Genomic DNA, 119,348 nt, shown 5'->3' with positions numbered 1-119,348 from the left:
GTTGAAGTAAGATGAAGGAGCAGTTCCTGAGAATGTTATTTCATGGTGGTGATCAGCGCTATGTGAGGCATTCTGTTATTTTCTCTTGTGGTGGTGGAGATGTGATGAGTGATAGTTCTGGTTATCTGGGTGTGAGATGAGGGTGATCAGGTCCTGTCAGATCTGGTTGATGGGTTACATGGCGCTACATAGCTTTATACAGTATATAGCCAGTGCGCTTAATAACGCGTATATCTAATCAGAGCTTCTCTTTTCAGTAATGAATAATCAAATGTGTTACTATTTTAAATCCAGTAATCAGATTAAAGCTACTTATCTAAATCACGCTGTCATTTTTCTTAGTAAAAGATATTGTAGCTTCTGGCTGGATGCATTGAAAGGACAGGAAAGAGAAAGACGTATACAGTCGTCACTTTATTGCTCTAACTGTCAGCTGCAACCAAAGCTTCCAATAAAGTGAGTTTTGGCAAAACTGTTATGTTTAGGCGACAGTTGCTTAACCCTCCTGTTATGTTTCGGGTCAGTTTGACCCGTTCTAAAGTTTTAAGATCTAGAAAAATAGTAGAAGTATTTGGTAACACTTTATAATGCAGCCGCGTTTTACTGGGTAAGTACTGTATACTTAGAGTGTAAGAATGGTAAAACACTGTGCACTGAATAATACAGCCCAACGCTTCCTGTTGTTTCTGAGTATTTACTGAGTAAATACTGTGTACTTATAGAGTAAGAACAGTAAATTAATTAATTGAGGTGTGGGTTTATGAACCATTAATATAAAACCTTATGGTTTTTGTGTATTAATTAATACATTTTCTTTAAAATCTCAGCATTCCTGATTGGGTTATTATATATATATATATATATATATATATATATATATATATATATATATATATATATATATATATATTATTGTATTTTAGTCTTGATATTACAGACTATAAGTTTTCTTCCTGCTCTGCTCCACCCTGCCTGTTTTAAGCTGCTCCACAATTGACTGTTTTAAAAGCATAAATCAAATTCTCATCTTCTTTTTCAAACTCAATTTAGATTAATTATTAGAATAATATTTTCCTGGAGTGTAACTGGAATGAAGCCTTCATAACTGCCATAAACAAAGGGAAAAATATTATATATTATTATTTAATTTAAAAAGTGCACAAGTTTAGTTTTCCTGTACTTTATTTGTACCTACAGTACATTTAAGTACGAGTAGGAGCCTGTAAATATTTTGTATTTACTGATTCATAGAGAACAGTTACACCATAAGTGTTGGAAAAGGAGAGGGTACGTTTCAGAAAGTTACCTAGTTGTTACTCTCTTGTTCCTGGTTGTATTTTATTTATATGCTCAGTTAAAGTACCTGTAGGACCCGGTAAGTATTTTTGAATGTACTGATTCATCCAGAAAAGTTACACCATAAGTAAAGGGAAATTACCCTTTAAAACACAGGCTGTATTATAAAGCGTTACCAAGTATTTTTCTTTTTTTAGTATGAAACTTCTTCTGCTTGTCTTAATTAGTGTAATCAGCGTATAATATAAAAATGGTTCGGCTTACACATTTGCAACAACCACCCCCTACAAAAACAAAAGCTAAAACAAAATTGCATTGTTGGGTTTTAAGTAGTGAAACATTAAAAAAGTTGGAAGATGTATTTTTTTTATGAAAAACTAGTGAATTAGCTGTAATTATGATGTTAGAGGTAAGGAACTATTGATAGAATAATTAGTAATGTAGTTAGTAATGAAATATTTACACTACTTGTAAGGATTTTTTTGGGGTTTTAGACATCTTTTGGATAATTAAACATGAACCGGTTCAGATTAACCCCGGAACACCATTGCTGTTCCTGACAAATGAACATAAGAGGAGGGTTAAAATAACTTAAATTTAAGTAATCCATAAAGTAACTAAGTTACTTTTTAAAGGGGTAATCAGTAATCAAATTACTTTTTAAAGTAACTATACTATCACTGAACACAGCACAGTATTATAGTTGCCTATTCTGTTCTGGGTTCAGTAAAAATACAAAATAAAAATACTGAAGTCTGAAGAAAGTAGTGGAGATGTTGTGAGCGAGGTTCCAGATTTCTCCTGGATGCTCCGCCCCCTCTGGATTTTCCTTTATAAATTGGTTGTTTGGATCAGCAATTTCAGATAAATATATATTATTATATATAGCAGATGAACACAGTGATATTTTTGAGAAGAGAAATTAAGTTTATAGGATTTTTTACATTACATTACATTACATTACATTACATTACATTTGGCAGACGCTTTTGTCCAAAGCGACTTACAATAGTCAAGTACAATGTAAAATAAGTTTAAAGGAAAAACAACTTTGGATAGGGATAAAAGGAGGACAAAGGGGAATAATAGGATAGAGGAGTGAAGGAGGGGAAGAAGGAAATGAGGTTAGAAGTAGTTAGTGTGTTAGAGGTGTTAGGAGAGTAAGTGCTCTTTAAAGAGCTCTGTCTTCAGGAGTTTATTAAAGATAGCGAGAGATTCTCCTGATCTGGTAGTAGAAGGTAGTTAGTTAGAGGTGTTAGGAGAGTAAGTGCTCTTTGAAGAGCTCTGTCTTCAGGAGTTTATTAAAGATAGTGAGAGATTCTCCTGATCTGGTAGTAGAAGGTAGTTAGTTAGAGGTGTTAGGAGAGTAAGTGCTCTTTGAAGAGCTCTGTCTTCATGAGTTTATTAAAGATAGCGAGAGATTCTCCTGATCTGGTAGTAGAAGGTAGTTAGTTAGAGGTGTTAGGAGAGTAAGTGCTATTTGAAGAGCTCTGTCTTCAGGAGTTTATTAAAGATAGCGAGAGATTCTCCTGATCTGGTAGTAGAAGGTAGTTAGTTAGAGGTGTTAGGAGAGTAAGTGCTCTTTGAAGAGCTCTGTCTTCAGGAGTTTATTAAAGATAGTGAGAGATTCTCCTGATCTGGTAGTAGAAGGTAGTTAGTTAGAGGTGTTAGGAGAGTAAGTGCTCTTTGAAGAGCTCTGTCTTCATGAGTTTATTAAAGATAGCGAGAGATTCTCCTGATCTGGTAGTGGAAGGTAGTTTGTTCCACCATTGGGGAACTCTGTATGAGAACAGTCTGGATTGCTTTGTGTGAATGTTTGTTTGGTAAAGCGAGGCGGCGTTCATTGGAGGAGCGCAGCGGCCGGGAGGTAGCGTAAGCCTTCAGGAGCGAGTGCAGGTAGGTAGGAGCCTGTTCTGACATCACCTTGTAGGCGATTTACAGAAAGTGTGCAATAATTCTTTAAACTAAATTAGACAGGTGCATAAATGATAAATGTGGGCATTCTTGAGGTTTTATTGATTTGAATAGCTTTAGCACTAATTAGTTAGGTAATCTCATTGACCCTTAACCTACATATACAGGTGAATCCTGAGAATTATGAGAAAGAGTTAAAATATTAATAGCAAGTTTTTCTCCTCTTTTTCTCATCTTGTCTGAAGAGTGGCAACATGAAGAGCTTCAAAACACTTAAACTCTAAAATGAGCTGAAAACAAAGATTGTTCAACATCATGGTTTATTTAGAGGAATGACAAATATAAAAACCTCAATAATCTCAGAGATTTCAGCTGCAGTTTCCACTGTGAGGAACAGAGTGAGGAAATGGAAGAACCTCAGGAACAGTTCTAGTTAAAGACCCGAAGCTGCCAAACAAGAAAAATCTAAGATAATCAGAGGAGAAGGATGAAGAGAACAGTTATAGTGAACCTACAGACCTCCAGAGCTCCAAACACCTACAACATCATCCTGCTGCAGATAATAATGTCACTGTGCATCGTTCACTATTCACTATTCAGCGCACTTTTTGCACGAGGACAGGCTGTGTGAAGTAGAGAAATGCAGAAGAAGACTTTTCTGCACCGCCACAAACAGAGTCACTTCAGGTATGCTAAAGCTAAAGTTCATTTGGACAAGCAGCTTCTGGAATTTTAGAATAAGTGGAAATAAATTCTGTGGACTAATGAAGCTAAAATTTGTAGAGTTATTAGGAGGGCGGTTATTTATGCCTGGTGTTAAAAGAACACAGCATTCCAACACAAACCATTTACTGCTTTCCACAGTAAAATTAGTGCCAGTTCCATCATGCTGTGGGGCTGTGTGATCAGTGCAGGTACTGGGAATCTTGTTAAAGTTGAGGGTCTCATGGATTCCAGTCAAAATCAGCAGATTCTTCAGAACAATGTTGAAGAATCAGTGAGAAAGTTGAGAAAGTTAAAGCGTCGGGGCTGGATCCTTCAACAGGACAACGACCCTAATCACTAAACACTAAACACTGCTCAAAATCTACCAAAGCAGTAAAGCATTCATTCAGAGGAACAAGTACAGCATTCTGGAATGATCATCTCAGATCATCTCAGTCCCCAGACCTGAATATTATTGAATATTATCTGTGGTGTGATTTAAAGTGGTTGTTCATGATCAGAAACCTGAATCAAACCTGACTGAACTGGAGATGATTAGTAAAGAAGAATGATCCAAAATACCTTCAACCAGAAGCTTCAAGCAGAAGCCAGACTCTCATTGGAAGCTTTAGGAAGAGTTTAGAGGCTTTTTTTACTCTGCAAAATAAGGACCTACTAAATATTGATGTAAAATTTCTGTTGGGGTGCACAAATTTATGCACCTGCCTATTTTTTTTAGTTTTTAGAATTATTGCACATGTTCTGTAAATCCTATAAACTTCATTTCACTTCTCAAATATCACTGTGCTCATCTTATATATGATATATTTAACTGAAACTGCTGATCCAAAAAAACTATAATTTATAAAGGAAAATCATGAAAATTATCAGGGAGCACAAACCTTTTTATTCCACTGTATGAGTGGTATTTACATTTATTCTAATGTTTGTGTTTTATTTTTATTTTTAGTTTCTTTTTAGTTTCTTTCTTTTAGTTTATTATTTTTAGGTATTGCTTATTTATATTTTTCTCTTTTATGTCTTTCGTTTTTTTTATTTATTCATGTGTAGTTTAATTTTTTTAGTTCTATTACTTTTTTTTACCTATGATTTTATGATTGTAATTTATTTGTTTTAAATCATATTGTTTACAATTATTATTCTTTTTAAAAAATAATTCTTATACCTTATTTAAATGCTGTTTTTTATTTTTTTATTACTTATTTTATTCTATCTAATTTTTGTTGTTGTTGTTGTTGGTGCTGTCAATCCCTTCTCTATGTAATTGCTCGACTACTTTGTAAATGAGAGCCACCCTCAATGTACTCCGAGTTTAAATAAAGGTTGTTTGATGGATTGATTAAGATATTAAAACATTTTATTCTAATTTTACAGGGATTAAAGCTTCACACAGTTGTGCACACTGGAGCTGTAAATAAATGAATGATAAAAGTGAGTGTGTTTATTACTGATGGTGAGCTGGATGGAGCTGCTGAGTTATTGGTGGAATTTTTCAGGTGAAGTGATTCTGTTACAGGGTGAACTTGTCCGTCAGGAACGTCTCGATTTTTTACTACAGTCCATTCCAGAATTCACTGAAACCGAAAACACTGAGTCTATTGGTTAAACAGACGGGAGGTTTCTGAGAAACTCATCAGTAAAAACACCCTGAACTGGAGCTGAAGTTCCCACAGCCATCTCTACAGCTTCAGCCACAGAGTTTCAACATTTACACTGGAAAGTATATACAACAGGAGACCATTTAAAAATGATGAGTTTCTTTGATTTTACCAAATTAAAAACCTCTGGAATATAATCAAGAGGAAGATGGATGAACACAAACCATCAAACCACCAAACTGAACTGCTTGAATTTTTACACCAGGAGTAAAGCAGCATAAAGTTATCCAAAAGCAGTGTGTAAGACTGGTGGAGGAGAACATGATGCCAAGATGCATGAAAAAAACTGTGATTAAAAATCAACCAGGGTTATTCCACCAAATATTGATTATTTCTGAACTCTTAAAACTTTATGAATATGAACTTGTTTTCTTTGCATTATTTGAGGTCTGAAAGTTCTGCATCTTTTTTGTTATTTCAGCCATTTCTCATTTTCTGTAAATAAATGCTCTAAATGAGAATATTTTTATTTGGAATTTGGGAGAAATGTTGTCTGTAGTTTATAGAATAAAACAACAGTACAGTTTCTACATTACATTCTTCTAAATTAGTATCAGATGTATGTTTGAGTTCAGATCTGCAGACTCTTGGTATTTTATTCTCAGTGTCTTCATGAAAGAGTCATCTCTCTCTCTCTCTCTCTCTCTCTCATCCATTCATTTTTTTTCTCTGTCTATCTCTCTCTCTTACCCACTCGCTGATGGCAAGCTGCAAAACCGGGATTCGAACCAGTGATCTCCCGGTAAAATTTTCTTTTTTATTAATCAATTTTTAAAACAGATTTTTAATGCGTGATAATTTTTTTGAGAGTACTGTACAATTTTAATTCCGCAAATAAAGACAATAGAAAAATTCTAGTATTAAAAACGTAAAGTTCTTCTAAAGTAGAACTGACCTGCTCTTTATGGTTTAGTAAAGAGTCTGTGTGTTTTTTAAAGGTCAGAGAGACAGTAGTGTGCTGTTGATCTGACAGTAATGATGGTCTGGCGAGACTCCAGCATGTGGAGAAAGTAAAACTAGAAAAGAAGATTGACAGAAAATAACATTCCTCCTGTTCTTCAGAACTGAGTCTGAAAGATTAAGAAAACAGATTAAATTACATTAATTAAACATGTAATTCCACCTCCTCCTTCTGAACAGAACCTCCTCCACTCTCGTCTGATATAAAAATGAATCTTCTGATTTCATTTTTTCAGATTTTCATCTCTCAGGTAAGAAACTGAACTCTTTATTATTTAAAATAAAAAAATAAACTATAAAAATAAATATAAAGTGAATAAAAGATGTTTGTTAATATCTATAGATTAATATACAGCTCTGCCAAAAATAAGACACTGGTTTATGTTTGAGTAAAATGAACATTGTTGTTTTATTCTATAAACTACAGACAACATTTCTCCCAAATTCCAAATAAAAATATTATCATTTAGAGCATTTATTTACAGAAAATGAGAAATGACTGAAATAACAAAAAAATCAGAAATAAATATTTGGTGGAGTAATCCTGGTGGTTTTTAATCACAGTTTTTTTTTCATGCATCTTGGCATCATGTTCTCCTCCACCAGTCTTACACACTGCTTTTGGATAACTTTATGCTGCTTTACTCCTGGTGCAAAAATTCAAGCAGTTCAGTTTGGTGGTTTGATGGTTTGTGATCATCCATCTTCCTCTTGATTATATTCCAGAGGTTTTCAATTTGGTAAAATCAAAGAATCTGATCATTTTTAAGTGCTCTCTTATTTTTTTCCAGAGCTGTATAGTATAAATCCTGTAATATTGTATTTACACAGAAAAAGAATATAAACGTTATCTTCCAGCATTAACACATTCATATTTCAATATACATGTAAGCATTATATTAAGATAAAAAAATCAGAAATCATGCAATTACATATATTGAGATAAAATTTTAACATAAAAAGACAATCTATTAAAATATAAAGTAGTAGTGTCATTCGATATAAAAAAAAGAATCCAAATAATCTGCGATCAATTTCACATATATAGTAGATATTTTAATGTAAATTAAAGAATGAATGTAAAAAAATTATGATGAGCAGCTTTGTTTTGTTTTTTTTTTTTTTTCAAAAATTTGACTTATTTTTTTAAATTTGACTTATTTACTTAAATTTGGCAAATTACTTATTAAGCTTCTTAATTCGTTACCATCAAGTAGTTTACATCAGTTTACTCAGATTATATTTAATCAATGAATAGGAATAATTGAGGGTTCTATTAATAGTATTGTCCTAACAATTACATAATTGGTAATAATTACAGTGTAATGTGTAAATAACCCAATACTTTTGTCCATATAGTGTAGATGCAAAAGGGGACAGACTCCACAAAAAGACGCATGAATTCTGATTTGACCGTTCACATTCATTCATGTCGCATGTCCTTGGATCGGATACGTATCTGAATTAGGACCACATATAAAAAGTGACTCAAATCTGATTTAAAAAAAAAAACTAATTTGGCACATTTACACAGCCATGAAAAAAAATCAGATCTGAACCACATTGAGCAAAAAAAAAATCTGATTTGAGTCACTTTAAGTCTGGTAATGTGAACATAGCCATAAAAGCATTAGTAGATATATTTTTATAACTAAGTGTACTTTAGATCTGTACATTATAAATAGTTTAAAGTTAGGTGCTGAGTGGTCCAGCGGTCTAAAGCGCTGCCACTATGAGCGGGAGGTCGCAGGTTTGAATCCCGCTCATGCAGCTTTACCATCAAGCTGCCGGCGCTCAGAGGGAGCACAATTGGCCCTGTTCTCTCCGGGTGGGTAGATGGCGCTCTCTCCCCACATCACTCCTACGGTGATGTGGATCAGCACAGGGCGTCTGTGAGCTGATGTATCAGAACGTGTCGCTGTGCTTTCCTCCGAGTGTTAGCGCTGTGATGCTACATCAGCAGCAGCTCGAAAAGAGGCGGAGTCTGACTTCACATGTATCAGAGGAAGCATGTGCTAGTCTTCACCCTCCTGGTGTGTTGGGGCATCACTAGTGATAGGGGGAGTCCTAATGAGTGGGTTGGATAGTTGGCCATGTAAATTGGAGAGAAAATGGGAAAAATTAGATTTCAATTTAACTTCAGCTCTACTTTTAAAATGGAAAATCTTCATATTGATCTGTTTTCTTATTTTTTTTCAGGAGCTCTAATCATGTTCAGCTTCACCGTGTTCCTCCTGCTGGTCCTCACGGCTCAGACCAGGATTCAGGCTTTTAATATTAAAAAATCCGGCTCCTCCAACACCCACCAGAACATCACCCTCACCGCCATCCTGCAGAAATCAGCAGAGGTGTGTCAGGTGGTGGTTCTGAAGCAGGGGAATTACTTCGTTCAGGTGAGACGACACCTTCAGAACAAACTGCAGGGTTTCCCCTTAGAATACTGAGCGCCCTATCTTACGTTCATCGCTATCTTACTCCCAGCGAACAGTCTATTTTCACTCCTTCTTCCTCCTGCCTGGTTTAAACAGCAGCAGAGCTTCTGAATATATCTACACTGATGGGCGTGGTGTTCTGGAAATTAGGTGTGTTCAGGTACATTTCTGGAGTTTTGCTTGTTTATCTTGGTAACAGAAAACACAGGAGCTCCACTGACTGATTAAAACCCTGACAACAGTCAACAGTCAGTGGTTCATCGCTTCATCTTGCCTACAGTATACAATACAATAAACAGAATAGTAAATAAAACTAGAAAAGTGCATTTCCTGAAGGAGGGTTGCGCAGCTATATTGGCTCCCACCATTCTATATGGTGGTTGCTATGATGTTGCTAGGCAGTTGCTAAGTTGCTGCTATGGTGTTAAGCGGTGATAAGCGGTTGCTTAAGTATTGCTATAGTGCCTGTGGTGGTTACTAAGGTGTTTCCAAGTGGTAGCTACGTGGTTGCTAAGGTGTTGCTAGGTGGTTGCTGCGCAACGTGCAGACACATGGCGTGGCTGTGGACGCTAGGTTGCTAGTGTCCAAATGTTTGACCAATAGCTGCTTTATCCAATAGCTCCTCCATTCCGTTGGACCCCTATTCATTCCTGTTGGGATAATTCGAATTCGATCATACAAATTTGGTCTTCATAAATAAAAAATTGTGACGTATATGGGCATGCAAATTTTCTCTCATTCATTCTTAATGGGAAAAAAATTGAGCACTGACTAATACAGTTTTACAAAAACCATACTAATATGGTTTTACCAAAATAACAGTGCTGTTCCCTTAAATAGCTCAGTTTCCAGTTTGTTGGACACGTCCAGGTAGCTGCACCGTTAAAATAGCAATCCACCAAAGTCAGAGCTCACCTGATCTACTCTTAAAGAGAATGATGAGCAAGAAACACTCTGATTGGTTTATTTTACTTTACGCCCAAAATGAACCACACTTTTGTGCGTTTCGAGATGTACAAGGTGTACTTTTCCCGTCGTTACAATAGCAAAGACACACTGACACACCTTTTAAAAAAAGCAAAAGTGAGTATGATTAATAAAGCGTTATTATCAGTAAATATCATTGTTTTAATAATCTAATGCATTATGGAGGAATGAGGAAACTCAGCGAAACCGTCAACCACAACACTTCCATATAACCAGAAGAGAAAGTAGTGATTATAAAGAAAGAGTTCAGAGCAGTCAGACAGGTTATATAAAGCACTGGAACTGGAACGGGTTAGACTGAGGGCGTGAATGCGGGTTATATATACACAGGGTTAGGAGGGCAGCAGTGCCAAGTGCCAGGTTGGCACTGAATCAGTACGAGTTACGAGTTAATGTACCTCAACGTAAGCTGTACCCACTAATTACACCCTAATTTTGTACATTTACAGTGCCTTCCAAAAGTACTGGAACAGTGAGGGCAATTACATAATCACTGCATTATTAGTGCTGAGAATAACCACCCACCACTCAAATATATATAATAATACCTGTATCTCTGTGGTGGTTTTCTATCCTGTGGGTTCTGAGTATTGAAGAACAGGGTGAAACCATACACTGTATATAGCTGGACAGAGCATCGTCTCTCAAAAGTGAAGCCACCACAGGTCAGGCGCCCCCTGCTGTTCGGTTGCAGAAAGCTGTGTAACTCCACCCATCCCCATAGGTTTCAATGGCAAAACAGAACAACTTACAATCACGTTTTTTTCTAATATACTGTAATTCTACCTCCATTATTTAAATGTAACAGCTAACATAACCTCTGCTTATATTGGTAAATTTTTATATCCCCACAGAATTCATTTTTAAAACGTTATTCAGCTCTATTCAAAAAATGTGTGGTTATTGTAAAAGGGCTGGTTATGGGCGGGACCTGTAACAGACCGTCAGCTCCGCTCCGCCCCGCTCTGCAGCCTGTGACCTCGAGGCAGCCCTCAGGGGCGGGGTTATTTAAATGAGTAGGCTGCTCTCCACAGCCTTTCTCCCTCCTCTGGTCTCTACTGCGCAGAATCAGGTGTCAGGATCGCCAACTTGGAGGAAGATTTTGGCTTCATTTTCATTGAATGAATGGGAACGGAGACACGGCGTCCATCTTTTTTACAGTCTCTGGGTGAAAATAAGGAGAATAATACAATCAACAGAGAAACACATACAGAACTACAGTCTGTAATTACTATACTAACATATAACTACGGAGTGAAATATACAGTATGATCAGTGCAGCTGATTAACTGGATAATGGACGTAGAAACAAGGAGGTGGTCATAATGTTATGCAGGTGTCTGGTGTACAGTACAGGCCAAAAGTTCGGACACAGCTTCTCTTTTTCAATGTGTTTTCTTTATTTTCATGATTATGTACATTGTAGATTCTCACTGAAGCATCAAAACTATGAATGAACACATGTGGAGTTTTATGTACTTAACTATAAAAAGTGAAATAACAAAAAAAAAAAACATGTTTTATATTCTAGTTTCTTCAAAATAGCCCCCTTTGCTCTGATTACTGCTTTACACACTCTTGCCATCATTCTCTCAATGAGCTTCTTTAAGAGGTGGCCACCTGAAATGAAAAGTTTTCCAACAGTCTTGAAGGAAGGAAGGAGTTCCCAGAGGTGTTTATTAGCACTTGTTGCTCCTTTGTCTTCTTCACTCTGTGCTCCAGCTCACCCCAAACCTCAAATCTGGATTGGGTTCAGGTCCGGTGACTGTGGAGGTTCAGCTCATTTTTTATTAAGTACATAAAACTCCACATGTGTTCATTCATAGTTTTGATGCTTCAGTGAGAATCTACAATTTAAATATCAGTCATGAAAATAAAGAAAACGCACTGAAAAAGAGAAGGTGTGTCCAAACTTTTGGTCTGTACTGTATGTGGAACTGTTTAAATCAGTGAATTGTTAAATTTAAAGCCTGTCTGTCTGTTTTTTCTGCAGCCGAAAGCCCTGACTGAGGTGTCTGTAGCAGAAGCCTGTCGCTCTCCTTATTCAGCCTCCACCCTGAAATCAGCCATCGGACAGATACAGGACAGAAACGCCTGGGTGGACATCAGGTACGTCTATAACTTACAGTTCAATTTCCTTTTTTTTCACTTTATTAACAGCCATGTATATCAGTGCGACAGCAGATTACTGTCGAGAAGTGTATCGTAATTTTTACATATTATTCATTACTATGGGGAAAATTCATACGAATTCGCTCTTCGTAGATAAAAACTTGACATATCAGCATGCAAATTTTCTCCCCATATATTCTTAATAGAAAGAAAATTGAGCATTGACTAATACAGTTTTACAAAAATCATACTAAAATGGTTTACCAAAATAGCAATGAGCAACCATAATAACATTGCTGTTCCATTAAATAGTCAGTACGACACATCCAGGTAGCTGCACTGTTAAAATAGCAATCCACCAAAGTCTGGGTGGACATCAGGTACTTCTATAACTTAGAGTTCCATTTCCTTTATTTTCACTTTATTTTTATTTCGCATTATGTGACACTTAGTAAGGGGTGTCACCATGTTTCCCTTCTAATTCAGCAGATCTCACTGCTGGGTGGTTAGAGCTGTAAAGCTAAGCTAAGTTACATAAACAAAACTGTAATAAAAAAAAAAAGTTAAACGAGTGCTGGATGTTAATCTACACAGATTTCTCTCCTGAAAACTGTTTATTTGGGTATATATTGAGTAAAGCACTTCTGTTTATTTACAGTAAGCTTAAATTTCCAGATTTTCATTCATGCTGCCCGACAGCCCTGACTTACTGGAACACTCAGGGTTCCTCAGTGTTCCAGTAAGTCAGGGTGATATTAGCTAGCGTTTTGCCCCACATAGCTTGTTTTAACAATGTAAAAACGCAGATTATAGTCCAATATACTCACCTCTAAAACAGCAAAAGCGCTATCAGCGCTTAGCACTATTAGTGGCTAATGCTAATGTTGCTCCAGAAGTGCTAGCCGGGGTTAGCAGCAGGCAACAGGCTGATAATACTCATTCTGAACGGTGAAAGAGCTAGCGCTTAGCATGGTTAGCAGTTAATGCTAATGCTAATACTGCTCCAGTCTCTACTCCTGTATAACTCTGTACTTCAGTGGAGTGTCTTTACTGCTCCTTAATACCTGACTGATAGAATTCATACATAAGGAGCACCGGATTATAAGGAGCTCTGATGATTTTTGGGTAAAATTAAAGGATTTTAAGTGCAGGTTATAGTCCAAAAAATACAGTAGCAGCATTTTAGAGTACCCTTCTCTATAAATAAACCTAAATCTTTTCATACAATGACAAAAAAATACAAAACAAATAGAAACAACCAAAACTCAAATGGAAAAAATTACTTTTAGACGTGTAAATCGGAATGGCAAGAGACATGCTGATTGGTTTATTTTAAGATACACACAACACACACAAATGATGATTAATAAAGGATGCTTTCTGTGATCAGTTAATCTATTAATCCAGCTCTGGAAAACTGCCCCAGGATTCCAGCTTTAGTAAATATCATTGTTTTAATAATCAATAAAATGGAACATCAGGAATGAGGAAACTCAGCAAAACCATCAACCACAACTCTTCCATATAACCAGAAGTGAAAGTAGTGATTATAAAAAAAAGTGTTCAGAGCAGTCAGACAGGTTTAGGAGGAGTAACTTGTCATCATGTTCTCCTCCACCAGTCTTACACACTGCTTTTGGATAACTTTATGCTGCTTTACTCCTGGTGTAAAAATTCAAGCAGTTCAGTTTGGTGGTTTGATGGTTTGTGATCATCCGTCTTCCTCTTGATTATATTCCAGAGGTTTTTAATTTGATAAAATCAAAGAAACTCATAATTTTAAGTGTTCTTTTTTTCCAGAGCTGTATATATGTGTATTAATAAATTAGCTGCATGTTTAAATAAGCTGCAGTGTTCAAAGAGTGTGAAAAATGTATTTCTGCCCCTTGAATGCTCCTACACATTCTAGAAATCACCTAAATCAACTTAAGCTAATAAAACTGTTTAGTAAAAAGGCTTTTTGAACTTTTCTCCTGCAGCCTTGTGCACATTGCATCACAGTACCACTTTCACAACGAGAACTTCGAGCAAGGACGCAGCGTTATCCTGCAGGGGGCTGCGCTGGTGAGAGCATGCATGAAGCAGAAGAACTACGAATCTGCACGACTTCAGCTGGGAGAGACCATGCACACTCTACAGGTAACACCATCACCATCCATATTCAATTTCTGGAATGTTGCTATCTTGGTGTCAGGAAATACAGGTGCGCCACTGACTGATTAAAACCCTGACAACAGTCAACAGTCAGCTGCCCAATTCTACAGTATCTTAGTCATGCAGGAACGCTGTGTGCATTGCAGCTCACAAACTCAGCTTTTACTTTAACAATAAACAGAATAAAGAATAAAATAACAACATTGCTGTTCCCGTAAATGAGCTGCTGGTGTATCTTCACATCAGGAACGAGAAGCTCAGTTTCCTCTGCTGAGACGAGCAAAAGCGCCACACTGTTAAGATACAAACGCGCCAAAGTCAGAGCTCACCTGCCTCTTAAAGAGAATGAGGACCAAGAGACACTCTGATTGGTTTATTTCATGTTATGCTGAAAATCAAATACACCCATGATTAAATAAGAAAATTGGTACATGCCTTTTACGAGTTTTGAGCCGAACAAGGTGTGTCTTTAGCGAAGTATTGCCTCTGTTAATGCAGTGACATACAGAGCTTTCTCTTTCTGTTTGTATTTACATGTTTTAACCCTTTTTTCTCTCATTTGACTTTGATTTGATTTTTGGCTATTTCTTTGGCTTTGTATTGTGTATTCTGGTTTATGTTGTTTTTTCTCTTTCATCTTGCATTTTGGCTCCGATTTATTCGTTCCGTGTCCTCCCCTTTAATCTCCCTATAAAGTTTTCCTAGCCATGTGCTCCTTAGCACATGGCTCACTGTGTTCTCCTTGTCTATGCCCTTGTCTTCAGTGCTCCCATGTGTGTCATTTGTAGCTCCGCCCCCTCGTTACCTGTCCCCAGATGTATCCTGTTTCCTATCCTGTTCCATAGCCCCTCTGTTTCAGCGTTTGTTTCACAGCAGTCAGCTTGTTATTCATTTGTTTCTTTTCCTATATTCTGACACAACTACGCTCTGTTACGATAGTTACAGTGACTTCACTCTCGTTTTTGCTCCTAGAATTAAATCCTCATCTACTTTTTAATCACAAGCGCCTGAATTTAGTCTGTAATGTTTGAGAGTGCAGCATATCTGCATATTTACAGTATTTAAAACACCGAAAACAGTGTGTTGAATTTTTGTTGATAACCAGTAACACTTCACAATAAGGGTAAAATAAATAACTGTTTTTACGGCAGAATGTCTCAATTAATTATATACATTTTTTAACTAATGCATTTTTTAAAGCATTAAAATTTACTAATGTTTATTAATGTCTAATCTAGTGTCAATTAATAATTAGTTAAGGCATTACTGAACCATATAACAGTAGTTATTACTGTGCTCAATACTGTTATTTGTTAAGTGTTAACTTTTATTTGACTTCTATCACTTTCTGACGCTGCAGTTATTCTGCTTTTGTAGGATTTCTACAGTCACAGTAACTGGATCGAGCTGGACAACAAAATTCCATACCCAAACCTCATAAATCCCTACCTGCTTCTCGACAGCCTTGCAGGTAAAAAGTGTGTGTGGGAATCTGTGTGGGGGTATATATAAATATATATATATATATATGTGTGTGTGTATTCTGTACCAATTTTCATAAAAGCCAGTGCAACATATCTTATCTCATCTCATTTATTCTCATCATATCTCATCTTATCTCATCTCAGACAACAAGACAGCGACGTGCAGCAGCTGCACTGTTAACTGCACCAACAACATCCTGGATACAGTCATCAAACAGAGGAAACTAACATCTGGATATTACATTCCTCCCAAACCTGCAGGTACATATATTTCGCACTATAAGGTGTATTAGATTATAGGGCGCATTTTGAGACACTAGTAAGTAACAGGGGTGTCGCCATGTTTTCCTTCTAATTTAGCAGGTCTCACCACTGGGTGATGGTGGTGGGGGATGGAGGGGTAAATAAGTTAAGTAAAGCAAAACTAAGTAAGCAAAACTGTAATTCTTAAAAAAGCATTAAACGAGTTAAACGAGAGCTGGATGTTGATCTACACAGATTTCTCTCCTGAAAACTGTTCATTAGGGTGAGTAGAGCACTTCTGTTTATTTACAGTAAGCTTAGATTTCCAGATATCCACTAAGGCTGGGTGCAGCAGCATTAGCATTACCTAGCACTAACCACGGTTAGTACTAGTAAATGCCACCAGACAGTGCTACACTGAGGAACCCTGAGTGAAGCGGTAGGCCAGTGTGATATAAACTAGTGGTTTATCCCATGTAGTTTGTTTTAACACAGTAGACATGCAGACTACAGTCTGATATGGTCACCTCTGAACGACAAAAGAGCTAGCTCTGCGCTTTTTTAGTGACTACTGCTAATGCTGCTCCAGCAGTGCTAGCAAGGGTTAGCAGCAGGCTACAGGCCTATAATACTCACCTCTAAACAGCTAAAGAGTTAGCGCTATGCTTCTTAATACCACTGTACTTCAGCAGAGTGTTTTTACTGCTCTTTAATACCTGACTGGTAGAATTTATACATAAGGAGCCCCGGATTATAAAATACAATGACATTTTTTTTTTTTGGAATTAAACGATTTTAACAAAAAACAATATAAGTGCGTCTTATAGTGGAAAAAATACAGAACCCAAGTATGTTATCAGAGTATACCAATACCTCATTGCTATCTTACACCCCGCCAACAGTCTGTTTACATGCTTTCCTCCTGCATCGCTTAAATAGCAACAGAGACACGTCCAGGTAGCTGCACCGTTAAAATAGCAATCCACCAAAGTCAGAGCTCACCTGACTCTAAAAGGTAACTGAAATTGGGACGCTGAAAACACACCCATGATTAAAAAGAGAATTAGCACATGCCTTTTGCGCATTTTGAGTCACACAAGGTGTACTTTTCCCATCGTTATGATAGCAAAGACACACTGACACGCCCTGAATCAAGCTGCATGGTGCCCCTGGAATTGGGAATCTTTCAGACTTCAGTGGTAGAACCGTAGAAGATGGTCACAAAAACGAACTGCTCATAACCAGCCCTCACTTTTTTTTTGTTAGCTCAGCGCTAGCATACTACAGGAATCTGATTGGTGATCATGTGCTTTCTGACTGAATGAACAGGGAAGTGCAGTCATGGAGGAACGTTGGACGTGACGAGTCTCTTAGATCCAACAGGCGGCATCAACAAGGACGACCAGCAGTCCCCCCACGGCAGCCTCCACCTACAGGCAGCGGACGTAGCGACAGCTGCCACCAGGGACCTGCTGGAGGACATCAGGAGGACAACTACAGACACTGAGTTCCTCAGGTACCAGAGGACATGTTAGAAATACAGTAAAATTACATTTAATTAAATTAATCACACAGCTAACCAACAATAAATAGAAGATTTTACTCCAACAATTAGCATTAGCGTGCTAATTACATGCGAAGGGGTTCTGTAATCTCTAATATACTTGCCTATGTCTATACTCTCACTATACTCACTTTGTACAGGTGTATTTGTGCATACAGACATCTAATTATGGGTTTATGTGTGAATACCCTCACTATACTCATTTCTAATAATTGGGTTATGTGTGAATACTCATTATACTTACTGTTTACTGGTTTATTTGTGTATATTCACTTCTAATAGTAGGTTTGTGTGTGAATACTCTCACTATACTCACTTTTTACTGTTTTATTTGTGTATATTTACTTCTAAAAATGTGTGAATACTCTCACTATACTCACTTTTTACTGGCTTATTTTTGCATATTCACTTCTAATAAAGGGGTTGTGTGTGAATACTCTCACTATACTCCCTTTTACAGGTTTATTTATGTATATTCACATCTAATAATAGGTTTCTTTGTTAATACTTCTGCGATACTCACTGTTTACTAGTTTATTTGTGTATACTGACTTACAATAATGGGTTTATGTGTAAATATTTGCATATTTTCACTTCTAATGTGTTAATGTGTGAATACTCTCACTACACTCACTTTGTACTGGTTTGTTTGCGTATATTCACTTCTAATAATGGGGTTGTGTGTGAATACTCTCAATATACTCACTTTTTATAGGTTTGTGTATATTCATTTCTAATTATGGGTTTATGTATGGATACTCTCACTATACTCACTTCTTACTGGTTTGTTGCGTATATTCACATCTAATAATGGGTTTATTTATGGATACTCTTACAATAATCACTTTTTGCAGGTATTGTTTGTGTATACTCACTTCTAGTAATGGGTTTTTTATACTTTTTTTGCGAACACTGACTTCTAATAATGGTTTCATGTGTGAATACTCTCACGATACTCACTTTGTACTGGTTTGTTCGCGTATATTCACTTCTAATAATGGTTTCATGTGTGAATACTCCCACAATACTCACTTTGTACTGGTTTGTTCGCGTATATTCACTTCTAATAATGGTTTCATGTGTGAATACTCCCACAATACTCACTTTTTAACAGGTGTTTGTGTATATACACTTTTAATAATGTGTTCGTGTCTTTATACTCACGATACTTACTTTTTCACTGGTTTATTTGTGCATATTCACTTCTAATAATGGGTTTATGTGCAAATACTCTCACTATACTCACTTTTTATAGGTTTATTTGCATATATTTACTTGTAATAATGGGTTTATGTGTGAATACTCTCACTATACTCACTGTTTACTGGTTTATGTGTGTATATTCACTTTTAATAATTGGTTTATGTGTGAATACTCTCACTATACTCCCTGTTTACTGGTTTGTTTGTTTATTTTAACTCTAATCTGTCAGACTGATGGGAATCACGTCCTCCAGCTCAGTGCTGTGTATTGTGATTGATACTTCAGCGAGTATGGCTAAAGATATTGATGAAATTAAGCGCATCACTAACTTCATCATCGACAGCAGGCAGGGCACTGCAGACCAACCCTCCACCTACATCCTGGTCCCGTTCAACAGCACAGGTGAGCTGATTTACCTGTGGTGCTCCTGTTTAATATTTCTCATCATACAGTATTTATACACAGAAATATGATTTTCTAAAATGTTCATTTTAATTACTGAGATTTTTTACAAATACAATATTTGTAAAAAAAAAAAAACTACAAAGACAATATGAATATGAAATATTAAGAAAACTAATAGTTAATTAATGCTGAACATCCTTTAAATATAAAATATATATTTAAACAGGATACATTTAAACAGATGAATATCTAGTCGTTACGATAGCAAAGACGCACTTGTGCAGCTCGCCTATAGATTGCTAAAATTGTGATTGTGTTAATTCAGAGTGTGTGCATGAAATTTAAACTATTTAAACTATGCTGCGACACAAAAGAACACATTATATTGATATTAACCCAGTAGAAATATTAATACTGAACATATATATTTGCATCCATAAATATCATGTAACACTTACTAGCTATTGGTCAAAAGTTTGGACACTCCGCACATCAGGCAGTGCTCCAGTACTGTGTGTGTATGGAGGAGCTATTGGATAAACCAGCTACAAAATTTGAACACCCTAAACATCTAAAGCAACCTACCGTCCATAGCCACGGCATATGTTTGCACGTTACACAACCACATAGCGAACACTTAGAAACAACATAGCAACCAACATAAATACCACTGCAACATATTAGCAACCACCTTGCAACCACTTAGCAAGACCATCGTAACCAGCAGAGACACCAGCCACAATTCAGCACTGCAATTACAATCGCAGTTACTGCAGGAACTGCTATCTAGTTAATACTGCACATATTTATTTGCATCCATAAATATCATGTATCACTCATTAGCTATTGGTCAAAAGTTTGGACACCCCACACGTCCAGAGCAACCTAGCATCAATAGCCATGCTAAAAAAAGTTTGGACACACATCAGTCAGCGCTCCAGTACTGTGAGTGTATGGGGGAGCTATTGGATAAACCAGCCACTTGGCAAAAGTTTGTACACCCCGCACATCAAGAGCAACCTAGCGTCCGTAGCCGCGGCATATGTTTGCATGTTGATCAACCACCTAGCAACACCATAGCAAGCACCACGGACACCATAGCAACACCTTAGCAACCACCTAGCACGACAATAGCAACCAGCAGAGACACCAAAACAACCAGCCACGAATCAGCACTATAATCACACATGCAGTTTTTGCAGGAACTGCTATCTAGTTAATACTGTACTTATTTATTTGCATCCATAAACATCACGTATGGTGTCCAAACGTCAAAAGTTTGGACACTCCGCACACATCAGCCAGCGCTCCAGTACTGTGAGTGTATGGGGAAGCTATTGGATAAACCAGCTATTGGCCAAAAGTTTGGACACCCTACACATCAACAGCAACCTAGCGCCCGTAGCCGCGACATATGTTTGCATATTTATCAACCACTTAGCGACCACTTAGAAACAACATAGCAACCAACATAAATACCATAAATACATTGTAGCTATGAGCTAGCAATCGCTTAGCAAGACAACAGCAACCAGCAGAGACACCATAACGACCAGTCACGGATCAGCACTGCAATTACACTCGCAGTTACTGCAGGAACTGCAATATATTTAATACAGTACTTATTTATTTGCATCCATAAATATTGTATAATGTATTATTTACAGTATACGGAAATGTGACGAAAATGACGGACCCGGATAAGTTTAAAAGTGAAGTGAAGAAACTTTCAGCTGGTGGAGAGGGAAGCCTCCTGAGATACAGTCTGTCTGCGCTGTGGGTAAGAACACATTCTTTATCACAGGTGTATTTACTCATTCTGTACTGTTTAAAAACTGATCCACTCAGTGTACCATCTCAACACACACTAACACCTCATACACCACCACCATGATACACACACACAGATACACACTCTGGAATATAATCAAGAGGAAGATGGATGATCACAAACCATCAAACCACCAAACTGAACTGCTTGAATTTTTGCACCAGGAGTAAAGCAGCATAAAGTTATCCAAAAGCAGTGTGTAAGACTGGTGGAGGAGAACATGATGCCAAGATGCATGAAAAAAACTGTGATTAAAAAACAGGTTTATTCCAGCAAATATTTCTGAACCTTATGAATATCAAGTTATTTTCTTTGCATTATTTCAGTCATTTCTCATTTTCTGTAAATAAATGCTCTAAATGAGAATATTTTTATTTGGAATTTGGGAGAAATGTTGTCTGTAGTTTATAGAATAAAACAACAATGTTCATTTTACTCAAACATAAACCTATAAATAGCAAAATCAGAGAAACTGATTCAGAAACTGAAGTGATCTCTTCATTTTTTACAGAGCTGTATACAGTGGTATTAAATACTGATTAAAGTGCACTTTAGTGTAGTTTTTTTTTCCCAGTAGCATTAAGGTGTACACAATATGTGCATCAACACACAAAGTAGTACATTTACAATATACTTCAAGTGTAGTAAAACTGATTTACAATGTAGAATATAATACAAATAAAGAAAGACCACAGACTGGTTCTGGTTCTCTCTCTATCTCCTCTCTCTCCCTCTCTCTCTCTCTCTCTCTCTCTCTCAGCTGGCTCTTGCAGCAGCACCGTCAGGGTCTGAGATCTTCCTCTTCACTGATGCAGGACCAGCACTAACAGACATCCTGCTGAAGAGCACGATAGAGGCAATGATCGAGAGCACAAAGTCCACGGTATTATTAATATTACATCACTACCTCACTAAATAACCTCTAAATAATCTCATCCAGACAAAAAACAAAAAATACAGTTTTTTTAAAGATATAAACAAACTCTTTTACTGTACTTGATCTAATTTGAAGCTACATGAAGTGTTGATGTGTGTGGTCTCTTTCACTGTGTTATAATATCACTGACAGTTGGCTGTGGAATATTTAGTAGTGAGTAGTGAGAGATATTTCAGCATTGGACTTGTAAGACACCAAGTTAGATAGATGGATAGACAGACAGAAAGACAGACAGACAGACCAGTGAGACTGGGTTTGACTATATAGTCGTAGCAGCCTCCTGCCCCTGATAGAAGGAAGCCTGATGGCTCTTGGTAAAAAAGATCTCCTCAGTCTGTGGGTAGATGAGCTCTTTGACAGCAGTCTGCCACTATACACGCTCCTCTGCTTCATGATGATGGTGTGCAGTGAATGACTTTCATTGTCCATGTTGGTTTTATACAACTGTGGCCATAAAATTACCTGAATGCAATGATCTGGAGCAACGAATACTTTGGGCAATATAGTCAATATAGTGCATATTAAGAGTTTAAAACAAATGGAGTACCGTACTTTAAACCAAGCAGTCAAGATTTATTTAAATTAAAACCCATCTTTCAGCTCAGTTTAATCCTTATATCTGTATCTCACTTGTCATATTGCTTTTTAATTTAATTCTCAAACAGGTGAACTTCATTCTGACCAATCCTCTGACCAACCTGACCTCCATCGTCCCGAACCCTGTGAACCTGCTGTATCAGCAGATAGCCGAGGCCTCGGGAGGACACTTCATCGAGGTCTCTAAAGAACGACTGCCCAACGCTACCAGCCTGATTACCAACTCAACCATCTCCGGCCTGGTAAACCCCCCGCCTGACCCACCAACACTCTCCACAACTCATACTGATTACAAATTCTACAGAGCTATTTTCAGATAATCCATCAAAAGCAACATGGTAGAATCAATCAATCAATCAACCTTTATTTTCACTCGGGAAGAAACATTGAGGGTAATTTAGAAATGATAATTAGTAATGATAATTTAGAAATAATAAGAAATAAAATAGTAAAAATAAAAAAATAAAAAAATAAAAGTACGCATTTTAAATCAACATTTAATAAAAATATATGTGTAAAACAGAAAATTGTAAAATACCATAAAAAATATTTGACAAAAATAAAAAAAATGTATAAAATTTAATATAAGTAAATAGATAAAAGTAAAGTAAAATATTAAAAATGATAAGGGATTAAATGAGTGATAGAACTAAGAACAAGAATGAAAATACAAAACATTAAAATGAAATAAAATATAAAAGTAATAATAAACCAAAAAAAAGAATAAAATAATGAATAAAATAAATAAAAAAAGCTTTCTGATGGTGATTAGAAACTAAAAGTTTAAAATAGAAAAACCTTTAAAACCACTTGAGAGATACCAACGCAAGACCCTATAAACCCTTATCAACCACCTCGCAACCCCCCTAGAAATTTGGTATATCTACAACAACTAGAGTAATTACTGCCACATATAAAAGTGGCCTGAATTCAAGTACACAACATGCCCTAGTGAAGAGAAGTAGATTAAAGTGTACTAGTCATTATTATTATGCTATAGTGCACTAAAGTGTTTTTGCAGCCACATTATTATTAATCAGTATATTTAAAGAGTGATAAAATAGAACAACTTTTCTTTACTTATTATACTTTAATTACAGTATAAAAATAGTACAAAAGTCTTACTGAAATTGTGTTAAGTGTCCTTAACTGTACACAGGAAATTTGGCAGTGTTAAATCAACACTATTAGTGTTAAATTAACACAGAGTGTAAAGTTTAACACTAATAATCCTCTCCTTTGGTCTACAGGTGAACATATTCTACGTGGTGAAGGGCAGCGGGGGGGCGGGTCAGTACACCATCTTGGTGGACCCCACTGTGACGAACCTGACCTTCTACATCACAGGAAGTTTAACAGTGTTCACCATCACATCTCCCTCTGGTGATTATAGTATTCTCTACACTTAGAATTAAGCTACACTCAGTTAAAATTAATTAAAATCAATAACTTTATTATAAACATATCACTGTTAGATTCCTGACCCACCGTAAAAGACAAGTTATAATGCAGAAAAAGAGAGATATGCAGAAAGAGAGATAGAGAGAGATAGAAAGATATGCAGAAAGAGAGGAATACAGACAGAAAGAGATATGCAAAAAGAGAGAGATGGAGAGAAATATATATAGAGAGAGAAATTCAGAGAGAGAAATACAGAAAGAGAGAGGGAGAGAGATGGAGAGAAATATCTAGAGAGATAGATAAAGAAAGAGAGAAATACAGAAAGAGAGAAATACAGAAAGAGAGAGGGAGAGAGATGGAGATAAATATATATATAGAGAGAGAGAGAAATACAGAAAGAGAGAGGGAGAGAGGTGGAGATAAATATATATAGAGAGAAATACAGAAAGAGAGAGGGAGAGAGATGGAGAGAAATATATATATATATAGAGAAATACAGAAAGAGAGAGGGAGAGAGATGGAGATAAATATATATAGAGAGAGAAATACAGAAAGAGAGAGGGAGAGAGATGGAGAGAAATATATATATATATAGAGAGAAATACAGAAAGAGAGAGGGAGAGAGATGGAGATAAATATATATATAGAGAGAAATACAGAAAGAGAGAGGGAGAGAGATGGAGATAAATATATATAGAGAGAGAAATACAGAAAGAGAGAGGGAGAGAGATGGAGATAAATATATAGAGAGAGAAATACAGAAAGAGAGAGGGAGAGAGATGGAGATAAATATATATAGAGAGAGAAATACAGAAAGAGAGAGGGAGAGAGATGGAGATAAATATATAGAGAGAGAAATACAGAAAGAGAGAGGGAGAGAGATGGAGATAAATATATATAGAGAGAGAAATACAGAAAGAGAGAGGGAGAGAGATGGAGATAAATATATAGAGAGAGAAATACAGAAAGAGAGAGGGAGAGAGATGGAGATAAATATATATATAGAGAGAAATACAGAGAGAGAGGGAGAGAGGTGGAGAGAAATACAAAAAGAGAGAAATACAGAAAGAGAGAGGGAGAGAGATGGAGATAAATATATATAGAGAGAGAAATACAGAAAGAGAGAGAAATACAGAAAGAGAGAGATATGCAGAAAGAGATAGGGAGAGAAATATATATAGAGAGAGAAATACAGAGAGAGGTGGAGAGAAATACAGAATGAGAGAGTGAAATACAGAAAGAGAAAGATGGAGAGAAATATATAGAGAAAAATACAGAAAGAAAGAGGGAGAGAGGTGGAGAGAGATAAAGAGAGAGTGAGATGCAGAAAGAGAGAAATACAGAATGAGAGAGTGAAATACAGAAAGAGAAAGATGGAGAGAAATATATAGAGAGAAATACAGAAAGAGGGAGAGAGGTGGAGAGAAATACAGAAAAAAGAGGCAGAAAGATGAAGAGAAATAAAGAGAGAGAGGGAGAGAAATACAGAGAGAGAGAGATAGATAGATTGTTAGATTTGTTATAAAGTCCACCAGAATAAACTGCTCCTGCTCTATTCCTATGGCTGCAGGTCAGATTCAGGCCAGTCTGCAGTCAGAAGGTTCACTGGGAATAATTGAAACTGTGGCCAACCTGCAAACAGTGAGAATCAACTCCTCCAACCCAGCGGGAAACTGGACCCTCAACATCGCCTCACTACTGTCCTGCACTATCAAAGTCACCGGTAACATTCATTAATCAATTACATCATTAAAATCACTGAATCACTTTATTTAGATCCACTTCAGTTCAGAACAACACTGTATATGATACACAGAATTATCTGGTTTCATGATTGGTAAAGGTTGATATTTTGCCGACTGCAGGGAGTGATGAACCTGACTGGCTCAGTGCTACTAGTGCGAAGAACCTACTTAAGGGGGATTCTGATAACAGTGTTGTACATTCCTGCATTGACCATTACAGAATTTAAAGGCGTGCTCACACAGTTTTTACACAGTTTATCGTTGCATTAAATTCATAACCAGCCATTGTTTAGAGGTCTTACGCCAGGGGTGTCCAAACTTTTTTTGTTGGGGGCCAGAAGGAGAAATATATTTGAAGTCACGGGCCACAGACTCTATAATAAAACAAATAATGAAATATACCACTTTAAATAATACATTTTCCTGATTACTTTCATTTACACATCATTTTACTTGACTTAATATCTTTATCTTTGACAGTGTTGTGTAAACTAAGATTTTTAGTGTGATTGCAGTAATGCAATCACAGTATTGATCTTCTTAAGTCTTATTAGTGTGATTGCAGTAATGCAATCACAGTATTGATCTTCTTAAGTCTTATTCTTATTATTATTAGTGTGATTGCAGTAATGCAATCACAGTATTGTTCTTCTTAAGTCTTATTCTTATTATTATTATTATTATTATTATTATTATTATTATTATTATTCCACCTGTTTTTTGTCCGGTTAACTAGTGCCGCAGTTTTCGAAATATCGACTTCGTTCAAAAGAGAAAACGTGCGTCCATATCGGGAATGGTGGGCTTGTATACAGCTTTCCGATCGGACTTACGTTTTTCGTAAAAACTTCGTAAGTACGCGTTTTTTTGACCATTGAAAATGAATGGGCAGAACTTTGCACGCCCGTGGACGTCGCAATTTTTGAAATACGAAGATGAAACCAATTGAGGACCTGTAGAACTTATTGAGCTCTTTCCGAAAATATGCGTTACGAAAAGTTACGACGTACGGATTTCGTACGAATGTCGTACGAAGTGGCCCCATTGGAATGAATGGGGCCAATCGGAGGACGGCAGCTAGATCGAAGGACAGGTAGCTAGAACTCCAGTACTGTGAGTGTATGGAGCAGCTATGGGATAAATCAGCGTTAGGTCAAAAGTTTGGACACCCCGGCCCCCCCCCAGTACTGTGTGTAATGGAGCCATGGGTCAAAAGTTTGGACACCCCGGCCCCCCAGTACTGTGTGTAATGGAGCCACGGGTCAAAAGTTTGGACACCCCCGAACGGCCAGAGCAACCTAGCGTGCATAGCTGATTGATGTATTTGCACGTTGCGTAGCAACGTGCAAACACCATTTAATCTAATTGATGCATATACATCACCTAGCAACCACCTAGAAACACCATAGCAACCACCCCGGATACCATAGCAACACCTTAGCAACCGCCTAGCAACACCCTAGCAACCACCTAGCAACCACCTAGCAACACCTTGGCAACCATCCCGGATACCATAGCAACACCTTAGCAACCGCCTAGCAACACCCTAGCAACCACCTAGCAACCACCTAGCAACACCTTAGCAACCACCCCAGATACCATAGCAACACCTTAGCAACCGCCTGGCAACACCTTAGCAACCACCTAGCAACCACCTAGCAACACCTTAGTAACCACCCCAGATACCATAGCAACACCTTAGCAACCGCCTAGCAACACCTTAGCAACCACCTACCAACCACTTAGCAACACCTTAGCAACCACCCCGGATACCATAGCAACACCTTAGCAACCGCCTAGCAACACCCTAGCAACCACCTAGCAACCACCTAGCAACACCTTAGCAACCACCCCGGATACCATAGCAACACCTTAGCAACCACCTAGCAACCGCCTAGCAACACCCTAGCAACCACCTAGCAACCACCTAGCAACACCTTAGCAACCACCCCGGATACCATAGCAACACCTTAGTAACCGCCTAGCAACACCCTAGCAACCACCTAGCAACCACCTAGCAACACCTTAGCAACCACCCCGGATACCATAGCAACACCTTAGCAACCGCCTAGCAACACCCTAGCAACCACCTAGCAACCACCTAGCAACACCTTAGCAACCACCCCAGATACCATAGCAACACCTTAGCAACCGCCTAGCAACACCTTAGCAACCACCTAGCAACACCTTAGCAACCACCCCGGATACCATAGCAACACCTTAGCAACCACCCCGGATACCATAGCAACACCTTAGCAACCGCCTAGCAACACCCTAGCAACCACCTAGCAACACCTTAGCAACCACCCCGGATACCATAGCAACACCTTAGCAACCGCCTAGCAACACCTTAGCAACCACCTACCAACCACTTAGCAACACCTTAGCAACCACCCCGGATACCATAGCAACACCTTAGCAACCGCCTAGCAACACCTTAGCAACCACCTAGCAACCACCTAGCAACACCTTAGCAACCACCCCGGATACCATAGCAACACCTTAGCAACCGCCTAGCAACACCTTAGCAACCACCTAGCAACCAACTAGCAACACCTTAGCAACCACCCCAGATACCATAGCAACACCTTAGCAACCGCCTAGCAACACCCTAGCAACAACCTAGCAACCACCTAGCAACACCTTAGCAACCACCCTGGATACCATAGCAACACCTTAGCAACCGCCTAGCAACACCCTAGCAACCACCTAGCAACCACCTAGCAACACCTTAGCAACCACCCCGGATACCGTAGCAACACCTTAGCAACCGCCTAGCAACACCCTAGCAACCACCTAGCAACCACCTAGCAACACCTTAGCAACCACTCTGGATACCATAGCAACACCTTAGCAACCGCCTAGCAACACTCTAGCAACCACCTAGCAACCACCTAGCAACACCTTAGCAACCACCCCGGATACCATAGCAACACCTTAGCAACCGCCTAGCAACACCTTAGCAACCACCTAGCAACCACTTAGCAACACCTTAGCAACCACCACGGATACCATAGCAACACCTTAGCAACCGCCTAGCAACACCCTAGCAACCACCTAGCAACCACCTAGCAACACCTTAGCAACCACCCCGGATACCATAGCAACACCTTAGCAACCGCCTAGCAACACCCTAGCAACCACCTAGCAACCACCTAGCAACACCTTAGCAACCACCCCAGATACCATAGCAACACCTTAGCAACCGCCTAACAACACCCTAGCAACCACCTAGCAACCACCTAGCAACACCTTAGCAACCACCCCGGATACCATAGCAACACCTTAGCAACCGCCTAGCAACACCCTAGCAACAACCTAGCAACCACCTAGCAACAGCTTAGCAACTACCCCGGATACCATAGCAACACCTTAGCAACCGCCTAGCAACACCCTAGCAACCACCTAGCAACCACCTAGCAACACCTTAGCAACCGCCTAGCAACACCCTAGCAACCACCTAGCAACACCTTAGCAACCACCCCGGATACCATAGCAACACCTTAGCAACCGCCTAGCAACACCTTAGCAACCACCTAGCAACCACCTAGCAACACCTTAGCAACCACCCCGGATACCATAGCAACACCTTAGCAACCGCCTAGCAACACCCTAGCAACCACCTAGCAACACCTTAGCAACCACCCCGGATACCATAGCAACACCTTAGCAACACCATAGCAGATACCAGCCAGCACTGCAATCACACTCGCAGTTTCTGTAGGAACTGCAATCTAGTTCCACCTGTTTTTTGTCCGGTTAACTAGTGCCGCAGTTTTCGAAATATCGACTTCGTTCAAAAGAGAAAACGTGCGTCCATATCGGGAATGGTGGGCTTGTATACAGCTTTCCGATCGGACTTACGTTTTTCGTAAAAACTTCGTAAGTACGCGTTTTTTTGACCATTGAAAATGAATGGGCAGAACTTTGCACGCCCGTGGACGTCGCAATTTTTGAAATACGAAGATGAAACCAATTGAGGACCTGTAGAACTTATTGAGCTCTTTCCGAAAATATGCGTTACGAAAAGTTACGTCGTACGGATTTCGTACGATTGTCGTACGAAGTGGCCCCATTGGAATGAATGGGGCCAATCGGAGGACGGCAGCTAGATCGAAGGACAGGTAGCTAGAACTCCAGTACTGTGTGTAATGGAGCAGCTATGGGATAAAACAGCATTAGGTCAAAAGTTTGGACACCCCGGCCCCCCAGTACTGTGTGTAATGGAGCCACGGGTCAAAAGTTTGGACACCCCGGCCCCCCAGTACTGTGTGTAATGGAGCCACGGGTCAAAAGTTTGGACACCCCCGAACGGCCAGAGCAACCTAGCGTGCATAGCTGATTGATGTATTTGCACGTTGCGTAGCAACGTGCAAACACCATTTAATCAAATTTATGCATATACATCACCTAGCAACCACTTAGAAACACCATAGCAACCACCCCGGATACCATAGCAACACCTTAGCAACCACCTAGCAACTGCTTAGTAGTGACCTACCAACCACTTAGCAACACCAAAGCAACCACCCTGGATACCATAGCAACACCTTAGCAACTGCCTAGCAACACCATAGCAACCACCTAGCAACCATCTAGCAACACCTTAGCAACCACCCCGGATACCATAGCAACACCTTAGCAACCGCCTAGCAACACCATAGCAACCACCTAGCAACCACCTAGCAACACCTTAGCAACCACCCCGGATACCATAGCAACACCTTAGCAACCGCCTAGCAACACCCTAGCAACCACCTAGCAACCACCTAGCAACCGCCTAGCAACACCATAGCAACCACCTAGCAACCACCTAGCAACACCTTAGCAACCACCCCGGATACCATAGCAACACCTTAGCAACCGCCTAGCAACACCCTAGCAACCACCTAGCAACACCTTAGCAACCACCCCGGATACCATAGCAACACCTTAGCAACCGCCTAGCAACACCCTAGCAACCACCTAGCAACCACCTAGCAACACCTTAGCAACCACCCCGGATACCATAGCAACACCTTAGCAACCGCCTAGCAACACCCTAGCAACCACCTAGCAACCACCTAGCAACACCTTAGCAACCACCCCGGATACCATAGCAACACCTTAGCAACCGCCTAGCAACACCCTAGCAACCACCTAGCAACCACCTAGCAACACCTTAGCAACCACCCCGGATACCATAGCAACACCTTAGCAACCGCCTAGCAACACCCTAGCAACCACCTAGCAACACCTTAGCAACCACCCTGGATACCATAGCAACACCTTAGCAACCGCCTAGCAACACCCTAGCAACCACCTAGCAACCACCTAGCAACACCTTAGCAACCACCCCGGATACCATAGCAACACCTTAGCAACCGCCTAGCAACACCCTAGCAACCACCTAGCAACCACCTAGCAACACCTTAGCAACCACCCCGGATACCATAGCAACACCTTAGCAACCGCCTAGCAACACCCTAGCAACCACCTAGCAACACCTTAGCAACCACCCCGGATACCATAGCAACACCTTAGCAACCGCCTAGCAACAACTTAGCAACCACCTAGCAACCACCTAGCAACACCTTAGCAACCACCCCGGATACCATAGCAACACCTTAGCAACCGCCTAGCAACACCTTAGCAACCACCTAGCAACCAGCTAGCAACACCTTAGCAACCACCCCGGATACCATAGCAACACCTTAGCAACCGCCTAGCAACACCTTAGCAACCACCTAGCAACACCTTAGCAACCACCCCAGATACCATAGCAACACCTTAGCAACCGCCTAGCAACACCTTAGCAACCACCTAGCAACCACTTAGCAACACCTTAGCAACCACCCCGGATACCATAGCCACACCTTAGCAACCACTTAGCAACACCTTAGCAACACCACAGCAGATACCAGCCAGCACTGCAATCACACTCGCAGTTTCTGTAGGAACTGCAATCTAGTTATTATTATTATTCCACCTGTTTTTTGTCCGGTTAACTAGTGCCGCAGTTTTCGAAATATCGACTTCGTTCAAAAGAGAAAACGTGCGTCCATATCGGGAATGGTGGGCTTGTATACAGCTTTCCGATCGGACTTACGTTTTTCGTAAAAACTTCGTAAGTACGCGTTTTTTTGCCCATTGAAAATGAATGGCCAGAACTTTGCACGCCCGTGGACGTCGCAATTTTTGAAATACGAAGATGAAACCAATTGAGGACCTGTAGAACTTATTGAGCTCTTTCCGAAAATATGCGTTACGAAAAGTTACGACGTACGGATTTCGTACGATTGTCGTACGAAGTGGCCCCATTGGAATGAATGGGGCCAATCGGAGGACGGCAGCTAGATCGAAGGACAGGTAGCTAGAACTCCAGTACTGTGAGTGTATGGAGCAGCTATGAGATAAAACAGCATTAGGTCAAAAGTTTGGACACCCCGGCCCCCCAGTACTGTGTGTAATGGAGCCATGGGTCAAAAGTTTGGACACCCCGGCCCCCCAGTACTGTGTGTAATGGAGCCACGGGTCAAAAGTTTGGACACCCCCGAACGGCCAGAGCAACCTAGCGTGCATAGCTGATTGATGTATTTGCACGTTGCGTAGCAACGTGCAAACACCATTTAATCTAATTTATGCATATAAATCACCTAGCAACCACCTAGCAACACCTTAGCAACCATCCCGGATACCATAGCAACACCTTAGCAACCGCCTAGCAACACCCTAGCAACCACCTAGCAACCACCTAGCAACACCTTAGCAACCACCCCGGATACCATAGCAACACCTTAGCAACCGCCTAGCAACACCTTAGCAACCACCTAGCAACCACCTAGCAACACCTTAGCAACCACCCCGGATACCATAGCAACACCTTAGCAACCACCTAGCAACACCTTAGCCACCACCTAGCAACCACCTAGCAACACCTTAGCAACCACCCCGGATACCATAGCAACACCTTAGCAACCGCCTAGCAACACCCTAGCAACCACCTAGCAACACCTTAGCAACCACCCCGGATACCATAGCAACACCTTAGCAACCGCCTAGCAACACCTTAGCAACCACCTAGCAACCACTTAGCAACACCTTAGCAACCACCCCGGATACCATAGCAACACCTTAGCAACCGCCTAGCAACCACCTAGCAACCACCTAGCAACACCTTAGCAACCACCCCGGATACCTTAGCAACACCTTAGCAACCGCCTAGCAACCACCTAGCAACCACCTAGCAACACCTTAGCAACCACCTAGCAACACCTTAGCAACCTCCCCGGATACCATAGCAACACCTTAGCAACCGCCTGGCAACACCTTAGCAACCGCATAGCAACCACTTAGCAACACCTTAGCAACCACCCCGGATACCATAGCAACACCTTAGCAACCGCCTAGCAACCACCTAGCAACACCTTAGCAACCACCCCGGATACCATAGAAACACCTTAGCGACCGCCTAGCAACACCTTAGCAACCACCTAGCAACACCTTAGCAACCACCCCGGATACCATAGCAACACCTTAGCAACCGCCTAGCAACACCCTAGCAACCACCTAGCAACCACCTAGCAACACCTTAGCAACCACCCCGGATACCATAGCAACACCTTAGCAACCACCTAGCAACACCTTAGCAACCACCTAGCAACCACCTAGCAACACCTTAGCAACCACCCCGGATACCATAGCAACACCTTAGCAACCGCCTAGCAACACCCTAGCAACAACCTAGCAACCACCTAGCAACACCTTAGCAACCACCCCGGATACCATAGCAACACCTTAGCGACCGCCTAGCAACACCTTAGCAACCACCTAGCAACACCTTAGCAACCACCCCGGATACCATAGCAACACCTTAGCAACCGCCTAGCAACACCCTAGCAACCACCTAGCAACCACCTAGCAACACCTTAGCAACCACCCCGGATACCATAGTAACACCTTAGCAACCGCCTAGCAACACCCTAGCAACCACCTAGCAACACCTTAGCAACCACCCCGGATACCATAGCAACACCTTAGCAACCGCCTAGCAACACCCTAGCAACCACCTAGCAACACCTTAGCAACCACCCTGGATACCATAGCAACACCTTAGCAACCGCCTAGCAACACCTTAGCAACCACCTAGCAACCACTTAGCAACACCTTAGCAACCACCCCGGATACCATAGCAACACCTTAGCAACCGCCTAGCAACCACCTAGCAACCACCTAGCAACACCTTAGCAACCACCCCGGATACCTTAGCAACACCTTAGCAACCACCTAGCAACCACCTAGCAACACCTTAGCAACCACCCCAGATACCATAGCAACACCTTAGCAACCGCCTAGCAATACCTTAGCAACCACCTAGCAACCACCTAGCAACATCTTAGCAACCATCCCGGATACCATAGCAACACCTTAGCAACCACCTAGCAACACCTTAGCAACCACCTAGCAACACCTTAGCAACACCATAGCAGATACCAGCCAGCACTGCAATCACACTCGCAGTTTCTGTAGGAACTGCAATCTAGTTCTTCTTCTTCTTCTTCTTCTTCTTCTTCTTCTTATTATTATTATTATTCCACCTGTTTTTTGTCCGGTTAACTAGTGCCGCAGTTTTCGAAATATCGACTTCGTTCAAAAGAGAAAACGTGCGTCTATATCGGGAATGGTGGGCTTGTATACAGCTTTCCGATCGGACTTACGTTTTTCGTAAAAACTTCGTAAGTACGCGTTTTTTTGCCCATTGACAATGAATGGGCAGAACTTTGCACGCCCGTGGACGTCGCAATTTTTGAAATACGAAGATGAAACCAATTGAGGACCTGTAGAACTTATTGAGCTCTTTCCGAAAATATGCGTTACGAAAAGTTACGACGTACGAATTTCGTACGAATGTCGTACGAAGTGGCCCCATTGGAATGAATGGGGCCAATCGGAGGACGGCAGCTAGATCGAAGGACAGGTAGCTAGAACTCCAGTACTGTGTGTAATGGAGCAGCTATGGGATAAAACAGCATTAGGTCAAAAGTTTGGACACCCCGGCCCCCCAGTACTGTGTGTAATGGAGCCACGGGTCAAAAGTTTGGACACCCCGGCCCCCCAGTACTGTGTGTAATGGAGCCACGGGTCAAAAGTTTGGACACCCCCGAACGGCCAGAGCAACCTAGCGTGCATAGCTGATTTATGTATTTGCACGTTGCGTAGCAACGTGCAAACACCATTTAATCTAATTTATGCATATACATCACCTAGCAACCACCTAGAAACACCATAGCAACCACCACAGATACCATAGCAACACCTTAGCAACCACCTAGCAACACCTTAGCAACCACCTAGCAACACCTTAGCAACCACCCCGGATACCATAGCAACACCTTAGCAACCGCCTAGCAACACCTTAGCAACCACCTAGCAACACCTTAGCAACCACCCCGGATACCATAGCAACACCTTAGCAACCGGCTAGCAACACCTTAGCAACCACCTAGCAACCACCTAGCAACACCTTAGCAACCACCCCGGATACCATAGCAACACCTTAGCAACCGCCTAGCAACACCCTAGCAACCACCTAGCAACCATCTAGCAACACCTTAGCAACCACCCCAGATACCATAGCAACACCTTAGCAACCCCCTAGCAACACCCTAGCAACCACCTAGCAACACCTTAGCAACCACCCCGGATACCATAGCAACACCTTAGCAACCGCCTAGCAACACCCTAGCAACCACCTAGCAACCACCTAGCAACACCTTAGCAAACACCCCGGATACCATAGCAACACCTTAGCAACCGCCTAGCAACACCCTAGCAACCACCTAGCAACCACCTAGCAACACCTTAGCAACCACCCCGGATACCATAGCAACACCTTAGCAACCGCCTAGCAACACCCTAGCAACCACCTAGCAACCACCTAGCAACACCTTAGCAACCACCCCGGATACCATAGCAACACCTTAGCAACCGCCTAGCAACACCCTAGCAACCACCTAGCAACCACCTAGCAACACCTTAGCAACCACCCCGGATACCATAGCAACACCTTAGCAACCGCCTAGCAACACCCTAGCAACCACCTAGCAACCACCTAGCAACACCTTAGCAACCACCCCGGATACCATAGCAACACCTTAGCAACCGCCTAGCAACACCCTAGCAACCACCTAGCAACACCTTAGCAACCACCCCGGATACCATAGCAACACCTTAGCAACCGCCTAGCAACACCCTAGCAACCACCTAGCAACACCTTAGCAACCACCCCGGATACCATAGCAACACCTTAGCAACCGCCTAGCAACACCTTAGCAACCACCTAGCAACACCTTAGCAACCACCCCGGATACCATGGCAACACCTTAGCAACCGCCTAGCAACACCTTAGCAACCACCTAGCAACACCTTAGCAACCACCCCGGATACCATAGCAACACCTTAGCAACCGCCTAGCAACACCCTAGCAACCACCTAGCAACCACCTAGCAACACCTTAGCAACCACCCCGGATACCATAGCAACACCCTAGCAACCACCTAGCAACACCTTAGCAACCACCCCGGATACCATAGCAACACCTTAGCAACCGCCTAGCAACACCTTAGCAACCACCTAGCAACCACCTAGCAACACCTTAGCAACCACCCCGGATACCATAGCAACACCTTAGCAACCGCCTAGCAACACCTTAGCAACCACCTAGCAACCACCTAGCAACACCTTAGCAACCACCCTGGATACCATAGCAACACCTTAGCAACCGCCTAGCAACACCTTAGCAACCACCTAGCAACACCTTAGCAACCACCCCAGATACCATAGCAACACCTTAGCAACCGCCTAGCAACACCTTAGCAACCACCTAGCAACCACTTAGCAACACCTTAGCAACCACCCCGGATACCATAGCCACACCTTAGCAACCACTTAGCAACACCTTAGCAACACCATAGCAGATACCAGCCAGCACTGCAATCACACTCGCAGTTTCTGTAGGAACTGCAATCTAGTTATTATTATTATTCCACCTGTTTTTTGTCCGGTTAACTAGTGCCACAGTTTTCGAAATATCGACTTCGTTCAAAAGAGAAAACGTGCGTCCATATCGGGAATGGTGGGCTTGTATACAGCTTTCCGATCGGACTTACGTTTTTCGTAAAAACTTCGTAAGTACGCGTTTTTTTGCCCATTGAAAATGAATGGGCAGAACTTTGCACGCCCGTGGACGTCGCAATTTTTGAAATACTAAGATGAAACCAATTGAGGACCTGTAGAACTTATTGAGCTCTTTCCGAAAATATGCGTTACGAAAAGTTACGTCGTACGGATTTCGTACGATTGTCGTACGAAGTGGCCCCATTGGAATGAATGGGGCCAATCGGAGGACGGCAGCTAGATCGAAGGACAGGTAGCTAGAACTCCAGTACTGTGAGTGTATGGAGCAGCTATGGGATAAAACAGCATTAGGTCAAAAGTTTGGACACCCCGGCCCCCCAGTACTGTGTGTAATGGAGCCACGGGTCAAAAGTTTGGACACCCCAGAGCCCCAGTACTGTGTGTAATGGAGCCATGGGTCAAAAGTTTGGACACCCCGGCCCCCCAGTACTGTGTGTAATGGAGCCACGGGTCAAAAGTTTGGACACCCCCGAACGGTCAGAGCAACCTAGCGTGCATAGCTGATTGATGTATTTGCACGTTGCGTAGCAACGTGCAAACACCATTTAATCAAATTTATGCATATACATCACCTAGCAACCACCTAGAAACACCATAGCAACCACCCCGGATACCATAGCAACACCTTAGCAACCGCCTAGCAACACCATAGCAACCACCTAGCAACCATTTAGCAACACCTTAGCAACCACCGCAGATACCATAGCAACACCTTAGCAACCGCCTAGCAACACCCTAGCAACCACCTAGCAACCACCTAGCAACACCATAGCAACCACCCCGGATTCCATAGCAACACCTTAGCAACCGCCTAGCAACACCCTAGCAACCACCTAGCAACACCTTAGCAACCATCCCGGATACCATAGCAACACCTTAGCAACCGCCTAGCAACACCCTAGCAACCACCTAGCAACCACCTAGCAACACCTTAGCAACCATCCCGGATACCATAGCAACACCTTAGCAACCGCCTAGCAACACCCTAGCAACCACCTAGCAACCACCTAGCAACACCTTAGCAACCACCCCGGATACCATAGCAACACCTTAGCAACCGCCTGGCAACACCTTAGCAACCACCTAGCAACCACCTAGCAACACCTTAGCAACCACCCCGGATACCATAGCAACACCTTAGCAACCGCCTAGCAACACCTTAGCAACCACCTACCAACCACTTAGCAACACCTTAGCAACCACCCAGGATACCATAGCAACACCTTAGCAACCGCCTAGCAACACCCTAGCAACCACCTAGCAACCACCTAGCAACACCTTAGCAACCACCCCGGATACCATAGCAACACCTTAGCAACCGCCTAGCAACACCCTAGCAACCACCTAGCAACACCTTAGCAACCACCCAAGATACCATAGCAACACCTTAGCAACCGCCTAGCAACACCCTAGCAACCACCTAGCAACCACCTAGCAACACCTTAGCAACCACCCCGGATACCATAGCAACACCTTAGCAACCGCCTAGCAACACCCTAGCAACCACCTAGCAACACCTTAGCAACCACCCTGGATACCATAGCAACACCTTAGCAACCGCCTAGCAACACCTTAGCAACCACCTAGCAACCACTTAGCAACACCTTAGCAACCACCCCGGATACCATAGCAACACCTTAGCAACCGCCTAGCAACCACCTAGCAACCACCTAGCAACACCTTAGCAACCACCCCGGATACCATAGCAACACCTTAGCAACCGCCTAGCAACCACCTAGCAACACCTTAGCAACCACCCCGGATACCATAGCAACACCTTAGCAACCGCCTAGCAATACCTTAGCAACCACCTAGCAACCACCTAGCAACATCTTAGCAACCACCCTGGATACCATAGCAACACCTTAGCAACCACCTAGCAACACCTTAGCAACCACCTAGCAACACTTTAGCAGATACCAGCCAGCACTGCAATCACACTCGCAGTTTCTGCAGGAACTGCAATCTAGTTATTATTATTATTCCACCTGTTTTTTGTCCGGTTAACTAGTGCCGCAGTTTTCGAAATATCGACTTCGTTCAAAAGAGAAAACGTGCGTCCATATCGGGAATGGTGGGCTTGTATACAGCTTTCCGATCGGACTTACGTTTTTCGTAAAAACTTCGTAAGTACGCGTTTTTTTGCCCATTGAAAATGAATGGGCAGAACTTTGCACGCCCGTGGACGTCGCAATTTTTGAAATACTAAGATGAAACCAATTGAGGACCTGTAGAACTTATTGAGCTCTTTCCGAAAATATGCGTTACGAAAAGTTACGACGTACGGATTTCGTACGATTGTCGTACGAAGTGGCCCCATTGGAATGAATGGGGCCAATCGGAGGACGGCAGCTAGATCGAAGGACAGGTAGCTAGAACTCCAGTACTGTGTGTAATGGAGCAGCTATGGGATAAAACAGCATTAGGTCAAAAGTTTGGACACCCCGGCCCCCCAGTACTGTGTGTAATGGAGCCACGGGTCAAAAGTTTGGACACCCCGGCCCCCCAGTACTGTGTGTAATGGAGCCACGGGTCAAAAGTTTGGACACCCCCGAACGGCCAAAGCAACCTAGCGTGCATAGCTGATTGATGTATTTGCACGTTGCGTAGCAACGTGCAAACACCATTTAATCAAATTTATGCATATACATCACCTAGCAACCACCTAGAAACACCATAGCAACCACCCCGGATACCATAGCAACACCTTAGCAACCGCCTAGCAACACCATAGCAACCACCTAGCAACCATCTAGCAACACCTTAGCAACCACCCCAGATACCATAGCAACACCTTAGCAACCCCCTAGCAACACCCTAGCAACCACCTAGCAACCACCTAGCAACACCTTAGCAACACCTTAGCAACCGCCTAGCAACACCCTAGCAACCACCTAGCAACCACCTAGCAACACCTTAGCAAACACCCCGGATACCATAGCAACACCTTAGCAACCGCCTAGCAACACCCTAGCAACCACCTAGCAACCACCTAGCAACACCTTAGCAACCACCCCGGATACCATAGCAACACCTTAGCAACCGCCTAGCAACACCCTAGCAACCACCTAGCAACCACCTAGCAACACCTTAGCAACCACCCCGGATACCATAGCAACACCTTAGCAACCGCCTAGCAACACCCTAGCAACCACCTAGCAACCACCTAGCAACACCTTAGCAACCACCCCGGATACCATAGCAACACCTTAGCAACCGCCTAGCAACACCCTAGCAACCACCTAGCAACACCTTAGCAACCACCCCGGATACCATAGCAACACCTTAGCAACCGCCTAGCAACACCCTAGCAACCACCTAGCAACACCTTAGCAACCACCCCGGATACCATAGCAACACCTTAGCAACCGCCTAGCAACACCTTAGCAACCACCTAGCAACACCTTAGCAACCACCCCGGATACCATAGCAACACCTTAGCAACCGCCTAGCAACACCTTAGCAACCACCTAGCAACACCTTAGCAACCACCCCGGATACCATAGCAACACCTTAGCAACCGCCTAGCAACACCCTAGCAACCACCTAGCAACCACCTAGCAACACCTTAGCAACCACCCCGGATACCATAGCAACACCCTAGCAACCACCTAGCAACACCTTAGCAACCACCCCGGATACCATAGCAACACCTTAGCAACCGCCTAGCAACACCTTAGCAACCACCTAGCAACCACCTAGCAACACCTTAGCAACCACCCCGGATACCATAGCAACACCTTAGCAACCGCCTAGCAACACCTTAGCAACCACCTAGCAACCACCTAGCAACACCTTAGCAACCACCCTGGATACCATAGCAACACCTTAGCAACCGCCTAGCAACACCTTAGCAACCACCTAGCAACACCTTAGCAACCACCCCAGATACCATAGCAACACCTTAGCAACCGCCTAGCAACACCTTAGCAACCACCTAGCAACCACTTAGCAACACCTTAGCAACCACCCCGGATACCATAGCCACACCTTAGCAACCACTTAGCAACACCTTAGCAACACCATAGCAGATACCAGCCAGCACTGCAATCACACTCGCAGTTTCTGTAGGAACTGCAATCTAGTTCAAATTGATGTTTCATTTCATGATGTCTCTTAATATTAAACTCCTTAATTACGGCAACTTTTAGACTCTTTGGCCCGTTTTTCTGCGCTAGAACTGAACACTCTCTCCGCTTTTAGACTCTTTGGCCCGTTTTTCTGCGCTAGAAATGCGCACTCTCTCGGCTTTTAGACTCTTTAGCCCGTTTTTCTGAGCTAGAAATGCGCACTCTCTCCACTTTTAGACTCTTTGGCCCGTTTTTCTGCACTAGAAATGCGCACTCTCTCCGCTTTTAGACTCTTTGGCCCGTTTCTGACACCTAGTTCAAACTTTGAATCTCACATTATAAAATCCTGATTAACAGCGGGCCAACTTTCATTCTATTTCTAAAAAACCTCGTGGGCCGCTCAAAAAAAGGAAACGGGCTGTAGTTTGGACACCCCTGTCCTAGGAAATTGATTGGTTTACTTGCCTTGTTTGAACCGTTTCTGGTTTTAATTCAGGCCCAATTCTGGTCAGAATGCTCTCCTCACATCCGGGAAGAGTGTTGCATGTGCCAACAGCCCAGTTTGCAGAGTACAATTCGGCAATCGGCCTGAGCTGCATGTGCCAAAACCCCGGCTGCCAAGTATAGTTTAAAATGTGAATCGGCTTATGAATAAATTAATAAATGAAGTTACACTTATATAGCACCTTATTAGAAACGCAAGGAGGCTTTGCAATCACACAACATGTTTTAACACACAACCATTAACATTCAGCACTCAACCACACACTGGTCAAAAGCGGTAACCAATAGCGCACAGCGTACTCTCAACCGGAAACAACCGTCCACCTGGAGGAGGACTGCACTGGGCACTACAGCGTTTTACCAAGGACAGAGTACCAATCTATATATGGGCACAGTTATACATACATTTACACACTTACACATACACACTAGATCAATTTAGAGTATTACCTTTTTCTGGGTAATTTTTAAAATATCCAATTTTAACGGATCTCCATGATTTTTTGGACTGTGGGAGGAAACCCATGCAGACCCATGGAAGAACATGTAAACTCCACCCAGATAGGGACTTGAACCCAAGACCCCAGTGCCGCCCATTTGCCAATTAGATATAAATTATTTCAAAAATGTCTTGTCTTCCAATTTGGTCAGTGGTGTATTTTGAGTTTTAAGTATTAATAAGTAAACAAATTTAGGACATTTGATTGTTACTCTCTCCATTCGTTCAGCTTGTTAAGAACATGAAATGCATCCACGCTGAAATGTTTTATTTTCTTCCAGGTAAAAGTCCAATAAACTTCAAGTTTGATTTGGTGGACATCGCCAATATCCCCTTACCGAACTCGGGCTACTCCGTGTCTCAAACCAGACCTTCTACAGGTGAGTCAACTCCCACTAGCACACTAGTTTTCTTCCGCGCTGCACAAAAACAGTGAGCTGATTGGCTGTTTCTCCTGAAAGGCGGGAATTTATCCTTGAACCGGTACCATGATTGATTGGCGTTAAGAGACTTTTCATTAACACAGTGGTCAGTAGCCTGTCTCCTCATTAATGACACAGCTAAGCTGATTGAAACGATTCAGGGCTACTTTATCATCATTCGGGGCTGTAGCCCCAGAAGCCCAGGCCTGGCACTGCCCTGATGATCAATACAGAGAATGAGAATAACAAAAAGAGAGAGGGAATAACAAAAAGACAAAAATGGGGGGTCCACTTCACTGACATATAGCCATGGTTAAGTTAGGCTAAACTACGCTTGCTAAATTGGTAAAGATTTTGTTAGTGCTAGGTCCAAAATATGGGGAGCAATGCTGAAATGCTAGAACAGCTATGTTGTATTATTATTTTTTTTTTACCTCCAGTGCAATTCCATATGTTTCTGTACAATAAACCAAAACCACAGATTCACTGATTATACTGCTGGGCGATTATGGCTTAAAAATAATCTTCGATTTTTTCACAAAAAAATCCAATTTACAATTATAATCGATTCCCCTGCCTACCATTTCAGAAAGCTTTGGGTTCGTGACTGAAAATAGGAAAATAACACACTAAACGAGTCACACAAGAAACTTTGAAGGACAGATCATTATTATTATTTTTCACAATTAATCACGGATTCTCACCAGAGAGAGATGACGCTGCGTTTTTTAGAAACGGTAGAATTTATTTCTAGCTAAATATATGCTTTATCCCACCGGATGTTAACGTTGAAAGTGCTGGAACAGTGCTGGAACTGTTTTCGGACTGAGGGGAATGTTTAGAAAATATGCGCGGGTTAGTCTGTGGGAGGCACCGGTAACCAAGCTAAGATGAATAAACACTTCAGAAATGAGGAGCGTTTTCAGATATTTTAGATAAAAAAAATTAAATGTCTGTATTGTGACGACGCACCACAGTATGTAAAATCGCAATTACTCCATTTTAAAAAATGCTTTTGTAATTTGAATTAACCAAATTAATCGTGAAAATCGCCCAGCACTATCTGATTAGTACAATTTAGAACAGAAATTTTGGAAAATCAGCAAGCAAGCAGCCCTCAGCTTCTTAATTCTTCCTCTTTCTGTTTGTGTTTGAGTCAGATGGAAGTTTTACTCTGCTGGTGTCGTTGCTGGGCTCGGGGTCGGGTCTGATCTCAGAACTGGTTCTGGTGGACTCGTCGGGCTCCGGGCTCTATAAAGGCAGTCTGGAGGATCAGGGCAGTGGAGATTATCTGGTGACGGTGGAAACAGCGCCGAAGGGAGATTTCTACATACGGATCACCGGCCAGTTCAACTCCTCCACCAGCTCCAAATTCCAGAGACAGTCCTCCACCCGATACAGAGCCTCCACCATCTCCATCACTGTGAGTCTTTTACACCTAACACTACTAATCCCTCAGAGTTCAGAGTGCTCCACCCGATACAGAGCCTCCACCATCTCCATCACTGTGAGTCTTTACCACCTAACACTACTAATCCCTCAGAGTTCAGAGACAGTCCTCCACCCGATACAGAGCCTCCCCATCTCCATCACTGTGAGTCTTTACACTTAATACTACTAATCCCTCAGAGTTCAGAGACAATCCTCCACCCGATACAGAGCCTCCACCACCTCCATCACTGTGAGTCTTTACACCTAATACTACTAATCCCTCAGAGGTCAGAGACAGTCCTCCACCCGATACAGAGCCCCCACCATCTCCATCACTGTGAGTCTTTACACCTAATACTACTAATCCCTCAGAGGTCAGAGACAGTCCTCCACCCGATACAGAGCCCCCACCATCTCCATCACTGTGAGTCTTTACACTTAATACTACTAATCCCTCAGAGTTCAGAGACAATCCTCCACCCGATACAGAGCCTCCACCATCTCCATCACTGAGTCTTTACACCTAATACTACTAATCCCTCAGAGTTCAGAGACAATCCTCCACCCGATACAGAGCCTCCACCATCTCCATAACTGTGAGTCTTTACCACCTAACACTACTAATCCCTCAGAGTTCAGAGACAGTCCTCCACCTGATACAGAGCCTCCAACATCTCCATCACTGTGAGTCTTTACACCTAATACTACTAATCCCTCAGAGTTCAGAGACAATCCTACACCCGATACAGAGCCTCCACCATCTCCATCACTGTGAGTCTTTTACACCTAACACTACTAATCCCTCAGAGTTCAGAGACAGTCCTACACCCAATACAGAGCCTCCACCATCTCCATCACTGTGAGTCTTTACCACCTAACACTACTAATCCCTCAGAGTTCAGAGACAATCCTCCACCCGATACAGAGCCTCCACCACCTCCATCACTTCCATCACTGTGAGTCTATTAATCCTAACACTACTAATCCCTCAGAGTTCAGAGGCAATCCTCCACCCGATACAGAGCCTCCACCATCTCCATCACTGTGAGTCTTTACCACCTAACACTACTAATCCCTCAGAGTTCAGAGACAGTCCTCCACCCGATACAGAGCCTACACCACCTCCATCACTGTGAGTCTTTTACACCTAACACTACTAATCCCTCAGAGTTCAGAGACAGTCCTCCACCCGATACAGAGCCTCCACCATCTCCCTCACTGTGAGTCTTTACACCTAACACTACTAATCCCTCAGAGTTCAGAGACAGTCCTCCACCCGATACAGAGCCTCCACCATCTCCATCACTGAGTCTTTACACCTAATACTACTAATCCCTCAGAGTTCAGAGACAATCCTCCACCCGATACAGAGCCTCCACCACCTCCATCACTGTGAGTCTATTACACCTAACACTACTAATCCCTCAGAGTTCAGAGGCAATCCTCCACCCGATACAGAGCCTCCACCATCTCCATCACTGTGAGTCTTTACCACCTAACACTACTAATCCCTCAGAGTTCAGAGACAGTCCTCCACCCGATACAGAGCCTACACCACCTCCATCACTGTGAGTCTTTTACACCTAACACTACTAATCCCTCAGAGTTCAGAGACAGTCCTCCACCCGATACAGAGCCTCCACCATCTCCATCACTGAGTCTTTACACCTAATACTACTAATCCCTCAGAGTTCAGAGACAATCCTCCACCCGATACAGAGCCTCCACCATCTCCATAACTGTGAGTCTTTACCACCTAACACTACTAATCCCTCAGAGTTCAGAGACAGTCCTCCACCTGATACAGAGCCTCCAACATCTCCATCACTGTGAGTCTTTACACCTAATACTACTAATCCCTCAGAGTTCAGAGACAATCCTACACCCGATACAGAGCCTCCACCATCTCCATCACTGTGAGTCTTTTACACCTAACACTACTAATCCCTCAGAGTTCAGAGACAGTCCTACACCCAATACAGAGCCTCCACCATCTCCATCACTGTGAGTCTTTACCACCTAACACTACTAATCCCTCAGAGTTCAGAGTGCTCCACCCGATACAGAGCCTCCACCATCTCCATCACTGTGAGTCTTTACCACCTAACACTACTAATCCCTCAGAGTTCAGAGACAATCCTCCACCCGATACAGAGCCTCCACCACCTCCATCACTTCCATCACTGTGAGTCTATTAATCCTAACACTACTAATCCCTCAGAGTTCAGAGGCAATCCTCCACCCGATACAGAGCCTCCACCATCTCCATCACTGTGAGTCTTTACCACCTAACACTACTAATCCCTCAGAGTTCAGAGACAGTCCTCCACCCGATACAGAGCCTACACCACCTCCATCACTGTGAGTCTTTTACACCTAACACTACTAATCCCTCAGAGTTCAGAGACAGTCCTCCACCCGATACAGAGCCTCCACCATCTCCCTCACTGTGAGTCTTTACACCTAACACTACTAATCCCTCAGAGTTCAGAGACAGTCCTCCACCCGATACAGAGCCTCCACCATCTCCATCACTGAGTCTTTACACCTAATACTACTAATCCCTCAGAGTTCAGAGACAATCCTCCACCCGATACAGAGCCTCCACCACCTCCATCACTGTGAGTCTATTACACCTAACACTACTAATCCCTCAGAGTTCAGAGGCAATCCTCCACCCGATACAGAGCCTCCACCATCTCCATCACTGTGAGTCTTTACCACCTAACACTACTAATCCCTCAGAGTTCAGAGACAGTCCTCCACCCGATACAGAGCCTACACCACCTCCATCACTGTGAGTCTTTTACACCTAACACTACTAATCCCTCAGAGTTCAGAGACAGTCCTCCACCCGATACAGAGCCTCCACCATCTCCATCACTGAGTCTTTACACCTAATACTACTAATCCCTCAGAGTTCAGAGACAATCCTCCACCCGATACAGAGCCTCCACCATCTCCATCACTGTGAGTCTTTACCACCTAACACTACTAATCCCTCAGAGTTCAGAGACAGTCCTCCACCCGATACAGAGCCTCCAACATCTCCATCACTGTGAGTCTTTACACCTAATACTACTAATCCCTCAGAGTTCAGAGACAATCCTACACCCGATACAGAGCCTCCACCATCTCCATAACTGTGAGTCTTTTACACCTAACACTACTAATCCCTCAGAGTTCAGAGACAGTCCTACACCCAATACAGAGCCTCCACCATCTCCATCACTGTGAGTCTTTACCACCTAACACTACTAATCCCTCAGAGTTCAGAGTGCTCCACCCGATACAGAGCCTCCACCATCTCCATCACTGTGAGTCTTTACCACCTAACACTACTAATCCCTCAGAGTTCAGAGACAATCCTCCACCCGATACAGAGCCTCCACCACCTCCATCACTTCCATCACTGTGAGTCTATTACACCTAACACTACTAATCCCTCAGAGTTCAGAGGCAATCCTCCACCCGATACAGAGCCTCCACCATCTCCATCACTGTGAGTCTTTACCACCTAACACTACTAATCCCTCAGAGTTCAGAGACAGTCCTCCACCCGATACAGAGCCTCCACCATCTCCCTCACTGTGAGTCTTTACACCTAACACTACTAATCCCTCAGAGTTCAGAGACAGTCCTCCACCCGATACAGAGCCTCCACCATCTCCATCACTGAGTCTTTACACCTAATACTACTAATCCCTCAGAGTTCAGAGACAATCCTCCACCCGATACAGAGCCTCCACCATCTCCATCACTGTAAGTCTTTACACCTAATACTACTAATCCCTCAGAGTTCAGAGACAGTCCTCCACCCGATACAGAGCCTCCACCATCTCCATCACTGTGAGTCTTTACCACCTAACACTACTAATCCCTCAGAGTTCAGAGACAGTCCTCCACCCGATACAGAGCCTACACCACCTCCATCACTGTGAGTCTTTTACACCTAACACTACTAATCCCTCAGAGTTCAGAGACAGTCCTCCACCCGATACAGAGCCTCCACCATCTCCATCACTGAGTCTTTACACCTAATACTACTAATCCCTCAGAGTTCAGAGACAATCCTCCACCCGATACAGAGCCTCCACCATCTCCATCACTGTGAGTCTTTACCACCTAACACTACTAATCCCTCAGAGTTCAGAGACAGTCCTCCACCCGATACAGAGCCTCCAACATCTCCATCACTGTGAGTCTTTACACCTAATACTACTAATCCCTCAGAGTTCAGAGACAATCCTACACCCGATACAGAGCCTCCACCATCTCCATAACTGTGAGTCTTTTACACCTAACACTACTAATCCCTCAGAGTTCAGAGACAGTCCTACACCCAATACAGAGCCTCCACCATCTCCATCACTGTGAGTCTTTACCACCTAACACTACTAATCCCTCAGAGTTCAGAGTGCTCCACCCGATACAGAGCCTCCACCATCTCCATCACTGTGAGTCTTTACCACCTAACACTACTAATCCCTCAGAGTTCAGAGACAATCCTCCACCCGATACAGAGCCTCCACCACCTCCATCACTTCCATCACTGTGAGTCTATTACACCTAACACTACTAATCCCTCAGAGTTCAGAGGCAATCCTCCACCCGATACAGAGCCTCCACCATCTCCATCACTGTGAGTCTTTACCACCTAACACTACTAATCCCTCAGAGTTCAGAGACAGTCCTCCACCCGATACAGAGCCTCCACCATCTCCCTCACTGTGAGTCTTTACACCTAACACTACTAATCCCTCAGAGTTCAGAGACAGTCCTCCACCCGATACAGAGCCTCCACCATCTCCATCACTGAGTCTTTACACCTAATACTACTAATCCCTCAGAGTTCAGAGACAATCCTCCACCCGATACAGAGCCTCCACCATCTCCATCACTGTAAGTCTTTACACCTAATACTACTAATCCCTCAGAGTTCAGAGACAGTCCTCCACCCGATACAGAGCCTCCACCATCTCCATCACTGTGAGTCTTTACCACCTAACACTACTAATCCCTCAGAGTTCAGAGACAATCCTCCACCCGATACAGAGCCTCCACCACCTCCATCACTTCCATCACTGTGAGTCTATTACACCTAACACTACTAATCCCTCAGAGTTCAGAGGCAATCCTCCACCCGATACAGAGCCTCCACCATCTCCATCACTGTGAGTCTTTACCACCTAACACTACTAATCCCTCAGAGTTCAGAGACAGTCCTCCACCCGATACAGAGCCTCCACCATCTCCCTCACTGTGAGTCTTTACACCTAACACTACTAATCCCTCAGAGTTCAGAGACAGTCCTCCACCCGATACAGAGCCTCCACCATCTCCATCACTGAGTCTTTACACCTAATACTACTAATCCCTCAGAGTTCAGAGACAATCCTCCACCCGATACAGAGCCTCCACCATCTCCATCACTGTGAGTCTTTACACCTAATACTACTAATCCCTCAGAGTTCAGAGACAGTCCTCCACCCGATACAGAGCCTCCACCATCTCAATCACTGTGAGTCTTTACACCTAACACTACTAATCCCTCAGAGTTCAGAGACAATCCTCCACCCGATACAGAGCCTCCACCATCTCCATCACTGTGAGTCTTTACACCTAATACTACTAATCCCTCAGAGTTCAGAGACAATCCTACACCCGATACAGAGCCTCCACCATCTCCATCACTGTGAGTCTTTTACACCTAACACTACTAATCCCTCAGAGTTCAGAGACAGTCCTCCACCCGATACAGAGCCTCCACCATCTCCATCACTGTGAGTCTTTACCACCTAACACTACTAATCCCTCAGAGTTCAGAGTGCTCCACCCGATACAGAGCCTCCACCATCTCCATCACTGTGAGTCTTTACCACCTAACACTACTAATCCCTCAGAGTTCAGAGACAATCCTCCACCCGATACAGAGCCTCCACCACCTCCATCACTGTGAGTCTATTACACCTAACACTACTAATCCCTCAGAGTTCAGAGGCAATCCTCCACCCGATACAGAGCCTCCACCATCTCCATCACTGTGAGTCTTTACCACCTAACACTACTAATCCCTCAGAGTTCAGAGACAGTCCTCCACCCGATACAGAGCCTACACCACCTCCATCACTGTGAGTCTTTTACACCTAACACTACTAATCCCTCAGAGTTCAGAGACAGTCCTCCACCCGATACAGAGCCTCCACCATCTCCATCACTGAGTCTTTACACCTAATACTACTAATCCCTCAGAGTTCAGAGACAATCCTCCACCCGATACAGAGCCTCCACCATCTCCATCACTGTGAGTCTTTACCACCTAACACTACTAATCCCTCAGAGTTCAGAGACAGTCCTCCACCTGATACAGAGCCTCCAACATCTCCATCACTGTGAGTCTTTACACCTAATACTACTAATCCCTCAGAGTTCAGAGACAATCCTACACCCGATACAGAGCCTCCACCATCTCCATCACTGTGAGTCTTTTACACCTAACACTACTAATCCCTCAGAGTTCAGAGACAGTCCTACACCCAATACAGAGCCTCCACCATCTCCATCACTGTGAGTCTTTACCACCTAACACTACTAATCCCTCAGAGTTCAGAGTGCTCCACCCGATACAGAGCCTCCACCATCTCCATCACTGTGAGTCTTTACCACCTAACACTACTAATCCCTCAGAGTTCAGAGACAATCCTCCACCCGATACAGAGCCTCCACCACCTCCATCACTTCCATCACTGTGAGTCTATTAATCCTAACACTACTAATCCCTCAGAGTTCAGAGGCAATCCTCCACCCGATACAGAGCCTCCACCATCTCCATCACTGTGAGTCTTTACCACCTAACACTACTAATCCCTCAGAGTTCAGAGACAGTCCTCCACCCGATACAGAGCCTACACCACCTCCATCACTGTGAGTCTTTTACACCTAACACTACTAATCCCTCAGAGTTCAGAGACAGTCCTCCACCCGATACAGAGCCTCCACCATCTCCATCACTGTGAGTCTTTACCACCTAACACTACTAATCCCTCAGAGTTCAGAGACAGTCCTCCACCTGATACAGAGCCTCCAACATCTCCATCACTGTGAGTCTTTACACCTAATACTACTAATCCCTCAGAGTTCAGAGACAATCCTACACCCGATACAGAGCCTCCACCATCTCCATCACTGTGAGTCTTTTACACCTAACACTACTAATCCCTCAGAGTTCAGAGACAGTCCTACACCCAATACAGAGCCTCCACCATCTCCATCACTGTGAGTCTTTACCACCTAACACTACTAATCCCTCAGAGTTCAGAGTGCTCCACCCGATACAGAGCCTCCACCATCTCCATCACTGTGAGTCTTTACCACCTAACACTACTAATCCCTCAGAGTTCAGAGACAATCCTCCACCCGATACAGAGCCTCCACCACCTCCATCACTTCCATCACTGTGAGTCTATTAATCCTAACACTACTAATCCCTCAGAGTTCAGAGGCAATCCTCCACCCGATACAGAGCCTCCACCATCTCCATCACTGTGAGTCTTTACCACCTAACACTACTAATCCCTCAGAGTTCAGAGACAGTCCTCCACCCGATACAGAGCCTACACCACCTCCATCACTGTGAGTCTTTTACACCTAACACTACTAATCCCTCAGAGTTCAGAGACAGTCCTCCACCCGATACAGAGCCTCCACCACCTCCATCACTGTGAGTCTATTACACCTAACACTACTAATCCCTCAGAGTTCAGAGGCAATCCTCCACCCGATACAGAGCCTCCACCATCTCCATCACTGTGAGTCTTTACCACCTAACACTACTAATCCCTCAGAGTTCAGAGACAGTCCTCCACCCGATACAGAGCCTACACCACCTCCATCACTGTGAGTCTTTTACACCTAATACTACTAATCCCTCAGAGTTCAGAGACAATCCTCCACCCGATACAGAGCCTCCACCACCTCCATCACTGTGAGTCTATTACACCTAACACTACTAATCCCTCAGAGTTCAGAGGCAATCCTCCACCCGATACAGAGCCTCCACCATCTCCATCACTGTGAGTCTTTACCACCTAACACTACTAATCCCTCAGAGTTCAGAGACAGTCCTCCACCCGATACAGAGCCTACACCACCTCCATCACTGTGAGTCTTTTACACCTAACACTACTAATCCCTCAGAGTTCAGAGACAGTCCTCCACCCGATACAGAGCCTCCACCATCTCCATCACTGAGTCTTTACACCTAATACTACTAATCCCTCAGAGTTCAGAGACAATCCTCCACCCGATACAGAGCCTCCACCATCTCCATCACTGTGAGTCTTTACCACCTAACACTACTAATCCCTCAGAGTTCAGAGACAGTCCTCCACCCGATACAGAGCCTCCAACATCTCCATCACTGTGAGTCTTTACACCTAATACTACTAATCCCTCAGAGTTCAGAGACAATCCTACACCCGATACAGAGCCTCCACCATCTCCATCACTGTGAGTCTTTTACACCTAACACTACTAATCCCTCAGAGTTCAGAGACAGTCCTACACCCAATACAGAGCCTCCACCATCTCCATCACTGTGAGTCTTTACCACCTAACACTACTAATCCCTCAGAGTTCAGAGTGCTCCACCCGATACAGAGCCTCCACCATCTCCATCACTGTGAGTCTTTACCACCTAACACTACTAATCCCTCAGAGTTCAGAGACAATCCTCCACCCGATACAGAGCCTCCACCACCTCCATCACTTCCATCACTGTTAGTCTATTACACCTAACACTACTAATCCCTCAGAGTTCAGAGGCAATCCTCCACCCGATACAGTGCCTCCACCATCTCCATCACTGTGAGTCTTTACCACCTAACACTACTAATCCCTCAGAGTTCAGAGACAGTCCTCCACCCGATACAGAGCCTCCACCATCTCCCTCACTGTGAGTCTTTACACCTAACACTACTAATCCCTCAGAGTTCAGAGACAGTCCTCCACCCGATACAGAGCCTCCACCATCTCCATCACTGAGTCTTTACACCTAATACTACTAATCCCTCAGAGTTCAGAGACAATCCTCCACCCGATACAGAGCCTCCACCATCTCCATCACTGTGAGTCTTTACACCTAATACTACTAATCCCTCAGAGTTCAGAGACAGTCCTCCACCCGATACAGAGCCTCCACCATCTCCATCACTGTGAGTCTTTACCACCTAACACTACTAATCCCTCAGAGTTCAGAGACAATCCTCCACCCGATACAGAGCCTCCACCACCTCCATCACTTCCATCACTGTGAGTCTATTACACCTAACACTACTAATCCCTCAGAGTTCAGAGGCAATCCTCCACCCGATACAGAGCCTCCACCATCTCCATCACTGTGAGTCTTTACCACCTAACACTACTAATCCCTCAGAGTTCAGAGACAGTCCTCCACCCGATACAGAGCCTCCACCATCTCCCTCACTGTGAGTCTTTACACCTAACACTACTAATCCCTCAGAGTTCAGAGACAGTCCTCCACCCGATACAGAGCCTCCACCATCTCCATCACTGAGTCTTTACACCTAATACTACTAATCCCTCAGAGTTCAGAGACAATCCTCCACCCGATACAGAGCCTCCACCATCTCCATCACTGTGAGTCTTTACACCTAATACTACTAATCCCTCAGAGTTCAGAGACAGTCCTCCACCCGATACAGAGCCTCCACCATCTCAATCACTGTGAGTCTTTACACCTAACACTACTAATCCCTCAGAGTTCAGAGACAATCCTCCACCCGATACAGAGCCTCCACCATCTCCATCACTGTGAGTCTTTACACCTAATACTACTAATCCCTCAGAGTTCAGAGACAATCCTACACCCGATACAGAGCCTCCACCATCTCCATCACTGTGAGTCTTTTACAACTAACACTACTAATCCCTCAGAGTTCAGAGACAGTCCTCCACCCGATACAGAGCCTCCACCATCTCCATCACTGTGAGTCTTTACCACCTAACACTACTAATCCCTCAGAGTTCAGAGTGCTCCACCCGATACAGAGCCTCCACCATCTCCATCACTGTGAGTCTTTACCACCTAACACTACTAATCCCTCAGAGTTCAGAGACAGTCCTCCACCCGATACAGAGCCTACACCACCTCCATCACTGTGAGTCTTTTACACCTAACACTACTAATCCCTCAGAGTTCAGAGACAGTCCTCCACCCGATACAGAGCCTCCACCATCTCCATCACTGAGTCTTTACACCTAATACTACTAATCCCTCAGAGTTCAGAGACAATCCTCCACCCGATACAGAGCCTCCACCATCTCCATCACTGTGAGTCTTTACCACCTAACACTACTAATCCCTCAGAGTTCAGAGACAGTCCTCCACCTGATACAGAGCCTCCAACATCTCCATCACTGTGAGTCTTTACACCTAATACTACTAATCCCTCAGAGTTCAGAGACAATCCTACACCCAATACAGAGCCTCCACCATCTCCATCACTGTGAGTCTTTTACACCTAACACTACTAATCCCTCAGAGTTCAGAGACAGTCCTCCACCCGATACAGAGCCTCCACCATCTCCATCACTGTGAGTCTTTACCACCTAACACTACTAATCCCTCAGAGTTCAGAGTGCTCCACCCGATACAGAGCCTCCACCATCTCCATCACTGTGAGTCTTTACCACCTAACACTACTAATCCCTCAGAGTTCAGAGACAGTCCTCCACCCGATACAGAGCCTACACCACCTCCATCACTGTGAGTCTTTTACACATAACACTACTAATCCCTCAGAGTTCAGAGACAGTCCTCCACCCGATACAGAGCCTCCACCATCTCCATCACTGAGTCTTTACACCTAATACTACTAATCCCTCAGAGTTCAGAGACAATCCTCCACCCGATACAGAGCCTCCACCATCTCCATCACTGTGAGTCTTTACCACCTAACACTACTAATCCCTCAGAGTTCAGAGACAGTCCTCCACCTGATACAGAGCCTCCAACATCTCCATCACTGTGAGTCTTTACACCTAATACTACTAATCCCTCAGAGTTCAGAGACAATCCTACACCCAATACAGAGCCTCCACCATCTCCATCACTGTGAGTCTTTTACACCTAACACTACTAATCCCTCAGAGTTCAGAGACAGTCCTACACCCAATACAGAGCCTCCACCATCTCCTTCACTGTGAGTCTTTACCACCTAACACTACTAATCCCTCAGAGTTCAGAGTGCTCCACCCGATACAGAGCCTCCACCATCTCCATCACTGTGAGTCTTTACCACCTAACACTACTAATCCCTCAGAGTTCAGAGACAATCCTCCACCCGATACAGAGCCTCCACCACCTCCATCACTTCCATCACTGTGAGTCTATTAATCCTAACACTACTAATCCCTCAGAGTTCAGAGGCAATCCTCCACCCGATACAGAGCCTCCACCATCTCCATCACTGTGAGTCTTTACCACCTAACACTACTAATCCCTTAGAGTTCAGAGACAGTCCTCCACCCGATACAGAGCCTACACCACCTCCATCACTGTGAGTCTTTTACACCTAACACTACTAATCCCTCAGAGTTCAGAGACAGTCCTCCACCCGATACAGAGCCTCCACCATCTCCCTCACTGTGAGTCTTTACACCTAACACTACTAATCCCTCAGAGTTCAGAGACAGTCCTCCACCCGATACAGAGCCTCCACCATCTCCATCACTGAGTCTTTACACCTAATACTACTAATCCCTCAGAGTTCAGAGACAATCCTCCACCCGATACAGAGCCTCCACCACCTCCATCACTGTGAGTCTATTACACCTAACACTACTAATCCCTCAGAGTTCAGAGGCAATCCTCCACCCGATACAGAGCCTCCACCATCTCCATCACTGTGAGTCTTTACCACCTAACACTACTAATCCCTCAGAGTTCAGAGACAGTCCTCCACCCGATACAGAGCCTACACCACCTCCATCACTGTGAGTCTTTTACACCTAACACTACTAATCCCTCAGAGTTCAGAGACAGTCCTCCACCCGATACAGAGCCTCCACCATCTCCATCACTGAGTCTTTACACCTAATACTACTAATCCCTCAGAGTTCAGAGACAATCCTCCACCCGATACAGAGCCTCCACCATCTCCATCACTGTGAGTCTTTACCACCTAACACTACTAATCCCTCAGAGTTCAGAGACAGTCCTCCACCCGATACAGAGCCTCCAACATCTCCATCACTGTGAGTCTTTACACCTAATACTACTAATCCCTCAGAGTTCAGAGACAATCCTACACCCGATACAGAGCCTCCACCATCTCCATCACTGTGAGTCTTTTACACCTAACACTACTAATCCCTCAGAGTTCAGAGACAGTCCTACACCCAATACAGAGCCTCCACCATCTCCATCACTGTGAGTCTTTACCACCTAACACTACTAATCCCTCAGAGTTCAGAGTGCTCCACCCGATACAGAGCCTCCACCATCTCCATCACTGTGAGTCTTTACCACCTAACACTACTAATCCCTCAGAGTTCAGAGACAATCCTCCACCCGATACAGAGCCTCCACCACCTCCATCACTTCCATCACTGTGAGTCTATTACACCTAACACTACTAATCCCTCAGAGTTCAGAGGCAATCCTCCACCCGATACAGAGCCTCCACCATCTCCATCACTGTGAGTCTATTACACCTAACACTACTAATCCCTCAGAGTTCAGAGACAGTCCTCCACCCGATACAGAGCCTCCACCATCTCCATCACTGAGTCTTTACACCTAATACTACTAATCCCTCAGAGTTCAGAGACAATCCTCCACCCGATACAGAGCCTCCACCATCTCCATCACTGTGAGTCTTTACACCTAATACTACTAATCCCTCAGAGTTCAGAGACAGTCCTCCACCCGATACAGAGCCTCCACCATCTCAATCACTGTGAGTCTTTACACCTAACACTACTAATCCCTCAGAGTTCAGAGACAATCCTCCACCCGATACAGAGCCTCCACCATCTCCATCACTGTGAGTCTTTACCACCTAACACTACTAATCCCTCAGAGTTCAGAGTGCTCCACCTGATACAGAGCCTCCACCATCTCCATCACTGTGAGTCTTTACCACCTAACACTACTAATCCCTCAGAGTTCAGACAGTCCTCCACCCGATACAGAGCCTCCACCATCTCCATCACTGTGAGTCTTTACCACCTAACACTACTAATCCCTCAGACTTCAGACAGTCCTCCACCCGATACAGAGCCCCCACCATCTCCATCACTGTGAGTCTTTACCACCTAACACTACTAATCCCTCAGAGTTCAGAGACAATCCTCCACCCGATACAGAGCCTCCACCACCTCCATCACTTCCATCACTGTGAGTCTATTACACCTAACACTACTAATCCCTCAGAGTTCAGAGGCAATCCTCCACCCGATACAGAGCCTCCACCATCTCCATCACTGTGAGTCTTTACCACCTAACACTACTAATCCCTCAGAGTTCAGAGACAGTCCTCCACCTGATACAGAGCCTACACCACCTCCATCACTGTGAGTCTTTTACACCTAACACTACTAATCCCTCAGAGTTCAGAGACAGTCCTCCACCCGATACAGAGCCTCCACCATCTCCCTCACAGTGAGTCTTTACACCTAACACTACTAATCCCTCAGAGTTCAGAGACAGTCCTCCACCCGATACAGAGCCTCCACCATCTCCATCACTGAGTCTTTACACCTAATACTACTAATCCCTCAGAGTTCAGAGACAATCCTCCACCCGATACAGAGCCTCCACCATCTCCATCACTGTGAGTCTTTACACCTAATACTACTAATCCCTCAGAGTTCAGAGACAGTCCTCCACCCGATACAGAGCCTCCACCATCTCAATCACTGTGAGTCTTTACACCTAACACTACTAATCCCTCAGAGTTCAGAGACAATCCTCCACCCGATACAGAGCCTCCACCATCTCCATCACTGTGAGTCTTTACCACCTAACACTACTAATCCCTCAGAGTTCAGAGTGCTCCACCTGATACAGAGCCTCCACCATCTCCATCACTGTGAGTCTTTACCACCTAACACTACTAATCCCTCAGAGTTCAGACAGTCCTCCACCCGATACAGAGCCCCCACCATCTCCATCACTGTGAGTCTTTAACACCTAACACTACTAATCCCTCAGAGTTCAGAGACAGTCCTCCACCCGATACAGAGCCTACACCACCTCCATCACTGTGAGTCTTTTACACCTAACACTACTAATCCCTCAGAGTTCAGAGACAGTCCTCCACCCGATACAGAGCCTCCACCATCTCCCTCACTGTGAGTCTTTACACCTAACACTACTAATCCCTCAGAGTTCAGAGACAGTCCTCCACCCGATACAGAGCCTCCACCATCTCCATCACTGAGTCTTTACACCTAATACTACTAATCCCTCAGAGTTCAGAGACAATCCTCCACCCGATACAGAGCCTCCACCATCTCCATCACTGTGAGTCTTTACACCTAATACTACTAATCCCTCAGAGTTCAGAGACAGTCCTCCACCCGATACAGAGCCTCCACCATCTCAATCACTGTGAGTCTTTACACTTAACACTACTAATCCCTCAGAGTTCAGAGACAATCCTCCACCCGATACAGAGCCTCCACCATCTCCATCACTGTGAGTCTTTTACACCTAACACTACTAATCCCTCAGAGTTCAGAGACAGTCCTCCACCCGATACAGAGCCCCCACCATCTCCATCACTGTGAGTCTTTACCACCTAGTACTACTAATCCCTCAGAGTTCAGAGTGCTCCACCCGATACAGAGCCTCCACCATCTCCATCACTGTGAGTCTTTACCACCTAACACTACTAATCCCTCAGAGTTCAGAGGCAATCCTCCACCCGATACAGAGCCTCCACCATCTCCATCACTGTGAGTCTTTACCACCTAACACTACTAATCCCTCAGAGTTCAGAGACAGTCCTCCACCCGATACAGAGCCTACACCACCTCCATCACTGTGAGTCTTTTACACCTAACACTACTAATCCCTCAGAGTTCAGAGACAATCCTCCACCCGATACAGAGCCTCCACCATCTCCATCACTGTGAGTCTTTACCACCTAACACTACTAATCCCTCAGAGTTCAGAGACAGTCCTCCACCCGATACAGAGCCTACACCACCTCCATCACTGTGAGTCTTTTACACCTAACACTACTAATCCCTCAGAGTTCAGAGACAATCCTGCACCCGATACAGAGCCTCCACCAACTCCATCACTGTGAGTCTTTTACACCTAACACTACTAACACTGCTGTAAAGACTCTAAAGACTCTTTTTCCCAAGATGCACCTGCACATAACCCCCGGACATGCCAGATCTGGCTCACCGTTCTACTGAGATTACTCACACCTGGACTCATTAGTATAAATAGCCCCTGTTTTCACTCAATCTTCGCTCGTTTCCTTTGTTGTTTGACCTTTTGTTTACGACCCTTTGTGCTTCCTCAACTACTCTTTTGCCTGGCCCCTTTGTTTATTGTTAGCTGTTTCAGTTTTGACCTATTTTTGTATTTTTGACCATTCCTTTTCCTTGCCCTACTTGCCCTGTTGTGGATTTCCTGTTTATGACCTCTTGCCTGCTCAGTCTGCTATGTTGTTGGTTTATGCTGCCATTTTGTTATTGACCCTGCCTGTCCCTGACTATTTTTATACGCATGACCCCTTATTTAATATATTGTATGTTTGGTATCTGCGCTTGTCTGTTTGTTGTTTGGCTCCTAGTGGGTGGGGTTTAAACACAATGCCGAAAGAACCACTTCTGACACCAATCTTTACATCTACACTAATAATCTACACTGTGTTTTATATGATACGGTGCAATATTTTCTTACACTCCTACAGCACATATCGAAAAGGATGTACACAAACGTATTTTTAGCATCCAGCTTTAATTCTCATTTAGAAGCTTTTCTGCACTTTATTTCTAAAGATCTGGATAAAGAACTGGAACTCTGTTCTCCTCCTCAGGTTTTGAGAAACACCACGTTGTCTGCAGGGCAGATTTTCACCGTTGGGTTCGTTCTGAAGACAAGCACAAATACGAAAAGCTTCCTCACCTACGTCAAAAACACCGGCCAGGACCTCATGCTGTTCTCCCCCATCCTGCCGGCGGTCAATGGATACTCCGCCGGCGTCGTGGTGTTCAACGTCTCGGCTAACGCCACGGCCGGAACCGAGCACGTCCTCACCATCGCCGTGACGGATCAGGAGCTAACCACCACCAACTACGTCTTCCTGAGACTCGCCGTGTCCGCCGCAGTGGCGCCCCCTGCTGGCCTGGAGCTCAGTCTGTGGCTCAGTGGACTAACTCTACTCATCAGTAGCTTTACACTCAGCTAGGAGGTTCTGACTGCGTCACAGTTCTGTACTTAAGCAATAATACACTCGAGGTTCGTGCTATAATATGTAATATTGGCAATGCAGTGCTGCGGTCATAGGCGCAGTGCCAATATTACAGGTTATAGCACAAACCTCGAGTGTATTATTGTGATTATATCACAGTTCATTGTTCAATATCACTGATTATTGAAAGATTCTAAAGAGTTAAAGAGGAGGAGAAAGAGGAGGATCTGTTGGTTATAAAAACTCCATCAGTTAAAATAGTTCCATTGCTGCTCTGTTTGTAGTTTGGTTTGTAAGCGCTGCATCCTTGCTAGGTTACCTGTACTGTATGTGGCAGTATAGTAATACATGGAGAGCTTCAGTTACAGTGCATTACTGGCTGATAACGGTACTCATAGAAAGCCTCTCAGCCAATCACATCGCTGGGTCAGAACTAACTGTGGTGTGAAAGCATTTATATGGCATATAAAAATTGTCTCCCCGGGAGACACCTCATTGGTGTTACCATACAGCAAAAAAAAAAAAAAAAACATATTTTTATATAAGAAATTAAAACCACACTGATGCATCATTTTACTTCTATTTCTATATAATATCTGAAGATCTGTGAAGTAAAGCAGAGTGTAAATCCACTGTCTTTAATAATATTTTCAGTTATTTTCAGTTTTTTTCTAAATTTCCTGTAATTGTTTTGCTTTTTTGGACACTGTTGATATTACTACACGTCAATCAACAATGACAAATTAATGGTAACACATTACAATTAACAGTACATATAACATTAGCTAACATTGTTCAATTTTACTTAAGTAACACATCTAGGGGTGTGCCATATCATATTGTACGCAATAATATCACCAACATTTTTCAATATGGTGAACTATAATATTATACCCTGAAATATGGAGCCATATCACCCACCCCTAATTATCACATCAGGGTTCTACTTTTATACTGTTTTTAGCAAAAGAAAAATTCACACTGTTCTCATTTCCCCATTATATATCTACTAGAGATATTTGAAGAGCATTATTATTAGTATCATTACATTCAGCATGATAAAATTCTTGTATTTTTTATATCTCTGTTATAGGGGTGTGCAATATTATATCATATGCAATAATAGAATTTAATTTTCATTTTGTTGCAGTAGTTAATTCAGTGTTTTGTCATATCTTAAAAATACCATGAAATATCATTATATAGTTTTCGGGCTATATCGCCCACCCCTGGTCTGAACTCATTAATATTAAAAGACAGTAGTCAAGACACTATTTAACATTAATAAAATTTACTGCTTAAACATGTTGTGAAAAGTAATGAAATTATTTTTTTAATTAGTTAAAAAAAATTACGTATTATGTCTTAACTACAGTCAGTTAATAATTAGTCGATACATTCTGTCATAAGTACTTTTAATTAATTACACTTATTAATTAAAGTGTTACCAAAATTATTTTAAGCTTATTGCTTTTAATTTTTTTAATAATTGTACTTCTTAAAAACTGACTAAATTGACGAGTTTTTCTGTTTCTTCTGTTAAACAAATGTTTAATGCAGGTTAATCCATGAAGGAATTTACAGTTTTATCCTTTTTATCCTCACAGTTTGTTGATTAAGTATTAAAAATAACATTTTTATGTTCTGTATTATTTCTATGTCTGTTAGAAACTGATGAAGGATTATTTTCAGCAGTACACCATGATAAATTATGCTGTTTAAAAGGTACAACAACGGGGTAGAGACTGGTTTTCATTTTTATTGATCAGTTATTATATTCAGGGCTGCATGTGATTTTTGTATATTGTTTTATTTTTATTTTATATGATCATTCTCTGAATAAACCTGATAAAGATGAGCTCAGACAGTTTGGACTGATATGTTTAAAGGTCTGTTAGAGCCAGAACTCTTGCTGGTTGGCTGGTTGTTGATCAAATACTTATTTTTAGCAATACAATTCTAAATAATAATTTAGAAATAAAACTGTGATTTTCTGGATTTATTTTAGATTATGTCACTTACAGTTAAAATGTATCTACAATAAAATGTACACATCTCTTCATTCTGGGAAAACTTGCACAATCAGAGCACACACACACACACACACACACACAGACAATCAGCGCACACACACACAGTTCACAGTACACAGCAATTCCCGTAATACCAGCTCTCCACAGCACTTGCCGCTCTACTGAACTCTGTTATTACATTTAACATAAACTGATTAGACAAATAGAATATTTTAAAATTAAAATGAATAAAATCAACAGTACATAATGCTTTTGGTTGCTACTATACACAATCTAGACTTCTACCCGTTTTTTAAAATGGACAGACCACCAAAACATCTACATACGCTCTAAAAATTAAGTTTATATTTTGCAAAAACTAAAAACAGAATTCAAGGTTATATGTCAGTGTACTGATTCACTCCATGAATATTTGACATACTCTGCAGACTTCAAAAGGCATTATTTTGTCTTAAAGTGTATTTAAACCCCCTGATTTTTGCTTAAAAATGCTTAAAAATGAGAAGGCTAGTTTGGGAAGGGCACTGGGTGATGTATGGGTTTAGGGGCGGGGAAAAAGGGAGAGCAGATGGTTGGACATCAGCTGCATATTGTGAGTATCTGTGTACCAAAATACACAAAACCATCATCCTCACCTATAGCACAGCTGAACCTGAGAGGAGCTGCAGAGGCAGAAATTACCACAATAAAAGTGTTTTTTAAAGTTTAGGAAACATTTACACAAATTTTAAGCAGGACTGGTCTGTTTTATTACTTCAGAGGAACACATTTTTGCTTTTATTTTTACACATTGCAATTTGCAGTGTTCAGATTTGATATGCAAGTTTGCTTTGTTTAACATGTTGGTTTGTTAAAAAAAAAACACAGTAATACAACACATTTAAGTCTTTAAACTTTATATTGGTTTATTTTAAAAACTGTCCTTATTGTTCACTCTAAACAAGTCATTTTATTTCCCCAAACCTTCGGATACAATAATTTTAGTTTATAGTAGGACTGCTGATAAATGTTCTATAACACTAGCTTCAGCTCCGAGCACCGCCATCACTGTACTGATAATGACATAGACATATATATATATATATATATATATATATATATATATATATATACATAGACTCCACAAAGCCTGGCGCCGGCTGCCTACGTTATGCTATGTGGAGTCTATGTTATTTTCAGTTCAGTGTTTTTTAAGAATCTTCTTTTTAAGCACTTTTTAAGTTATTAATGCCTGGTTTTAAATATCAGGGCTCTCTAGATTCTAGTAAGGAGGTGTGGAGCTACTTTGAGCTGGATAATGGTGTAAAAAGTGATTTATCAGAGTAAATTATGCCCCGTATCTCCCAGTCTGAAGGGTGTTTGTTGGATAAACTGTTAAAATTTCTGGATCTCTGAACGCTGTGGGAGAACGGAGGTGTAGATAAGAACTTTTTATCATGTTTTTTTAAAGTCTCCTTTAAGTGTGTTTAGCAAACTTTGCTGGAAACCGACCCTCCGGTCCTGCTGTTGTTTCCCCCGGGTTAAGAACAGCTGTATTAAGCAAGGTTATGTTGGGATCCTGCTCTGGAAACTCATGTTCTTCCTCAGTGGTTGAACTTGGTAACTGCAGACCAGCCGGTGTGGAAACGGATCCATTCAAAATAGTGGGACACTTTAGTGTAAACACCAGGGTAATTGGCCTCCCCGCACTTTTCCCCCCAGCTCATGATGCCCCACACAAAGGACAAGCCGCTGGCGTCTTCACACACCAGAGGACCTCCGGTGTCCCCCTGACAGAAGTCCACGCTACCGCTCAAATCCCCGGCACACTCCATTCCCTCAGAGATCCGCCCGGAGTGGTACTGACTGCAACCTGCAATAATAGTCACGTTGGCCCAATTCAGGATGTTGGTGCTGCGTCCCTCTCTGTTCTTTCCCCATCCAGAGATGGTGCAGTTGTCCCCGGGCTGGAACTGCAGAGGAGACCATGGCAAACACACTGCCCTGACCGCAGGGTTGGGGTGTAAACACTTGTTCTCGAGGGACACCTGCTCCAGCTGCACCAGCGCTATGTCGTTCTGGTGGGTTCTGGAGTTGTAGTCCTCGTGGATGATGATGTTCTTCACTCGAGCTATGTCAGACGTTTGCTGCCTGAAGTGCTTCTTCCACAGGGAGAACTTCACCTTAAAGTTCTGAGGTTTCGGCTTGACACAGCGAGCAGCGGTCAGGACCCAACAGCCCCCGAGGTACACGCCCCCACAGGTGATCCTGTCAGCCTCCTGTATTGCCACCTGCCACTGGATCTGAGTTGGCAGAGTCTCTTCTCCACCCACCACTCGCTTTCTGCGTCTGTGCCCGTTCTCTTCCTCCGTCCTGTAGACGTACTCCATGTTCGGGATGCCGCATTCCAGCTGATTCTCCTTGTAGTTCCGAGTATACTGGATATCTCCCAGTGGGTTTGAGTATACTGGATATCTCCCAGCATCAGTGCCTGTGTTGTTCTTCTCGTCAGTGTGAACTTCGTCCTCTCCTCCAAGACAGTCTCGAACACCGTCCTGTACTGCATGGGATGGGATGCACACTCCAGACTTACAGTGGAACCCATTTGTGCAACTCTTACAGCACATCTCGTCACTGTTATCTCCACAGTGATCCGTTCCATCGCAGGTGTGTTTCCACGCAATACACTTGCGGTTCACACAGGTGAACTCTGGACACTCGTTCTGTCTCGACCCATTTGTCGGCTCCGTGTAGCACTTTACTGCGACAACTTCGACATTCTCCACACTCTGAGGAGCATAGAGGGTGCACTCGGCCAGGGAGAGCTCAGACCCTGTACATCTCACACTCATGCACTGAGACAACCACAAACGTGTTCTCTGAAGTTCGCTTTTCTTCACCTTCTTGAAAGCAGCCGCACCCCAGGCATGTTGTTTCTGATGGCGACAGATGACGTTTGCTGCAGCCATGTTCCACTGTTGACTTGCACACACCAGAGCTTTCCCTTTGGCAGTTTTTACCTGGACCACCTCGTTATCGCCGAACTTGTGTAGCTGTACCTCAAAAACATCTTTGCAGTTTGTGCCGTAGTGAGAGAACACAGGTTCGCTGTCTCTGCAGGCGATGGCTTGTGCTTGGCAAAAGGACCAGTGCATTTTTTGGTTCAGTCCGCACACGGCGATGCCCGGGCGTGGGCACTGATACGGCAGCTTACACACACACTTCCCAGAGATGCAGCGCTGCCACGGCAGGCAGAACACTTTAGAGCAGGACAGGCGAGTGTAGTTCCTCTGTAAACACTCCAGGGACAGACGCTCAGGGGGGGCATTTACAGGTTGTTGCGGTCTCTCGGTATACCCACTCTGCTGGAGCAGAAGAATAAGGAGCAGGCTGAGAGGGATCTTCATGTTTCTTCCTCTCTCGCTTTCTCTCTTTCTCTTTCTTTTTTGTGCGTTCCCTGTGTTGTGGACTCATCTCTCTGTCTGTGTTGTCTCTGGCACAGCGCCACTGGGTTCCACAAATCATTAACTTTTGTCAATACAGACCAAAAAACTCGAAGAGGAGGGAAGATCTAAATACTAAAATCAACAGTGAGTTGGCACCACACCTTCACACTCTTATTCTTAAATGTTTTATACATTTATATATAAAGTTATTATTTTTACTGTGCACTTAATAATTCACTAAATAACCTTATGAACTGTGCTCTCTTTTAACTGTCACAATGAGACAAGGCTTTGGAGGTCGTTTGATCTTTCCATCCACTCTTTTCCTCCGTTTCATCTTCTCACAGACTTAAGGACACTTAAGGACTGTTTGAAACACAAGGACTGTCTGCTGTGTTCATGAGGACACAGAGCTGAACAACTTGTTGCTCAGACAGGCTGGAGCGGATCATGTCATTAAAACTGGACAACAAGCTGTTAACTGGACTCTGCTGCATAATCATATTGATGAGTTCTGTCCAATCAAATGTCATTTGCATGAATGTATAACTGCTTGGATGAAGTCTGAGGAGTTCTCTCGGTCCCTCGACTGGCTTTAGTTTCTCTCTCTCTCTCTCTCGTTCTCTCTGGGTTGTGAATGTGTTGATCTATCGAGATTTTATTACACTATGTGTTGACTCGTTGGTGTACTTTTACTCTTTTCTAATGTATATCCATTAATTTTTGGGGACCCAGTACCGAACCCTGGGGAACCCCAGTGGATAGGGAGTGGGCTGAGGACAGCTGTCCTTGCCACGACACCTTGAACGAGCGCCCAGTGAGGTCTGATCTGAACCATGACAGCACATTGTCTGAGATCCCCATGTTTGAGAGTATAGTTAGGAGGAAGTCATGGTTGACTGTGTCAAATGCGGCTGAGAGGTCCAGCAGAATGAGCACTGAGGACTGACCTGCAGCTCTGGCAGTTTTCAACACTTCAGTCACAGACAACAGAGCCGTCTCGGTAGAGTGTCCTTTTTTGAATCCAGATTGGTTCTGGTCCAGGAGGTCATTCTGGGAGAGGAAGCCAGAGACCTGATTTAAAACTGCTCTCTCGAGTGTTTTAGAGAGAAAGGGTAGTAGTGAGACCGGTCTGTAGTTATCAACCTGGGCGGGGTTGAGAGAAGGCTTTTTAAGCAGTGGTGTCAAATGTGCTTGTTTGAAAGCAGTTGGGAAAACACCAGAAGTTAAAGAGGCATTGATCGTGTGAGTGATAGCCGGAATGATTGCAGGTGCGATGGTTTGTAATAAGTTTGAGGGAATTGGGTCAAGCGGACACGTAGTAGGACGGCTACATGTTAGGAGAGCTAGTGTCTCGGTCTCAGTGAGAGAAGTGAACGAGGAGAGCGCAACGCCTTCGGTGGAGGGACACCGGGCTGCAGAGCATGTAGTAGGACTGCTACATGTTACATCAGTAAACTGGTTGCTGATAGCTGCCACTTTCCCAGTAAAGAATGATGCAAGTGTTTCAGCAGTAAGGCATGTAGCCGGAGGAGGAGGAGGAGGGTTGAGTAGTGATTTAAATGTAGCAAATAGTTTCCGGGAGTCTGTGAGGGAGCTGAATTTATTGTGATAAAATTCAGCTTTAGCAGTTGTGATGCTGGCTGAGAAGGAAGCCAGGAGCAGTTGGTAGTTTTTTAGGTCTGCTTGTTTTTGTTTTTTATGCCATTTTCTTTCGGCAGCTCGGAGTTTGGAGCGTAGTTCCCTCGGTGAGTTATTTTTTAGCCATGGCTGCGGTTTGCTAGAGCTAATGGCTCGAGATGTAAGAGGGCAGAGGTTGTCCAAACAGCAGCTTAGTGTGGAGCAGAGAGTATCGGTGGCATCATTTACATTGAGTGATGAAAATTAGCATGGTGGGGGCATGTTGTCAGTCACCAGCGAGGAGAACTGGTCTGCTGAGATATCTCGTAGATTTCGGCGGAACGAGACCGTAGTAGGAGTAGCCGTGGGTTTGTTTGAAATATGAATATTGAGTTTCATGAAGTAGTGATCCGAGAGGTGCAAAGGAGTGACAGTTAAAGAGTCGGTGTCACAGTTATGAGTGTAGATCAGGTCTAGATGTTTGCCAGCTTTATGTGTTGGAGGGCTGGGGACCTGCTCCAGTTCGAAAGACTGCATGAGGGATGAGAAGTCTGTAAAGTTGGTACTGTCGTTGTGGATGTTCATATCCCCTAGAATGAGCATGGGACAATCTTGCTCAGGGATAGAAGACAGTAGCATGTCGAGTTCGTGTGTGAACTCGCCCATTTGTCCAGGAGGACGGTAGATAACAATAATGGCAAGTTTTGCTGGAGTATTAACCAGTGTGGCATGATACTCAAATGAATTGTATGAGTTCGCAGGTAATAGTGGAGTATGTTTTAAGCCATTAGTGATTAATAGGCCAGTTCCACCTCCTCGTCCTGAGAGACGAAAAGTATGGGAGAAGGAATAATTATTGGAAAGAGCCGCCGGAGTAACAGTGTTTTCAGGTTTGATCCAAGTTTCAGTCAGGGCAAGCAGTTGTAAGGCCAGATGATTTGCGTAAGAGGCGATAAAATCTGCTTTGTTTACAGCCGACTGGCAGTTCCATAGCTGGCTCCTCTGCTGCTGGGCCTCAACAGCCTACTCCACCCCCCCTCCCTCCCCTTCCTGATAGCCTTTCCTCATTCTGTGATAGTCAACTTCACATATCCTCTCCTCCCCCACCATTTACCTTTACCTCTACAGTGAGTCTCACTGCTGACCAGGTGAGAAGACAACTGATGAGACTCCACACGAACAAGGCTGCAGGCCCGGACGGGGTTCTTCCCAAGGTGCTTAAAGCCTGTGCCACTCAACTTTGTGGAGTCCTGGAATATGTCTTTAACATGAGCCTGAGTCTCCAAAGGGTCCCTGTGATGTGGAAAACGTCCTGCATTGTTCCTGTGCCGAAGGTGCCGCGGCCCAGTGACATCAAGGACTACAGGCCTGTAGCACTGACATCCCACATCATGAAGACTATGGAGAGACTTGTCCTGGATCAGCTCCGGCCCATGGTCCAGCCACTTCTTGACCCACTCCAGTTCGCCTATCAACCTCTTCTAGGAGCGGAGGATGCTATCATCTATCTGCTTAACCGAGTCTATGCTCACCTGGATAAGCCAGCTAGCACTGTGAGGGTCATGTTTTTTGACTTCTCAAGTGCATTTAATACCATCCAGCCTGCTCTTCTGGGTGACAAGTTGAAAATGATTCAGGTAGATGCCCCCCTCGTGTCTTGGATTGTTGACTACCTGACTGGCAGACCTCAGTATGTACGCCTGCATCACTGTGTGTCAGACAGAGTGGTCAGCAATACTGGAGCTCCGCAGGGAACCGTCCTCTCTCCCTTCCTCTTCACCCTCTACACCACGGACTTCAACTATTGCACTGATACTTGTCACCTTCAGAAGTTTTCTGATGACTCCGCTGGATGTATCAGCAGGGGTGATGAGGAGGAGTACAGGGCAACAGTGGATGACTTTGTTAAGTGGTGTGAGCTAAACCATCTGCAGCTCAATGTTATGAAGACAAAGGAACTGGTGGTGGATCTGAGGAGAGACAAAGCCCAGTTGGTCCCGGTTTCCATCAGGGGGGTCAACGTGGACACTGTAGAGGACTATAAATACCTGGGTGTGCACATTGATAATAAACTGGACTGGGCTAAGAATACTGACGCCCTCTACAAAAAAGGCCAAAGTCGTCTCTATTTTCTGAGGCGTCTGAGGTCCTTCAACATCTGCAGGACTATGCTGAAGATTTTCGATGAGTCGGTGGTGGCAAGTGCTATCCTTTATGCTGCTGTATGCTGGGGCAGCAGGCTGAGGGTGGCAGACGCCAACAGAATCAATAAACTGATCCGTAAAGCCAGTGATGTTGTGGGTGTAGACCTGGACTCTCTGATGGCAGTGTCTGAGAGAAGGATACTATCTAAGCTGCAGGCCATCATGGATAATGGCTCCCATCCACTTAATGCCACTGTGATGAGACACAGGAGCACATTCAGTGCAAGACTTATTCATCCTAAATGCACGACAGAACGCCATCAAACTCTATAACTCCTCTCTCACGGTTATCACTAAGCGATAGTAATTAACAAGACTCAATACAATATTAATGTCTGGAATAAATAGGTTGTGCAATCATTTTAATTATTATTATTATAATAATTATTATTATTATTTTTTTTCTGCTAAATTACAGTATGTGTTCTTGTACTTATTATTACAGCTAATTTTTATATGTGTACATATTGTAATTTTTGAGTGATTGAGTGATTATTATTTAACATAAATGGTTGTTACTGTAATAACTGTAATTTCCCCCTGGGATCAATAAAGTATTTCTAATTCTAATTCTAATTCTAAATTGTTCTCTTTCTAATTGGATAGTGTATATATATATATATATATATATATATATATATATATATATATATATATATATATATATATATATATATATTGTTCTCTTTCTAATTGGAACCTAGTAGATAACAATGACAAAATAATTTTTATTTCACTTAAAAAAACAGATAATGATTAAAAGATTAAAATGAAAGTAAAAGTAATGAAACACACAGTACAAAGTTCTTGTTTTGCTCTGTTTTGTTTGATTTTCAGTGATTTGTGATCTTTGCTCTTGCAGATAGTGGTGGCTGCCAGGGTTCAACTTCTGCCCAGTGTCAGGCGACCAATTAGAAAGCAGAATTTTATTTTTGGCCGGACACAACCCCCTTTTAGCAGGATAAATATCTAGTGGACGGGATTTAAACTGAACATTAAGTATGATATATAGAGACCTTATTAACCATACTTTACTCAACTACTCAGGTCATTGGGAAACTCTTCATGACCTGAAACCTTTTGGATTTACACACCAACCGCTGCCTGAGGAAATCCAAAAAGATTATAAAGGACCCGTCCCATCCAAACCACTCCCCGTTCTCACAGCTGCCAAGTGGAAGAGGCTCAGAAACTTGAAGACCAGAACCAGCAGGTTCAGAGACACCTTCTTCCCCCAGGCGACCAGGCTGTAGAACAACCAGTAGAACAGTGTTCTGCCCAACCCTCCCCACTGACACCCGTACAAACTCTGCATCCTGCACTTTATTTTACACTGCATCTATCAGACTTTCCTTACTTCCACACACACACTCTAGATATCTGCATATCTACAGGGGTTGGACAATGAAACTGAAACACCTGTCATCATTTTAGTGTGGGATTTTAGGTTTCATGGCTAAATTGGAGCAGCCTGGTGTTCAATCTTCATTAATTGCACATTGCACCAGTAAGAGCAGAGTGTGAAGGTTCAATTATCAGGGTAAGAGCACAGTTCTGCTCTAAATATTACAATGCACACAACATTATGGGAGACATACCAGAGGTCAAAAGAGGACAAATTGTTGGTGCACGTCTTGCTGGAGCATCTGTGACCAAGACAGCAAGTCTTTGTATACCACCAAGAAGAACCAACCACATCCAACAGGATTAACTGTGGACGCTGTAAGAGGAAGCTGCCTGAAAGGGATGTTCGGGTGCTAACCCAGATTGTATCCAAAAAAAAAAAACCACGGCTGATCAAATCACGCAGAATTCAATGTGCACCTCAACTCTCCTGTTTCACCAGAACTGTCCGTCACCACAATCAATTATTATTCTCTAAAACCAGGTGTTTCAGTTTCATTCTCCAACCCCTGTATATAGCATCGTACATGTACTTATTCAGTCTTACTTAACATTTTTCCGTGCAATATTTGTCTATAGTGTAAGTTAAGAGTATACTGTGAATATTGTTATACTGTAAAACTCTGTATATCTTATTTTATATTATATTATATTTTATTATTCTTCTTGTAAATCTTGAATCTTTGCATGCACATTTGCACAGTGTTCACTGCTCATATCTGTGCTGCACGTTCCAATGAAAACACTGTTTAAAACCACAGCATTTCAGCTTCACAGATATACATATAAACACACTGAAACACAGAATCTCCTCACTATATTTACTTTCTTACTCTCGTGCCAGACAGCTCTGACCAATCAGAGAAGACGATGTGCTCGCATGTTTTTTTGGTGCGCATTTTGGTGCGTTCAGGTTTATGCCCAAACGATATATTTATATATAAAATAAATAAACTCATCAACTGATCCGGATCATAGAAACTACAGATGTGAAAACTCTCTTTTATACTCAGATAATTAAGATCTAATTCAGGAAATTCTTACAAATCAAGCTGAGATGTTTATAATAAAGTAAAAAAAAGTTTCTTCTATAAAATTCATCATACATTCTTTATTCCAGAGCCACACGTTACAGCTTTATCTCCCCTCAGACATACAAGTAAAAACTAGTATTTTAATTTTAATATTAACACCACTAATATTAATATTATTGCATTTTATATTTCTTACTTAATTCATTATTTTATTTTATTATTTACATTTAGTTATCCACTACAAAAAGAAGAACAAGTGCGATTAATCACAGTTAAACACAGAATATTGTTGCGATTAATTCAATTACTAATTTTAATCGATTTACACCACTAGTTTTAGTTTTCGTACATACTATTTAATGTAATTTTAATGTATTTGCATACTACAGAACATACTTAGGATCTTTAAGCTGCAATAAAGTGACTCCCGGTGTGGATTCAGTTATTTACAGTTTAAATATAAATGTGTGTTTTATGTGTTTAATAGCTGATTTAATTTGTACTGTACAATGATTGTCTTATTAATAAATATAAAAATGTTAAATGTGAAATCAGCAGTAATGTTTGGAGTATCCAGCAGATGGCACTGTAGGTATATAAATGATTTACATCACCAGCAGTGTAATCCTGATCATATTTACTTTTAAATACAGTATTATTAAATCTACATCCACACCTCCACCTTAAATACTCCCTCGCCCTTCAGGATATGGGGCAGGTGGTTTTATTGTTATGGCTGATTGGTGTAATGTGTCAATAAAGCATCTAATTGCATCTAACATGGAATCAAGAGTCAAACAGATTATAGAAATTTTCCAATGTGTTGATGGACATATTTAACCCAAAAATACATTTTTAAATTTAAAAGTGGAAAGGGACATAAAATTTAATTTGGTCCAGTTTTAAGAAAAATATGGATGGTTGAATAAATATAGTAAATAAAATATTTAGAAAAGAGGAACAAAATTGCTCTCTCACTCTGTTTACACAAGAAATACATTAAATGATTCATACAGTAAATAAATACAGTTGTAAAAGTCTTGGCCTTAAATGGATTACTTGTATCAAATCATTACGACCACATGGTCATCCATGGAACAACTCAATCATATATAATTACTGTTTGTGATGTTGTTTGTTACATTGCTGTAAATGTATTTAACTGGTAAAATATGTCAAGAGTTAATCTATCTATCTACAGTTTTACATTTAGGTATCTATTTATTTGACTTGGTTAAATGTGTAACTTTAATGTATACTTTATTTATTATACATTTTATACTGCTGCAACTTACATAACTGATTGATATTTTATTTAAAAGTTGTAAACATTATATTAAAAGGGACACATTTAACAGATAAGAAACAAATAAGAGAGCACTTAAAAATGATGAGTTTCTTTGATTTTACCAAAATAAAAACCTCTGGAATATAATCAAGAGGAAGATGGATGATCACAAACCATCAAACCACCAAACTGAACTGCTTGAATTTTTGCACCAGGAGTAAAGCAGCATAAAGTTATCCAAAAGCAGTGTGTAAGACTGGTGGAGGAGAACATGGTGAAAAGATGCATGAAATTAAAACTGTGATTAAAAACCAGGGTTATTCCACCAAATATTGATTATTTCTGAACTCTTAAAACTTTATGAATATGAACTTGTTTTCTTTGTATTATTTGAGGTCTGAAAGCTCTGCATCTTTTTTTGTTTGTTTGTTATTTCAGCCATTTCTCATTTTCTGTAAATAAATGCTCTAAATGACAATATTTTTATTTGGAATTTGAGAGAAATGTTGTCTGTAGTTTATAGAATAAAACAACAATGTTCATTTTAATCAAACATAAACCTATAAATAGCAAAATCAGAGAAACTAATTCAGAAACTGTGCTCTCTTCATTTTTTTTTCAGAGCTGCATTAAGCAAAACTCACTTTCTGCCAGATTTTTTATTTCTACTTGGGTCTTGACTGCCCCTTAAAACACTCAGGAATCATATGCTTTTATGAGCTGTTTGGCTCCTCCCTTATAGTGACTTCACAATAAAAGAACACCTGCATAGAACCACCCTGGCTCCACCCCTCACCCTTCAACCCCCACCAGAGCCCCGCCCACTAGATCAGTTAAAGATCTGCTGGTTGAGATCCTCAGACAGTACACAGCAGGATCAGAGAGCAGACTTCATGTGAGGGAGGGATCTGTAATTTCTAATAATGGAGTTGTGTGCTTCTATTGCAGTTAAACATACATCCCATAATGCTAGATTCAGCTCGGAGTCCCGCCACATAGACATATACATACATAGACTCCGCATAGCCTGCCTCCTGGTGCCGGCTGCTACGCTATGAGGAGTCTATGTATATATATGTCTATGTTATTATCAGTACAGTGATGGCGGCGCTCGGAGCTGAAGCTAGTAGTGTTATAGGATGTAAACAGTGGTTTTTAATAAGCTTCTTTTGCACTTTTTAAGTTATTAATGCCTGGTTTTAAATGTCAGGACTCTCTTCTTGGATTCTAGTAAGGAGGTGTGGAGCTACTTTGAGCTGGATAACAGTGTAAAAAGTTATGCCCCGTATCTCCCAGTCTGAAGGTTGTTTGTTGGAGAAACTGTTAAAATGTCTGGATCTCTGAATGCTGTTGGAGAGGGGAGGTGTGCTATTCATCAAAGATAAGAACTTTTTATCATGTTTTACTACAATAAAAGTCCATTTTACACCAGAGTTCTGCTTTTAATACTAACGAACATCACGTGAAGCCTGAATAAACGGCTGAGATGCAGATATGTGGGTGTGCAGCGTTTCTCTGCAGAACTTTAATAAGGATTATCAGCCCAGAGCAGTTTATCAGCTTCATCCAGCCGGACTCTTCAGCTCTCTGCCAGAGAAGAGACCGGCTCTACCCCCACCACAAACTTTCAGCTCTAATCCTCATATACTCTTCAGTACGAGCTTTAGAGCTATATTTATAATAAAAATATTAAAAAATAATGCCTTTCAAGTACAGTTTTAAGACCCTTACACTTGCACATTTAATCGTAAATTAATTACAGTATTTTTTGCACTATAAACTGCACTTAAAATCCTTTAATTTCCCCAAAAATCATCAGAGCTCCTTATAATCCGGTGCTCCTTATGTATGAATTCTATCAGTCAGGTATTAAGGAGCAGTAAAGCCACTCCACTGAAGTACAGTTATACAGGAGATTCAGTTTAGTTCTCCAGCACTGAGACTGGAGCAGTATTAGCATTAGCATTAGCCTCTAACCACAGCGCTAAGTGCTAGCTCTTTCACCGTTCAAAGGTGAGTATATCAGACTTTAGTCTGCATGTTTACTGTGTTAAAATAAGCTACGTGGCATGAACCGCTAAGCTAATATCGCTCTGGCTTACCAGAACACTCAGGGTTTTTAGTGTAGCGCTGTTGGGTGGCATTTACTAGTGCTAACCACTAATGCTAACCACTAATGCTAATGCTGCTGCACCCTGGAAATCTAAGGTTACTGTAAATAAATGGAAGCGCTTTACTTACCCAACTCAGGCCCGTAGCCAGGGGGGATCGAAGGGTTCGTTCGATCCCCCCCAATCCCCCCCAATCCCCCCCAATCCCCCCCCGCCTGCCCCCAGAGTAGTGACGAGTAAGAAAAATTGTTAATGTTTCTCTTTACACATTTTGTTCAGACTGTTTTACACCAATCCAGTAGGTGGCGGTAATTCCCCCATTTCTGTTCTTAGCTTGTGGAAAGAATAAGAATCAGGGGAAAGTTACTTGAGAAAATGGGTAAAAAAGAAGACAAGGAGCGAAAACGGAAGAAAACGGTGGTAACATTGTCCCAAAATATTGGTGACTTGTTCAAAAAAGGCCCAAAATCGGTAAGCTGCTGAGTGCAGGGCTTCTATTTCTTTACAACTCCCCTGCGTTAAAAGTGCCGGGCTCGGCTTAGCCCATAAGTATAACTGTACATGTAACACCGGATTATTACTGTTATTATTGCGATAAATCCAAAGTCTGGATTTTAGTTGATTTTTAAGAAATGTAGGTTAAGTGACAATAACATTCAGTCACTCACTTTGCAATTCTGACGATCAAGCTAGGGTGTGTTTTACTCTCAACATGCCTGTTGCTCCTAAGGCCATATATAAAATACAGTATAGAGGTGTAAAAAGGGGGTTAACCTCTTAACACGCCCTGGCCCGCCGGCGGACCAGAAAAATATGATATTTAATATCTGGCTGTGTTAATGAATACTTATAGGTTCAATGTAGACACCCAATATGCCATTTTAAAGCTTTTCAGTTATCTAGCCTATTTAGCCGTATCTCATTTCAGAAAATAAACATTTGGGGCTAAATATGCCTGGTTTATGAAAGTTATGAAATATTATTTTCATATTTACGTTTTTCGTACGTCCATATTTGATCGAATGTGGACATGTTATACACCATTCGAACCGTCTGCCTCTCCGGATTACGGAACTGTGTTTAGAGTTTAAATCTGCTTGTGTTTCGCTTTGTGTTTACCTCCGGACACTCGAGACACACACCCAACTCCCTCCAGCACTTCCCCCACACTCTTACCTTCAAAACGCCTCCAAACTTAAGAAAATCCATCAATCCAGTCACCAGTAATTCTCACATATATCCAAACAGTGCTTGAAATAATTTGAGGCAGAAAAAAAATATCAACTTTAACGCGTTATTAAAAGCGGATTATTGGTCGCTCCACGAATCCACGCATATCTAATGAATCAGCAGACCCTCACAGACCAGACGGCATGCAAATGAGCTCTGTCAGCCAATCAGGCGCCGAGTTCAGCGAGCTGAAGGGGGGGGGGGGGGGGGGGTGTGGGGGGCAACGAAGTCCCAGCACAGTTATAGGAAGATTTTAATAAGACAGAACACTTCAATTTATATTATTATTAATTCATGTTTAAGTTTTAATGACCATACCGATAGTGTTCCTAATGAAGTAATTCTTATCTATTTATGTCAATAGTAGAGAGATAGACAATAAAGGACAGCAACATCAGAGACAGACAATGGAGGGCAGCAACAGAGACAATGGAACAAAGCAACAGACAACTGAGGTGAGCAACAGAGACAGACAATGAAGTCACATCACAGATGTAGGAAGTTTGAGTAACACTTACATTTATATCATATGTACAGTTGTGGTCAAAAGTTTACATACACTTGTAAAAAAACATAATGTTATGGCTGTCTTGAGTTTTCAATAAGTTCTACAACTCTTATTTTTCTGTGATAGAGTGATCGGAACACATACATGTTTGTCACAAAAAACAGTCATAAAATTTGGTTCTTTCATAAATTTATTATGGGTCTGCTGAAAATGTCACCAAATCTGCTGGGTCAAAAATATACATACAGCAACATTAGTATTTGGTTACATGTCCCTTGGCCATTTTCACGGCAACTAGGCGCTTTTGGTAGCCATCCACAAGCTCCTGGCAAGCTTCAGGTCGAATGTTTGACCACTCTTCTTGACAGAATTGGTGCAGTTCAGCTAAATGTGATGGTTTTCTTGCATGAACCCGTTTCTTTAGCACTGTCCACATGTTCTCAATGGGGTTTAAGTCAGGACTTTGGGAAGGCCATTCTAAAACCTTAATTCTAGCCTGGTTTAGCCATTCCTTTACCACTTTTGATGTGTGTTTTGGGTCATTGTCTTGTTGGAACACCCAACTGCGCCCAAGACCCAACCTTCGGGCTGATGGTTTTAAGTTTTCCTGCAGAATTTGGAGGTAATCCTCCTTCTTCATTATCCCATTTACTTTCTGCAAAGAACCAGTTCCACTGGCAGCAAAACATCCCCAGAGCATAATACTACCACCACCATGCTTGACAGTAGGCATGGTGTTCCTGGGATTAAAGGCCTCACCTTTTCTCCTCCAAACATATTGCTGGGTGTTGTGGCCAAACAGCTCAATTTTTGTTTCGTCTGACCAGAGAACTTTCCTCCAGAAGGTTTTATCTTTGTCCATGTGATCAGCAGCAAACTTCAGCCGAGTCTTAAGGTGCCTTTTCTGGAGCAAGGGCTTCTTTCTTGCACGGCAGCCTCTCAGTCCATGGCGATGTAAAACACGCTTGACTGTGGAGACTGACACCTGTGTTCCATCAGCTTCCAAATCCTTGCAGACCTGCTTCTTGGTGATTCTTGGTTGACTCTTGACCATCCTGACCAATCTCCTCTCGGCAGCATGTGATAGCTTGCGTTTTCTTCCTGATCGTGGCAGTGACACAACTGTTCCATGCACTTTATACTTGCGTATAATTGTCTGCACAGTTGCTCTTGGGACCTGTAGCTGCTTTGAAATGGCTCCAAGTGACTTCCCTGACTTGTTCAAGTCAATAATTCGCTTTTTCAGATCCACACTGAGTTCCTTTGACTTTCCCATTGTAGCTTTTGTAGCTGAGTCTAATCACTGGGTCAAATGAGCCCTATTTAAATGGGCTCATGAGAAGTCAACAGCTGTAGTCAATCAGAATCACTTACAAGAAGTGAAGAGGCCATGACATGAAGCTAATTTGATTGACACAACTCGCTACATCACCAAAATTGACAAATTTTGTTGCTGTATGTATATTTTTGACCCAGCAGATTTGGTGACATTTTCAGCAGACCCATAATAAATTTATGAAAGAACCAAATTTTATGACTGTTTTTTGTGACAACCATGTATGTGTTCCGATCACTCTATCACAGAAAAATAAGAGTTGTAGAACTTATTGAAAACTCAAGACAGCCATAACATTATGTTTTTTTACAAGTGTATGTAAACTTTTGACCACAACTGTATGTTAACAGTGGGGAGCAACAGACGAACAAATAAGGACAGCAACAACAGATTCACAACAAACTTATAATAAATAAAATATGTCTAAATTAAAAGGTTTGAAGTGTGTTCATGTATTTAGGGGGCATTGGAGTAGAGAGCCAAATGAAGTCCACTTTTGGGGGAAAAAGATCCCCCCCCATCACAATGCTGGCTACGGGCCTGCAACTAAACAGTTTTCAGGAGATAAATCTGTGTAGATTAACATCCAGCACTCGTTTAACTTTATAAGAATTAATTTTCTTATAGGAATTAGTTTTGTTTACTTAGCTTAGCTTAGAGTTACAGGTTTCACTACCCAGCAGTGAGTAGGGGTGGGCAATATTATATCGTATACAATATATCGTGACACAGAAATATCGTGATATTAAAAATCCATATCGTGATAATAGAGCTGTTCTGTCTTAAAAGTAGTCTATTATTTACTGTGAAGCTTTAGGTGTATTTATTGTATAATTGTTTTAGTTTGCAGTTTATATGCCTGCACTAAATATTCTGCAATATTATTTGCTGCATTATATTATTTTATGCTATATTATTTATTTTGCCACATTATGATTATGCTGTTATACTATTATACTATAATCCTGAAATTAATTAATTATTTTTCTGTTTTCCTATATCGCCAAGTATATCATCGCAAAAATACCCTGAAATATCGTGATATTATTTTAGAGCCATATCGCCCACCCCTAGCAGTGAGATTTGCTGAATTAGAAGGGAAACATGGCGACACCCGTTCCTTACTAGTGTCGCATAATGCGCCTTGTAATCTCCTTACAGTGTGAAAAATATGGTACTCAACATAAACTGTGCTCACTCTGGCTTCTCCTGAAACAGAAGCAGAAAATGATTTTTACTAGAGACTGTTTCTACTTTAAATATATATATATATATATTGTAAATAATATTTACTATGTACAGCTCTGGAAAAAAAGTGATCACTTGATGTTTTTTCTTGTTTTCAAAATTAAAAACCTCTGGAATATAATCAAGAGGAAGATGGATGATCACAAACCATCAAACCACCAAACTGAACTGCTTGAATTTTTACACCAGGAGTAAAGCAGCATAAAGTTATCCAAAAGCAGTGTGTAAGACTGGTGGAGGAGAACATGATGCCAAGATGCATAAAAAAACTGTGATTAAAAACCATCCAGGATTATTCCACCAAATATTGATTTCTGAACTCTTAAAACTTTATGAATATGAACTTGTTTTCTTTGCATTATTTGAGGTCTGAAAGTTCTGCATCTTTTTTGTTATTTCAGCCATTTCTCATTTTCTGTAAATAAATGCTCTAAATGAGAATATTTTTATTTGTAATTTGGGAGAAATGTTGTCTGTAGTTTATAGAATAAAACAACAATGTTCATTTTACTCAAACATAAACCTATAAATAGCAAAATCAGAGAAAAAAGTATATTTTAAGTATATCTGTTATAAACAGAACTATCAGCTCTGCTTCAGTAGAAAGGTAATCTGTAGACGACCTTATTTAACCCCTCCTCCTCCCTCAGCTCCAGGCAAAACCCTGCCAGTTCAGACTCTCACTCTGAGACCAACACTGCTGTGAGGAATGCAGCTCCAGGCCCGTACCTGCAGAACCTGAGGAGAACCGGGACCACCTGAGAACCTTCAGTACAGCTGATCATCACTACAGAACCGCAGCTAGAATACAGGTAATAAACAACTTCAACTTTACTCTTTACACTCATTTATTCATGGTTTTTTTTAATATTTAATGCAGTTTAATTATTATTTCTATGCTATACAGCTTTGCTAGTTTCTATTCAGTCTGAGTAAACTGCTAAACTTCTCAGGATCAGTGTAACATTTATAAATTCATTCATCTGACAATTTAACCCTTTCAGACCTGAATTATCTCCAGTGAAGAAAAAAAAAACACTGAGGAATGCTGTTTAATCTCTGTAACGCACCGAAAAGAGGATTAGAATATTTAGTAGAATATTCTACTATAAAATCTATATAGCAAATAAATCCAATTAACTAAAATATTTTATTTCTATTGCATTATAAACCTGTGTGTGTAATATTCTATACTTTATATTGACCTTTTTATTAAAACCAAAAAAAAAAAAAACATCCCTAAACAGTACAAAAAAAACATAATTAAAAAAAGTGTTCTAAATCACATTCCAAAATCTAAATTCCAAAACAGAAAACTGAGGGTAAAACTTATTCATTATTTAACTCTTATCATTTGGTGTAGTATAGAAGAAATAGAAGTTTTTTAATCAGTTTTTTCAATGTTCTATTTTTTTGTTATATCTATACCTCAAAATTAGAATTTCAGGAAAAATGGGAAAAAGTATATCCTCTTAATTTTCAGATTTTTCTGATCCATCATGTAACAAAACTATGTTGCATTAATGTCTAAACAAAATGCCTAAATTTCCTTCAGGATCAATAAAGTAAGTGTCTGTCTGTCTGTCTGTCTGTCTACAGTATCTATGGTCAGTGTAATGTTTAATTATTTAATTTTCTAACAGTTTAAGGCGAAATGCAAAAAGTCAATTCATCTGTTTCTATTTCCGCCCCTCACAACCTAGGACAAATGGAAAAATTCATTTTCTGATTTTTTTTCTCTTTATTTTCTGATTTTTCCATATTTGCATTTTTAAAGTTGGATTATAACATCATATATGTGTTACAAGACACAAAAAAGGACAAATCTGAAAATTGAGAGATTCAACTTTTATTTTTTCTTAAAATTCTGTTTGTAAAATCTGAAATGAAAAAATAAATAGATACTGATATCATTGTTGAATTATTGAACCAGGCTCTCTCCAACAAGCCTGGATCAATAATTCAACAATGATATCAGTTCTATATCAGATTCTGATGCACAAATATAATGCAATGAAACTGGTATTGGAACGGGTGTATCTGTAATCAAGTCAAATCAAGTAGTTTTATTGTCAGTACTGCATATGTACAGGACATACAGAGAATTGAAATTACGTTACTCTCCTTCCCAATTTTACAGCAAGTACAGATAATAGATATAATAAAAGAGAATGGGAGACACTATGTGTACAATACAGCAGGGACACAAATAGACATACATGAGACAAAAACAAGGTGCAGTAGTGTGGGGAGAAATAGATATATAAATATAAGTAAAAAAATATATAGATATATAATATAAAAGAGTGGGAGACACTATATGTACAAAACAACAAGACACAAACATACGTAAGACAATAGTGCAATATTGATGGTGATTGAGATGGAATGACAGTATAAATAGTATATATCAGTAGTGCAAATATGGTATATGGTATATAGCTTAAGGCTGGTAAAGTGAATGAGTGCGTAAGTCCTTAAAGTTCACAGTTTTTGGGGAATTAAAGTGCGTATTGACAGTGCGAGTATATCAGTAGTGCAGATATTGGGTGTGTAATCATTAGGGCTGAACGATTTTGGAAAATAATCTAATTGCAATTTTTTATCTATAAATTGCGATTGCGATTTAAAATGCGATTTTTTTGTCTTCTCAAGTATTTTTCAACAACAGAAGCAATAAATCAATCTGTTTAATAATAAACAATGTCAGATTTACTTAAAGCACAGATAACAATAAAGCAAAAAAATCTATGCTTTTCCTTTTCACCATTTGTTTTTTTTTATAGAAAAATAAATAGATAAATAGCTTTTCCTTTTCACCATTTTTTTTAATTAGGAAAAACAATAGATATACAAAATTTAACTTACTGCTCTCCAGCTAGTAACATCATGAAAAATTCAAGTGCAAAAAACATAAAGAGAATCTGCTTTAACCAACTCGTTATTTTCTGTATTTGAAGACGCAGCACTGGTCGTTGGCATTTTAGCCTTGCAAATACCACACGAGGCTTTGTGGTGTTTTTTTAAATGCTGAAAAAAGTTTGTAGTGTTACCTCACGTCGTAGCAACAGTAGCAAGGCACGTTTAGCACAGTACCTGACGTTGAGCAGCATCTTCTTTTTTAAAGCCAAAGTAATTCTACACAACTGATGTGTTCCTTCGAGCCTGAAGCCATTGTGCAACAAGGGCGTGTTCACACCTGTAGTTCGTTTCTAATGAGTTCGTTTACTTGGAGCGTTTTCTCGCTCTGTTCGGTCTGGTTTCCCACAGCCATAAATGTAAACGCACCAAAACTGCATCAATAAACCACGCGAGCAGCCTGTGTCCTCTGATTGGTCAGAGCTGTCTGACACGGGAGTACATTAAATATAAATATACGAAAAAAGTAAATACAGCGAGAAGATTTTGTGTTCCAGCGCAAATATCTGTGCTTTAACACTGAACGCTGAAACGCTGCACTTTCAAACACAGTGTTTCTGCATGCAGCGCAGATTTATACATAATAAACAGAGTCACGCGGCTGTGAGCAGTGAATGCAGCGCAGATTTATACATAATAAACAGAGCAGTGAATGCAGCGCGTGCATGGACACAGTGTTTGTTCACAGCAGTGGTAATTAGCGTTATCTGGCTAATATATCAGTTTAAACTGTGCTTGCTTTATCAGCAGTTTAGCTCAAATAAATGGATTATATTTAATAGGTGGATCCGATCGAGACCGGATCACGTTCTCACCACAAGCGAACAGCTCCAGAGTTTGTTTGGTACCTAGAGGAGCTGGTCTCGGTCCGGTTCTTTTGATCCGCACCCGAGTGCGATTACTGTTTTTACACCTGCTCAATGGAACCGCACTAAAGTTACAAACGGACCAGAGTTTGTTTTAACCGGACCAAATAGTGCTGGTGTGAAAACGCCCTAAAGTGCGCTGTGTTGACTTCACTTCTCCACCTCCCTGCCTTCTGCTCGGGTATGCTCCGCTCGTCCTCGGCTTGGCTCGCTCCCAAGTCACGTGATCAGTCAAATCGCAGCCAGTGCGGTTAGAGAATCGCGTTTTAAAATATCGCGAGATTATCGCAAATGCAATTAATCGTTCAGCCCTAGTAATCATTATGATATGACTCCTAATTTCAATAAGATCACAGATCTTTCTTCTGAGTGTGAGTTTAGGATTTACTCCACAGCTCAGTGTGTTGGGTAAGAGCTCTTCTGATGCACATAATGTACAGAAAGGCTATGACGTAACCTGAAAAAAAAAAAAAAAAATAAATAAATGTATATATAAAATTCTAAAATAAATAATTAAAATTGGTTGAAATTTTATTTTCTCTATACTAAATGGGAAAAATAAATGCTAAAGTTGTATACCCCATTTTCTATTTTTGAATAAAGCTTGATACAGTCAGAAAATAAAATCCACACCTCAGTGTGTGTTGAGTAAGAGTTCTTCTCCAGTATGAATTACACACACACACACACACACACACTGAGGCACATTTTGTACAGAAAGTCTATGACGTAACCTTAAAACAATACGCAGCACTCTCTAGTGTTTTCCTCCTTTGTGAGGGTGTTTCCAATAAAGTGTCAGAGAGGTGTTGGTTTTCTCAGACTACAGAATGAAGGTTACGGATGGCTGGTGATGGGAGGGACGAGTTCCAGCTTGAAGCTGTTGCATCAGGCCGAGGTGCTGAAGCTTCCTTTGTGAAAAAAGTATACCTAAAAGTATTTAAAGTATGTTCAATTAGGTAAAGAATACTAAAAATGCATTTTTTTATTTAATATGCTCAGTGACAATACAAATTAAACAGTGTTTTGATAGAAATTATATGTCATGGCATTAAATACTGTTTAAAATGCACTCTTTTTCTTTAGCAAATTAGTACATTTACAATATACTTCAAGTGTATTCAAAAAATGATGCTTAAAAACACAAACTCAAATCTCACGGTTCACAGAAGATATGAAAAAAGCGTTCAAAAGCACAACCTAATGCTTTTATGTTGTATTTAAATATAGCTTAATTACAATTAAAATATACTTAATTTATATATACTTAAGTTGTTCTGAAATAGTACATGTATTATGTATTTAATGCTAAAAGTATGTACTTTACCATGTAAAGTATACTTTTAAAAGTATACTAAAATACACTTTTAAATACTTAAAATACACTATTAAATCAAAATCTTAATTAACCTCCTGAGACCCACACTCTTGCTTGGTGCGCATTTTTAATTTTAGTTATTTTGGATTGGTAGCACCTAAAACTAGTATAAAAACAGTAGTTTATTTAGTTTTCTATTTTATTGTAGCTTCCAAATCTTGCTAAAATTTGACAGAAATGCAGATTTATTTATTTTTTTTTGGTACATAAATACACTAGTCTCTGTGGAGCCCTGACCACCCATCACAATCTCATTCCCACACTTTAATAAGTCGTGGCCACGCTTTTTAGATTTCATTAGCAACATCTACTGCACTGCTCCGTTTACAGATAGATCTTTACCTAGTATAGTAGTTTTTTTATAGCCTTATATATTTTCTATACTTCTGTGGTTCAATTCATGTTTAAATATATTTCTTATTGTATTGTTGCTATCTATCTATCTATCTATCTATCTATCTGTCTGTCTTTTAAACATGACATCATCCTAGGGATGTTTCAAAAACCCAATTGTATCTATCTATCTGTCTATCTATCTATCTGTCTATCTATCTATCTATCTGTCTATCTATCTATCTGTCTATCTATCTATCTGTCTGTCTTTTAAACATGACATCATCCTAGGGACGTTTCAAAAACCCAATTGTTTTGTTTTATGGTGCAGGGAAGCAGTAATTTAATGTCCTCATATGAGGACACAGGGTCTTAAGAGCTTAAATCTAAATTTCTGCCTCTTCCCAGACTTTATATTTATTTAAAATTTCTACAATTCTCCTGCTATCAATGCCCTCAACAGAGCTCATACATAATCCACAAACTGAGGGTAGTTTCACCAAAAAGTCTGTTTCTTTTCTTTAGGCGAGTTTCAGTGGGAGTGCCTATTGTTCTAAACAATGAATGGTTTCAGTAGAGGGTGTTGTCTGTGTCCACACCCAAACACACGGAACCCCCACCAGCATCATCCAGCCCCCCTAAACACATTCTCCAAAATCCAGCACAACACGTTCTTTTACTACTACTACTGTCACCATATACAGCTCTGAAATAAAAGAGCACCTGAAAATGATGAGTTTCTTTGATTTTACCAAATTAAAAACCTCTGGAATATAATCAAGAGGAAGATGGATGATCACAAACCATCAAACCACCAAACTGAACTGCTTGAATTTTTACACCAGGAGTAAAGCAGCATAAAGTTATCCAAAAGCAGTGTGTAAGACTGGTGGAGGAGGAGAACATGCTGCCAAGATACATGAAGAAAACTGATTAAAAAACAGGATTATTCCACCAAATATTGATTATTTCTAAACTCTTAAAACTTTATGAATATGAACTTGTTTTCTTTGCATTATTTGAGGTCTGAAAGTTCTGCATCTTTTTTGTTTTGAGCCATTTCTCATTTTCTGTAAATAAATGCTCTAAATGACAAAAATTCAAGCAGTTCAGTTTGGTGGTTTGATGGTTTGTGATCAGGAGGTTTGTGATTAGTGTACCTTATTTAACAGAAACATTAGATCCGATTATATGACACCATTAATAATCAGACTATAATAATGATGATGATAATGATTACAGCACCATTAAAAGTGGGAAAGTGTACGGCTATTAGAGAGTGTTGTAGTCTGAGTATCAGAGTAACAGTACCAGCCTGCTATACCACACCAACCTGTTTTACCACCCCAGCATCCCAACTACTGATCAACAGGAAAAATAACTGTACATATACTATATAAGGGCTATTCCATCCAATGGGGGCCATTTGCTTGTTGTAACTTAAATTAAACTTATTTTTATAATAACACACATATTTAAATATTTAAAACATATACTGCTCAATCTCAGGCAGCTTTACTTCATTTTTACAGGGTTTCTAATCAGAAGATGTTTACAAAAAGTCATGTGACATTTAAAAAGCATGTTTAAAATCAAGTCCACTAATTCCTTTGATTTTTCTTTTAAGAAAGCGTTTCTGTTTGTGATAAATAATTGATATTTATCAATTATTTAAAATTATCAATTATTTTTTATCAATTATTTAAAAAAAAATCAGTATATATGCATGCACATTGTACTTTTCTAAAATTTGCAAAGCAATTTTTTTTTTAAGAACACTGAACATTTACATGCAATTTACTAAACAAATTGATCAAATGATGAACCAAACAGAAATTGAAAAACTCGTTTACACTAACTAACATTCCCATTAAAAAAAAATCTATAAACCAGGGGACTGAGCGCATTCTAGTGATTTTCCCAAAATCAGTATTTTAAAATTAAACCAATAAGATGTAAGAATGAATGTAGGTAACAGGACTGAGTGTTGAGACTGAGTTCCTCAGTCATCGTTACAATAAGATCAAATATACAGAAAAACTAATGAGGGAACTTAATTCTGGTCTTACCATGATCTTCAGAAGAAGAACCACCTGATGTCACTTCCTGTTGTAGATGTCACTTCCTGTTGTAGATGTCACTTCCTGTTGTAGATGTCACTTCCTGTTGTAGATGTCATGTCCTGTTGTAGAATGTTCCCGATGTTTTAGATTCAGGGGTAATGTGTTACGGTAACAGGACTGAGTGAAACACAGGAACACAACTAAAATGTGTATTTTAACTTAAATATTATGGATTTATTATGATAATATATTGTTAAAGAATAGATGGGATTTGAAGTCACACAACAATGCAAAAAATAAATGACATCTCTGAAGGATTTTAATAATTATATATTTTATGGTAAAGTTTATAGTTAGAGAGTGGGGAGAGTTGTTAACAAATGTTATTTTTTCAGTGTTGTAAGTAGTTTTTATTAATGTTTTTAATTACATATCTTACTTTTGTAATTAGGTCAATGTAGAATACGCTATGATTAATAATAAAATGTATTTTAAAGTTATTTTGTGTGCAGATTTCTACATGTAATCATATCTCTGACTTTGTTTAATTCAGACTCACCCTGATGGCTCCTGCTCGGAAGAAGCGGCGCACTAACGGCTCTGCAGCTTCTAGCAGCTCCTTCACCTTCGTGAAGTTCCAGAGTCAGGACTTCGAGAAGCTGCAGCAGAAATACACAAACACAAAAGAGAAATTCATCGATGAGAAATTCCCCCCACAGAAACGCTCCATCGGCTCCGGCCTGCTCTCCAAAAAGCAGATGGATAAACTGGTGTGGATGAGGCCCTCGGTACGTTAGCATTTATCAACTCGTAAAAATGTGTAAAAACAATCATATAAACTCAGGAACAGTTGTAATCATAGTAAACTTATGAAAACATGAACCAAAACTGCACTATAAAAAATGACTGCATTTACATTCACTTCATAATCTGATTAAGAACATCATAGTTAAGAGTAAATAAACGAATCAATATATTTACGCAAATCCCCTAGTTTACGTGAATCAGAGCAAAACTCAATATAAACTCAATATACACACACACAAATTATATATATATATATATATGTGTGTGTGTGTGTGTATATTGAGTATGTGTATGTATATATTATATATATACATACACATACTCCGGTTAAGATTATTTATACACGCACTGAGACATCCCAGAATACTCTGGTTAAGAGTATATGTACACGCACTGACAAATCCTAGAATGCTCCGGTTAAGAGTATATATATACACTGAAAAAAATCCCAGAATACTCCAGTTAAGAGTATATATATACACGCACTAAGAAATCCCAGAATATTCCGGTTAAGAGTATATATATATATATACACGCACTGAGAAATCTCAGAATACTTCAGTTAAGAGTATATGTACACACACTGAAAAAATCCCTGAATATTCTGGTTAAAAGTATTTATACACACACTGAGACATCCCAGAATACTCTGGTTAAGAGTATATATACACACACTGAGAAATCTCAGAATACTTCAGTTAAGAGTATATATACACACACTGAAAAAAATCCCAGAAAACTCCGGTTAAGAGTATATATATACACGCACTGAAAAAAATCTCAGAATATTTCGGTTAAGAGTATATGTACACACACTGAGAAATCCGAGATATACACGCACTGACAAATCCTAGAATGCTCCGGTTATATATATATATATATATATATATATATATATATATATATATATATATATATATATATATAAAAACGCACTGAGACATCACAGAGTACTCCGGTTAAGAGTATATACACTCACTGAGAAATCTGATTACTGAGCTCAAATCCAGCTCTTTAGATTATTAGACTTAAGATTTTAACGTGAGTACTTAAATAATCAGTTAATTGCAGTAATCTGATAATAAACTGATTTGTTAGAGTACTCAGCGATTCATACAGCCTGTCTTCATTATTGCCAGCACTAACTGCTACTTCTGAAGTTTTATTAATGAGTCAATTGTGTCAAAGTGCCGAAAACAGCAGAAATAAAGACCCTGAGTCATTATAAACTATACTGAGCTGTAGAGAATGTAGGTTTAGTTTAGATCAGGATGTTCTGAGAACAAGCTGCAGCAAGTTTATACCCTGTAGATCTGCCTGCTCACACACGCTTTTACTACCAACTCACCACACACTTTAAAACATATACTACATACAGAGTACCACGCTATTAACCCTTTAATACTATCTAAACTTTACCTCAATTAACACAACACTGTGCTCTATCTACACAACAGTATAACAATGTATCAATTAAGATTCATATATAGATATATACACATATATACATAAATACACACATTAATTATATCAGTCGATGCTCCATCTATGGATACACCTACAACTCATTCGGTTGGTACATCGTGCTGCCCAGCTGAGACGTTTAAAATAAAGTATATACTAGTATTTTAATCAACACTGCGAATATAATTGTAATTGCATTTTACATTTCTTATATTCATTCTTTTATTTACATTTAATTATCCCCTATAAAAACTTTCATCTTAAGACCAAGTGTGATTATTTTACATTTTTATATTTTATTATTTTAAATTTGAAACATTAAGTTTGTTTTACTCAAAATCAACAACAAGTTTGTCTTAAATTTAAAAACAGTCACACATTTTTGTACTGCTTGTTTACTATAACTGAATTACACAGCTAGCGTACAGCTAGCATTTGCTAACTAGCCTGTAACTTAATACGGTGGTTAACTTGCAGTTTTACTGTATTTGCTTAAGTAAAAAAGAAAAGTAACTTTAAAATTAACTAAATGTTGTTCAGCTACAGTAACTGCACCATGTGGCTAAAGTTAGCTTTAGCTCCAGTTAGCCAGTTATATTAGCATCCTAGCTAAGTTACCTTTACCTCAGGATAATTCTACAACATGCCTTTTCTCTAAAACAGAAAGGACTAAAATATAAATTGGGCATAAAACTGTATTATTTCGTTTTTTACTATTTTACTGTAAAGAAGAAATTGATTTATTATTTTCTACAGTTTTTAGTTTTTCATTTATGCCCCTGACAATCAGAATTGCAGACTAATTGGTTAACGAGTTAATGACACATAATCAGTTCTCTCTCATTTTATTACACATGTAGCACAATACATATAATACAACACAGAAAAACACAGTGTGCTACAGCCCTGGCAGCACCTAAATAAAAATGTGTGCTTTACTGGAGTGATCATATAGAGCAGGTTTAAACCTGTATCTACCTCATCACTGACAGCAGCTCACTGCCTGAGGAATTCAGAGTGTTCCTCACACACAGCGAGAGATTTATTACTGAAGAACTGCTCTGATTCACAGAGAAATCAGTCAGATATGATCTGGGACTCCTACACTGACGTGTGATTTATCCGCTGATGCTGTTTTAATAGGAACTGGTGGAGGACCCGCGTCTGGTTGTTGATGGAGAGTCCAGGTTTGACTTCGCTCAAGGAGAACTTGGTAAATTTACAATGTTTCATATTCACTAAAACATAACTTTAAATTTATCATACAGTTTTTATTCTAGCGCCCAATGTTGGCTTATCTCCCCTCAAACATACTTTTCAATATCATTGAAATGTTCAAACTTTATTTCAGTAATTCAGTTGAAAATGTGAAACTTATATTATATAGATGTATTAAGCACAGATTGATATATTTTAACCTTTATTTATTTTATTGTTGATTAGGCCTGGACAATATTTCGATATCGGTATTTATCGCGATAAGAAATGTTTCAATAACGGTGATATCATTTTTGTGGCATATCGATATTTATTATTCACAGAATAATTTTAGCGGCGTCAGTTCACTGCAGCGCTGAACACAATCAGCCTCCGTGCCGGTCTACGTCAGTGCGTGATGACGCAATCATACAGGCACGTAGCCAGATAAGATAGGCTAGGCTAGGCTAGACCTGGGTCGGCTCCGCTCCGGTCCGCACCTAAAATCTCCCGCGATGAAGCGAAACCAACCCTAACCGAGCAGATCTCGGCTCCGCTCCTCTCCGCACCTAAAACCCACCCGCGACGAAGCAAAACCGACCCTAGCCCTAGCAGAATGAGTGCACCTGACGCTTCCACAAGTGATTAAACAGAATAAATAGTTGAGTTGCAGGTCTAATTCAGTGGTTCGGCGTTCAAAGGTCATGTTTTTATTTTGCTACATGCAGCATTGATTTATTCTGACCATTTTTTATTTCTAAAGTATTTCTAAAGTTTTTGTGAGAGGAGGCTTTAAAGACTTAAATTAAAATTTCAGACAGTACTGTACAGATTTCCATTGCAGGGATTCTTAGCAGTTTTTCTGAGGCCTTCAAAGTATTTATATTGATATCGAAATTATATCATATCGACCTAAATTAAGGAATATATCGTGATATAAATATCGTATCGTCCAGCACTATTGTTGATGATTATGGTTTACAGCCAATTAAAACCCAAAAATCAGTGTCTCAGAAAATTAGAATATTATATAAGACCAATTGGTACTTTTGGCAATGTGGACAATCCTGCTGAAAAATGAAATCTGCATCTCTATAAAAGTTGTTTTCAGCAGAGGGAAGCTGTAAGATATGAAGTGCTGTAAGATTTTGTGGGAAAACAAAACTGCACTGACTTTAGACTTGATAATAAAACACAGTGGATCAACACCAGCAGATGACAGACATGACATCACCATCACTGATCATCAGTACATTTTACATTTCATTTAAAGTAAATGAAGGGAGCAGAGTCTGGAGGAAGAGTGGAGAGACACACAGTCCAAACTGCTCGAGGTCTAGTGTGAAGTTTCCATGTGAAGATGTGGATTTCATTTTCCAGCAGGATTTGGCACACTGCCCACACTGCCAAACATACCAATTGGTCTTATATAATATTACAATCTTCTGAGACACTGATATCTGTGGGAAATAAATATGTTCCGAATCCTGTACGTTTTATTGTGTGTACATTTACCTCTGAATTAAGGGATCGTTTAAGAGTCGTACTGAGAAAAATGCTAACTTTAAGCTAATGCTACAGCGCAGCTGCAGAGATAAGCAAGGGACACCAGCGAACTCCGGATGCAGGTTTACAGCATATTACATACAGCTGATCCAACATGTTTGGATGTTTGGTGTTTCTGGCTGATTGTTTTAGTACATTAAGCCACGTTAAGATTGGTTTAGTAGGGTTAGCTCTGTGGTTTTGGAGTAACTCTGTAATGCTAGTTTTCCTGCTGTATCACTCAGCTCTCCTCAGTGAGGGTGAGATTGTGAGATAGTTAGTTAGTTGATTATTTGGATCAGCTGGTCTGTAATTAGTATAAATTATTGACCGTGCTTCTGAACAGTAAAAGCTCACTTTCTCTTATTATCTGCATTTTAAAGCTCTAACACAGACTACACTGCTTAACATCACCACACTGAAAGTGTTTTCACCTGTTTAAATGCTTTAATGATCCTAAATGTGAAGAAAAATAATAATCCAAAACATGACACGGCAGGAGTTTATTGGTGTTGCGCTGAAAAGAGTCCCCTGCCGATTTCTGCAGCTGCGCTGTAGCATTAGCTTAAAGCTAACTTAGCATTTTAGCATTACGACTCTAATCAAACGATCTTGTAATTCAGAGGATCCAGTGATATTTAGGAGGTAAATGTACACAGAATAAAACGTACAGGATTCTGAACTTATTTATTTACCACAGAATGTGACAGAGGTCAGTTTATAAAAAGCCCATTAATTTTTTCCATTGATCTGAACCTCTTAGACACGTTTTCAGTGGTCTATAAAGACTTAAAATAGATCACTCTGTGTGTAATACACTTATATAATATAAATTTCACATCTTAAACATTCTGAATTACTGAAATAAATAAGTTTAAATTTTTTAAGACAGTCTATTGTTATGAGGTGCACTAGTATATAATAAAACTCATGAGGCTACGTGCTGTTAGAGGTAGTAGCTAACTGGAACAAAGCGAAAATCAGGTAAATTAAAAACTTTAACTTACATTGCATCACAGACTCGAACTCGAAAACCACCCTGCAGTCCACACTGAACTATTTAAGAACTGTGAAGCTTGTGTTTGAGTCTCTGTGATCTCTCACTGCACACTGCTGCAAGACCAAGCACCTAATTACATAATTACAGCCAGCTTCCTGCTGATTGGCTGACGGGCTTATTGTGTGGACCAATGAGATGACTCATTAGAAGCTGAGATGATTAAAGTAGGGCTGGGGCGACGCGTCGACATAATCGACGTCATCGATTACAAAAATACATCGATTTGCATAACGTGCGTCGGCGCGTCGTAAACATGGCGGCGCCTGTGGAGAGCATTAGAGGTTAGATTGGGCCCAAAAATTCCAACTGGCTGTTTTCGGGCTGTTTTAATGAGCGAAATATGATCAGAATTATGTTAATTAACACGGTAACATAGAAGCATAGAACTATTATTTAATTAAAATGATTTTTAAGAACAGCTAAACACAGTTCTGCATATCAAACGCGGAGGAGTTCACGTGCGAGAGACACAGAGAGAGAGAGAGAGACACAGTGAGAGAGACACAGAGAGAGAGAGAGAGACACAGAGAGAGAGAGAGAGAGAGACACAGTGAGAGAGAGAGAGAGAGAGAGAGAGAGAGAGAGAGATTTGCGTGCTCTGATGTGAGCTACTCACAGGTGAAGGTTCTCTTTGATCTCCTCGTGCTCCTATTCTAGTCCCATTCATAATTCTGCAGCTCCCTCAGTGTTTTCTGTCGTATTTTGCGGCTAGCGCGAGCGCTTACAACTGACACCGCGGACCGCGAGGTGCCGCCGCGTTTGTGCAGAATCCGACTCTCTGCTGAATCTGACTCCCGCTTCGCGGACAGAATCGGCACAACACCCCCGCTGTAGAACTGCGGTAGTGAAAACAGCGCTTATAAATAAATTAGTTTAGTTTCACTTTCAGTTTTCGTTATTTTTTTTTAAAATAAAAATATAATTAAAAAACAGACGCCTACATCTCGGACTATTTTCTGGAGCCCGGGTCGGATTTACGGGCGGGCCTCGGGTCATGTCGGGTTCGGGCAGAGAATCTAAGCTCTAGAGAGCTTGGACTCCGGAGAGCAATCTCCAGCTACAAAAAAACGCCAGCGGGCATCTAAAGTTTGGGAGCATTTCACGCAAAAGGGCAACAATGTGGTCCTCTGCCATACGTGCAAAAGGAGCACTTGAAGCGCAAACATCCAGGAGCACTATGTCAACAGGGTCACACAGTAAGTTACCGTTTACATCAGGGTCTCCGCGGGTGTCCTTAAAAAGACTTAAGGCTGTCTACCAAAGGTTTTAAACCTGCCACAGGCAGAAATTATACAGTTTTGGTTTATATTTGTGCATGGCATTTCGCAGTTTCCAGAAACAGTAGCATTATTCATAAGTTCAGGTGTTTAGCTAAGCTAGCTGCCTTAAGTTATTTTAGCTAGCGCCGTCGGCGCTGCGGTGTCACACCGTATTCTGTCACCGTCGGAATTTTGTGACCAGTGCTCACGGTTATGAGCGTTCATTGGCAAAACGGAAGCTTTCTATACCTACACCTTACCCTCAGCCCTAAACTTAACCGTTTTGGCCAGTCGGGGTAAACATTAGAAACGAACACGTTTCGAATCGGCCAGTGCTCACGGTCTGCTGAGAACTACTTGCCAGTGGTCACAAAATCTAGCGGTCACAGAAAACAGTGCAACACACGGTTGTGGTGTATGGGAGCTTATCCATTTTTAGCGTTATAGAGCTAAACAACGTGCTGTACATGTAAGTGATTATAAGTGTGGGGTTTGGTTTAGTAGGCTTGTGTTGTTGTTGTTGTTATTATATATAAATATAGTAATTTATCGTTTGCTTTAAAACGTAAAATAATTATTTAAATATGTTTCTCAATGAATAGATTAGTCGACTAATCGAAAAAAATAATCGTTAGAATAATCGTTTAAAAAATAATCGTTAGGGACAGCCCTAGATTAAAGGCTCTTTATGCAATAGGAATCTCTAGAGCAGGTAAAAATGAACATTTTGAAAATTTGAGGCGTATAAAACCCCAGTATTGGGTTGTAGAGTAGTGACAGAAGTGTGTTCTCTCGTGAAAAAGCTGTATATTTAAATATAATAATAGTGTATTTGAACTATATGGGGATAATAAAGTATATATTTTTTCCCCTATACATACATTTACCTACTTAATCTGTATTTCAGTTTACTATTAAAAAAAGTATACTTTATTTAACTGTGCTTATTGTGTACTGGCGATGTGCTTAATGAAAAACTAGTATTATTTTATAAAACTTCTTTTTATAACTCTGTTTTTAACTACATTTCTGCAATAAAACTGTACTTCAGTTCAATTTGTTGCTCATACTAACTAAAACTGTGCTGATTAACTTTTTATGTGTTAAAACTATACTTTAAAACGTTACCTATGTTTAACTAATGCTGGTAATGAGATATCTTGCTTTAGTTTTTATGTTTAAATGTATTTGTTAGATTTATACTTTAAACACACTTTTAACATGTTTTAATGTTCAGTCGGACAGCTCACACAAATATACTTAAAGTGTATGAAATAGTGGCAAAAATAACATATGATTAGTATACTCAGTATAAATTCAGTGTAAAATTATATAATATTAACTATAAACAAGTAGTACATCAGCATAATTTAAGTATTCTTTTTTCCACAAGGGTTTTCTCTGTGGTATGATAGTGATAATAATCCCAGCTGTCCCAAAAAAATTCCTCTAAAGATTCCTGTAGCTTTACTTGTATAAACAGGTTTTCAACGAGCTTTTACTGCTCTGTTAAAACAGACGTATTAAAAACAGCATATTGTTAGTGTCTACCCTCATGAAAAGAAAGTATACATAAGAGCATTAAAAGTATGTTCAAATTAAGTAAAGAATACTAAAAGTGCATTTTCAATTTATTATACTTAATAAATCATACATATTAAATATACTTTCTCTGTATTTCCAAAAAATGTATTTAAAAAAAATAAGCAATATGTTTAAATTAAATTAAGTCCACAGGAGGTATACGAAAAAGCACAAAAAGCTCAATCTAATGCTCTATGTTGTGTTTAAATAAAGCTTAATTACAATTAAAATATACTTAAGTTGTAATAAGTTACCAGATGTTGTTTCAAATTAGTACATTTAGTATGTTTTTAAGTACATATTAATTTTTATGCTAAAAGTATGTACTTTTCCATGTTAAGTATTTTTTTTTAATATAGACTTAAATACACTTTTCTTTTACAAGGCAAGGTAAGAACATTTTGTGTCAGATGTAATCTACACATCTGAGAATGAAGATATTTTTTTTGTTATAATAATAAATTACTATATTATTATTTTGCACTGAAAGCTGTGGCTTTTAACAGCAGTGAAACACCGGTCAGTGTTGTAAAGAAAGTTAAAAAGGTTAGGAAATCTCATGAAATCCTTTGTTTTTACCATATTTCTGATCTTCACTCTGTTCTTCAGGGAACTGCTGGTTTCTGGCTGCGATCGGAGCGATCACGTTTCAGAAGGAAATCATGGATAAGATCGTTCCGGTTGATCAGGCGTTTGGACCGGGTTATCCGGGAGTCTTTCACTTCAGGGTGAATACTGTACATCACTATTATCACTACACAGGATTATTTATTATTACCAGCATGAGTTTCTCACCAGAACGTTGGGGAAAGTTGCGATGCTCATTGCTATCTTACACCCCACCAACAGTGTATATTACCCCTTTAAACCCTGTGTCCATTACAATGGACATAATATATTTCCTTTTTGTAATGTTGCGTTGCACATTACACTAATTGAGGCTAGCTTTTGTCCATTAGAATAGAGCTAATGACCAAGTTTACAAGCCAATGAAATGGCAGCTCAGGCATTAGAGCATGGCAGCACTCTAAAGCCAACCAGGCAAAGTTAAAATTGCTATTTTTACTAATATTATGTGATTCAGACACTTTAATTATGTTTGTTTTACATAAAAATGTTTATATCAAATATAAAATTAAAACATTAAACAAAGGCTTCCAATACAATGGCTATTAAAAAAAAAGAAAAAAATATATATATATGATTTAACTGGATTTTATATTATGGTATTATAGTATCTCATTTTGTGTGCATTACTGGTACAAAACAGTATTTTTATATAGTTACATCACTTTAACATCACTCAGGATTGAAAGGGTTAACTCCTTCCTCCTGCCTGGTTTAAACAGCCGCAGAGCTTCTGAATATATCTACACTGATGGGTGTGGTGTTCTGGAAATGAGGTGTGTTCAGGTACATTTCTGGAGTTTTGCTTGTTTATCTTGGTAACAGAAAACACAGGAGCTCCACTGACTGAATACAACCTAGAGCTCACCGTTAAAATAGCAGTCCGCCAAAGTCAGAGATCATCTGACTCTTAAAGGGAATGAAGAGCAAGAGACACTCTGATTTGTTTATTTCAAGTTACGCCCAAAATTAACCACACTCACAATTAATTAAGAGAATTAGTATATGTACTTCAAACGTTGACTGAAGACTTATCTTTTCAAAGAGTTTCTAAACTAATCATAAAAAAAATAATAATCTCCTAGGGTTCTAAACATGATTGAGCTCTGTGTATCTCTTGATCCTAGTCTACAAACTAACAATGGATATTTTGAAGTAAACAATGAAGCACTGTTGTAAGTCGCTCTGGATAAGGGCGTCTGCTAAATACCTTAAATGGAAATGGAAATGTAATGTACTTTGTAAGTTTCAAGCTGCGTAAGGTGTACTTTTCCTGTCGTTACGATAGCAAAGACACACTGACACACTGCCCTAAATCAAGCTGAATTGGTGTAGGGTCCCTGATCACTGATTAACATTTGCCCAGATCAGGCTGTAAAATGCTTTGTTAATTAGTTAAACTTTTGATCTCAATGATTTTTATAGTTAACAACTGATTTAGATAACTGTAATTTTTTAATTAAGAGGTATTTTCTTTTATTACAGACAAGTTCTGCATGATCGTTTAAATAATTTTTTTACATTTGCATTTTCTCTGTGCGAGTACGTATTACTACCCGTATGTGTCTCAAACCGCATAAAGTTTATTTAATTTATTTAATTTTATTTCTTACATTTTCTCATTTTTATCTGACAGTTTTGGAAGGCTGGGAAGTGGATCGATGTTGTGATTGATGATAAACTGCCGACGATTGATGGAGAGCTGATTTTTCTCGACTGTAAGACTCGGAATGAGTTCTGGCCGGCACTGCTGGAGAAAGCGTACGCCAAGTAGGTCTCCTCACATCCGTAAAACTAACTGTATTAAACTGTAGATTTGTGGAACCATGGATTGTGAAACCAAAACTAACCAAACTAAATGTACAGAACACAATGAAACGCACAATGCATGGATTCTGATCTGAAGGTGATCTTTAGGTGTGATAAATGCCCTAAAATGGGTACGATAGCAGTTAGAAAGTCCTGATGTTGAGGGCATGTTTATAATGGATGAAATGAAATGTAAATTCCTTCAGGGATGTTCTCCAGAAGTTTAGGCTTCAGGTAGTCCTCTCATTGTGATGCTGGTTGGTACAGGCGTCTGTTAGCTGATGTATCAGAGCTGGGGATGCGGTGCTTTCCTCAGAGCGTGATGTGATGCTGCCTAGTGATGGTACATTGATTGTATTACAAGCGGAAGTCCTAATGAATGAATATAAAAACAGAATATAGGAATGATGATCTCAGTGCTTGTTTTTTAGAGTCTGTGGTTCGTACGCGGCGCTGCACGGCGGGTTTATATCAGACGCTCTGAAGGCTTTCACCGGGGGAGTGCATAAGTTCTTCAGTCTGGGTGAAGCTCCGGATATACTGTGGGATCTGATGGATAAAGCAGCCCGGTGTGGAGCCCTCATGGGCTGTGGAACTCCTCCAGGGGTAATTAAACACCACATACACCCTAATACCCCACTGCCCACTCTACAAAATACTCTATATTTATATAAATAAATAAATCTAAAATATAGTCTACAGTTTTTTAAAAAAAAGTACCGTATTTTTCGGACTATAAGGCGCACCGTATTATAAGACGCACTATCAAAGAACGCCTATTTTCTGCTATTTTTCCATACATAGGGCACATCGCATTATAAGGCGCGTTAAGTGACACTAGAAAGGGTGCCTATATCAAAGTGAACAGGGGTGGCGCCATGTTTCCCTTCCCCCACCGGGGGTGGTCGCTTGCCGGTGGAGCGTCTCAGTATACAAAATATAGCTCTTTCAAAGTCAAACGAGTGCTGGATATTAATCTACACAGATTCCTCTCCTGAAAACTGTTTATTTGGGTGAGTAACGTGCTTCAGTTTATTTACCGTAAGCTTAGATTTCCAGATGTCCACTAAGGCTTGCTGCACCAGCGTTAGCATAGCTATCTGCTAGCACGCTAGCTAGTCACCTAAACTAGTAAAGTTAACCCAAACTCAAACGACAGCGTTACACTGAGTAATCCTGCGTGTTCTGGTAAGACAGTGAGATATTAGCTAGCGATTCGTCCCCCGTAGCTTGTTTTAACACGGTAAACAAGCAGATTACAGGCTGATAAAACTCACCTCTGAGAGAGTTAGCGCTTAGCATCTAGCTAATGCTAGCCAGGCAAAGCAGCACAGACTTACAGGCCGATAACTCACCTCTGAACGGTGAACGCTTAGCGATTAGCATCTAACTCTAATAATACTGCTCCAGCAGTATTAAAAGTGCTAAATTTAGAAAATACTGATCTCTGAACAGTGAAAAAGCTAGCTAGCTAAGCGGTTAGCATCTAGCTAATGCTATTGCTGCTCCAGCCTCGGAGCGGCACGGCTCTGCACGGAGTGTGTGTTTACTGCTCCTTACACCTGACGGGTAAAATTTAGATAATACTGATCTCTGAACAGTGAATAAGCTAGCTAATGCTATTTGCTGCTCCAGCCTCGGAGCTGCACGGCTCTGGACTCTGTATAGCACTGAAACTCTGTATAACGCTGCACGGAGTGTGTGTTTACTGCTCCTTACAACCTGACGAGTAAAATTTAGATAATACTGATCTCAGTGAATAAGCTAGCTAGCTTAGCGGTTAGCATCTAGCTAATGCTATTGCTGCTCAGCCTCGGAGCTGCACGGCTCTGTACTCTGTATAGCACTGAAACTCTCTATAACGCTGCACGGAGTGTGTGTTTACTGCTCCTTACAACCTGACGTGTAAAATCCATACAAAAGGCGCACCGTATTATAAGACGCACTGTCAATTTTTGTGAAAATTAAAAGTTTTTAAGCGCGCCTTATAGTCCGAAAAATACGGTATATGAACCCTTTGGGATTATACTTGGATTTCTGCATAAATTGGTCATTAAATGTGTTCTGATCTTCATTTACGTCACAACAATAGACAAACACAGTCTGCTTAAACTAAAACCACACACAAAATTATATATATGTTTGCATGGTTTTATTAAAGCATGTTAATATTCACAGTGAAGGGATAAAAGTATTTAAACCTCTAGAGCTAATGATCATCTTTACTAAGAGCTAATTGGAGGCTGGTTTTGGTTAAAGCTGCCCTGCCCTATAAAATACACACACCAGTTTTGAGTTTGCTGTTTTTAAGACGCATTGCTTGATGTGAATCATGCCTCACACTAAAGATCAAGCTCTCAGAAGACCTACGATCAATAATTGTTGATTTGCATGAAGCTGGAAAGGTTTACAAAAGTATCTCTAAAAGCTTTGATGTTCATGTGAAGAAAGAAAGAAAGTTCAGCACTGTTGCTGCTACTCTCCCTAGACGTGGTAAAGTCCTGTAAAGATGACTGCAAGAGCACAGCGCAGAATGATCAATGAGGTGAGGAAGAATCCTAGAGTGTCAGCTGAAGACTGAATACAGAAATCTCTGGCACATGCTAACATGTTTGTTGACAAATCTACAATAAGAAAAACATAAAACAAGAATGGAGTTCATGGGAGGACACCACAGTGTGTGAGGAGAAAAAAGGCACAGCACACCATTACCATCAAAACCTCATCCCAACTGTGAAACATGGTGGAGGGGGCATCATGGTTTGGGGCTGCTTTGCTTTGCTGTCTCAGGGTCTGGACGGATTTTGCCGTCATCAACTGAAAAACTGAAGCTCAACAGAGGATGGATGATGCAACAGAACAACGACCCAAAACATAGAAGAAGTAAATCAACAACCGAACGACTTTAACAGAAGAAAATAAATAAATACTCCTTCTGGAGAGTCCTGACCTCCTGAACCCAACTGAGATGCTGCAGCATCATGACCTCAAGAGAGCGATTCACACCAGATATCCCATAATATTATAGCTGAACTGAAACAGTTTAGTGAAGAGGAATGATCCAGAATTCCTCCTGACCGTTCTGCAGGTCTGATCTGCAGCTACAGGAAACCATTTTTTTTATTTATTTTTTTATTATTAGTTTAGGAACTCTTTGAAAAGATGTGTCTTCAGTCGACGTTTGAAGACGGCGAGTGACTCTGCTGTTCTGACATCCAGTGGAAGTTCATTCCACCACCTTGGTGCCAGCACAGAGAAGAGTCTGGATGTCTGTTTTCTGTGTGTTTTGAGTGATGGAGGTTCGAGCCGAGCCGTACTGGAAGCTCTAAGAGCTCTTGGTGCAGATCTGGCTTTGACCATCGCCATCAGGTATGAAGGTGCTGGTCCGTTTTTTGCCTTGTAGGCCAGCGTCAGGGTTTTGAATCGGATGCGGGCGGCAACAGGAAGCCAGTGGAGGGAACGCAGCAAAGGAGTCACATGACTGAACTTCGGAAGATTGAAGACGAGTCGTGCTGCCGCGTTCTGAATTAACTGTAGTGGTTTGGTGGCTCGCAGTGGAAGACCAGCCAGTAGAGAGTTGCAGTAGTCAAGTCTTGAGATGACAAGAGACTGCACAAGCACCTGAGTGGCATCCTGAGACAGAAACGGTCGAATTCTTCGGATGTTGTACAGGAGAAATCTGCATGACCGAGTCAGATTTGCAATATGGCTCGAGAACGATAACTGGTCATCCATTACTACACTGAGGCTTCTTGCTTCTGCCGATGGAGTGACCAGTGAGTTCTCGAAAGAGATGGAGAGATTGTTGTGAGGGCTTGTAGTTCCTGGGATGAACAGAAGGTCAGTCTTGCTGGGGTTGAGTTTTAGGTGATGAGAACTCATCCACATCGAGACATCATTGAGACATGCTGAGATGCGGGATGAAACCTGAGTGTCGGAAGGAGGAAATGAAAGGATTAGTTGGGTGTCATCAGCATAGCAGTGGTATGAGAATCCATGAGAAGATATTATTTCACCCAGAGAGCGAGTATAGAGTGAGAAAAGAAGAGGACCAAGCACCGAGCCTTGTGGAACCCCAGTGGAGAGTCTGCATGGAGCAGATGTTGCCCCTTGCCAAGTTACCTGGTAGGAACGGTCCTCCAGGTACGATGCAAACCACTGCCATGCAGAGCCAGTGATTCCAAGGCTGGTGAGGATGGAAAGGAGAATGCTGTGGTTGACCGTGTCGAAAGCAGCAGAGAGATCAAGCAGAATCAGAACAGATGACAGGTTAGTAGCTTTTGCTGCATGAAGCTTCTCTGTAACTGCAATGAGGGCAGTTTCAGTAGAGTGTGCAGGTTTGAAGCCAGACTGGTTTGGATCCTGAAGATTGTTCTGAGTGAGAAAGAGAGAAAGTTGGTTGTAGACAGCACGCTCAAGGACTTTGGAAAGGAAAGAGAGGAGAGAAACTGGCCTGTAGTTGCCAACGTCCAAGCTGTCTAGAGTTGGTTTCTTCAAGATAGGAACCACTCTGGCAGTCTTAAAAGTTGATGGAACATGACCAGATGATAGAGAGGTGTTAATGATGTGAGTGATGAACGGAAGGAGGTCAGGAGCAATTGTCTGAAAGAGGGAAGATGGTAAAGGGTCAAGTGGGCAAGTGGTTGGATTGTTAGAATGTAGAAGATGAAGGATTTCATCTGTGGAAAGCAGAGAGAATTGAGACAGAGAGGTAGAATGTGGAAGATAGAGCTTGGTGGGAAGGGTAGAGGCAGGGGGAAAGGATTGGCGGATATTTGCTACTTTCTCCTCAAAGGAGTTGACAAAATCATCCGGGGAGAGGGTTGTGGGAGGTTGAGGAGTGGGAGGGTTTAGAAGAGATGAGAAGATGGTGAAGAGTTTGCGAGGGTCAGATGCTGATTCTTCCAGTTTCCTTTTGTAGAAAGAGGATTTTGCAGCAGTTACCTCTGTTGAAAATCGGGATAGGAGAGATTGGTCTCAGTCAGAGCCAGGAAGTCCAGAGATTGAGCAGAGGCAAAAGCTGTGATGAAGTCAGCCTTCAGAACTGCAGAATGACAATTCCAGAGTCCCCCATGCACCAACACCTGAGAACTTAATGAACTAGGTGGGTACAACAGGTTGCTAGGATTGCGGTTTCTGCCCTGATGCCGGTGTCTACGGGTGTTGCAGGAGATGAGAGTAGGAATTTGGAAGCACATTGTCAAATCTTAAGTTTTACTGTTTGATTTGAAATTGAAAGACTCAAATTTGCTTATCAAAGAGTCAAAGAGTCCTTGCACAAACAACAACTGCAGGCTGTTAGCCACACCTCTCTAATTCACACCTTAACTAGCCAGAAACCACACCTGAATCAGCTACCCAAATCAACAAGTCCCAACAAGCCCAAGATTACAAAAACAGTTCTAACAGAATTAAGCTAAAAGTATCTTAAAGCCAGCCTACCTTACAAGCAGAGGATAATCAAGTAAACTCAAAGCACACTGCTATTTACTCTCACTGTGAATATTAACATGCTGTATTCAATAAAATCATGCAAATATATAATTTGTTTGTGTGGTTTTAGTTTAATCAGACTGTGTTTGTCTATTGTTGTGATATAAATGAAGATCAGAACACATTTAATCACCAATTTATGCAGAAACACAAGTATAATCCCAAAGAGTTCACATACTTTTTACTCTTGCAACTGTATATTATATAATACTATATTATATTATAAGTGTTTTTCCTAAATACTTTCTTACTTTTACTTGAGGAATAATTCAAATTAGCATTTTTACAGTTATTGTTTCATCTGCCCCTCTCTGTGTATTTCTCTGTATATTATTACTGATTAAACACTTTGATTATTGATTTTATGTGATTTTATTTTAGCCGACATCCGCCAACACAGTGTTACCCAATGGTATAGTTCAGGGCCACGCCTACACCGTCACTGGAGTCACCAAGGTAAACCTCAATACACTTCTACACGTCTTAGCCCCGCCCTATCATCTGTTTTCCCTGATGTTTTGTTTGTTACCCTGCCCCCTAGTTTCCTGCCCCAGGTGTTCCTCACCCTCTGCTTGTTTATAAGCCCTTTTATTTCAGTGTTCCTCTTAAGTCTTTTGTCAGATTGTTTGTTTGTTTGTTGTCTTTGCCTGGTCTCTGTTGTTTCTTAATTACTTAATCTATGTATTTTTCTTAGTCTTGTCTTCCTAGTCTTATATTTGTATTTGAGTTGAGTTTTTTAGCCGTGTTTATTTGTTTTTGCGTTATCCATCCTGATTTTTGCATTTGGTTAACTTTTTTCTTTAATAAATGAATATCTGCACTTATTGCAACTCCATTTTCCCATCCTCGTCTGTGACAGTGTGGATTTATTTTAGAAATATTATACATATTATATATTTGTTTTCAATTAAAAAGCTTTTTTTTGTTTTTACAAATAAGAGAAATGTTTAATGTAAAAAGTTCAATCATTGGAGTAAACCTTTTTTGTTCAGATTCACTGTTACTCTAAAATATTAAAAGCAGTAAAATAAACAGAATAAATAATTATTATTCTGTATACAGAGAAAAATAATAAAACTAAAACTGAAAGTGAGTGTTGTTGTGTGAGCAGGTAAAGACTCCGAATAAAGAGGTTAAACTGGTGCGGATCTTTAACCCGTGGGGAGAAGGAGAGTGGAACCAAAACTGGAGCGATAAGTAAGTTACACTGTAAATCTGTAATACACTAAAACATTACATTACTGACAACACAGTGACACTGTAAACACACAATTAGTTTCAACTTAGGCTTTAAAACTGCATATTTCCAAACATCACTCAGCTATTTTGAGTTTTGTGGCCGCGTGTAGATCTCAAGCAAAGATCTTTGAGTCAATTTATAATATCTGATTTTAGTCTTTTACTATTGACCGTTTCTTGTAGGCTTTAAGAACAAGGCTAATTTTCTGAGCTGCTAACTCTTTATACTGTTCACTTTAAAAAACATAAATAAATTGAGAAATAAAATGTAAAGTATTGCAAATATATATTTAATAATCTATATTATATTTAAAAAGAAGACTAAATACAAATCTGTTTAATTACTTGACAATAAAAACAAGTGCAAAACAATTGATATAACAGAAAATAAGAATTTCAGCATAATAACAAAAGTTTTAAGTCTAATTAACTATTATTACTTAATTATTACTTACTTATGGCAATTAAATACCGTAAAACTATTTAATTCAATATATCAAGTGAAATCTTTTTAACTGCACATTTACCATCCTGTTGTTAATCTGAATTTCAGCAACTAAAGCTGTAAATAATGTAGCATATATACAGCTCTGAACAAAAATAAGAGATCACTTAAAAATGATAAGTTACTCTTTTGACTCGTTTTACTCAAACACAAACCTATAAATAGCAAATTCAGAGAAACTGATTCAGAAACTGAAGTGCTCTCTTCATTTTTTCCAACTTAAATCATATAAATCAACTTAAATCAACTAATCACAAAAATATCTGTATAGAAATCCAGAAAGCTCGGCTCAGAGGAGCTCACTAAGTGTAAAAGGTCGATAAATTAATACACAGATATGAATTATCATAATATATTGTTCTTTATTTGATTTGTTTGGTTTGTTCAGGTCTTCTCTGTGGAAACAGGTGAGTGAGGAGGATCGTAAACGCTGGCTGGACAATAAAAACGATGGAGAATTCTGGTAAGCAGATCACATCAAATCTAAATCATTAACCATTAATTATCATATTATAATTATTATAATAGGAATAAAAACTGATTGGGTTTAATTATTATTTATTACCCATCACAAATTCCATTACCTGTTTTTCAGTATCCAGTATGACTTGATACAGGATTTACTACAGAATACTACAGTACTACAGTATCCATTATGAATTATAATTTAGTGTCCACTATGAATTCTTCTGACTTTTTCTTTGTAACAGTATCTGCTGTTAATCAGTATCTGTTTATCCAATTATTGATCCACTATGAATTATTCAATATCTATTATGATTGATTCTGTGACTATTATAAACTGTAACATACGTTTAAACCATTATTCAGTATCCACTTTGAATCATTCAGTATCTAATATAAATTATAATTTAGGTGTCCACTATGATTTTTTTAGTTTCTGCTACTATTTACATGGGTGAAAACAGTGAAAACTGTTGAATTGTGTTTTTATTAATTTTTATTATTTTGAGATTAATCTGAGTAAAAGCTGCTGTACAGATCTAGCGCTGTTTGTAAGAACTGGTTTTATTTGTGGATTCAGGGGAAATAAATCTGATTTCTGAATCTGAATCTGTTTTTTTCTGCTGCAGGATGTCGATGAAAGATTTCTGCAAATATTATTCAGATCTGGATATCTGCTGCATCAGCTCCACCTTCCTGGATGAATAACCTCCTGTTTCTAAGTCCTGCCATACCCAGTGCTAACCGCTAACACAGCGCTAAACTAGTCCTAAAAGATAACCCAGCACAAACTGCTAACTCAGCGCTAAATGCTAACCCAGTGCAATCTGCTAACACAGTGCTAACCACTAACCCAGTGCTAAACTAGTCCTAAAAGATAACCCAGCACAAACTGCTAACTCAGCGCTAAATGCTAACTTAGTGCTACATGCTAACCTAGCTCAAGCCACTAACTACTGACTCATCACTAATCACTAACCCAGTGAAAACCCACTAACCTAGTGCCAAACGCTAACCCAGTGTAAACCGCTAATTGCTAACCCAGCGAAAACCACTAACCCATCGTTAAACGCTAACCCAGCCCAAACTGTTAACCCAGCGCAAACCGCTGACCCAGTGCTAACTGCTAACCCAGTCTTAGCTGCTAACCCAGTGCTAACCATAACCCAGCACAATACGCTAACAAAGCGCTAACCCAGTGCAAACCGCTAACCCAGTACTAACTGCTAACCCAGCGCCCACCTAGTGCTAAATGCTAATCCAGCAAAAACTGCTAACATGGTGCTAAACACTAACCCACCACAAACTGCTAACCCATCAATAACCAATAAACGCTAACCCAGCACAAACCACTAACCCAGTGCAAACTGATAACCCAGTGTTAACTGATAACCCAGTGTTAACTGCTAACTCAACGCTAAACGCTAACCCAGCGCTAACCTAGTGCTTAAAGCTAACCCAGCACAAACTAACCCATCGCTAACCGCTCCCTATGTCCGTAAATTGCTTTTTATCACTGGATAATTAAACGTGCCTGATCATACACAGCAAATCCCCTCAGCTCTGATTTACATAATCTACATTCACCTCCAGATAAACACATTTAACCCCAGCGTATTTAACCCTGCAGATCATTATTAACCCTTTAGTTTACAGATAATCCCTCCATCATCACCTTCACTCTGCCCTGATCATCATCATCATCCTCATCATCATCACTCATCCTAATAAACCATTACCAACCCAGACCCAGCGCTGTGCTTCATTACACATTACAATCAACATCAAACTGTAACCATAGAAACTAAACATATATATATATATATATATATATATATATATATATATATATATATATATATATATATATAGACTGTGGTATGGAGATACATTGCAGAATCTGAAACTGAAACTGAGGTTTCCAGAACGCCGTGAATCACCTCAAAAGTGGCAGTACTCTGGGGAGAGGAACCATAGAATGGACAAGTTAAGTTTAAGTTTGACATCTCTAAAACAAGACAGTATTATCTTTTCATACTTATAAAATTATTAGAAAGGAATATTTAATTCAAAGATTGCATGGTGTCACTTGATAACAGTTTAGTTAGATTTTCTGGTTTTATAGGACTCCTTTTATAGGAAACCTGGTTTATGCACAATCAAATATACATTTTTCCTAAGTTTGATATCCAGTTACTCCAAAATAATACAGTAATATCACTTGATTTGCATGACCTTAATAGTATGGAATGTCTTCTTCAATGATTTCATGGTCTGATTTAATGACAGTTAGATTTTTAGGTGTTATAGCACTTTATACAAAACCGAATGGACATTTTTGGTGTCCAATTACTCCAAAATGAGGCAGTAGTCTTTCTGGTGTATCTGAGTCGGTTAGACCTAGTTAAATCATGTTTGGACAGCGTGAGCGAGTGTTTTCTAAGTGCAGATGGCGTGATTACTGTGGTTTTTCTGTTGTCATGTCGTCTTCTTTCACTGCAGTGCGTTTAGTTTCTCTGAACAAGATGAAACTCCTTTTCCTGAACTCCATCCAAAACCTTTCGAGGCACACACCTGGGTCAAGTTTAAAAATCCAAATAAAGTTCAGCTCCGAATGCATTTTTTTATTTTCCCATTTTTGTTTGAATCATCAAATGAAAAACAGAAAACACATAAAATAAAACAGATTTTGATTCTCAATTGAATATCAAATGAACAAATGATACACAGATTTATAAGCATCCTGATATAACAGTCACATGATTAAAGCTGAGGCTGAAGCTGCTCTGTGATTCGCTGTTCCCCTGAGAAAGGTGGTCTCTGTAACAGCAGGTGCACCAGATACAAAACCACATATCTCCCGGGCTTTCCCAAAACTAAACACTCAGTTGTGTATCTCTCTGATCTATAGTCACCCCACTGTTTCCACTGTGTTTTAAAAGTAGGACATACAAAACTAGTACAAATAACATGCAACAGTAAATTTAGCTAGTTAATGAGCTAGCCTACCAGCATACAGTTTTAAACAGGGTGTTCATTAACATCATTCTGAATAGATTTCACTCACTCAAACAGCTAAAAATTATAGTTAAAAGCTCAGTTTAACGTCTTAATAAACAATGTGTTCATATCAGACTCATAATGAATTTATGGTGCAGTCCGTGTCAGACTCTGAAAGAACATGCCCTAGCTCGGGAAAGCCTGGACTTTTTGAGGCTGATCTGAGCTCTCTAGAAAGGAGATAGACAGCATTAAAATCACTCACCTCAATAATATTAAGGAACATTCTAAAGTGAAAGCACTGAGTAGACTGATCTGTAGTATGTGTGTTGTTTGGTATTTCTTATATATTTTCCCATAATGCCACAAGTCCATCATCATATTTGACAGACAGTCTTTGGGGATCAATAGTGCAAATTTGGAGATATTTTTTTAATAATGAGAAATTTAAGAAATATACACCACCGGTCAGAAAGTTAGAACACCCCTATAGTTTAGTAGTCAAGTAGCTGCTGTGCTGTTTTAACCAGATAACCGGCTTTATTATTTTACCTTTATGTAATAAATAACTTTATTACTGAAGTTCTTCTCCTGTCAGACTAACTCTAATTCTTCTCTTCTCTGCTGAAACCGAGACTCAGTCCTTATTAATCATGTTAATCTGAGCTAAAGGTTAAAGCTGCTGTTTCCATGTGGGTCAGCCAGACGTCTTCCTGTAGCAGTCTTCAGTACTCACTGCTCTCTGGCTTCATCTGTAATTTGTCTAAAGAAAAGACTTCTATTTTTAATAGTGTGTAAAGGCTGCAGTAGAGAGTAACAGCAGTAACACCAACTGTTCCACCACTACAGCTTTAATAAAATCCATTTCTAAACCTCAGTTTATTCCCCTTGCTACAAACCAGCTGAAAGCTATATATATATATATATATATATATATATATATATACACAAACAGTGTTGGGCACATTACTTTGAAAAAGTAATTAGTTATAGTTACTAGTTACATAATCTAACGAATTAAAAAAAAATAGAAACGAAAATCTCCACACAACCAAAGAAATTTAGTAAGACTTGTAATACTGAAAAAAACAAATACGCGTCTGGGGATGAAATTAAACAAACCAAACCAAACTTAAAGGAAATATATATATATATATATATATATATATATATATATATATATATATATATATATATATATATATACAAAACAAAAGAATGGACAAAAACTACAATCTAATGGCCGTTAAAATGGTATTAATATAACAGTTTAACAGCGGGATAAAACAGCTTCAAGGAGGAGAAGAGAAAACAGCAGAAACCGGAGCAGCTAAAGAGAGCTTAACCTCCTTAAAACGGAACTTGGCCTGTCCAACAATTCTCTCATTAACCTCTACAAATTCTACAAATATCTAATAATTAAAAAAACATAAGAAAGTAATACTGCTACCTAGAGTAAAGTCGAAGAGCAGTGAAATGGTGATCACAGGAAGAGATAAAGCAACAGAGTTGTGCAGCAGAAACCGAATGAAGGCCTCAGACCCCGGCACAACACTACCACACTAATCACTGAACGGATTAGAGCATGTCCCTTGTGACTCACACGCACACTTACGCCTTTGTCTGTATGCGCAAAGTTAAAAAAAAAAAGTTAACTGACCGGCTAAAGTAATGGATAGTTACAGTCAGAGTAATTTGTTAGATTACTCCTTACTGAAAAAGTAAAGGTGTTAGTAACGCCGTTTATTTAAACACCGTTACTCCCATCACTGTATATAGATGTAATGGGCTCCCATATTGAGTGCATTACGGTAGGGGCGCTACTGTGTCTATTACGGTAGCTGATGGCTGTAGAGTAAGCTAAGTATGGCGGCAGCCAGTGTGTCAGTAGTGTGTATGTACTCGCCCATGCTGCATGGGCTCTGGGAACACTGAAAGTAAGTAAAATAGTTTTTCATTGTGCTTACTCTGATAATTAAACCCTTTGTTATGTATGGGTAGTCAGCAAAAACTGTCTTTTAGTGCGTATAATTAAATGTAGTTGTTATTGTTTGTAGCTCGGAGGGAAACACTGTTGTGCTGGGGAGTGCTGGCCACTGAGGGGAGCTGTGGCTGCGTTTAAAGGGTTAGTATTCAGTATGAGTTTAAAGGGGGAAATTCTGAGCATGTATGCATAGTGGTGTATTATATGTGACCTTTAGGTACTGATTTTGGTGGTTAACTTTGGTGTGGAGCCCACGCATACCTGTCAAGTTTTAGATTTAAAAATAAGGGATATTTTTCTCTGTACGCTTAAAGCCGTCCCACCAGCCCAACGAAGGTTCAGTATCCCTTACATTTTAAGACAGGTTTACAAAAAATCTAAAATAACCACAAGTGAACCACTTACACACTACAATTAGATTATCAGAATCTGAAATGTTGTGGACATTCCTACATATGTCATTCTTTTAATACAGCCAAATTAAAAATCCTTTTCTTTAAAAAAAAAGATTTCATGTCTTTTTTGTAATAAATGCACTCTTTTATATGATATATTTTTTATTTATTTAATGGATTTAAAATTGAACAAAGGGTGCACAAATTCTGCAAAATGACTGTTGGTGACCTAAAAATAGTTTCATGAGCTTTTACTAAAAGGACATGGACCAGATATGTTTCATCAGTAAAAATTAGTCCTAAGGGGCCTACACAATAAATTTTAATTATACTTCTTTCTTTTGATCACCCCTGATCAGTTCAGTTCATTTCGGTCCTCTCCACATTTCTAGTTAAACTGAGTCACAAGCTGTATTTTTTTATTTTAAAAGGTTTAATCTGTGTGTTTTATTTCGGAGACGAGTATTTTTAAGCAGCTATCAGAAAAATCTCATCACAGTTTACATGATTAGCTTACCGTTACCTTTCTTTTAGAAAAATCGCTGTATATCCAGATCTGTTGTAACATCAGCAGCTCCAACTAGCTGCCTGAACTCACAGCGAGGAGGGCGGGGCTTCCCCACACTGACCCTCCTTTGCAAGCTGATTGGCTGTTTCTCCTGAAAGGCGGGACTTTCTCCTTGAACCGGCTCCACGATTGGTTAAGAGACACAGAGCGGTCAGTGCCCTGTCTCCTCAATAATATATATTTTTTTATTTTAATATAATACAGGAAATTTACGGGAAAATACTAATACGGGAGGACGGCGGGAAAGAGGAGTAAAATACGGTAGTTTCCCGGCCAAAACGGGAGACTTGACAGGTATGAGCCCACGTGAGACTATTATGGTTGTCATGGTTGCTGTATATGGTAGGTTGTTTTTAGAAGATAAATACGGTGAACGTGTACATTCTGCAAGGAGGTAAAATATATTAATTTCTTTTTTTTTCTCTTGGTTGCAGATTGAATCCATGTCACTGTTTTATATCTGTGAAACATGTATTTTGCTAGTATCTGTTTGCTGTATATTTTTAGTAAATTGGCCTAATGAAGTAGATTCTATCATTGATGCTATTTTTTACAATTGAGTAGTTTTGATTAAATAAAGGTAAAAGCTGTTTCAAATTAATTTTCCCTCCCATCATAAGGGTTTATACTTTTTTTAAGCAGGTCTGGTATATTTTATTACTTTAAAGGAACACACTTCAGCTATTAATGGAAAAAATATGGATTAGGGTTTAGTGGCTCTTTGGAAGAGCATGCCTGATAACTCAAGTCCGTCTGTCCTGTGCATTTTACAGGGTTCCTGCGGGTCCTTAAAAAGTCTCAATGTCTTAAATTCGCTGTAGGTATTACATTTTCAGATGGTGCGTTTAATGCCGGGGAAAATACACAGTGGCCCACCGTGAACATCTAATACTGTTAGAGAACTAAGATTAGCAGAGCGCCAACTAGCATACTAATGTTAGCGGCAAGCTACCTACCTACAGAGGAGCTAGCTATGTTACCGAGGGAGAACTATGGTTAGGGGAGAGCTAGCTATGTTACCGAGGGAGAACTATGGTTAGTGGAGAGCTAGCTATGTTACCGAGAGAGAACTATGGTTAGTGGAGAGCTAGCTATGTTACAGAGGGAGAACTATGGTTAGGGGAGAGCTAGCTATGTTACCGAGAGAGAACTATGGTTAGGGGAGAACTAGTTATGTTACAGAGGGAGAACTATGGTTAGTGGAGAGCTAGCTATGTTACCGAGTTAGAACTATGGTTAGGGGAGAACTAGTTATGTTACCGAGAGAGAACTATGGTTTGGGGAGAGCTAGCTATGTTATCGAGAGAGAACTATGGTTAGGGGAGAGCTAGCTATGTTACCGAGAGAGAACTATGGTTTGGGGAGAGCTAGCTATGTTACCGAGTTAGAACTATGGTTAGGGGAGAACTAGTTATGTTACCGAGAGAGAACTATGGTTAGGGGAGAGCTAGCTATGTTACCGAGGGAGAACTATGGTTAGGGGAGAGCTAGCTATGTTACTGAGGGAGAACTATGGTTAGTGGAGAGCTAGCTATGTTACTGAGGGAGAACTATGGTTAGTGGAGAGCTAGCTATGTTACCGAGAGAGAACTATGGTTAGTGGAGAGCTAGCTATGTTACAGAGGGAGAACTATGGTTAGCGGAGAGCTAGCTATGTTACAGAGGGAGAACTATGGTTAGTGGAGAGCTAGCTATGTTACAGAGAGAGAACTATGGTTAGGGGAGAGCTAGCTATGTTACAGAGGGAGAACTATGGTTAGCGGAGAGCTAGCTATGTTACCGAGGGAGAACTATGGTTAGTGGAGAGCTAGCTATGTTACCGAGGGAGAACTATGGTTAGTGGAGAGCTAGCTATGTTACCGAGAGAGAACTATGGTTAGGGGAGAGCTAGCTATGTTACTGAGGGAGAACTATGGTTAGTGGAGAGCTAGCTATGTTACTGAGGGAGAACTATGGTTAGTGGAGAGCTAGCTATGTTACCGAGAGAGAACTATGGTTAGTGGAGAGCTAGCTATGTTACAGAGGGAGAACTATGGTTAGCGGAGAGCTAGCTATGTTACAGAGGGAGAACTATGGTTAGTGGAGAGCTAGCTATGTTACAGAGAGAGAACTATGGTTAGGGGAGAGCTAGCTATGTTACAGAGGGAGAACTATGGTTAGCGGAGAGCTAGCTATGTTACCGAGGGAGAACTATGGTTAGTGGAGAGCTAGCTATGTTACCGAGGGAGAACTATGGTTAGTGGAGAGCTAGCTATGTTACCGAGGCGAGGGAGAACTATGGTTAGCGGAGAGCTAGCTATGTTACCGAGGGAGAACTATGGTTAGTGGAGAGCTAGCTATGTTACAGAGAGAGAACTATGGTTAGGGGAGAGCTAGCTATGTTACCGAGGGAGAACTATGGTTAGCGGAGAGCTAGCTATGTTATCGAGAGAGAACTATGGTTAGGGGAGAGCTAGCTATGTTACCGAGGGAGAACTATGGTTAGGGGGGAGCTAGCTATGTTACCGAGGGTGAACTATGGTTAGAGGAGAGCTAGCTATGTTACCGAGGGAGAACTATGGTTAGGGGAGAGCTAGCTATATTATCGAGGGAGAACTATGGTTAGGGGAGAGCTAGCTATGTTACCGAGAGAGAACTATGTTTAGCGGAGAGCTAGCTATGTTACAGAGGGAGAACTATGGTTAGTGGAGAGCTAGCTATGTTATCGAGGGAGAACTATAGTTAGTGGAGAGCTAGCTATGTAACCGAGAAATAACTATGGTTATCGGAGAGCTAGCTATGTTACCGAGAGAGAACTATGGTTAGTGGAGAGCTAGCTATGTTACTGAGAGAGAACTATGGTTAGGGGAGAGCTAGCTATGTTACCGAGAGAGAACTATGGTTAGGGGAGAGCTAGCTATGTTACCGAGGGAGAACTATGGTTAGTGGAGAGCTAGCTATGTTACTGAGAGAGAACTATGGTTAGTGGAGAGCTAGCTATGTTACCGAGAGAGAACTATGGTTAGTGGAGAGCTAGCTATGTTACCGAGGGAGAACTATGGTTAGTGGAGAGCTAGCTATGTTACCGAGGGAGAACTATGGTTAGGGGAGAGCTAGCTATGTTACCGAGGGAGAACTATGGTTAGGGGAGAGCTAGCTATGTTACCAAGGGAGAACTATGGTCAGTGGAGAGCTAGCTATGTTACCGAGGGAGAACTATGGTTAGTGGAGAGCTAGCTATGTTACCGAGGGAGAACTATGGTTAGGGGAGAGCTAGCTATGTTACCGAGGGAGAACTATGGTTAGTGGAGAGCTAGCTATGTTACCGAGGGAGAACTATGGTTAGTGGAGAGCTAGCTATGTTACCGAGGGAGAACTATGGTTAGTGGAGAGCTAGCTATGTTACCGAGGGAGAACTATGGTTAGTGGAGAGCAAGGATGCACTATTCATCAGGATGAACAGTGAGCTTATAAATTTATTACAGAAGTTCTGGAGAAAGATTTTACAGGCACGCAAAAACAAATGTATTGACTACCCAAATCGTTCTGACCTTGTGCTCATCTGACTCTACTTTTATATTCAAAATGACGTAAATTTGTTGCTATGTTACATTACATTACATTACATTTGGCAGACGCTTTTGTGCAAAGCGACTTACAATAGTCAAGTACAAAAGTAAAATAAGTTTAAAGGTAAAACATCTTTGGATAGGGATAAAAGGAGGTCAAAGGGGAATAATAGGATAGAGGAGTGAAGGAGGGGAAGAAGGAAATGAGGTTAGAAGTAGTTAGTGTGTTAGAGGTGTTAGGAGAGTAAGTGCTCTTTGAAGTGCTCTTTGTTGTTGCTATGGCATGATTCGGCATTTCTCGAACCTGTTGTTTCTGAAACCAGTAAATTCTAATTTAAGAACTTAATCTTTGCTGCTCATCAATCTTAACTTCTGTAATGGGTGTCGTTCCGAAACTAAAGTTCTAGTTTTGTCGCGTTTATCATGACAAAAGAGGAACTTCATTGCTGGTGTTTTCCACAACGCTGCTTCTGCACTTTAGAAATCAATACGAGGACTCAATTTTAGATGTATATTAATCATTACAAAATAATTATAGATTATTGCATAATTAAATGGCGATATTTATTGCAAGATTTTGGTTCATCATTATATAGAGCTCAAAGTCCAGAAAATATGTAAATATGACTTGTGCTCTGCTCGGCCGAATGTTTCAAGGTTGCGGTTTTGGCCTCATGGTAAAAAGAGGAAGTCCCCTGACCCTGAGTTGACTGAGATGATCCCCTGAGATCATCTGCTTAAATGAGACAAGCACACATTTGACTATGGATTAATGATTTGGTTATATGAATTAAGCTGTTGATTATATGTTTAAAGTTGATTACATGTTTAAAACTGTTATCTTAAAGCCAGATATCCAACACTAGCTAACATACTAACATTAGCGGTGAGCTAGCTACGCTGCCGAGGAGAGAACTAAGTTTAGCGAAGAGCTAGCTAACTGCAAGGTCTAAATAACTTTAGACTAAGACTATAATAAATAAATCATTTTAGGCTGCATTTTACAACTACGGTTGTGGAAGGTGTCAGTTGGAGACCCCCTTTGTGCATGGTAAATGCCACTGAGGCCTCCCACCCTACCTGGAGTACTAACCAAGCTTTATCAGTTTGTTTTTGTGAGTTTTTATGTTATCAGACTCCACTTTTAAAGATGTGGCCAATTCAGATAATGATGACAAAAAAATGTGGAGACATTAGTTTTGATTTCCAATACAATCAAATTTTTTCTCCCAAACAAATTAGGACTACATTTTGTGGTCTTAAATTATACTTATTGTGGTATTAAAAAGGTCTTAACCCTGTTTTAATACAGAGGCTGGAGAAATAAACCTGCTTACACGTAGAACATCCTTTTAATATTCTTTTAATATTAACATAATTTTTACATATTATCTTACTGGAATAGCATATTTTGTAGATAATGCATTTTTTTTATTGTTTGTGAGTGTGGGTTTGTCAACCGTGGGCAGGATATGTGCGCTGGGCGATGGCTTGACTATATAATGTTTGGGGGAACTATGTATTATTCAAAGCTCACAGCATCACCCAGATCTTACTTTCATTCTTGCCGACTCTGACTGATTTTCTCCACACATTACAAGGTAAGACTAAACCTGTTTGCTGCATATTATAGAATAACAAGGAAAAAAAATGAATGAGGCATGGTTTATGTCACAATTTCTCAAATATGTTCGGAGAAAAGATCATATTGCCAATATCTAATTTCTGTTTCCATTATTAGATTCAATTCAGCGTGGTCATTGCACTGACACAGTGTTGTACAAAAAAACCCAAACTAAGGCCAAGTCTCCGGTGCAGTACAACTAGAACGAGAAAGAGCATGGACAGCAGATGTGACCGTAAGTACAAAATACAATCAGCACTAAAATAGAAATATGCAATTTTTTATTACTATACATAAACCTTATGTTGTTGACTTATGTTGTTCTTTTAATTGTTATTGCTTCATTTTGTTCTTGACTGATATATCACAATATATCGTTTTTTTATTTATCAAGATCCAAGGTGTGACTGAAGTTTTCCCTTTTTTATGAATTGCTTCTCTATATCTAACCAAGTGAGACAGCTCATTTCTGTCACACCTTTGTTGAGGGTTGACCGGTACAGAAATCTTCAGTTGTTTATTGTTTAAAAAGAAAAGAGAACAACAGAGTCAAGACTAATAAAAAGCGAAAGCACAGAACCGAGAAAGAAAACATACCAGCTTTAATATAAAAGACAAACAAAAAGAAAACAAAGGAGAATAATGATACAAGCTGTGATTCTTCAGTTAAGCTATATGAGGCTGAAAATGTAATCAGCTTCTCTTTTGAGCTGTGGTTCTTTATGCAGTTGGGTTTGTGGACTCTTACACCAGCATGGTGTTTTATGTTTTCCTCTTCACTAGTCAGAGGGATATAATTTTCACTCTTTACCTGTGCTTTACTCCTTTTCCAAAATTCATAAAGCCTTAACTGTGCTAACAACATTATTTGAATGCCATTATATTAAAATTTTAATTATAATAACAATTTGCTGGTAATTTGCTATACTACATTAATAATTCAACTTTTTTAAAACCCAAATATTACAGTATCCCCAGTCCTTACTTGCAGAAGTTACATTTCTGTAAAGCTGCTTTGTGACATCAGTTGTAAAAAGCGCTTCACATATAAATTTGTGTTGGTTTGATTAGAGCTTCTGGTATTGCATTATTTGACCCCTACCTTGATTGCCCTCCCTTAAACCAGCACCTTCCCTCAGCTCAGAGCAGTTAATGTCCTGCAGATGGATGCTGGCAGACCCCTGGAACTTGTAGGCAGGTCTCTTTAAACAGAACCTGATAGTTTAAAACTTCTTACTTTACACACAGTACTTTTTTTCTTTTCTTTTTTTTTTTTTACAGAAAATAACCAGATATTTTTTGTGTCTTGTATAAAAAAAGAATATACCTGAAAATCATTTTTTAAAGTGGTTTGAATGTTAATTTATGGGGTCTCAGTGTAAAAACACACTCCCTGAAGTATAAACAAAGGCTTTGGTATAAAAATACAGAACAGTAGTTTTATATTTTTAACTTTTTGCAGTAAATAAGAAGTAACACACATAACAAAACTAAATGGAACGCAGCGGAGCCGATGTGTGTGCTTCCACCAGTTTTGGCTGCACTGTGTTCCAGCTGTGTTCCAGCTGTGTTCCAGCCGCGCAAAACGTAATAATGGGCGAAAAAAGACTTGAAAAACACAGATTTAATTCATTACTGTATCATCACTGTCTTTAATATTATTTATATTATATTAAACATTATCACTGCCCTGCGATGGATTGGCGGCCTGTCCAGGGTGTATCCTGCCTTCTGCCCGATGCTGGCTGGGATAGGCTCCAGCACCCCCCCCACCCCCCCGCGACCCTTAATGGATAAAGCGGTTGATAATGACTTGACTTGGCTAAACATTATCACTCAAACGTAACATGTCAACTACACACACACACACACACTATTTCCTACAACAAAAACAAGACTTTACACTGTCTAATGCTTTTCAAACACTTCAGAATGGTAGAATGAACTCAAAATAAACTTTTAGTTGAG

At 40.7% G+C, this 119,348-nt stretch overlaps 3 protein-coding genes and 1 pseudogene across 3 annotated transcripts in view; 3 read left to right on the top strand and 1 right to left on the bottom strand.

Annotated features, from left to right (window-relative positions):
• The first annotated feature begins 8,732 nt into the window (after positions 1 to 8,732).
• LOC103042669 (von Willebrand factor A domain-containing protein 7-like) lies at positions 8,733 to 60,859 on the top strand. The gene is made up of 15 exons (XM_049480070.1): positions 8,733 to 8,947; positions 11,967 to 12,082; positions 14,065 to 14,224; positions 15,617 to 15,710; positions 15,868 to 15,984; positions 17,296 to 17,482; positions 18,963 to 19,135; positions 20,806 to 20,918; positions 21,730 to 21,852; positions 22,572 to 22,745; positions 23,754 to 23,886; positions 25,475 to 25,627; positions 42,179 to 42,277; positions 43,480 to 43,742; positions 59,833 to 60,859. Exons 1-15 carry the CDS (start codon positions 8,765 to 8,767, stop codon positions 60,202 to 60,204), a joined length of 2,460 nt encoding a protein of 819 aa, XP_049336027.1. The 5' UTR covers positions 8,733 to 8,764; the 3' UTR covers positions 60,205 to 60,859.
• A 2,106-nt stretch (positions 60,860 to 62,965) lies between these two features.
• Positions 62,966 to 65,677, bottom strand: LOC103042363 (complement factor I-like; annotated as a pseudogene).
• A 14,626-nt stretch (positions 65,678 to 80,303) lies between these two features.
• LOC103039674 (calpain-9) lies at positions 80,304 to 108,009 on the top strand. The gene is made up of 10 exons (XM_049480085.1): positions 80,304 to 80,460; positions 87,761 to 87,995; positions 90,622 to 90,691; positions 96,733 to 96,851; positions 98,387 to 98,520; positions 98,991 to 99,165; positions 104,434 to 104,508; positions 105,164 to 105,249; positions 106,185 to 106,259; positions 106,891 to 108,009. Exons 2-10 carry the CDS (start codon positions 87,771 to 87,773, stop codon positions 106,967 to 106,969), a joined length of 1,038 nt encoding a protein of 345 aa, XP_049336042.1. The 5' UTR covers positions 80,304 to 80,460; positions 87,761 to 87,770; the 3' UTR covers positions 106,970 to 108,009.
• Positions 108,010 to 117,121: 9,112 nt separating this feature from the next.
• Positions 117,122 to 119,348, top strand: part of LOC125802540 (uncharacterized) — a 9,069-nt gene continuing 6,842 nt past the window's right edge. Inside the window, exons 1-2 of the mRNA XM_049480923.1 lie at positions 117,122 to 117,357; positions 117,498 to 117,615. Of these exons, the coding sequence (XP_049336880.1) occupies positions 117,597 to 117,615 (19 nt within the window). The 5' untranslated portion in view covers positions 117,122 to 117,357; positions 117,498 to 117,596. The remainder of the gene's footprint in view (positions 117,358 to 117,497; positions 117,616 to 119,348) is intronic.

Source organism: Astyanax mexicanus, chromosome 6 (genome assembly GCF_023375975.1).
Source record: "Astyanax mexicanus isolate ESR-SI-001 chromosome 6, AstMex3_surface, whole genome shotgun sequence".
NCBI lineage: Eukaryota > Metazoa > Chordata > Actinopteri > Characiformes > Acestrorhamphidae > Astyanax > Astyanax mexicanus.
The sequence above is the reverse complement of the archived record's forward strand: the minus strand, read 5'-3'. Positions and strand labels throughout refer to the sequence as shown.

Bases quoted from the DNA above. Each gene is read 5' to 3' on its own strand.
- LOC103039674 (XM_049480085.1), top strand. From the start codon at position 87,771: ATGGCTCCTGCTCGGAAGAAGCGGCGCACTAACGGCTCTGCAGCTTCT. The intron at 98,521-98,990 runs GTAGGTCTCCTC...CTTGTTTTTTAG, and splicing joins CTGGAGAAAGCGTACGCCAA to AGTCTGTGGTTCGTACGCGG. The intron at 99,166-104,433 runs GTAATTAAACAC...ATTTTATTTTAG, and splicing joins GCTGTGGAACTCCTCCAGGG to CCGACATCCGCCAACACAGT.
- LOC103042669 (XM_049480070.1), top strand. From the start codon at position 8,765: ATGTTCAGCTTCACCGTGTTCCTCCTGCTGGTCCTCACGGCTCAGACC. The intron at 20,919-21,729 runs GTAAGAACACAT...TCTCTCTCTCAG, and splicing joins ACAGTCTGTCTGCGCTGTGG to CTGGCTCTTGCAGCAGCACC. The intron at 23,887-25,474 runs GTGATTATAGTA...CTATGGCTGCAG, and splicing joins CACCATCACATCTCCCTCTG to GTCAGATTCAGGCCAGTCTG.